The 141,278-nt window shown below is 46.2% G+C and overlaps 9 protein-coding genes, 1 long non-coding RNA gene and 1 pseudogene across 13 annotated transcripts in view; 3 read left to right on the forward strand and 8 right to left on the reverse strand.

Annotated features, from left to right (window-relative positions):
• Positions 1-25,582: 25,582 nt before the first annotated feature.
• LOC111256942 lies at positions 25,583-26,321 on the reverse strand. Its single transcript, XR_002677206.1, has 3 exons — positions 25,989-26,321; positions 25,754-25,893; positions 25,583-25,648 (listed from the first exon to the last, which is right to left on the reverse strand). It is a non-coding gene; the product is annotated as an uncharacterized LOC111256942 (long non-coding RNA).
• An 819-nt stretch (positions 26,322-27,140) lies between these two features.
• On the reverse strand, positions 27,141-29,667 carry LOC105914277 (zinc finger BED domain-containing protein RICESLEEPER 2-like). Its single transcript, XM_012845401.3, has 3 exons — positions 29,347-29,667; positions 27,422-29,217; positions 27,141-27,313 (listed from the first exon to the last, which is right to left on the reverse strand). Exons 2-3 carry the CDS (start codon positions 28,708-28,710, stop codon positions 27,286-27,288), a joined length of 1,317 nt encoding a protein of 438 aa, XP_012700855.1. The 5' UTR covers positions 28,711-29,217; positions 29,347-29,667; the 3' UTR covers positions 27,141-27,285.
• Positions 29,668-38,221: 8,554 nt separating this feature from the next.
• Positions 38,222-43,430, reverse strand: LOC101774317 (probable peroxygenase 4). Its single transcript, XM_004965097.3, has 7 exons — positions 43,194-43,430; positions 42,839-42,982; positions 42,671-42,756; positions 41,564-41,664; positions 39,881-39,885; positions 38,716-38,836; positions 38,222-38,622 (listed from the first exon to the last, which is right to left on the reverse strand). The coding sequence occupies exons 1-7, from the start codon at positions 43,216-43,218 to the stop codon at positions 38,463-38,465; spliced, it is 642 nt and encodes a 213-aa protein (XP_004965154.1). The 5' UTR covers positions 43,219-43,430; the 3' UTR covers positions 38,222-38,462.
• A 5,861-nt stretch (positions 43,431-49,291) lies between these two features.
• LOC101773919 (probable peroxygenase 4) lies at positions 49,292-52,782 on the reverse strand. Its single transcript, XM_004965096.2, has 5 exons — positions 52,248-52,782; positions 51,960-52,045; positions 50,913-51,013; positions 49,836-49,961; positions 49,292-49,749 (listed from the first exon to the last, which is right to left on the reverse strand). The coding sequence occupies exons 1-5, from the start codon at positions 52,594-52,596 to the stop codon at positions 49,593-49,595; spliced, it is 819 nt and encodes a 272-aa protein (XP_004965153.1). The 5' UTR covers positions 52,597-52,782; the 3' UTR covers positions 49,292-49,592.
• Positions 52,783-54,570: 1,788 nt separating this feature from the next.
• On the reverse strand, positions 54,571-58,231 carry LOC101773504 (probable peroxygenase 5). The gene is made up of 7 exons (XM_012845598.2): positions 58,011-58,231; positions 57,664-57,937; positions 57,376-57,498; positions 57,177-57,262; positions 56,108-56,208; positions 55,040-55,165; positions 54,571-54,948 (listed from the first exon to the last, which is right to left on the reverse strand). The coding sequence occupies exons 2-7, from the start codon at positions 57,686-57,688 to the stop codon at positions 54,792-54,794; spliced, it is 618 nt and encodes a 205-aa protein (XP_012701052.1). The 5' UTR covers positions 57,689-57,937; positions 58,011-58,231; the 3' UTR covers positions 54,571-54,791.
• A 7,961-nt stretch (positions 58,232-66,192) lies between these two features.
• On the reverse strand, positions 66,193-68,762 carry LOC101774722 (1-aminocyclopropane-1-carboxylate oxidase homolog 4). Of its 2 annotated transcripts, none has more exons than XM_022825844.1 (2): positions 67,646-68,762; positions 66,193-66,520 (listed from the first exon to the last, which is right to left on the reverse strand). In XM_022825844.1, the coding sequence occupies exons 1-2, from the start codon at positions 68,492-68,494 to the stop codon at positions 66,512-66,514; spliced, it is 858 nt and encodes a 285-aa protein (XP_022681579.1). In that variant the 5' UTR covers positions 68,495-68,762; the 3' UTR covers positions 66,193-66,511. The 2 variants fall into 2 exon arrangements, with proteins under 2 accessions (XP_022681579.1, XP_004965155.1); XM_004965098.4 differs by lacking the exon at positions 66,193-66,520 and adding an exon at positions 66,593-66,981 and having other exon boundaries at positions 67,646-68,699.
• Positions 68,763-73,259: 4,497 nt separating this feature from the next.
• Positions 73,260-95,417, forward strand: LOC101775124 (chromatin structure-remodeling complex protein SYD). Of its 2 annotated transcripts, none has more exons than XM_004965099.4 (41): positions 73,260-73,487; positions 74,268-74,384; positions 74,473-74,534; positions 75,580-75,785; positions 75,866-76,591; positions 76,677-76,879; positions 77,232-77,431; positions 77,539-77,603; positions 77,694-78,493; positions 78,621-78,718; positions 78,826-79,011; positions 79,088-79,268; positions 79,370-79,537; positions 79,616-79,659; positions 79,776-79,832; positions 79,979-80,075; positions 80,173-80,345; positions 80,423-80,636; positions 80,817-80,942; positions 81,025-81,114; positions 82,052-82,168; positions 82,278-82,358; positions 82,450-82,557; positions 82,724-82,893; positions 83,049-83,127; positions 83,211-83,285; positions 85,480-85,577; positions 85,674-85,781; positions 85,854-85,911; positions 85,987-86,208; positions 86,296-88,336; positions 88,463-88,546; positions 88,672-88,752; positions 88,878-91,004; positions 91,147-91,215; positions 91,365-91,535; positions 91,638-91,685; positions 91,774-91,959; positions 92,109-92,363; positions 92,446-93,858; positions 93,957-95,417. In XM_004965099.4, the coding sequence occupies exons 2-41, from the start codon at positions 74,280-74,282 to the stop codon at positions 95,186-95,188; spliced, it is 12,624 nt and encodes a 4,207-aa protein (XP_004965156.1). In that variant the 5' UTR covers positions 73,260-73,487; positions 74,268-74,279; the 3' UTR covers positions 95,189-95,417. The 2 variants fall into 2 exon arrangements, with proteins under 2 accessions (XP_004965156.1, XP_012700818.1); XM_012845364.2 differs by having other exon boundaries at positions 77,706-78,493.
• A 5,832-nt stretch (positions 95,418-101,249) lies between these two features.
• On the forward strand, positions 101,250-102,344 carry LOC101776346 (nudix hydrolase 21, chloroplastic). The gene has a single exon (XM_004965103.4). The coding sequence runs from the start codon at positions 101,463-101,465 to the stop codon at positions 101,997-101,999; it is 537 nt and encodes a 178-aa protein (XP_004965160.1). The 5' UTR covers positions 101,250-101,462; the 3' UTR covers positions 102,000-102,344.
• Positions 102,345-122,032: 19,688 nt separating this feature from the next.
• Positions 122,033-125,189, reverse strand: LOC101776746 (autophagy-related protein 101). 2 transcript variants are annotated; one of them, XM_004965105.2, is made up of 7 exons: positions 124,881-125,189; positions 124,731-124,767; positions 123,999-124,084; positions 122,996-123,091; positions 122,725-122,884; positions 122,480-122,633; positions 122,033-122,376 (listed from the first exon to the last, which is right to left on the reverse strand). In XM_004965105.2, exons 1-7 carry the CDS (start codon positions 124,911-124,913, stop codon positions 122,373-122,375), a joined length of 570 nt encoding a protein of 189 aa, XP_004965162.1. In that variant the 5' UTR covers positions 124,914-125,189; the 3' UTR covers positions 122,033-122,372. The 2 variants fall into 2 exon arrangements, with proteins under 2 accessions (XP_004965162.1, XP_004965161.1); XM_004965104.2 differs by having other exon boundaries at positions 122,033-122,347; positions 124,881-125,188.
• Positions 125,190-132,619: 7,430 nt separating this feature from the next.
• On the reverse strand, positions 132,620-133,319 carry LOC101755011 (annotated as a pseudogene).
• A 6,391-nt stretch (positions 133,320-139,710) lies between these two features.
• LOC101777435 (exocyst complex component EXO70A1) overlaps positions 139,711-141,278 on the forward strand; it is a 7,535-nt gene continuing 5,967 nt past the window's right edge. Inside the window, exon 1 of the mRNA XM_004965106.2 lies at positions 139,711-140,035. Coding sequence (XP_004965163.1) covers positions 139,793-140,035 — 243 coding nt within the window. The 5' untranslated portion in view covers positions 139,711-139,792. The remainder of the gene's footprint in view (positions 140,036-141,278) is intronic.

Below are 141,278 nucleotides of genomic sequence, written 5' to 3' on the forward strand. Positions count from 1 at the left end.
CGTCTTCCCATTTCCAAGAGGGAATAGGTAGGGGCTGTAAAGTACCTGCTACCTTTAGATGACTGGCCTTGACGCGTTGAAAGGTGTCACACTCTGAAACGTACCGGGCAATTTCCTGTTTCATTCCGCTCCACCAGAAAGTTTGGCGTAGATCATGGTACATCTTATTGCTGCCTGGGTGGATTGAAAACTTGGAGAGGTGAGCTTCATCTAGGATCTGCTTCCTCAAGTTGGGGTCGGCTGGTACAACCAGTCGGTTTCCATAATATACGCTTCCAGTTTCATCCTGTCGAAACTGCTTATATCCTTCATCTTTCAAGGAAATCTTCTTGGTGATCCGCTTTACTTTCTCATCCTCCACTTGTGCTGACCTTATTTGGTCTTCCAAAACAGAGTCAAGGGCGATGTGGCCGAGGGTTCCATGGGAAACAATTTCCAAACTGAGTTTTCCCATCTCATGACACAAAGTCTCAGTGGAGGTTGTTGCCAACAAGCAGTTGCAACAGGGCTTGCGGCTAAGAGCATCGGCCACCACATTGGCCTTGCCGGGGTGATAGTGTACTTCCAAATCATAGTCTTTTATCAACTCTAACCATCTTCTTTGGCGCATGTTTAGGTCGGCTTGGGTGAAGATATACTTGAGGCTCTTGTGGTCGGTGTAGATGTTACAGCAGGTGCCCATCAAATAATGCCTCCATATCTTTAAGGCATGAATCACTGCTGCCAACTCAAGATCATGGGTTGGGTAGTTCAGCTCGTGAGGTCGTAACGCCCGTGAGGCATAGGCAATGACTCGGTTGTCTTGCATAAGAACACACCCAAGTCCAGTGCCAGAGGCGTCACAGTACACGTCAAACAACCTAGAGGGGTTGGGTTGGGCCAAAACTGGGGCTGTGGTCAGCAAGCGCTTTAAGGTTTTGAAGGCTTCTTCACATTTGTCGCTCCACACAAATCTGACCTCTTTCTTCAGCAACTCTGTCATCGGCTTAGCTATCTTGGAGAAGTCCGGTATGAAACGCCGATAGTAGCCTGCCAGTCTAAGGAAACTTCGGATCTGGTGCACTGAGGCAGGAGGCTTCCAGTCCATGACTTCCTGTACCTTGCTGGGGTCGATGGCTACGCCATTCTTAGAGATAGTGTGTCCCAAAAACTTGACAGTATCTAACCAGAATTCATATTTGGAGAACTTGGCATAGAGTTGATGGTCTCTCAGCCGTCGGAGAACTACGCGAAGATGATTGGCATGTTCTTCTTTGCTCTTCGAGTACACCAGGATGTCATCAATGAACACCACTACAAACTTGTCCAACTCGGGCATGAACACCGAGTTCATGAGGTACATGAAGTATGCGGGTGCATTGGTGAGTCCAAAAGACATGACCAGGTACTCGTAGAGTCCATATCTTGTGGAGAAGGCAGTCTTAGGGATGTCACATGGTCGGATCTTGATTTGGTGATAACCGGAACGAAGATCGATTTTGGAGAACACTCTAGCTCCAGCTAACTGATCAAACAAGACATCAATGCGGGGGAGTGGGTACTTATTCTTGATAGTGACCGCATTGAGAGGTCGGTAGTCTACACACATGCGTAGACTACCATCCTTCTTCTTCACAAACAGGGCCGGGCAACCCCAGGGTGATGCACTGGGTCGGATGAAACCTTTTTCCAACAGATCATTCAACTGGGTCTTCAACTCGGCCAGCTCAGCTGGTGGCATCCAATAGGGTCTTTTGGAGATGGGGGTGGTGCCGGGGATCAACTCTATGGCAACCTCCACGTCTCTATCAGGCGGCATGCCGGGCAAGTCCTCTGGGAACACATCAGGGTACTCAGAGACAACAGGGAGGCTTTCTAGCCGGGCTTGCGATAGAGGGTACGCACAGGGAAGTGCAGACTTAGGAGGTTTCAAGGACAGGGTAGAACTACCATGAAAGGGCGAGTTGATGTGGAGGGTTCGGGCGGCTGGGTCTAGAACCGCTTGGTGTCTGGTCATCCAATCCATTCCAAGGATGATATCTATTCCTTCCACTTCAAGGATGATAAGATTTTCCTTAAAAAAGTTTTGGCCTAGCTGAATAGGCACATTGACACTCATCCTATCAGATGTGATTATTCCACCCGGGGTGGATATTCTAAAAGACCCTCTGGTTTGGCATTCTTGTAACCCACACTTGTCACGGGTCTTTCTCCCGATAAAACTATGTGAAGCTCCTGAGTCAAACAAAACTAAAGCTGAAAAACTGTGAATCAGAAAGGTACCCGTCATTATCGGTGCACCTTCAGGAAGCTCTGCTGCGTGGGTGAAGTTCAGTCGACCCTGGCGAACTTGCACCTTGGGCCTCTTCCCCTTGTTGAGCGTTGCACTGCCCTGCCTTGGGCGCGGGCTCTGATTTCTAGGGCAGTCCTTGGCGAAATGACCCACATCGCCGCAGGCAAAACAGCGGTTACCCGTTGCAGGGTGTGGGGGTGGCGGCAGGGTTGGCCGGGGTGCCTGTGGTTGGAAACTAGGAAAACGGGGCGCTACTGCTAGCGGGGGTCGGGCAATCCACCTTCCCGACTGCTGGGGTCGGCTGGGCGCCTGGGGTGGAACCATTCTGAAACGTTGCGCAGGTGGGCTGGGCGTTGGCAGTGGGGCTTTCCTTTTCCTCTCGGCTGCCAGAGCCTTCATGCAGTCCTCTTGTGAGATGGCTAGGTTAACCAACTCATTGTACGTATCCACCCTTATCGGGTTAACCTTTCTCTGAGCTCCAAGCTTAGCCCTCTGCGGAATCTGTCCCGCTTCTTCTCGTCGGTGTCCGCGTGATATCCGGCATAGCGACACAGATCGTTGAAGGCTTGAGCGTAGTGTAACACATCTCGGTTTCCCTGGGTAAGAGCTAGGAATTCATTGAGCTTGCGCTCCAGGAGACCCTCCGGAATGTGGTGCGCTCTGAACGCGGTCTTGAACTCGTTCCAGCTGATGACATGGTCTGCTGGCAACATGGCGTGGTAGTGATCCCACCATAGCCGGGCGGAACCACGTAACTGCTGGGCTGCAAACCGGGCCTTATTGTAGTCGGGGCACTGGGCGGTGAGAAGCTCGAACTTGGATTCGATGGTGCGAACCCAGGCGTCTGCATCGAGCGGGTCTTGGGTCTTCTGGAACAATGGGGGCTGCGTCCCCAAGAAGTCTTCATAACGAGCAACATGAGGTTGCTGCTGAGCCCTTCCACCATGGGGCTGCTGTTGTTGTTGCCCTTGTACCAGATGTCTCAGCAGCTCGGTCTGAGCCGCTAAGATTGCCTCTAGTGGAGACGGGGGTGGGGGTGGGGGAAGATCTTGTCTTTGCTCGCTACTGCCGGGCACGGAGCCAGATCTGGTGCGATGCGCCATCTGCAAGAGTTAACGTTCCATTAGATTCACAATCTTAGAAGTACTCCAACAGATGGGAACGCACAAGTTAAATTCTCCAATGCAACTCTTGCCGATAATGCAACACTCGGCCTCATAAGGAAGATACACTCTTCCCATTGAAATCTTAGTTAGCATTTATCTTAGCCCTGTACACGACTTCGGGCGAACCATACCCAGACTCCAGGAATTCCCTTACATCTGAACTTAAGCCAAGGGGTCGGGCTAGGCGAGCATCCCGAGAAAAGGGTTGGCAAAATGATCCACACAAAAGGGGTCGGGCGAGGCGGAGAACTGCCTCGAGGGGTCGGGCGCATCCGATCTCGCGACCCGAGGTCGGCCAAACTTGAACAGACCCACAGAAAACGGCGTGTGTGGTCACAGCACAAACTCACATGGTTTAGCATTCCAACATTTTGTAAAGAGTCAAAAGTCAGACTCAGGATCTGGTTTCACTAGGATCTTTTTACAAAGGTGTTCTAAAACACAAGGAGTACTCGACTCAAGGCTAACCTATTACAGGACTATCCAAAATTTAAGCTGCCGAGGAGTACAACAAAAGAATGGGTTCCCTGCAACTCTCCATCTACAAGGGAACACTGTGAGTGGGAGAGGGGCGTCGTCCTCTTCAATGTCCATGCTGGACGCTTCCTCAACCTCCTCAGGGTCTTCCTAAGCTTCCAGCTGCATCTGGAGGGCATGCATGTCATCGAGCTCGGCGTGATGCTCGTCCAGATGAGCATTAGCAACTGCCAGCTCCATTTCTACTTCCATCTTTTGCTCTGATAGCTCGATCATGCCATCCACCAAGTCAGCTACTTCTCCCTCAAGCTCAGAGATTCGGTCCTGCATGTCGTGGACTTGAATGCCTCGTTGGATGAGCTGATATGTTCGGCCCACCATGTCTCTTCTAGCGGCCTGGAGGTGTCCTTGGGTATCCGCGGCGATCCGAGCAAGAATAGTCATGGCTCGTCCTTGGAGCTCAACCAGCCGATATAGGGCTAACATGCACCGGATATTGGTGGAGATGGTGACCATTGAGTAGGAGGTGGCCAACACCTCGATATTGCTGACGCGATCGAGCCACGCCGGGTCCAACCGGTTCCTGGCAGGGAACAGGCCGATGGGGTCTAGGGTGACCTCCAGCGGGTGTAGCTGACAGAATTGAGTGAGGAGCTGAAGAGCAGCTGACTCCTAGGTGTCTTCCAGTGTAAGGCCGTATGCTGAGATTCCAGACGGGGGCCAATCGGGCCGCACAGGAGGGGGAGTGTGGCGGATCCACTTCGGATCAACTTGGTTAAACATGATTTAGCCGCCTAATACGCGACGCCCATGCCTAAGCCGAGTAAACACGAAGTGCCGTCGGATTTCCTCCGATTTAACCACTTGAACAGGACCATTTTAGCAGACCCACACGAAGGTGAGCGGTTCCAAAGAATACAACAAGTCCACCGAGTTAACAACTTAACCACTTAGTTTGATTATGAAATAAACATCAGAGTTTTACAAGGTTTTCAAGAAAGACACAGAAGGTAAAACCACTAGCGGAAGCAAAACGTCGGGGTCGGACGTCCCTGGTGAGGCTAGCCAGGACATCACTGATCCCTCTCCTCGCCATCCGAGGAGGGATCCTACTCGACCGTCCAACCCGGAGGGAGCTGGGGCGGCCAAGTGCCAGCGGGAGAAGGGTCGGGAGCAGCAACTTCACCTGAAAAACAGGAGCCACAACAAGGCTGAGCTACTAAGCTCAACAAGACTTAACCGATAGGAGTAAAGCTACTCCACACTTCTAGACATGCAAGGCTTTTTGGCGGAGGGGTTTGTTTGCCAAAGGCACTAAGTAAAACCCTATTTTCAAGTTTTAGCTCCGGTTCTAAGTTCATTATCCGGTCTAAGTTTTTGCAACCTATTCTAGCAGTCATAGAACCAACCAAAAGGTATATAACATCAACAAGACCATGTCATTATCAGATTCCTCATTTACTCAGGGTGACATAGCGATCAAGCAGTCTCAAACTGTGAGAGGCAGACGAATCGATTCGAGTTTCTTAACCATGCATGGCGAACCTAATCTCACGACATCCGCGCACCACAAGGGCCGCTTCCTGTGTCGGCCGTCCCCATCAATTCCCAGGCACGTGTCAGGTCCAAACTTCCCTTGGCATGCAATGCTCCACAGTCCCGGTCTCTACCGTACTGTGACCGCACTTGCACCCACATGATGCACCATGGGAATCTTGTTCCAGGGATAGCAGGGGTATAAGCCACGCCCTAGTTCAATCCGGTACTAGGCTTCCCCATCCCATACTAGGTATAAGATTAGTACCTTCAAACACTTGATCATGAACACCACCACTGTCGGGCCTTAGCAAGTTTCATAGACAAACGGGGCGACCATCCGTCCACCAAAGAGTTACCTCAACCCTGCCCCGTCCATCGTCCTTACAGTTGTAACAGAAGGGTAGACATCCAACTCCTACAACTCGCGAGTGACAGGAAACCACTCGGCTTTTACCGTTTTTCCTATTTAAGCAAGGCATCTACTCGGTCCAACAGCTAGTGTTCAGATCATGGAAGCTAACTCGTGCATCAAGGGGTTCCAACCAACTCCTATACGTAAATGCACAAGCCTGTTTAAGGAAGGCATGCGCAAGTTTGGAGAACACAGGGGTTTCATGCAACCGGGGCTTGCCTTCAAGCAAGGAGGAAGAGAACTGCTCGACTTCTGGGGTGGCTTCGGCTTCAGATGGCAGGAGCTCAGCTACACCGTCGTCTTCTGGCGCCGGGTGCAGCTCGTAGAAGCCGTCGGCGAGGCGCAGCTCTACACGAATGCAATGCATTAGTTAACATAGACAGTTATTTCAACAGCAACACTTGCACGTCTGAGCCTAGAAACTCGCGACAAAAAGCAGGAGGGTGGGAAGGTTCAAGGGAGCTGATGGAGATCAAGATGTAAGGGTTGGAGGGAAAGAACTTATGATCTGACCCTTAAACTAGCGGGTTTGGTGTGCTAGGGATCCTCAGACTCAACGCTGATGGGTCCCCAAGTTTTACACATACACCCTTGGTTTGAAGAAAAAGATTCAGCCGAGCCCTCGGGCGAGGCGGAGAAGGGTCGGCGGAACAGACAGGGTCAGGCGAGACGAAACCGAGGTCGGGCGGATAAGAGGGGTCGGGCGAAGCGGATAGGGGTCGGACGAGGCGGACCAGGGGTCGGCAGCGTACCTTCTTCTTACAAGGAACGCTTGGGGTCTGGAAGAAGCAGACTTGGGCGGAGGTGCTAAGGCTTTGAACAGCGGCTAGGTCCGGCAATGCTCCGGCGGCGGCGGTGCTTCTTATGGATCACAAGTAAGCTCTTACGCAGCACGGAGGAGCAAGCGGCTGGCTGGCTTGGGGAAACGGTGTGGAGCGGAGAGGAGAGTTCCTCAGGAACTTAGTGTGTGGCGCTGGGAGCTCGAGCAGGGAGCAAGAGAAATGGCGGAAAGGCAGCAATGGCGAAGGGAACTCCGGTGGGGCTCGCGCATTCCCTTTTATAGCGGCGGGGAGAGAGAAGGGAAACGACGCTGGAGTGAGAAGGGGAGCGGCGCGAAGGCCGGGGAAGAAGCAATGGAGTGCTTTGCCTGGGCGGCGATTGAGCGACGAGGGCGGTGGAGCAAGACTTCGGGGATGACGCCAGCGGTCATTGGGCTCTGGCGTCAGGGCGGCGCAGGAGTGGTATGCCGGTGGTTGAGATTTGGTGGAGGCGGGCGTCGTCGTGCGGTAGAGTTGATGGAAGTGACCGGGTTAACGGCGCTAGAATCGAGGGTGCACAGGTGAGAAGACAGGCAGCCGCGGGCGCGCGGGCGAGCGTGGAGCAACAGATTGTCGGGCGGCTTCTGACAGGGCGGGGAAAGGAGTTGTCGCTGCTGTGGTCAGGGTTGGCGGAGGAGGAATCGTCGGGTAGCGAAGACCAGGCGGCACGACTGTGTCGACGTGACGGAAAAGACGGGCGACATCGGGCTCTCCGGCCGGGATCTGGCGATGTGATGATGGGGGAGGGGGCGCGAGAATCCATTCGGTCGCGGGCCAGAGATGAGGTGGAGCGGCGGGCGTCGGAGAAGTTGAGCCACGCGGCTGGGAAACTCTGAAGCGGGCATGCAACTCGAGTGCGCCTGTCGCGGAAAAACTGGGGGAAAAAGATCTCGTGGGTCCACCGGTCAGATAGAACGGACGTTTTTGGGAAAGACTTAGAAGGATCCGACGGTAAGATGGGGTTGGCGGGGTCGGAACTGGAGACAAGCGGGGAGGGGTCGGGTCTCAGGGGTCGGGACCGGTCGGGAGGTTGAACACTTAGGCTTGGAAAGCTAAGACAGGTGATCAGGGGCTCGGATTAAGATTAACTTGGAAGATTTGGGCTGGTCGTCACAGCCTACCCCTCTTAAAAAGAATCTCGTCCTGAGATTCAGGTATCAAAGTAGGGTGTGCTGTTCTTACCTCCTTGACGAGACAGAAAACCTGGAAAGTGCTTGTTCAGATACTCGTCTATTTCCCATGTTGCTTCATCCTCCGTGTGGTTTCTCCAGAGGATCTTGTACATTTTGACCATTTGGCGCCGGGTATGCCTCTCTTTCTGGTCAAGAACTCGGTCTGGGTACTCGGCGTAGGTTAGGTCGGGCTCTACCTGAAGCTGCTCTGGCTCTAAGATCTCGGTTGGAACTTGGACACACTTCTTCAGTTGAGACACATGGAAAACATCGTGTATGGCCGATAGCTGTTCTGGGAGTTGGATCTGGTAAGCCACGGGTCCACAGATCTCCACAATCTCATAAGGGCCAATGTAGCGGGGAGCCAACTTTCCTTTCACTCCAAACCGTTGCACTCCTTTGGTCGGGGAGACTCGAAGATACACATGATCACCAATGTCGAACTGTAGGGGCCTTCTTCGCCTGTCAGAGTAACTCTTCTGTCGAGATTGGGAGGCCTTGAGATTTGCTTGAATCACCTTTACTTGTGCTTCGGCTTCTACCACTAAGTCAGGGCCATAGATCTGTCTTTCTCCTGCTTGGGACCAGTTCAAGGGTGTCCGACATCTCCGGCCATACAAGGCTTCAAACGGTGCCATCTTCAAACTGGTCTGGTAGCTGTTGTTGTAGGAGAACTCTGCCAAGGGCAAGCACTTGTCCCAATTCTTGTCATAATGGATGACACAAGCTCTCAACATGTCTTCAAGGATCTGGTTGACTCTTTCGGTTTGACCATCGGTTTGAGGATGATAGGTCGAGCTACGGATGAGCTTGGTGCCCATGGATGCTTGTAGCTGTTCCCAAAAGCGTGCCACAAACTGAACTCCTCGATCAGAGATGATGGTCTTGGGTACACCGTGTAGGGAAACTATGCGGTCGAGGTACAACTCTGCATACTGCTTGACTGTGTGGATGGTGCGGACAGGAAGGAAGTGGGCGGTCTTAGTCAGGCGGTCCACTATAACCCAGATGGAGTCATGCCGCTGCAATGTAAGGGGCAGTCCAACTATGAAGTCCATGCTGATGTCCTCCCATTTCCAAGAGGGAATAGGTAGGGGCTGCAGAGTACCTGCTACCTTTAGATGGCTGGCTTTGACACGTCGACAGGTATCACATTCTGAAACATAACGGGCAATTTCCGACTTCATTCCACTCCACCAAAAGGTTTGGCGGAGATCATGGTACATCTTATTGCTGCCAGGATGGATTGAGAACTTGGAGAGATGAGCTTCATCTAAGATCTGCTTCTTAATGTCGGGGTTGGCTGGTACAACCAATCGGTTTCCATAATACACCTTCCCAACCTTATCCTGTTGAAAATGCTTATACCCTTCATCCTTCAATGAGATCTTCCTGATGATCTGCTTTATTTCCTCATCCTCCACTTGTGCTGACCGTATTTGGTCTTCCAAAACTGAGTCAAGGGTGATGTGACTGAGGGTTCCATGGGGAACAATTTCCAAACTAAGTTTCCCCATCTCATGACATAGAGTCTCGGTGAAAGTTGTTGCCGACAAGCAATTGCAACAGTTCTTGCGACTAAGAGCGTCGGCCACCACATTGGCCTTGCCGGGATGATAGAGAACTTCCAAGTCATAGTCTTTTATCAATTCTAACCATCTTCTCTGGCGCATGTTGAGGTCGGCTTGAGTGAATATGTACTTGAGGCTCTTGTGGTCGGTGTAGATGTTGCAGTGGGTGCCCATCAGATAGTGTCTCCATATCTTTAAGGCGTGAATCACTGCTGCCAACTCAAGATCATGGGTCGGGTAGTTCAGCTCATGAGGTCGTAATGCCCCTGAGGCATAGGCAATGACTCGGTTGTCTTACATAAGAACACACCCAAGTCCAGTGCCAGAGGCATCACAGTACACGTCGAACGGCCTAGAAGGGTCGGGCTGAGCCAAAACTGGGGCGGTGGTCAGCACGTGCTTCAGGGTCTCGAAAGCTTCTTCACACTTGTCGCTCCACGCGAACCTGACCTCTTTCTTCAACAGCTCCATCATCGGCTTAGCTATCTTAGAGAATTCCGGTATGAAGTGCCGATAGTAGCCTGCCAGTCCAAGGAAACTTCTGATCTGGTGCACTGAGGCAGGAGGCTTCCATTCCATAACTTCCTGTAGCTTACCGGGGTCGACGGCTATACCATCCTTGGATATAGTGTGTCCCAAAAACTTGACATTATCTAACCAGAACTCACACTTGGAGAACTTGGCATAGAGTTCGTGATCTCTCAGTCGTTGGAGAACTACATGGAGATGATCAGCATGTTCTTCTTCGCTCTTCGAGTACACGAGGATATCATCAATGAACACCACCACAAACTTGTCCAGTTCGGGCATGAACACCGAGTTCATGAGATACATGAAATAGGCGGGTGCATTGGTGAGTCCAAAGGACATGACCAGATACTCGTATAGTCCATATCTTGTAGAGAAAGCTGTCTTGGGTATGTCGCAGGGTCGGATCTTGATTTGGTGATAACCCGAACGAAGATCGATCTTGGAGAACACCTTTGCTCCAGCTAATTGATCAAACAAGACATCAATGCATGGAAGTGGGTACTTGTTCTTTACGGTCACCGCATTGAGGGGTCGGTAGTCCACACACTTGCGGAGACTCCCATCCTTCTTCTTCACAAACAGGGCGGGGCAACCCCAAGGTGACATGCTGGGTCGGATGAAGCCTTTTTCCAACAGATCATGCAACTGGGTCTTCAACTCGTCCAACTCAGCAGGTGGCATCCGATAGGGTCTCTTGGATATCGGTGCGGTGCCGGGGATCAACTCTATGAAAAACTCCACGTCTTTATCAGGTGGCATGCCAAGTAAGTCTTCTGGGAACACGTCAGGGTACTTACAGATGACAGGGAGGCTTTCTAGCCGGGCTTTCGATAGAGGGTACGCACAAGGGAGCGCGGACATAGGAGACTTCAAGGATAGGATAGAGCTACCATGGAAGGGTGAGTTGATGTGGAGAGTTCGGGCAGCTGCATCTAGGACCACTTGGTGTCTGGTCATCCAATCCATCCCGAGGATGATATCTATTCCTTCCAGGTCAAGGATGATAAGATTCTCCTTAAAAAGGTTTTGACCTAGCTGAATAGGCACATTGACACTTATCCTATTAGAGGTGATCACTCCACCCGGGGTGGATATTCTATAGGACCCTTTGGTTTGGCATTCTTGTAACCCACACTTGTCATGAGTCTTTATCCCGATAAAGCTATGTGAAGCTCCCGAATCAAACAAAACCCAAGCTGAAAAACTGTGAATCAGAAAGGTACCCGTCAATATCGGCGCACCTTCGGGAAGCTCTGCTGCGTGGGTAAAGTTCAGTCACCCTTGGCGAACTTGCACCTTGGGCCTCTTCCCTTGGTGGGGCGCTGCATTGCTCTGCCCTGGGCGCGGGCCCTGATTTCTGGGGCATTCCTTGGCGAAATGTCCTTCATTGCCGCAGGTGAAACAGCGGTTACCAGCTGCAGGACGCGGTGGTGCGGGTGGGGTCGGCCGGGGCGACTGTGGTTGGAAGCCGGGAAAACGGGGCGCTGCTGCTGGTGGGGGTCGGGCAATCCACCTTCCTGACTGCTGGGGTCGGCCGGGAGTGTGGCGGATCCACTTCTGATTAGCTTGATTAAACAGGGTTAAGCCGCCTAACATGCGACACTCCTGCCTAAACCAAGTTAACACGAAGTGCCGTCGGATTTCATCCGATTAACCACTTGAACAGGATCGAGTTAGCAACCTCACACGAAGGTGAGTGGTTCCAGAGAATACAACGAGTCCACTGAGTTAGGCAAATTTACCCATTTAGTTCGGTCATAAAAACCAACATCAGAGTTTTACAGAGTTCAAAAGAAACAACAGAGGTAAACACTAGCGGAAGCAATCGTCGGGGTCGGATGTCCTGGTGAGGCCAGCCGGAACATCACTGATTCCTCTCCTCGCCGTCCGAGGAGGGATCCCACTCGACCGTCCAGCCCGGCGGGAGCTGGGGCGGCCAAGCGCCAGCAAGAGAGGGGTCGGGAGCAGCAACTTCACCTGAAAAACAGGAGCCACAACAAGGCTGAGCTACTAAGCTCAACAAGACTTAACCGATAGGAGTAAACTACTCCTCCTTCTAGACATGCAGGGCTTTTTGGCTGAGGGGTTTGTTTGCCAAAAGCACTAAGTAACACCTTATTTTCAAGTTTTAGCTCCGGTTCTAAGTTCATTAGCCGGTCTAGGTTTTTCAACCTATTCTAAGCAATCATAGAACCAAACAAGATGTGTAGATAAATAAACAAACATGTCATCATCAGATTCCTCATTTACTCAGGGTGACATAGCGATCAAGCAATCTCAAACTGTGAGAGGCAGACGAATCGATTCGAGTTCTTTAACCATGCATGGTGAACCTAGCCTCACGACATCCGCGCACCCGGAGGTCGCTTCGTGTGTCGGCCTTCCCCATCAATCCCCTAACCCGTGTCGGGCCCATTTCCTTTGGTCCAAGGTTCCACAGACCCGGCCTCTGCCGTCCTGTGACCACGCTTGCCACCACGTGTGACAACCAGCAGGGGAAACTCCGTTCCAAGAACAATGGGGCGACCGCTCACGTCTAGGTTCAATCCGGTACTAGGCTTCCTCATCCCATACTAAGTATGAGGCTAGTACTTTCAAACACTTGATCACGAACACCACCACTGTCGGGCCTTAGCAGTTTTCATAGACAGACGGGGCAACCATCCGTCCACCAAAGAGTTACCAAAACCCTGCCCCGTCCATCGTCCTTATAGTTGTAACAGAAAGGGTAGACATCCAACTCCTACAACTCGCGAGTGACAGGGAATCACTCGGCTTTTACCGTCTCCTAGTTAAGCAATGCATCTACTCGATCCAACAGCTAGTGCTCAAATCATGGGGATAACTAAGTCATGCATCTAGGGTTTCAAACAACTCCTATACGTAAATGCACAAGCATGTTACAGAAGGCATGCGCAAGTTTGGTAAAACACGCAGGGTTTTCATGCAACTGGGGCTTGCCTTCGAGCAAAGAGGAAGGAAACTGCTCGACTTCGGGGGCGACTTCGGCTTCAGCGGGCAGGAGCTCAGCTACAGCTTCGTCTTCTGGCGCCGGGTGTAGCTCGTAGAAGCCGTCGGCGAGGTGCAGCTCTACACGAATGCAATGCAAAAGTTAGCATAGACGGTTATTTCAACAGCAACACTGGCTCGCCTGAGCCCAGAAACTCGCGACAAGGAGCAGGAGGGTAGGGAGGTTCAAGAGAGCTGGTGATGATCAAGAGGCAAGGGTCGGAAAGGAACTTATGATCTGATCCTTGAACTAGAGGATATGATATACTAGGAAATTCTCAGACGCAGCGCTGAAAGGTTCCTAAATTTTACACATACACCCTCGAGTTGAAGAAAAAGATCACAGTCTAACCCTCGGGCGGGGCGGATAAGGGTCGGCGAAACAGATAGGGTCGGGCGAGACGGAACCGGGGTCGGGCGGATAGGAGGGGTCGGGTGAAGCGGACTGGGGTCGGCAACTCACCTTCTTCCTGAAAGGAAAGCTTGGGGTCGGGGAGAGGCAGACTTGGGTGGAGGGACTAAAGCTTTGAACAACGGCTAAGACTGGCAGTTCTCCGGCGGCGGCGATGCTTCTTGCAGATCACAAGTAAGCTTTTACGCAGCACGGAGGAGCAAGCGGCTGGGTGACTTGGAGAAAACTGAGGGGGAAGCTGAGAGAAGAGTTCCTCAAGAACTTGGTGTGTGGCGCTAGGAGCTTGAGCAGGGAGCGAGAGAGTGGCTGAAGGCAACAATGGCGGAGGGAACTCCGGCGGCTGGTGCATTCCTTTTATAGCTGCAGGAACGGAGAAAGGAAGCGGCGCGGGAGAGAGAGAAGGGGAGCGGCGCGAAGGCCACGGAGAAACAATAGAGTGCTCTGCCGTGGCGGCGATTGAGCGAAGAGGGCGGTGGTGCAGGACTCCGGGGGTGACGCCAGCGGTCATTGGGTTCTGCCGTCAGGGCGGCGCAGGAGCGGTTATGCCGGTGGTTGAGATTTGGCGGAGGCGGGCGTCGCCGTGCGGAAGATTTGATAGAAGCGACCAGTTTAACGGCGCTAGAATCGAGGGCGCACAGGTGAGAAGACAGGCAGCCGCGGGCGCGCGGGCGTGCGCGGAGCAACAGATTGTCGGGCGGCTTCTGACAGGGCGGGGAAAGGAGCTGTCGCTGCCGTGGTCGGGGTTGGCGATGGAGGAATCGTCGTGTAGCGGAGACCAAGCGGCGCGACTGTGGTCGAAGTGACGGAAAAGATGGGCGACATCGGGCTCAGGGGCCGGGATCTGGCGGCGTGATGATGGGCGCGGGAGGCAAGGCTCTGCAGAAAGGTTGCAGAGGGGCTTCCGCAGCCATTGGGGAAGGGGGCGCGAGAATCCACTCGGTCGCTAGCCAAAGACAAAACTGAGCGGCGGCGTCGGAGAAGATGAGCCACGCGGCAGGGAGACTCTGAAGCGGGCATGCAACTCGAGTGCGCCTGTCGCGGAGGATCTGGGGGAAAAGATCTCGCGGGTCCACCGGGCGGATAGAACGGACGTTTGAGGAAGACTTAGAAGGATCTGACGGTGGACTGAGCTCGCCGGGGTCGGGATCGGAGCGAAGTGGGGAGGGGTCGGGTCTCAGGGGTCGGGATCTAGCTGAAGGCTGAGCACTCAGGCGCGGTAAAACAAGACAGATGACTATGATCCAGGGCTCCGATTAAGATTAACTCGGAAGATTAGGGGTCGGTCGTCACAGCCTACCCCTCTTAAAAAGAATCTCGTCCCGAGAATCAGGAATCAAGGGGGTGTGCTGTTCTTACCTCCTTGATGAGATAGAAAACCTGGGAAGCGCTTGTTCAGATACTCGTCTGTTTCCCATGTTGCTTCATCTTCGGTGTGGTTTCTCCAGAGGATCTTGTACATCTTTATCACTTGGCGTCGGGTGTGCCTTTCCTTCTGGTCTAGAACTCGATCTGGGTACTCGGCGTAGGTCAAGTCGGGCTCTACCTGAAGCTGCTCTTACTCTAATATTTCTGCTGGAACTCGGACACATTTCTTCAATTGAGACACATGGAAGACATCGTGTATGGCCGATAGCTGTTCTGGGAGTTGGATCCGGTAAGCAACGGGTCCACATATCTCCACAATCTCATAAGGGCCAATATAACGGGGAGCTAACTTGCATTTTACTCCAAACCGTTGTACTCCTTTGGTCGGGGAGACTCGAAGGTACACATGATCACCAAGGTCGAACTGCAGGGTCTTCTCCGCCGGTCGGAGTAACTCTTCTGTCGAGATTGGGCAGCCTTGAGATTAGCTTGAATTACCTTTACTTGCTCTTCGGCTTCTGCCACCAAGTCAAGGCCATAGACCTGTCTTTCTCTTGGTTGGGACCAGTTCAGGGGTGTCCGGCATCTCCGGCCATACAGGGCTTCGAACGGTGCCATCTTCAAACTGGCCTGGTGTGGCGGATCCACTTCGGATTAGCTTGATTAAGCAGGGTTAAGCCGCCTAACATGCGACACTCCTGCCTAAACCGAGTTAACACGAAGTGCCGTTGGATTTCATCCGATTTAACCACTTAAACAGGATCGAGTTTAGCAAACCCACACGAAGGTGAGTGATTACAGAGAATACAACAAGTCCACTGAATTAAACAAGTTCACCCATTTAGCTCGGCCATAAAATCCAACATCAGAGTTTTTGTAAGGTTCAAAGAAAACAACAAGGGTAAAATCACTAGCGGAAGACTTCGTCGGGGTCGGACATCCCTGGTGAGGCCAACCGGAACATCACTGGTTCCTCTCCTCGCCGTCCGAGGAAGGATCCCACTCGACCGTCCAGCCGGGCGGAAGCTGGGGCCGCCAAGCACCAACCAGAGAGGGGTCGGGCGCAGCAACCTCACCTGAAAAATAGGAGCCACAACAAGGCTGAGCTACTAAGCTCAACAAGACTTAACCGATAGGAGTAAACTACTCCTCCTTCTAGACTTGCAGGGCTTTTTGGCTGAGGGGTTTGTTTGCCAAAAGCACTAAGTAACCCTATTTTCAAGTTTTAGCTCCGGTTCTAGGTTCATTTACCAGTCTAGGTTGTGCCACTTATTCTAAGCATTCATAGAACCAAACAAGATGTGTAGATATAACAACAAACATTGCCATCATCAGATTCCTCATTTACTCAGGGTGACATAGCGATCAAGCAATCTCAGACTGTGAGAGGCAGACGAATCGATTCGAGTTCTTTAACCATGCATGGTGAACCTAGCCTCACGACATCCGCACACCCGGAGGTCGCTTCCTGTGTCGGCCTTCCCCATCAATCCCCTAACCCGTGTCGGGCCCATTTCCTTTGGTGCAAGGTTCCACAGACCCGGCCTCTGCCGTCCTGTGACCACGCTTGCCACCACGTGCGACAACCAGCAGGGGAAACTCCGTTCCAAGAACAATGGGGCGACCGCTCACGTCTAGGTTCAATCAGGTACTAGGCTTCCTCATCCCATACTAAGTATGAGGCTAGTACTTTCAAACACTTGATCACGAACACCACCACTGTCGGGCCTTAGCAAGATTTCATAGACAGACGGGGCAACCATCCGACCACCAAAGAATTACCAAAACCCTACCCCGTCCATCGTTCTTATAGTTATAACAGGAGAGTAAACATGCAACTCCTACAACTCGCGAGTGACAGGAGATCACTCGACTTTTACCGTCTCCTAGTTAAGCAACGCAACTACTCGGTCCAACAGCTAGTGCTCAGATCATTGGGATGACTAAGTCATGCATCTAGGGTTTCACACAACTCCTATACGTAAATGCACAAGCATATTACAGAAGGCATACGCAAGTCTGGCAAAACACGTAGGATTTTCATGCAACCGGGGCTTGCCTTCAAGCAAGGAGGACGGGAACTGCTCGACTTCGGGGGCGACTTCGGCTTCGGAGGGCAGGAGCTCGGCTACAGCTTCTTCTTCTGGCGCCGGGTGTAGCTCGTAGAAGCCGTCGGCGAGGTGCAGCTCTACACGAATGCAATGCAAGGGTTAGCATAGACGGTTATTTCAACAGCAACACTGGCTCGCCTGAGCCCAGAAACTCACGACAAAGAGCAGGAGGTTATGGTGGTTCAAGACAGCTGATGATGATCAAGAGGTAAGGGTAGGAAAGGAACTCATGATCTGATCCTTGAACCAGAGGATGTGATATACTGGGGGTCCTTAGATGCAAGCGCTGAAGGGTTCCCCAGTTTTACACATACACCCTCGGGTTGAAGAAAAAGACCACAGCCGAACCCTCGGGCGAGGCGGATATAAGGGTCGGTGGAACAAATAGGGTCGGGCGAGACGAAACTGGGGTCGGGCGGATAGGAGGGGTCGGGCGAGGCGGACTGGGGTCGGCAACTCACCTTCTTCCTGAAAGGAAAGCTTGGGGTCGGGAAGAAGCAGACTTGGGCGGAGGGACTAAAGCTTCGAACAAGGGCTAAGACTGGGAAAGCTACGGCGGCGGCGGTGCTTCTTGCAGATCACAAGAGAGTTTTTACGCAGCACGGAGGAGCACGCGGCTGGGTGACTTGGAGAAACTGAGAGAGAACTGAGAGAAGAACTCCTCAAGAACTGGGTGGGTGGCGCTAGGAGCTTGAGCAGAGAGTGAGAGAAGGCTGAAGGCAACAATGGCGGAGGGAACTCCGGCGACGGGGGCATTCCTTTTATAGCTGCTGGAGCAGAGGAAAGGAAGCGGCGCGGGAGAGAGAGAAGGGGAGCGGCGCGAAGGCCGAGGAGAGGCAATGGAGTGCTCTGCCGGGGCGGCGATTGAGCGAAGAGGGCAGTGGTGCAGAACTCCGGGGGTGACGCCAGCGATCATTGCGTTCTGCCGCCAGGGCGGCGTAGGAGCGGGTAGACTGGTGGTTGAGATTTTGCGGAAAGCGGGCATCGCCGTGCGGAAGATTTGATAGAAGCAACCGGTTTAACGGCGCTAGAATCGAGGGCGCACAGGTGAGAAGACAGGCAGACGCGGGCGCGCGTGCGAGCGCGGAACAACAGATTGTCGGGCGGCTTCTGACAGAGCAGGGGAAAGGAGCTGTCGCGGCCGCGGTCGGGGTTGGCGGTGGGGGAATCATCGTGTAGCGGCGACCGGGCGGTGCGACTGTGGCTGAAGGGACGGAAAAGACGGGCGACATCGGGCTCTGGGGCTGGGATCTGGCGGCGTGATGATGGGCGCGGGAGGCGAGGCTCTGCAGAAAGGGGTGCAGAGGGCTTCCGCTGCCATTGGGGAAGGGGGCGCGAGAACCCACTCAGTCGCTTGCTAGAGACAAAACTGAGCGGCGGGCGTCGGAGAAGACGAGCCACGTGGCAGGAAGACTCTGAGGCAGCCATGCAACTCGAGTGCGGCTGTCGCGGGGGATCTGGAAAAAGATCTCGCGGTCCACCGGTGGATAGAACGGATGGTCGAGGAAGATTAGCAGGATCCGACGGTGGGCTGTACTTGCCGGGGTCGGGAGAGGAACGAAGCGGAGAGGGGTCGGATCTCAGGGGTCGGGACCAGGCGGATAGCTGAGCACTCGGCGCGGGAAAAAGCAAGGTAGATGACTAGGATCAAGGGCTCCGATTAAGATTAACTGGGGAGGTTTAGGGGTCGGTCGTTACAACCTACCCCTCTTAAAAAGAATCTCATCCCGAGATTCAGGCATCAAAAGCAGGATGGCGTTTTTACCTCCTTGAGGAGATAGAAAACCTGGAAAACGCTTGTTCAGATACTCGTCCATTTCCCATGTTGCTTCATCTTCGGTGTGGTTTCTCCAGAGGATCTTGTACATCCTTACCACTTGGCGTCGGGTGTGCCTTTCCTTCTGGTCAAGAACTCGATCTGGGTACTCGGCGTAGGTCAGGTCGGACTCTACCTGAAGCTGTCCTTGCTCTAAGATCTCTGCTGGAACTCGGACACATTTCTTCAGTTGAGACACATGGAAAACATCATGTATGGCTGATAGCTGTTCTGGAAGTTGGATCCGGTAAGCAACGGGTCCACATATCTCCACAATCTCATAAGGGCCAACATAGCGGGGAGCTAACTTGCCTTTTATTCCAAACCGTTGCACTCCTTTGGTCGGGGATACTCGAAGGTACACACGATCACCAAGGTCGAACTGCAGGGGTCTTCTCCGCCGGTCGGAGTAACTCTTCTGTCGAGATTGGGCAGCCTTGAGATTAGCTTGAATTACCTTCACTTGCTCTTCGGCTTCTGCCACTAAGTCAGGGCCATAGACCTGTCTTTCTCCTGCTTGGGACCAGTTCAAGGGTGTCCTGCATCTCCGGCCATACAGGGCTTCGAACGGTGCCATCTTCAAACTGGCCTGGTAGCTGTTGTTGTAGGAGAATTCTGCTAAGGGCAGACACTTGTACCAATTCTTGTCATAGCGGATAACACAAGCTCTTAACATGTCTTCAAGAATCTGGTTGACTCTCTCGGTTTGGCCATCGGTTTGAGGATGATAGGTCGAGCTTCGGATGAGCTTGGTGCCCATAGATGCTTGTAGCTGCTCCAAAAAACGTGCCACAAACTGAACTCCTCGATCAGAGACGATAGTCTTGGGTACACCATGTAGGGAAACTATACGGTCGAGGTACAACTCTGCATACTGCTTGACGGTGTAGATGGTACGAACAGGAAGGAAGTGGGCGGTCTTGGTCAAACGGTCCACTATAACCCAGATGAAATCATATCGTTGTGTTGTAAGGGGTAGTCCAACTATGAAAAATCCATACTGATGTCTTCCCATTTCCAAGAGGGAATAGGTAGCGGTTGCAGGGTTCCTGCTACCTTCAAATGACTGGCCTTGACGTGTTGACAGGTGTCACATTCTGAAACATACCGAGCTATCTCTGGTTTCATTCCACTCCACCAAAAGGTTTGACGGAGATCATGGTGCATCTTATTGCTGCCAGGATGGATCGAGAACTTGGAGAGATGGGCTTCATCTAGGATTTGCTTTCTCAGCTCGGGGTCGGCGGGTACTACTAGCCGGTTTCCATAATACACCCCTCCCGTTTTGTCCTGACGGAATTGTTTATATCCCTCATCCTTTACTGAGATCTTACTGATGATCCATTGTACTTCCGTATCTCTTACTTGTGCTGACCGGATTTGGTCTTCCAAAACTGAGTCAAGGATGATGTGACCAAGGGTTTCTTGAGAAACAATCTCCAAACGGAGTCTTCCCATCTCGTGGCACAGAGTCTTGGTGAAGGCTGTTGACAACAAGCAGTTGCAATGGGGTTTGCGACTGAGGGCATCGGCTACCACATTGGCTTTGCCGGGATGATAGTGCACTTCCAATTCATAATCCTTTATCAACTCCAGCCATCTTCTCTGACGCATGTTGAGGTCGGCTTGAGTGAAGATGTACTTGAGGCTCTTGTGGTCGGTGTAGATGTTGCAGTGAGCTCCCATTAGGTAGTGCCTCCATATCTTCAAGGCATGTATTACTGCTGCCAACTCGAGGTCATGGGTCGGGTAGCTTAGCTCATGAGGTCGTAACGCCCGTGAGGCATAGGCAATGACTCGGTTGTCTTGCATAAGAACACACCCAAGTCCAGTGCCAGAGGCGTCACAGTATACGTCATACGGCCTAGAGGGGTCGGCCTGAGCCAAAACTGGGGCTGTGGTCAGCAAGTGTTTCAGGGTTTTAAAGGCTTCTTCACACTTGCTGTCCCACACAAATTTGACCTCTTTCTTCAACAACTTGGTCATTGGCTTAGCTATCTTGGAGAAATCCGGTATGAAACGCCGATAGTAACCTGCCAATCCAAGGAAACTCCTGATCTGGTGTACTAAGGCAGGAGACTTTCATTCCATGACTTCTTGCACCTTACTAGGGTCAACGGCGATACCATCCTTGGAGATAGTGTGTCCCAAAAACTTGACACTATCTAACCAAAACTCACACTTGGAGAACTTGGCATAGAGCTGGTGATCTCTCAGCCGTTGGAGAACTATACGAAGATGGTCGGCATGCTCTTCTTCGTTCTTTGAGTACACTAGGATATCATCAATGAACACCACTACAAACTTGTCCAGCTCGGGCATGAACACCGAGTTCATGAGGTACATGAAATAGGCGGGTGCATTGGTGAGTCCAAAGGACATGACTAGGTACTCGTACAGTCCATATCTGGTAGAGAAAGCTGTCTTGGGTATGTCGCAGGGTCGAATCTTGATTTGGTGATAACCAGAACGAAGATCGATCTTGGAGAACACCTTTGCTCCGGCTAACTGATCGAACAAGACATCAATGCGTGGCAGTGGGTACTTGTTCTTGACTGTCACAGCATTGAGGGGTTGGTAATCCACACACATACGTAGACTGCCATCCTTCTTCTTCACAAACAGGGCAGGGCAACCCCAAGATGATGTACTGGGTCGAATGAAGCCCTTTTCCAACAGATCATGCAACTGGGTCTTCAACACGGCTAACTCAGCGGGTGGTATCCGATAGGGTCTCTTAGATATAGGGGATGTGCCAGGGATCAACTCTATGGAAAACTTAACTTCTCTATCAGGTGGCATACCCGGCAAATCTTCCGGAAACACATCAGGGTACTCACAGATAACAGGGAGGTCTTCTAGACAGACTCCCGATAGAGGGTAGGCACAAGGAAACGCAGACTCAGGATGGGTCAAGGATATGGTAGAACTGCCATGGGAGGGTGAGCTGATACAGAGGGATCGGGCTGATGTATCTAGAACCACTTGATGTCGGGCCATCCAATCCATACCAAGGACAACATCTATGCCTTCTAGGTCGAGGATGATAAGGTTTTCCTTGAAGAGGGTGGGACCTAGCTGGAGAGGTACAAGAATAATGACCTGATCCGACGTTATCCTTCCTCCAGGAGTGGCGATCACATAGGGTTCCTTAGTATGACCGACACTTAGCCCACATCTTTCCCTAGCCTTACTCCCGATAAAGCTATGAGAGGCTCCCGAATCAAACAACACAACAATAGCTTGATTTAAAACAAGGAAAGTACCCGTCATTACTGGCGCACCTTCGGGGAGCTCGGTCAAGCTGGTGTAGTTGAGTCGGCCTTGTCGGACTTGCACCTTGGGCCTTCTTCCTCTGGCTGCCATGGGGTTCTGACCTTACTGTTGATTCTTGTTCCTGGGGCAGTCCTTTGCAAAATGTCCTTCATTGCCGCAGGTAAAACAACGATTACTGGCTGCCGGGCGAGGTGGCGTTGGCAGGGTCGGCCGGGGCACTTGCGGTTGGAAGCCTGGAAAACGAGGCGATCCATTTCCCTAACTGCTGGGGTCGGCCAGGGGCTTGTGGAGGGACCATCCGGAACCTTCGAGTCGGCGGACTCGGAAATGCCACAGAGGCTTTCCTCTTCTGGTCGGCCTTGAGGGCTTGCATGCAATCCTCCTGAGAGATGGCCAGGTTGACCAACTCATTGTAGGTGTCCACCTTGATGGGGTTCAACCTTTCCCTGAGCTCCAAGCTTAGTCCTCGGCAGAATCTGTCCCGCTTCTTCTCGTCTGTGTCCGCATGATAGCCAGCATAACGGCATAGGTCATTGAAGGCTTGGGCGTAATGCAGCACATCCCGAGTTCCTTGGGTGAGGGCCATAAACTCGTTGAGCTTGCGCTCCAGGAGACCTTCTGGAATGTGATGCGCCTTGAACGCCGTCCTAAACTCGTTCCAACTGACCACGTGGCCAGCCGGCAGCATGGCATGGTAGTGATCCCACCAAAGCCGTGCGGAGCCACGCAGCTGCTGAGCTGCAAACCGCGCCTTGTTGTTGTCGGGGCATGGAGCGGTGAGAAGCTCGAACTTGGATTCGATCGTACGAACCCATGCGTCGGCATCGAGCGGTTCTTGTGTCTTTTGGAACAGAGGGGGCTGTGTCCCCAGAAAGTCCTCATACCGTGCGATATGCGGCTGCGGCTGTGCCCTTCCACCATGTGGCTGTTGTTATTGTCCTTGCACCAGATGCCTTAGCAGCTCAGTTTGAGTTGCTAGGATTGCCTCCAATGGCGATGGGGGCAGGGGCGGGGGAAGATCCTGTCGCTGATCGCTACCGCTGGGCACAGAACCAGACCTAGTGCGGTGCGCCATCTGCAAGAGTTAACGCCCCATTAATTTCATAACCTTAGGTGTACTCCAACAAATGGAACGTATAAATTAAATCCCTTAATGCGACTCTTGCCAATGGTGCAACACACGTCCTCATAGAGAAAACACATTCCTCTCATTCTCAGCATAGATAACCTCTACCTTGACCTGGTACTCCACTTCAGGCAACACATGCCACATACAGACTCCTATGATCTGATCCAACTCAAACCAAGGGGTCGGACCACGGTCCAACTTAAAAAGGTCAGACGGGGCGGAAACTGCCTCAAGGGTCGGCGCATTCTGGCTCGCAAACGGGGGTCGGCCAAAGAACAGGCTCCCCGAAAAACAACAGGTGGTCATGGCACAACTTACTTAGCCTAGCATCCACACCATACAAAGATGAAAAGCTATGCACCAGAATCAACCTTATATACAACGGTGTTTCAACACAGGGAGCACTCAACTCGAGGCTAACCTACTACAACTTTTCTAAAATCTAGGCTGCCGAGGAGTACAACAAAAAGATGGTTCCCTGAGAACCCTTAATCTACCAATGGACACTATGAGTCGGAGAAGGGGCGCCATCTTCCTCTATATCCATGCTGGACGCTCCCTCATCTTCCTCAGGGTCCTCCTGAGCTTCGAGCTGCATGTTGAGGGCATGCATATCTTCGAGCTCAGCTTGGTGCTCCTCCAGATGGGCATTGGCAACTGCCAACTTCATTTCCACCTCCATCTTCTCCTCCGAGAGCTCTATCATGCCGTCCACGAGGTCGGCGACTTCTCCTTCAAGCTCGGAGATCCGATCTTGCATATCGTGGATCTGGATACCCCGGTGAATCAGCTGGTAGGTTTGGCCTACCATATCTCTTCTTGCTGCCTGGAGGTACCCGTGAGTATCTGCGGCCGTCCAGGCGAAGAGGGTCATGGCTCTCCCCTGAAGCTCTATCAACCGGTAGAGAGCGGCCATGCACCGGATGTTGGTGGAGATGGTGACCATGGCGCAGGTGGTGGCTAACACCTCGATGTTCCCGACGCGGTCAAGCCATGCCGGGTCCAGCCGGTTCCTGACGGGGAAGAGGCCGATCGGGTCGAGCGTGATCTCCACGGGATGCAGCTGACAGAACTGGGTGAGCAACTGAAGGGTGGCGGACTCCCAGGTATCTTCCGGAGCGAGACCGTAGGCTATTATGCCAAGAGAGGGCCAGTCGGGCCATGCAGGGGGAGGTGGTACCAGCGCCTGTACTTGGCACGTCTGAATACCCTGTTCCAGATATAACCGCCCGGCATACAAGGGCGGGGACTGGTACCCAAACCACTTCAGCGTATCCCACAGAATCGCGGGAAACCCCTCGAAATGCAGGCACGTCGACTGGAAGGTACCGTCCGCTCCAAAAAGGACATGTCCGGGAACAGCCATCTGGAACCAAGAAACCGAAAACCGCGTGAGATAGATTTCAAGGATCAAGGGTCGGATAGAGAAGCATACTGTTTCGATCAAGAGCAACTAAAACAAACTAGAAATCCTTAGATCCAAAATAACTCTTCCGAACAAGGTTGCTGTTGAGAAAGGGAACCGCACAACCTTTTAGATATGACGCATGCACGGCCTACCTTACTCTTAACCAAAAAAAAACAACCGCCCGAACTCGGGTCTTACACGGTCAGTGCCGGTGACAAGGCAACAAATACGTCTCTCCCTATAATAACTAGTCGGTTCTACAACGTCTCCTAAACGAACGCGGTTAGTGTACCTGCAGAAAACACCCACACACGAACCTTTCGTGCCAGCACCCACGAAAGCGTTCCCAAACATTACCGCTCACTATAGGAACGGCACCCATGCGTTCAAGGCTGCATGGACAGCACTCAACCGTGGAAATAGGTTCCCTTTGAATGGAACCATATAACCCTTCGCATACTCGTGATGCGGAATCGGCACACGTATGACAAACGTGGCGAACCAACCGTGCTGATAGGTTCGTTGGAATCGAACCGTACCAACCTTCGTATGGAATACATACGGAACCTGCGCACGTGTGATAGACGTGGGTGAAAACAACCGCGAAGATAGGGTCCTTTGAATGGAACTCCCTATCAACCCTCGCATGCTCGCGATGCGGAACTCGGCACACGTATGATAGACGTGGCGAAGTGCTGGAAGGGTTAGCAAGATAACCAAGTAATTATTAGTCACCTGAAACAACCCCAAAATCCCCTAGGGCCTCTCGTACTAAAGTCATCCTTAACGATCGTACGAGATATTTTTCAAAGAGTTTCTTGCAACTTTTATCTTTTTAAAGAAGTGATGTTAGGGCCTGTTGTGTTCTCTGTCTTGCTAAACCGGCTCTGGTACCAGCTGTGGCGGATCCACTTCCTGTTTACTTAGTTTAGGCATGAGTGTCGCGTATTAGACGGCTTAGTTATGTTTAACCAAGCAAATCCGAAGTGGATCCGCCACAGTGGGGCCAGCGGCAGCACTTGCGCCTGCTCCCGCGACTATGCTTGGAGCCTTTATTTGCTTTAATATTAGTATAGATAAAAGAGCATATACGATATATCACTAACCTTTTTTTCTGCACCATCTTTTCCTGCACCATCTAATCCAAATAAAGGCTCTGGAGACCTGTCAAGAAACGAAAATAAACAATTAGGAAGACAGACAAAATAATGTAATATAACGGAAGGAAAACCAAAATAAACTTGTAGGAAGACAGGCAAAACGACGTACTAGAATCTCAAGAGTGGCGACGGTTGACTGTCCATCCGGAGGCTTCTTCCTCCTGCTCATCGCCGCCTCAGCTGCGTGAGCTCCTTTTCCCTGGCCTCTAGCCTTGATAAATGCAAGAACCCTATGGCCGGTCAACCATGCTGGGAAAAGAAATCAACGACTAAATTAACAGTGGGCAAATCGATCAAGTTTTTTTTTCTAAAGGAGAGCGGGAGGGAAAGGGCCAGAGACGAACCGGCTCGACCACGTCGTCCTCGCTCGACGGCGAACGACGGACGGCGGAATGAGAGGGCAGAAATAATGCAAGCTAACTCCTCTTCCCTGGTGCACGTTTGCTTGGTGAAAGATATGGTGAACGAGAGTGGTGGAAGGTGAAGCGCTGACGATGAATATGAGCTAGCTAATTGCAACGTATATATAAAGAGAGAGACTGAGATATATAGAACGGCGCTGGGACTGGGAGTGGAGGTAGGAAGAGAGGAAAGTAGCCGAGAAGACGCTCAAGCTAGCCTCAATGCCATGCCAGAAGGTTAGGGATGAAAAATAAAGCCAGAGGAGCGAGGCGGAGAAGATGGTGTTGGGTTGGAAGGGTCGATGGACGGGGACGCCCGTATATAACGGCGCCGAGAGTTTTGTTGAAAGGTGAGCTTGCTAGTCAAAGTGAATAGTTAATTATTCGAATGGCGACAGGGCACTCAGGCCTAGGCCATGAACAGGTCTTCTTTCGTGCATGTATCAGTGCTTGGAGATAAGAGAATACGGAATAGCGTGCAAGGCATCAATGCATCAAATGCTGCAGCCGAAGAGCAGGTGACTATAGATGTCCATTCGGGCCGCCCGGCCCGGTCCAGCACGGGCTCGGCATGGCCCGTTCGTTTTCGTGCCGGGCCTAGCCCGTCACGATAACACCCTCGTGCCGGGCCGGGCCAGCCCACGGGCCTTGGGGGCTGCCCATACACGGGCCCGTGAGGTCTTTTTCGTGCCGGGCCGGCCCGAAGGGCCCGTATTTTTTTACGGGTCGGGCCAGCCCGCAGCCCATATTCGGTCCACAACACACAATCACAGAATAACAGACAGACACAATCACAAATTCACAATTCACAATTCACAATTCATTTGAGCTGTTAACATGGAATCACAGAGACACAGACACAACACACAATCACAAAATCACAGACATAAAGACATTCATCACATGGAATTATTAGAGCTGTTTAACACTTGATCTGTGTGATCAAGTGTTGGCTGCCTCATTAAAAACCTTCCTAGGTAAAAACTCACCCTTGTGAGAAAACCCTAGGAAGGGAAAAAGAGTACAGCCAGCTCATGCTCATTGTTTCAATTCAACATTACAAAGAGTTTGAGACACACACAGAGACTGACAGACACAAAACATATTAACATCTAATGAACAACTGGCCAAGCTCCATGCTCCAACAGGCAACAGGCAATCAGGCATTCAAAGTCAAGTCTCCAAGTCTCCAAGTCCAACAGCAACAGGCAACAGCCAACATACAACAGGCTTCAGGACTTCAGGTTGCTCCTGGTCCTGGGGTAGGCCTGGAGGTGCACAAGCACAAGTGCACAACAGGGCAACAGGCAACAGCATTAGCTATTAGTGTTTGCAATTCAAAGAATTTAACAAGATGAGTAATGACAATCACTTACTGACTAGGAGTAGCTTGGCCTTCATCCATGTCTGGGTAGGGGCTTTTGTAAGTTTCCTCCAGTTCATTGACCTCCTTCTCAACATCATGTTGGGCCCTTGCATCTCCCAACTCCCAATCCTTGAGGCAGGTCAGCATCTCCACCATCTCAGGCAGCAACCGTCGGCGCCGCTCCTCAATCACCCTGCCAGTTAGACTAAAACAAGATTCCGAAGAAACAGTGGAAACTGGAACAGACATAACATCTTTAGCAAATATGGACAAAATAGGATAGGATAGCTTGTGCTCATGCCACCAACTAAGTATGTTGAAGTCATCATCATAGCAAGAAATAGTATCACTGTCCAGGTAGGATGACAGCTCTGAAGCAGGAGATATAGGAGGTGTAGATGAAAGAACAGGAGAACCACATGTACCAGGACCACCAAAGATCTTACCCCATGCTGTTCTTTTCTTACCAGTAGCAGCTGAAGGTTGAGCGGGCCTTTGCGATCGAACTGCACCAAACTTGTTTTCATACTTGTTAAACAACTTATGTAATTGAGTTCTTACCTCAGTGAAATAAGAAGAGTAATCAACACCAACTGTCTGAGAAAGAAGTTGGAGAACATTATGAAAACCTCTCACCTTGGCTCTAGGATCCAAAATGAATGCAAAGGAATACAACAGAGGTATGTTCTGCCAATACTTGAGAAACTTAAGCTTCATGGGAACAACAATATTTCTGAGCAATGGATCAGAATCTTGGCCATGCAAATGGCCAGCAATCTCAATAATATGATGCAACATCAAAGGACTTGTAGGATAGTAAACACCAGATAAAGCAACAGTGGAATCATAAAACATTTCAAGGAACAGCAAAATTTTCTCAGCAATTACCCAATGGTTTTCAGTCAGAAGTGGCTGGCCATTGTGCACATAATGAGCAGAAATAAAGACAGAAAAGACATTCTTATATGGTAGTAGATGTTTGAGCATGAGATATGTAGAATTCCATCTCACATCCATATCTAAACCAAACTTACGAGGGCGTACCCCCTTGAGAATGCAGAAGTTATGGAAAGCTGCAATGCGTTGATTAGAAGAGTTCAAAAAAGAGATTGCAGTCCTAAAAGCCTCAAGATAAGCCTTGATCCTCTTCAAACCAGACTTGACTATGAGATTGATAATATGACATGCACAACGTTGATGCAAAAGACCAACAAGTGCTTTATCAGAATCAGAATCAGAATCAAGAGGTTCAGGATCTGGACCTAGATAACCAACAAATTTGGGAATAAGTGTGGACATGGCAGAAGTATTAGCAGAAGCATTGTCAAGTGTGATAGAGAAAATTTTATCCTGTAAACCAAACTCAGAAACAACTTGTTCAATACGCTCAGCAATGTTAACACCAGAATGGGAGCAATCAATCAACCTAAGAGCAATGACTCTCTTCTCTAATTCCCAATCAGCAGAAACAAAATGTGCAACAACACTAAGGTAGTCCTCCTTGGCATTCCCTGACCAAATATCAGAAGTAAGACAAACAGAAGAAACATGAGACTTCAAAGTATCAACAAGAGAAAGACGACGCTCGGCAAAGAACTTGGCAAGATCTCTAGAAGTGGTCTGTCTAGAAACTTTAGCAAAACGAGGGTTATGAGCACGCTGGATGTACTCCACAAATGCCTCTGTCTCACCAAAGCCTAGGGGAAGATCAAGTCTAGCAATCAACCGGCACAATTCTTTGCGAGCAAGATCGGGCTTGTATTCCCAATTAATAATTGAGCCATCAGAATGGAATTGCAGATGAGACTGAACAAGAGAAGAATGGTTTTGTTTAGCCAAGCACATCTTCTGGTGCCGGAGCAAATGGCCAGTACCAGCACAAGACCGGCCAGTAAGAATGTGAGAACAATGACGGCACTTGGCAGCGTACCTTACCTTCTTCCCGTTGGCGCCTTCCTGGAACAACTCCTCAAAGTCATTCCAGGCAGCAGACCGCCGCTTCCCCTTGCGGACACTGGTGCCCGTTGATGTAGTTGGGGTAGAAGATGGGGTAGAAGGTGGAATGGTACCTCCGGCACCGGCAGCATCCACATTGATGGGAGCAGCAGAGCTACCGACGAGTGGCACGGCTCCGGCAGCCACGTCGTCCTCATCGTCGCCTGGTAGAACAGAACAAGAAGAGGAACAGGAAGACAGGAACAAGAAGAGGATCAGGAAGACAGCTACAAGAAGATGAACAACCAAACAAGAACAAGAAGAGGATCAGCAAGATGTTACCTGGCAGGCCACAGGCCCTTAGGTCATCGTTGATGGTGTAGTTCTCGTCCATCACGACGACCTCCTGGGGCAAGCGGCAGCCGGGGGCCGGGGCGTCCCTCAGGTCTCACTGTCTCAGGCCTCAACCGGTCCGTCACTCAACGGCGCGCGGCACCCGACGGGGCGACGGATACCTGCGACGCCGGAGCCCGGAGCAGGAGAAGAATACAGTTACCTGCAAGAAGAGGATCAGGACAACAAGAACACGATCAGGAGGATCTACATCAGGAGAACAAGAAATGGATCAGGGGGAGGGGGATCTACCTGCGACGCCTCAGCGGCTCAGCCCGGGCTAGAGAGGACGACAGGAACAAGATCAGGAGAACAAGAAGAGGATCAGGAGGATCTAGATCTAAGGATCCGGAGGATCTAGATCTAAGGATCCAGATCCAGATCAAGATGTAGATCCAGATCCAGGGAGGCGGGACGGAGGAGTCGAGGCGAGGAGGGCAGGAGGCGGTGCGCCGGTGCCGGTGGCAAGCCGGCAAGGCAGAAGGCACCAGGGAGGCAGCCAGGCACGCAGGCGCCAGGCGGTCAGGAGGTGAGCCGGGAGGCGGGAGCCGGGAGGCGGGAGCGGAGGACGGGAGGAGTCGAGGCGAGGAGGCGGCGCGCCGGTCGCCGTCGGCCGTCGCCAACTCGCCGGGTCAGGTCGTCAGGAGGAGCTGAGGAGGCGAGGTCGCGAGGAGCCTGGAGGCGGGAGCGCGAGCGCAGGCGCGGAGCGGAGGAGACGAGGAGGCGAGGAGGCTGCGGCTGCGGGCGGAGGGGAAATGGGGGTAGGGTTTGCGAAGGGGGGGCGTCGCCGGCCGCGACGGCTTATATACGCCCCCCCTTCCGACCGTTGCTGGGCCGCCGGCCTGCTGGGCCGCTGCGTTTTGACGGGCCGGCTATCTTTTTCGTGCCGGGCCGTGCCGCCCGTTGGGCCGAGAATACGGCCCACGCCCGGCACTATGCTGCGGGTCGGGCCAGCCCGAGTTCGAAAAATTACGGGTCGGGCCGGGTTAGGTACGGGCTAAAAAAACGTGCTCCGTGCCGGGCTCTCGGGCTGCGGGCTGCATGGCCAGATATACAGGTGACCAGCGACCAGCGAGTAGAAGGGTAGGCTTTGATTTCACTTCACGATGAGGCTGGATCACGGGATCTCGCCTCGATCGGATTCCACCGTAGACGACAAGGCCTGTATTACTGCGCGCATCCACTGCTCGGTTAAAATGGTGTTTGAATACGAGGTGCTAACTTTAGTAGGGTCACGTCGAATATTCGGATGCTAATTAGAAGGACTAAACATGAGCTAATTACAAAACTAATTGTACAGATAGAGTCTAATTCGCGAGACGAATCTATTAAGGCTAATTAATCCATCATTAGCAAATGGTTACTGTAGCACCACATTGTCAAATCATGAACTAATTAGGCTTAGTAGATTCGTCTCGCGAATTAGACTCCATCTGTGCAATTAGTTTTGTAATTAGACTATATTTAATACTCCTAATTAGTATCAAACATCCGATGTGACAGGTACTAAAGTTTAGCACGGTGTTAAGGGCTGGGAGAGCATTAGATTAGGGTGTGAGCGAGCTTGCTAGGCCGTGAGGAGAGAGAGGAGGAATTCACATTCATTTGCGAGGAGCGATAGAGCTCGAGAGAACCAATCCAGCCTGTGTCGAGCGCAGGCAAGGCTGGCCTGCAAACATGCACAGAGCTCGTCACGCGTGCTACAGCTCCATCCGGATATGGCAGCCAAACCTCACAACTCACATGTCACATCCCTGTCACAGCTGAACGCCGAGGCGCGGCGACCAGAAGGGCCTCGTGGCGCGTGCCAGCGCTGCGCGGGTAGTTAACTTCGTAACTTGTGCGGGCGGGCGGCCACCGTCAGCAGGGCCATATGCATGTGCATGCCCCCCGCCCGAGTACGAGTGTGCTGCATTTTTTTTCCCCGTGCAATGCAAAGAGCCAAAGACGGCGTGAGGTCGCGTCGGCCATACAGGAACACCATTAGGCCAACTGCAATTGCGCCGTTTGGGAAGTTTGAATTCTAAGGGGGTGTTTGGGAGCACTCCACTCCACGAAAAATTGCTTTACACCATCAACTTCAAAAATTTCGCAGCCAAACACGTCTAGCTCTAGCAACTCCGGCTCCAAGAAAAAGGTGGAGCAGGGGGTAGATCCACATTTTTTGTGGAGTACCTCAAGAGGTGCTCCAAAAATCCACTTTACAGACCTCCTCATGGAGTTGGTGGGTATTTACCCACCATTGCCACTCGTTACACAAGTTACCGGTTCGTGAAATAAAAGACTCCTCCTGTCGCGTCGGCCGGCCGTGCCTGCCGCCGCCGCCCGCGCTCGCCGCACCGCCGCGCCCGCCCGCCGCCCGCCGCGCCGCCCCTGCTCGCCGAGCCACCCGCCGCGCCCGCCCGCGCTCGCCGCGCCGCCCGCCGTGCTGCCCGCCCCTGCCGCACGTCCGCCGTGGTGGTTGAAGCGTTGGAATCAGTCGTCGTGGTGGCTGTGCTGTTCCCGGCGCAGGGCCACCAGAACCAGCTGCTCCACCTATCGCTGCTGCTCGCGTCGCGGGGGCTCCTCGTGCACTACGCTGCGTCCCCGTCGCACGTCCGCCAGGCGCACGAGCGCGTTCACGGCTGGGACCCCGGCGCCCTCGGCTCCATCGAGTTCCATCGGCGTGGATGGCTGTTTTTGTCAAATGATTGGTGTTGAAGCAAACAGAGCAATGTATAGATGAAAGATATGGTCACTGAACACTGAATTTTCATGGAATTTCAAGAATCTTGAACTGTAGAAGTTATTTTTCTTTTGCACGCGGAGACAGAGAAGGGGAGGAAAGAGAAGAGACATACATGTGGACCTGTTTACAAAGGGTAAAATAGACTATTCATAACAAGTGCTTATGTTTTTGAAGTTGGAGCACTGCCATCAGCCAAACACGTGCAGCAGCTCCATGTTTTTCTAGAGTTGGTGGAGTGGAGCTGGGAAAGTGTGGAGCTGGTGGAGTGGAGTTGGTTTTCCTGGAGTGGAGTGCTCCCAAACAGGCCCTAAAGTTTAGCACATGTCACATCGAATCTTCGGATGCTAATTAAAAAGGCTAAATATGAATTAATTATAAAATTAATTACACAGATGGAGATTTATTCGCGAGACGAATTAATTAGGCTTAATAAATTCGTCTCACGAATTAGCCTCCATCTGTACAATTAGTTTCATAATTAGTCAACATTTAATACTGCTAATTAGTATCTAAACATTCTATGTGACAAGGACTACACTTTAGTCCGGAACCAAATGGGACTAAACTCTCTAAAGGAGCCATGTAGGAGAAAGAACTGAGGAAAGAGAAGGTGCTGCTGTTAGAGCTAACGAGGCCGCTAGCCCGCGTCCCCATGCTAAGCAGGCCCCACTAGAAGCTTAGTAATCAATTCCACCTTCTCTCTCCTTCAGTCATCTCCTCACCATGATCTTGCGTTCCGGCAGTTTCTCGGCTCCTCCCCTGGGCACGACCAGCGCCGCAAGACGAGACGAGGTGTTGGCGGCAGCGCAAGACGAGACAACGAGCACACCTGCCACCCCGCGAGGAGGAGTGGAGGACGGACTGCACCTTGTCGCCGTGGACGCGACGAGGATAGGGGCGTCGTGGCATCCTGCGTTGGCTGCGACTCGCGGGAGGAGGTGCGGCCAATGGCGTGAGCAGGCACGGCAACGGCCTATGCCCGGCGCGGGGATGGAGTGGGGATGAGGAGGTAGAGGCCAGCCAGGCACGGGGTCGCTGGTCCGCCGTCGTGCAACAGTGCAGGGCATAGCGGAGCATAGCCAGGCCACCACGGAGGAGGGAGGGACGATGAGAGGAGCAGCGCGAGCTTGGGCACGGCCTCGATGGAGCCGCTATGGGCCTGAGGGATGAAGCTTGTTTGTCAACGCGTAACAGTCGGTAAGGATGAGCAGTGCCGGAGGAGGAGATGGCAACGGCGACGGTGGGTGGGGGCGAGGCGGAGTGAGCGGGCTCGATCATGGCGCCATGGGAGAAGAGTAGAGACTGCCGCTGCAGGCACCGCCGAGCGCGAGGTGGCTTGGGCGGAGCTCGAACTTGACGCCATGGGGAGGAGCAGGGTGGTGGCCGGTGGGTGTGGAGGCAGAGGAAGGTCGGGGCGTGGCCCGCATGCGCAAATAGCAGAAGAGGATGGGTGGCCATCGGTCGAGAGGAGGGGGGTGGCGACGCTAGCAGAGGTGTGGGTGGCGGTCGGCGCGGGGGAGGACGAGTGGGCTCCGTGGGGAGAGTCGGAGAGAGAAGAGGCGTGAGCAGAGGATAAGGCTTGGAGCATAGGACCCACACGAAATTAATATTGCAGTAACACTGTTGGGTGGATGATCTATACAACTTAGTACATCCTACGTGGACATCACTATAGAGAGCATCTTACTATAACCATTGCAGGTGCCCTTACACCATCCACCATATATACATAATACATATACGGAGACATTTTTTATATTTAGCCTAATGTTACAAGGTGAATTGAAGCACGTAGGCTTTATGTCCGTCTCTTCTGGTCGACCATAACATCAAAGCTTACAAGGAATAACCGATCTTTCTGCTCGGCCACAATGAATCGGCGCACGTTTCATAGAGTAGAGAAGATTTTAAATCTTTACAAAGTGGAAAAGGCAAAATAAATATTTATTACAGACTCAAAACAAACTAGACCTAATAAATATTTATTACGGACTCAAAACAAACTAGACCTAGACGACGTGGGACGGACGTGGGCAGCCATTTTCGGCCAAAAAATGAACCAGATTTTTTTCCTCAACCCGGCCCGAGAAGAAATGGTACCTCCCAGCAAACCATTCGTCGTTGGGACGTCTTGTCCAACTTTAGTGTGTCAAAATTATTGTAGCAATATTGTAGCGTTTCGTTTGTATTTGTGAATTATTGTCCAAATATTGACTAATTAGGCTCAAAAGATTCGTCTCGCAAAGTACAACAAAACTGTGCAATTAGTTTTTGATTTCGTCTACATTCAGTACTCCATGCATGTACCGCAAGTTTGATGTGATGGGGAATCTTCTTTTTGCATAGTGCCAAAGTTGGGATTTGGGGGTGAACTAAACAAGGCTTAAGCATACTTCACTCTTGAGGAGCCGGCTGCAGAGGTAAAGTGGGGAGGAGGGAGGCGGCGGCAGAGGAGAGCGAAGAGGGAACCGAGGCAGTCAAACAAGGAAGAGAGAGCTGTCTGGATCATGTCCCTCCGGGCCCTCTGTTCCCTCCTCATCCGGAGGTTATCTCCACGTTGGATTCTACCTGGTCAGCAGCGGGTCGGCCAGCAAGCTCTCTCTGCACTCTAGTCACTTTCCGGCTCTCCGTATCTGTATCTCCCTGATCTCAGAACAGAATTTACTTCTTCACTCGCAGCTATCAGCTCATGTCTCTCCTCCTGATACAGAGGGATCTCGTTGTTGGTGACAATGGCGCTCGGGATGCTTTAGCCGTGGGTGGATTGGATGCATTGGCCGGAATTCTAGCCTTCTAGTTAAAAAAGAAACAGATGTCACAGAATGGATCTCGATTTGCTAGAATCATCTCCTTAACCTTCGTGGATGTTAATGCATCTGGTCTGACCTTTGCACTTCATTGCTTCGTGAGAGTTTATTCAATTTTTTTTGGAACAAACCTACAAACGTTTCGTATGTTTAGCGTTCAGGTAGATTTCAACAATTGAAGAAAACATAAAATTTAACAAATATACGTATAGGTGCATTTACAGGTATATCTGAGTTACCTTCCTTTATTAGCATCATATGCTTCTGTATCACTTCCATGCATTGCTCTATGGATCTACTCTATGTATATTGATAAGTGAGGCAGTGGTGCTTCAACCTGCATTGAATTGAAAATGTCAAAGGAAAAAAGTCAGTTTTCTTATGTGTGAATCAACATATCAAACTCATTCACGCTTTACAGTGCTTGCAGTAGGACCAACACTAAATAGAGAACTGACCTCTCATCCAGGAACTTTTGTTCCAGTTGACTTTGGACTCGAGACTAAAGTGCCTTTAGTCCTGGGTCAAAAATGAGCCACTGAAGGCTACCGACGGGGGAGCTTTAGTCCTAGTTGTAAAGACCAACTGGGACTAAAACCCCCCTCCTCCCCCCACCAGTCCCGGTTGTAACAGCTAGTGGGAAGAGGGAGCGTTTTGTCCCGGTTGGAAACACTAACCGGGACTAAAAGCCCCTCTTTAGTCCTAGTTGGCCACAAATCGGGACAAAATACCTGTTTCCACGCTCGCGCCCCTCTCTCCCGGCCTCCACCTTATATTCCTCCTCTCTCTTATCTCTTTTCTCTCCCGGCCTCCACCGTACCTTATCTTCATCCTCTCCCTCCTGGCTCTCACATTACTGCCCGTCGCCCCCTCCCCCTCCCTCCCGCCGTCGCCACCCCCTCCCCTCCCTCTCCCGTGGGGCCAGCGCGGGCGTGGTGCGGGTGAGCGGCGGGCGGGCAGTGGGCGAGCGGCAACGTGCTAGAGCGGGTGAGTTGTGGGCTAGCGTGGGTGAGCGGTGGCAGGCAGTGGGCGGTGGCCGGCACAGGCGGTGCGCGGCCTTTTTTTATGTTTTTTTGAACTGTTTTAAGACCAACCGGGACTAAAGGAGGTCTTAGTCCCAGGTGGATGACCCGATAGTAAAGGACCCCCCTTTATCTTGAAAATTTAGTTCCAGTTGGATTTTCGGGATCTATAGTCCTATCCAACCGGGACTAAAAAAGCGTTTTCCACCAGTGCAACACCGGCACTAATGGATGCAGCTGAAGATCTGGCAAATAAATGCAGCATCACATTCAATTGCAACATATCCTACAACTAATGGTGGTAATGGATCATGGCTCTCATACTTCCTTCACATTCCAATTCAGCCCTATGTATTTTAGTTCAAAATCATATAATATTATGTCCTGGCCCTCATTGAGTACGATGCTTAAATTTGCTAGGCTAAATTAGAGGGTCCTTTGCCACCCCTACCTACGACCCAAGTTGTTAGTTCTCAAAGTATGACAAAAAAATTTACACAGTAATTACACTATTAACGATATGTTCCCTCATGTCTTAGAACATGGCTAATTTTACGTTTGTATTAAATAATTTTATCTTGACCAACAATATCTCTAAAAATAATTTATTTCAAATAGAAAAAGTTATTCATTATGTTTCAAGATGAACATGCTAACATCATTTTTATGTTATTAATCTTTACAATTTTTTTGCTATTTATAGTCAAAGATAAAAAATATTTGACTTGCAATAGACCTAGAAGTAGCTACATATGGCCTGAAGAGAGTATGCTTTATCTGATTTTCTGTTTGTTTGGAACATATGTGTCAATAAAATACACTTTCTCAACAATAATTTTGAAAGAAAAATTTCCATAACAAGGACCTAACGTAGATAAGAAGAATGGCATAGGAATGTATGTGAAAAACGAATGAGGGAGGAGGGGGGATAGTGGAAAATATAGTTAGTTAATTTATGCTAATTTTGTGCCAAGTGATAATGCAAAATATCTTGTCATTTTTAACTACGACAAGAAAAATCTAACAGAAAAAACAAATCAACACAGAATCTGTAGGAAACTAGAAGCTGCTAGAAAAATATATGATCAAAAACATGAAGGTCATAATCGATATCATGTGCTTATGATTTAAGCACTAAATTGAGCCCTCTTCATCTTTCAAATTTAGCTAGCACAAGCTTTTTAAAATTTGTTGTATAATCGTAAAAATCTAGTACTTTAACCAATCACCTTCAAAGATCTCTGAATCTGTAATAATGCCATCCTTATCTTCGTCAAAAACTTCAACATGCCTTTCCAGTGCAGTCATGTTAGCAAATGTTAGCAAAATCAATGCTTGCCTCCACATGATCACCTTACATAACACAATAAAAATTGAAACTGAGAAAACACTGAAAACCATTATGCAGTACTTTCCCCCTTAATTCTTCTAGAACATACAAACAAGGAAATATATAGAATCACATAGTTATTGTAAACTTGCAGCTGAATATCCATAGAAGCAGGAGAGCTGCTGCTGCCGGCAATTCGTTGCCGACCCACCATCACCAGTTCACCACCACTTATTCCTTCTTCTGCAGATGTGTGACTGTGGGAGTGCACCTCACTGAAGGGAGCTGCTTAAGTAGCTCCCAGAAGAACTAGCAATGGAGCAGAAGACGGGAGTAGAATGTATCTGCATCTTATTTTCCTTTCAGTCGACGTGTAATTCTACTAGCCGGTTAACAACCTTGGAGCAGGAAAACTGGTGAACTGGATAAGTAAAACACAAAGAAGGGAGTGAAAATGATATTGCACCGTCATGTCTGCTTATTGACTTACAACATATATTAAGTAACGTAAGTATTAGTGTAAGATGAGAGGTAATAGAAGTTAATATAATGATTTGTAACGAGCAATGACTTCCTTGTACCTCTCTAATGACTGTAAAACATCAAAACAAAACAAACATGAATTGAAAAATATGAGAGGCTACAACTATGGATTATCTCACTGAACATAACCCACAATTACTTGCAGTTTCTTTACATGAAAGGCTCTTCTTACAGAAAAGATGAATTCACAAATAAACATACAGAACCAATGAAACTATGGTTATTATAACTCACCGATCCACACGCACACCATAATTTACAAATTCGTCACAAGAGTGTTTGTGATGTTATTATCATTTCTTTTTCGTAAATTCCTTCTTAGCCTTCCTCTCTTGCTCCAACCTTTCAAACAAGCTGCCATCATAGACCGCCCTGACAGTATCCTTGTGGAGAAACCCATCTTTATCTTTGCACAGGGAATACAGCACCTTCCACTCCGTCAAGCCACCCAGCCTGCGATAATTTTGCCGAAAAAAAAGCTGGGCTCAAATGGGCATCACCTAATTCATGCACGCAATATTTTACTTACTCTTGAAGAGAACTTACCATCCTTTGAAGTCTTTGGGTTCCCTGTTTGCTTGGAGCATCTCCTGCAGCTCTTTGCCCGTGAGGGCATCAGGCTTGGTGTGGGCATGCTTCTTGAATATCTCCTCAAACTTTTCAGGAACTGCAAGTTTCATAGATGATGTCATTAGATATTAAAGTTCATGCTATTGAGTTAGTTTTTGTAAATGTTAATGATAGATTTATTTTTTTGCAGGATATGTCATGGCATGGTTTTTTTACCATGACTTGTCTTAGCATTTTTTAGGCAAGACTTATCTTATCAAATTAATAATCTTATGGTAAATTACAGTGAAAACGAAGGCATCCAATTCAATAGTATCTGCACTATGTCCTGGTATCCTTTTCTTTATATTTCCTACATCATGATCATTCTCAGGTACTGATATAGACTGATTCTATTTATAATATTCAAACATATTTTGATGAACTATAGTCGTTTTTAAGTGTAGCTTTAAACAGTGGAAAAGGCAAAGCCAACTCTTCATTCTCAACCGTTTCCTCTAAGCTTCATCCCATCTCACATAAGGGAGAAAAGGAACACTAGCTAGTGTGTCTGGCAATTCTCATGTGTCTCGTCACATTTTTTTTATAGGAAGCTGAGTGATCAGTGTTACCTGGTCATGAGTAAAGTACAATGACAAGTGATTAATTATACTAACCCAAACTGGATTTTTCTGCAGCTGGCACATGGCCTATCCGAGAGGGATCATAAGGATGGTGACAGATTGTATATGGAATTGGAAAGGCCTTCCTTTGTATAAAGTTTTTTTTGACTGTGCAGATAATTCTATCGGTTAGATAGGCTGTTGTACAAGTTTTTCTGTGGCTGCAGATAACTATGAGAGATCTTTGTTCTATTCCAGAGAGGATAGTAAGGCAGGCCATGCATGTTCTATTTGCATCAAGATTCGTCTTGACAGAAACATGGGTATGGAATATGATAAAATTACAGTGAAAACAAAGGCATCCGACTTCTCATTCAATATTTGCATTAGCGTTTTCCTACACTTTAATTTCTTTAATAAAAGTTGGACACTTTGTCATTCCAACGTCAAGATCATATCACAGGTGGTTCAGATATGCTGGGAGAAGCTGATCAACTAGTTCTGGGACCCTAGTTCCTGCGATTATTCAGTAGGGCAACCCCATCTGATAGATAGAACACCCTCACTTTTTCTAGACTTAGGTGTTGCTGCAACCCATAGTTGTAATGTTTCTTTTGCCAGTACGTATTTGGCTCTCAGCCTCTCACTACTTCATCTTGCACACTTATTAAAATTGACTAATCCATATGCTAATTGTTAGCTAACCTGTCATCATGGGAATAATCTTTTCAACTCGTTTGGCTCCTGATTCAGTTAACTAATGCAGCATCCACCTCTTGCCATTGTTATCTTTCATTTTCTGCCATGCATTCTATTTCGATATTCATACTGAACTGTTGCAGTAGTTGATGAGTGTTGCTTTAGAGTGTAGACAGCGGAAACGACACATATAACCCTTCATCCCCAGCTATACGTTCCTTTTAGACTTTTGTTGCTTCTAATGTGAAGTGATAATGCATCCATCCATCTCACATCAGAAAAGTTGCACTATTATTATTGCTTACTCTTCTTTGCCGATTTGCATGTCGCTTAGCTACTACTTTATTGTTAGTGAGATAAATGATCAGTGTTACCTTGTCTTTACTGACCAGTAAAGTAACAGAAAATTCCTTTGACACCGGTAAAATGAGAGTTCCTTTCTTGGTCCTATAAATTTTGAACTTCTCTATTTGACACTAGATTTAACTTTTATTCCCTATTCGACACTATCGTCTGTTTTTAGCAGTGAAGAGTGAAAATACTATTTTGCCCCTTAGCATGACAAAGCTATCTGCAAGGAGATGATGCGAGGCTTGGGTCTGATTTTGGGGATCAGCTCAGGAATCATAGGGGGATTGGGAAGAGATTAGCAATGTGGTGATGCAACGGCGGACTTGAATCTTCGATCTAGCCATGTGTGGTCTTGGTTTCTGGTGTTTCTAACTCAATTTGGGCGATGGCATGCTTGATTTGGTGTTGCGTTCGTTCAATTCTGCCACCAAGGTGCTAGCCGAGATGGAACCCAGCAGTCTGCGTCATGTAGCACCAGCGCCATTTTCATCTTCTCATTTTCATCTTCTCGCAAGTCATCGGCTCATCGCAGCCTGCTGGCTGACCGAGGTTGCCTGCGCCATCGCCGTCCGCGGTCACGACCCATCCCTATCCGGCCATCCCCTGCGCAGTGCCCAGCCTCCCCAGCCCTTGATCCACGCACTCCGCACCTGGAGAAGCATACGTCGCCGCACCTGGAGCCGTGACTGCCTCCGCGCCGGGAGGCACGGCTGTCTCTGCGCCACCCTCACCGAGTCAACGTCCATTGAGCCGCGAGCATAGGCTGCCGCTGTCTCCTTTTCTTTAAAGCCGTCGTTTCGATATGGTGGGGAGAACAAGCGATTGATTTAAAAAAATAAATAAATCGGTGCCTGTTGGATGTAGCTTCCATTGAGGGTATTTTGGTCCATTTAACCAGGTTCATATATGAACTTAACAGAAGTAGGTAACGGATTGGATGGAGGTGTCAAATAAGAAACTAAAATTGAAGGTAGTGTCTAATAGGGAATTTCAAAATTTCTAGGGTCAGAAAAAGGAAGCTCTCACTTTACCGGTGTCAAATACGGAATTTTCTCAAAGTACAATGGAAACTCAACTGACCAGAGCTGGACATTAGGCTGCGGGCGCATGAACTATCTGAAGGTTTCACACGGATGGTAACAGATGGAAGTTTTTTTAAAGAAAAAAAGTACCTTCCATTGGCATCGTACACGCCTGAATCGCTTCCGTGCTTGCCCTTGTGGATGTTCTTCACATAAATGGGAAACTTAAAAGGTGGAGTCTTCTGGTTCTCCTGCAGCAGCAACATGAGAAAAAACGCGGGAATGAGTCGGCATCACAAGTCTTTAACACCTGGATCGAATCGCACTTATGCATGAATGACACGTCTTTAGAGCCATATACATGTCGAAAAGATAACCAAATTAAAAGGTGGAAGCTTTACTTGGTTGAGTGTTCGCAATGGAATGCGGTAGGGGATCGACTAGTGGTATGTCTATATGTATTCCTTAACATATGGACCGTAGCTTTATGCCTGCCTTTTCTTTTGCTTTTTCAAGAGAATAGTATCTAGTTGTAATGCGTGCTGGAGCATGTGTGTATCTATCTTCATGTGTTAGTGATTTTTTTTCTTGTACAGTACTTATCCGATCATATGCTTTCACTGTTTACAGCTCTTACTGAAGCTATATTCCGCTATTGTTTCGAAGAGTATATTAGGCATCTGCAGATATAGTTAGCTTATAATTAATTATAATTCCGTGATGAACTTCTTTGTCGCTAGAAGAGCCTCCTTAACCTCCAAAGTCATGTAGTCCATGGGGCTCACAAGCAATACACTGAACATTAAACCATTACGTATTTCACATGCTATGCTGAAACTGTCTATGGAGGCCAGCTAGAAACACGAAGCAGCATCACTCCGTTCTCACGCTTTCTGTCAAAAACAGTTGAGCTGTTTCATCGAGACTATTACTAACCGAATCGCAAATTGCTATAAAGCCAAGGACGGAGTCTAATCGCTATAATCATTCCGCTGGAGCGAAATCATTGAATCCTAACGCGCATAGTGCTGAATTTGTGCTCTGTTCATCTTAGTGATAAAATGTCAGGCGGACTGACCGACTGAGTGAAGTTCATAGGCGGAACTGGAGACGCAGAATTCAGAAAATCAACTACACAAAATCACTACAAGCTTTGGCCTTTAGCACACAGAGACACAGGCAGACACCAGACAGACGACAGAGAGTAGCAAATAACACACAGAGAGAAACACACGAGCAGTGTGTTGAAATGATTACCGGTTTGGTGCTGGGCCCAAGTCCGGCGTTGATGAAGACGGCGCTGGCGGCAGACAACGCCACCCCGCAGCCGATCGCGCGGAACCCTGCAACAGCAGCACGATCATCAGTCCCATTTCCTCACTTTCGATTCCAGAAAATATCAGAGCTGCTACCAGATTCACGCACCTTGGTATGTCTCGGATGGGTAGATGACGCCGTCCTTGTCGCGGTCGAAGAAGGCGACGTGCCGCTGCAGCGGCGTGAGCTCGCCGCTGTACACGTCCGCCGTGGACGAGGAGGACTGGCCCTTGGTGGCGTCGTCGTGGCTCCCTGGTGCATACACAAAGAGGAGCGCGCGCGGTGGTTACAAGGCCGAAACTCGCGCCGCGAATGAAGAGCATGCCGAGCCATTGATCTTTGAATTTAATTTGCATGGTGTGTGCGAGGAAGAGGAACAGGTCTTTCTACTCCACCTCTCTCTCTACATGTATATATGTATCTGATAATAATGCTTCTTGGGGGCTGGGAGACTGCTACTTACCGGTGTCTGCAGCTTTGCCTGCCATGGAGATTGTTGCAGAGGAGATCGAGGTCGACGACGCCGAGCAGGACAGAGATAGGGAGTTGCAGAGGGACAGAGAGAGCAGGGGAAGTTGGAGCCTTCGCGAGGGAGGAAGGAAAATACGGCAGGGATGCGCTGGTTCGAAGGTGGTGGCAGAAGGGAAAAGAATCGAACAGTTTCGATGGAAACGGACCCCTTGTGGGCGTGCTTTTCGGGTGCGGCCACAGCTGTGTTGTCTCTTGTGTGTATGCTAAGCAACCAACCTGACCCAAGAAAGATTCGTGGCTGGATTTGCGCCTCTCCCTCGGCGTACGTGCCGCGTCCCACTTGCCGCGCGTGTGGTGTGGTCGATCCGCCGTGTCACAATCGGGCACGCGCGCATGCACCGGCTCCGTTCGGGATGGATAAGCTACGCATAAAATCGAATTCGAATAGTACTATTTACTATAATTTAATTTGAATTCTAATACGAATACAAATACAAAATAAATAATTCGTATCCGGATATTTACTCGATATAATATAGTGTCATAATGAGTACCACTTTTACTTTATCGATAGTTTTATAATTGATAAAAAAATCATGGGAGTAAGTTATGAGCATAGATATCTTATTAAAAATAATATATTTATTAATAAATAATTAAATATATCGAAATAATTATAAAATAAGTATTTACGTAAATATATATCATTTAATAATAAAAATAAGTTAAATATAATTTATTCATTTAATAAATAATACACTGTATTTAAAATTAATATGGTTAGTCGTATTAAAATTAATTAAACTTTAAACTTTATCATTATATATCACTTGTAATATTAGGTTAACATAATTAGTCACTTGTCATATAGATATGACAATTTTTTAATAGTTTGAATGGTGTAAATATTTTTTATTAGCAATATTAAAATTAACATCATTTGTAATTAGTATTTAGTAATATAAATAAATTTTAGATGGTTTCATTGGGTACTTTATTCTTTGCGGATACCGATAATGTCAGATATTTTAATTTTTGTCGAATACGAATCTGGAATCGGAGAAAAATATTATAAATTGAATTCAGATATATCCATTTAACATCCATATTAAAAACTAATATGAATACGGATACTCATATTAACTTTTTAGTGAATACGAATTCAGATAATTCGAATTTCTAGACATCCATATCCATCCTAATTCGATGGGTGCGTGTGATTGTTACGAGCAGGGACAAGGGATGATCTCGGCTGGCGGCAGGCGGTTTCGTCTCGTCTCGTCCGAGGGGAGGACGAGAAGGCGGCGGCCGGGGGCGTGTCAGCTAGCAAACGACGACGCGTACGCCGTCTGCCGAGCTGCTATATATCGTCGCAGCCACGTACGTACATGAACGTGGACCGCATCCCTCATCCAATGACTGACGTGTGCAAAGAAAAAAAAAGTCAATCAATATCTTTGGTCTGAATATGGCACGAGGCAAGATCAATTTTCCCATGAACACATTCGGTCCGTGGACGCGGCTGTCCCAGGGTATTAGAGCCAGTACAATTAGTATCCGTCAATAGGCGAGCTCATGTATTGATACTGATATACAATAAGTTGTATTCTAAATTATCTTGTAGTAACTCTACAATTTGTGCATAGAAAAATAAATATTATGAAATACATAGCAATAGCAACTCGTATACTTTTTTCGGAAGGGGGGATAACTCTTGTAGTGGTGTTATCTCGTAGTCCTAAAATCTCTGCTAATATCAAAGGCAGGAGTGTTTCTTTCATGTGTGACGGGTACCTGTACCAGAAGTACCCTCAGGAAAGGGGATAAGGCAACCAGGCGCCAAAAAGCTAAAGGTTCAACAGTTAGAAGCATCCTGGAAGAATCTTAGACGATATTGCGGCCCACCACCCGACCTCCCATGGTTGGAAGACAAGAGTTACGACTCGCCGACTCAGCTAGCTCGGGGGCGGAGCCTACAATGGGCCCGCAACGCCTCACCTCACTCCTTGACTCAGGAAGACCTATGTTGTACGAGAGGCATTAAATGCACGGCATGGCCCCCCTGACCGCCTCACGTCGGAGACATGACTGGGCGAGGGGAGCCGACCTTTAACCGGGGGTCCGAGGGTGAGGCTACACCCTTCGGACCGCCCAGGACGGCATGCAGGATGAGGCCACGAGCGGCCGTACGCGCCCACGTGCCCCGGCATCATCATCACCTTTGCCGTCAAGGAGACTCGTCAAGATCAAGGCCATGCCACCGCGCTAGGCCCGGTATGGTCCCGCAGACGAGGTGGGACCTAGCGATAGACGTTACGGCGAGGAGCGGCCGTGAGCACACTAATGAGGTCGGGGAAAGTCGGGACGAGCAGCGCGCCCGTCCAGGCCACTAATCACGGCCTGCCCATTCGTCACCAGTACGGACGATGGCAACACCACCCGTCCCATTCACTGCCACAAAGTTGGCGAACGGGATGGGAGCATGCCACGAAGCAGGCTGAGCCGTGCGTAAGCAACCCACACCGCATAGGAACCATCGTACAAGGCGTGCAAAGTCCACGACCAGCCAAGGAAACAGGACAAGGAGGCCTCTTGGTGCAAGAAAGACCTGACCACGCCACAACCCCCAACCTCTGAGGTCGGGGACCCCCTCCATTTCTCAACATTATTGCCGGTCCCTGGCTTATATAAGGGGAATCGGACCTTCTTTCTCCCTCTCTCGCATTCAACACATACACCCACACATCACACGAATGCTTGCTTGCAAGCACCCCGTTGTAAGCCTAGTGCACTTGATCCAAGGAGCACAACTCCTGCCAAAACTAGACGTAAGAATTTTACCGAACTAGTATAACTCCTTATCTCCTGTGTGCTAGACATCGAAAGTGAGGAGAGCGCGGCGTACAATCACTAGTCGGCGGTCCGAAACACCGACAGTTGGTGCACCAGTTAGGGGTAGTCACGCATTCCTTGCTAGCTTTTGATGGCCTCCTTCGGTCTTAGCGCCGGCGGCGGTGCTGCCCCGGGCGACACCATTTGCTTTGAGAGCCTCGAGTTCGCTGTCAACGCTGGGGGCGAGTTGCAGCTTGTCCCTAGCTTTCTTCCAGCCCAAGCATTCCATTTTGGAAGTCTGGACTTCATCGCTGACCAGCTAGGTCACCTACACCTCCTCGAAGAGGGGCTCCCCATCCAGCCTGAGCTGGAGGGGGTGCCACTAAGTGGCAACCCCGCCGCATTGCCCATCGATGGTGATACCCTAGCACGTCAGATTGATGTACACCTCGGGGTGGACCCCAAGCCCGAGGCCTGCCAGCGCACCTTCTATGCACTAGCCAATGTCTTCACCCAGCTCTTCGGGAAGGCCCCACTCCCCCCGAAGAGTGAGTTCTGGGACCCTACGGTTTAGTTGTCGTGTGATCTCCGGGACGCAGCCCAGCTCTTTTAGATGGACCTCAAGCGCTGGCTCCGCCCCGACCCGCTGTGGCATCCCTAGTGTTAAAAGGATAAAAAAAGAGAATTTAAGAAGGAAATTAGAAATACATCAAAATGGACAAGTGTCAAGTTTCAAATACCTTTCAAATCCTCCTAAGTGTGAAAAACACCCCAAAAAGGTACTTATTTGGGTAGGATTTAAAAATAAAATTTTATATAAGAACTCAACGTTTTGCCAATATAAAGTTGTAGAACTTTTCAAACTAAACAACTTTCATAATTTGCACTTCCTCTGATTTTGAGCAGAAGGCACCCAAAAATTGGATCAAAGTTCAGCCAAATTTGGGGCCAATTCGAATTTCAGCCTAGCCGGCATTCTACCAAACTTGGCACAAGTTTATCTCCAAATCTGCTGAGATTTTCACATGATAGCTTTTGTAGAACTTGTAGCCCATAGTTCCAACTCCAACTTCTAGATTTGTAGATTTCAAAGTCTAGTTTGAAAATTTGGAGAAATTTTGCCCGAAAGGCCTTGCCCTCGTGTGCCACACGTAACACCCATGTGCACGAATCCGTGGTGATCGCGGATGGCGCGTTACGCCGCACCACGTCGCGCCGCGCAGCTGGCCATCGCCGCCCAGCCAACCCTCTCCGGCGATGTGACCCGACGAAGCCCAGCCTCGCCCAGTCGTCGCGCGCGCCATCTCTGCTCCTCCACGCCAAATCCCTACGTCCTGTGTGTTGGTTGGATTGAATTGCTTTGGAGGAGGTCTCTGCCTCACCTTATATTGCTGGAGGCAGGGTTACAGGTCGGTTGTTTATAAGAATACTAGTCGGATTCAATTAGACGAGTTCTACTCTTATTGCCACGAGTACTTTTCCTAATCCTCGATTAGTTCCTTTCTTGCCACGTAGACCACACCGTCCCACGCCATAGTCTTCATGTCAAATATGTCTCGGTGTCCAGCCTTCTATTTAAGACTGTCCAAACCTTCTGGTGGGCTCATAGATATCTGTACAACAAACAGGTCAAAACATTCCAACAAAGGTATCTTGGTTATATTTATAGGATACTCTGGTATCCTATTGGAACACTTCAAGGGGTCAGTGGCCAAATTTATCAAAAGATCTTATACCTTTGTTAGACACAATAGTGGCCAAATTTATCAAAAGATCTTATACCTTTGTTCTAGCTAGACACAATGGAGCAGTTAGGGTTCGAATAGTGCGACAAAGTATGGGAACATTCAAACCCTAAAAATTGATCAAACGACCACCAAATCTTACAAAATTTTAACCAAAGCTTTGCATAAACATGGTGGATTTTCCTAGAGCACAAAAAGGAGAGGTTTTATAGGAAAACTCTAAACTGACAAGCTTATGCATGGATTTGCTACAGGATCACCCTTGATGGTCTTGAACATGTCCCAACTTTGATTTGCTCTAAGAAAACACTCCAAAATACATTCAATCATTTGATCAGAAAGAGGCTAAAATGGCCCCAAAAATCCCAAAAAAAAAAGATAAATAGCAAGAGACTAGAAGGTGGTGAATTCGGAGCAGGAATTTAGGAAAACAATCTTCGATTAATAATGAGGAATTCATCTATAGAACACTTGCCACCACCCATCATCCTCCCTCTAAATTGAAGAAAAGAAGAGCTAGAGAAGTGCTTATTCTCTCAATTCTCTCTCCATGAGCACTTGGCTAGCCTATCTCCGAATAAACAAGGGTCTTTTGACCCCCTCCAGACAAAGCACATCCAATATATATATAGGTTCATGGCCTATTTCAGTTCTAAAGATAACTACCCACGGAAAGGCAGAATGGTCCAACTTTTTGAATATGTGTGTCGAATGGGCCTAGAACCTTCATGACTTTGCTTGATTTGTTGCAATATTTGCTATGGTGCCACGCGTTCTCAAACCTATCATCCCTGGTTTGAAGGAGAAATGGAAACTATCTTGCATGCTTCTCAAAACACCACTACATAATTGCTATGCAAGCTCCTCAATGTCGACGAGTGTCTTGCCTAGTCCTCAATCCAATAAGCCTTCGAGTCCTCACACTCATGCCTCTGGGAAGCCTTTGCATTGAATTCGATGTTTACCTTGACTTGGTCAACAATGTCTCCACCATCTCGTCATCATGTACTCTTGCTCTTCATAGTCTGCTATTATATATAACATGGCCTCTCATAAATATAGTACGGATCAGAAGACTAGCAATGTGATACATGCACAAGGATGGCTGAGACCCAGGTGGCCGGTGTTAAATGGTGAGAACCATCCATAGTTATGCTTTAAGATTCAACTCAATCTTGTCAAGTAATAACATCATGTCTCATAAGTCATTGATCTTATGTGGTTTGATCATTTTGGTAGATCAAATTGCTGCGCAGGCTAACTTTCGAACAGATACAACAATTTGGAGTTAGCCCACAAGGCCAAAAGGCATTTTTTTTCAGATGTAGAGTAATCATATGAGAGGTTCAATCATACATCTTGACAAAGATCTAATAACAGCCTTAAATTCGATCAAAGCATCAGAAGTCTCAAGTGGCTGAAAAGTATAATGGCTTTGTGTGTGAATATATAGTAGCCCCTCAATGAGCATGGAGGAAAAGACCTAGCAGAAAACTGGATAATAAATACACAGTGGAAGGAATATATTGCATTGCACAGCTACGTCAATTGTCTATTAAGTACAAACAATTTGAAAATAAAAGGCACTGAAACGTGAATTAAGAATATGGGAGAATTACACAATTCGCAACTAATGCATGCCTTAATTCATAAAATACATTCAATATACTTAGAATCTCTAGGATAGCTATAAAAAACAATGGACAAGCATACAGAATCAATAAAAACTAGGATATTGATTTACTGATCCACACACACTGCAACACCCCATAATTTACAAACTCTTGCACTGTATGCTCTCTATGATCTTCTTATCATTTCTTCTTAGTAGACTCCTTAGACTTCCCCTCCTTCTCCAACCTTTCGAACAGACTACCATCGTAGACTGCCCTTACAGTGTCCTTGTGGAGAAACCCCTCCTTGTCTTTGCACAGGTAGTACAGCACCTTCCACTCCGTGAAGCCACCCAACCTGTAGAAGTTTTGCCGAAAAATACTGAGCTCAAAGGACCATCACTTAGATGCCATTTATCCTAATAACTTATGCGGAGAACTTACCATCCTTTGAAGTCTTTAGGTTCCCTGTTTGCTTGGAGCAACTCCTGGAGCTCCATGCCTGTCAGGGCATCAGGCCTGGTATGGGCATGCTTCTTGAAGACCGCCTCAAACTTTTCAGGAACGAACCTGGAGATTTATAGATTGTATGGTTAGAAAATCTACATTGGGCGAATAACTATTAGAGATCCTCGCATTCTTGCAAAAGAGCATAAAGGTAAGACATGTTATTCATTTTGTAATAAGACCTGTCTTGACAGAAACACCTATGGTAAGTTAAAGTGAAAAAATAGAGCATCATATCAGATTCTTCACTCGGTAGTATTTGTACTAGTGTCTTTCTGTGCTTTTCAATAAGACGATAATCAGACATGTGTAGACCCACTTGTCAATAGTTGAACACCTGGTATTCAGCATCAGTATACATGGTTAATTCTCTAATAGATCGATCCTATAAAACTTAGACAGGTGCAGATGCAACTCAGAGTTGTAACAATGTTTCTGTTTTCGGTATCTGACTTGACTCAATACTTCATCCCCCACACACTTACAATTGACTGATCCGTATGCTGGTCCAAAGAAATGCATTGGCATATGTGAACACCACCCATCCCCATGGATCTAAGTTTTATTTTCACCTCGTTTGGCTCCTGATTCAGTTAACTAATGCAATAACCACCCTTCCCAATATTCTTTGTGCCATGCTTTCCATTTCCCATTCGAATATCGAGCTGTAGTGGTTGATGATGCTGTTCCTTTTGACAGCAGAAACGACACGCACAACCCTACGTCCCCAGCTGTACGTTTCCTTTAATCTTTTTCACTAATGTGCAGTGACACTGCATCCATCAGTCTCACTTCTCAGACCTACTTGCATTCAAATGTCTCCTTGTGTTACTTTAAATTATTTGGACTACGGAATTATTAGTGTTACCTTGTCTTGATTGACCAGTAAAGTACAATGAGAAGTGATTATTGATTAACTCTACTCACCAGAACTGGACTCTTGTCCTGCTGGCATATCAACTATATGAAGGAACAACTATGGATGGTGACAGATGAAAAATTGAAGAAAATTACCTTCCGTTGGCATCATACACGCCTGAATCACTTCCGTGCTTGCCCTTGTGGATGTTCTTCACGTAAATGGGGAGCTTGAGACGTGGGGTCTTCCCGTTCTCCTTCAGTGACACGAGGAACATGGAAATGAGTTAGCATCAGAAAAGAAAAACAGATATGGGGATCCTAACTTACACCTGAATTGATCCGCACTTACGTATGCCACGATTTCAGAGTTCTATGCTGAAAACATAACCTAAAGGTGTTAGCTTTGCTTTTGTAGGTCTTGAGTGTTCACATTCACGGTGGAAATAATGCAGTGCTAGGTATATGTGCCATAAGACATATGCAGCGCAGCTTTATACCTGCCTTTTTGTTTTCCTTTTTCTGATGAAAAAGGTTGCATCGTTCTAGGTGTAATGTGTGCTGGCATGTGTGTATCTTCACGTTAAGGATTTTTTTCCCATTCAGCACATCTTTAATTATATGGCATTGTTTGGGACTCTTGATTAAAAGATTACTCCCTTGTTTCGAGATTCGAGAGTTATGTTCAGGATCTGCGCAGTCAAACTCTTGAAAGTCTGACCACTGGGTAAAAGTAGATAAAATGTGTTTGAATATGTTTTCATGCATTTTAATATCGTCGAGATGATGAACATCTAGTGGTCCCATATTTATATCAGAGGACACATCGATACTCTAAATGCCATCGTTTGAATTTGAACGTAGGAGGAGCAAACGCCACCATCACTGTACTAGGCCACAAGCTGGGGTTGTGCCGGAGAGAAACAGGAAGCAACGTTAAGATTTCATACGCCACCTTACCCAAAACAGTTGATCGTAGCTCTAAACGTCTAAACCATCACTAATCACTAAAGGCTGTTCTTCCTGCCATGCAGAAGAACTGAATCGCTTTGCCGGAGAGTGGGGCAGACAGAGCTAACTGATATCAACATATTTCTAGTTTTCTGCCAGGTTCACGTACAGAAATTTTGGCGATCAAACTAAACACCGAGCCAACTAATAAACTAACCATGATTCTACCAAGATTCAGATTCGAAAACTAACCGGTATGGTCTTGGGTCCCAGGCCTCCGTTGATGAAGACGGCAGCGACGGCGGACAGCGCAACGCCGGCTCCGATGGCGCGGAACCCTGCAGCGGGGCACAAGAAGCACAGCTACACATGGTTAGCACTGTCATCGGCACAGAAAGCTCGCGCGGCAAAGAAAAGAGATTCAGAGAAGGCTTCATGAACCATGATAAGTCCAAAGAAATCATCTGCTATATCTATGTTCGTTGCGAGATTCATGTGTTCACGACGGGCCAGAACCAGAAGAGGCGACCGCGCGCGCACCTTGGTATGTCTCGGCGGGGTAGATGACGCCGTCCTTGTCGCGGTCGAAGAAGGCGACGTGCCCCTGCAGCGGCGTGAGCTCGCCGCCGTACACGCCCGCCACGGACGAGGAGCCCTGCTCCTTGACGGCGTCGTCGTTGATCCCTGGTCGTCCCAGCACGAAGAGCAGCGCGGTGGTTACGAGGGCGAAACTCGCGCCGCGAAGGACGTGCCGACGAGCCAGGGATCTTTCCGGCCGCGGCTTTCGGAGCAGCGGAACGGCCGCCGCTCCACTCTCATTCCCCATTGCCTCCCTCGCTGACTCTTTGTGGGGAGACTTGCCGGGGTCTGCGGCTGGTTTGGCGGCCATGGGGACGACGAGGTTGGATTGGAGGAGATCGACGACGGTTTTGAGGAAGGGCGAGGGGGAGTTGTAGAGAGACACAGGACGGGAGTGTGGAGGTAGCCTTGGAGGGAGAGGAAGGAATGTGGCAGATCGAGATGCCAACGGGGTGTGTGTGGCGGGTGACTGAAGGAATCGATGTCGCGGTCGCGATGGAGGCTACTTTTGCGGAGTGCCATGGCGCGATGAGGGGCTATTTGTATCCGGGGCACCAGCCAGCAGCCGCGCAACCACTTGCCATGTTTTTTTTTTAGAAAACATTGGCAGGAGCGCTGCCTATTCATTTAAGAGGGGAAGAAGTTTGAACATAATTTGACAAAGAAATTACATGAAAGTAAATGACCTCAAGCACAGGAAGTAACATTAAGAAACTGAAAAAACACCACTTGCCATGTAAGCCAACGTGACCCAAGAGGCCAAGATTACTGGTCGGGTTTGGATATCCCCTGCTACCGAGGTTATCCACCATGAGTATTAATTTGTTTCGGATTAATTAAGCGAAGAATTTGCACTCGTTTTTGGGCGGTCTTGGATTCCGCGCGAGGTTGTTGGGATTGATCGGTGCAAACGAGCACTTGTGCCATTCTTTTGTCGAAGAATGACATGACTAACACGCTGCTGTAGTACCTGCTCTAGCTTATTATCACGAACTTTTGATGCTACTTTTGCAGTAATTACTTTATTCGTTAACCAAATGCTGGTGTCAGAGACTAGTGTATAAGCAGTTTTTGATCAATCATCACTTGATCATATATACCAATCGGGGTTGCAGAAAAGAATGATGCACACATGGTGACCACTGACCAGATTTGTTCAATATGCAATCGTAGCTGGGGCAGCATACGGTCTGAATCAATCCGTTCCTTTGTTTCAACGGATTAAGAATCACATAATCATGCAGGCCTTTATGACTTGATTTCTTGGATTGGATTACGTGTCTAGTATGCAAAAGCACATGACAACTTTGTCCTTGAATCCTTGTAATTACCTACCTCATTTTATTCCTAGCATTTAAAACTTGATAATTCAAAATTTTCAAACCACGTGCAACCAATAAATGTTGAGAGAATAGCATCTTCTCTTTTTTTAAAAAAATAGTGAGAGATAGCCTGACCAATTTGGGCAAGCATTTTGCTTGCCCGCATGAGGGGCGCACCCTGCAGCAGGCGCCTGTCAAATCTTTTTGGGCCAGCCAAACTTTGGCTTAGAACCAAATAGCGGACAAAGTTTTACGACATGCCAAAATTTAGCTTGGCTAACCTTGGCATGGAACCAAACATACCTACATATATACTTGAACTTTTGTGAAGAGTGAGTCGCACTTGGCCAGGTTCACGTCCTCCATGCACGTTCTTACAAGTTACAACCCTCCAATCTGTGGACATACTCATCAAGCTATTGCAATGGCTGTCTTCAAGGATTTTGGTCCCGTCTCAATATCCGTACCACTGGGATATTGCATCAGGTTGTCAGAATCACAAAATCAAGAAGGCCTAGTCAGATATGGAATAGGAGGGGAGCAACATGTTTCTATTAAATTGCGCCAAGTATCTTCGATTTTGCATTTGAGGCATTTGTCCTAATAACATAATGAGTTGTATGCAATAATTCATCGTATCATGCCCAAAAGTCGAAACTAATCGAGCATATGGTAAATTCGTTTATACTTTGACCCTAACGGCTAAAATTCTTTGATGGACGCGTGGAAATTTTTCAAGCATTTGGACGACATGGAACAGAATCAGTGATCAACTGTTTATTGAAGTAAAAAAAACAGTTTTAAAATAACAAATACTTCCTCTATTTCAAATTGCAGGTCATTTTAGCTTTTTTAGTTTCATATATATTATTATACATCTAGATATAGTGTATGTCTATGTGCATAACAATATCTATGAACATAGAAAAGTCAAAACGACCTACAATTTGGAACGAGGGGAGTAGAACGTAAACTGAAAATCTATGAAGGGCAATTCACAGCTTACCTACCATGATTTACAAAATACTTTCAATAAATTTAGATGAGAGGACAGGCCCTTGTTACATATATAAAAGATGAATTGACGGACATAGGAATCCATCAAACTAACTAGGATATAAATTTACTGATCCAACACGCCATAGTTTACAAATTCTTCCACAGCTTCTTTCTGATGTTCTTATCATTTCTTCTTAGTAGACTCCTTGGACTTCCTCTCCTTCTCCAACCTTTCAAATAGGCTGCCATCATAGACTGCCCTGACAGTGTCCTTGTGAAGAAACCCCTTTTCGTCTTTGCAGAGAGAGTAGAGCACCTTCCACTCCGTGAAACCACCCAGCCTGTGGTAATTTTGCACAAAAATACTGAGCTCAAAGAGGCAACATTTAACATCTGATGCCATGTTATTCTCAACTCCTGAAGAGAACTTACCATCCTTTGAAGTCCTTAGGCTCCCTGTTTGCTTTTAGCAGCTCCTGCAGCTCTTTGCCTGTCAGGGCATCAGGCCTAGTGTGGGCATGCTTCTTGAAGATCTCCTCAAACTTTTCAGGAACGAACCTGGAGGTTGATAGATACCATGATGAGTAGCGATTCTATTAGCTGAAGAGGCTGAACTTTTTTTGTAACTGCATAGATAATTGTGATAGATCCTTGTTCTTTTACAAACAGGATAAGTCAAGACTTATTATTTTTGTGATAAATTACAGTAAAGTCAAAGGCATCGAACTCTTCACAATATCTATATTAGTGTCTTCCTTTGTTTTTCTTTAGTCAGAGTTGGGTAGTGCCACTTGTCACAAGTTAACACTTGGTCTTTCAACCTCATGATCATTCAATGATAGATTGAGCTGATAAAATTCAGACACGTCATGTTGCAACCTACTCCTATAGCATTCTTTTGGTCAGTATTTGAGTCAGTACCTGAATCTGCCCACGCTAACAAAATTAAGTGATCCTAGTGTTTGATCTAATTAAAAGACTGGTACATGTGAACGCCTTCCCATCCTCATGTCAATAGTTTTCCTTTCGTTTACCTTTGGAACTATGCTTCGTTAACCTATATGCAACAACCTCATCTTGTCAATATTTTTTTCTCATGCTTTGCATCTCACGTTGAAATATTTGAACTGAGAGCCGTTGAGTGTTGCTTTAGACAAAGGGCAAAATACAGGACATAGGCAACCCTTCGTTCGTCCCAACAGCTGTTTCCTTGAACCTTATGTTCATCATCGACTATGGGCTAATTCATCTCACATAACAGAAGTGGCACTACCGATTGTTTAGTCCTGTTTAGCTACTCATCCACATGTCTCTTATTAATACTCTATGGGTGGCTACTTGTTCATTAGTGTAAACTTGTCCTGATTCAGTAAAGTACAATGGCAAGTGGTTAACTCTGACTAAAAAACTGGATATTGTACTGTGTTGCTGACATGTGACCTGTCTGAACCCTGAATTTTTACATGTTGATGTTGACAGATGGAAGTTTGGATTAGGTACCTTCCATTGGCATCGTACACGCCCGAATCGCTTCCGTGCTTGCCCTTTTGGATGTTCTTCACGTAAATGGGGAGCTTGAAGGCTGGAGCCTTGTCGTTCTCCTGAAATTATAACATGGAACCAATCATCAGCAACAGAAAAGAAGTTGATCTCTGCACCGGAATCGATTCGCAGACACGACTTCAGAGTTATATGCTTGGAAAGACAGCCGAAAATAAGGTGTATGGTTCATAATGGAATGCGGTGGTTCATAATGGAAGGTTCATATGTATGTATGTTAGTACATAGCTTTGTGTATGCAATTATGCTAGCGGGTAGCCTATACTTTCCCTTTCTTTCTGAAAAGAAATGTCCATTGATTGCAACTTTTCATGTTGTAATGTTTGCTGGCAACTAGCATGTATGTAAACTTTAGGGGGACATAAGGTTAGGACTATTGCTCCCACTGAATGATTATCTGACAATATCACATTGTTAAGGACACCTGACTAATCAATGTTGTCGCTTTTGGGGGAATGGTAGATGGTGGCATGCATAGAACTTTGAAACCTTCCGCAACTAGATATACGTGTTTTTTATTATGTTTTTTTCATACTCTTTAATGTTGTAAATCATAAAATGCACTAGTCCACAACGTGTACTGCAGGACATGTGTTAACAATGTCCTAAACGGCATCTTGAGTTATGATTTATGAGCACGGAAGGACAGCAGGCGTATCATCTTTTGCCACAAGCTGACGCTGTGCAAGATCGAAACCTGAAGCAACCTCAAGACATCCTATCCTCGCTTCATGCAAGAACTGGTCTAGGCGTTTCTCCACATTTCGTAACTTCTAAAGGATCACTAAACGCCATATGGTTTTAATTTCTTCTTGACATGTAGAAAATCCCACTATGCTAATTTAGAACATTTAGCGGCTGCCAAAGGCCAAACCGGAGGGAGATTCAGAGCTCAGCCAGGAGCCCTGCAGGACAATGAAAACCTACGGCAAACTGAAAGCATTTCAAGATCTGGCCAAGAGAGAGGGACACTGGACTGGAGCCTGGGGAGAGGAGAGACATCACATACCGGTATCGTCTTTGGTCCAAGGAGGCCGTTGATGAAGAGGGCGCTGAAGGCGGAGAGCGGCACGCCGGCCCCGATCGCGCGGAACCCTGCAGCAGGCCAGAAAAAAAAAAAGGCCAGATCGATCAGAAGAGGCGTCAGGCGACGTTACGAAGATTCTTATACAAATGGAGCAAATAAAAAATACGCAGTATGTACGCACCTTGGTATGTCTCGGATGGGTAGATGACGCCGTCCTTGTCCCGGTCGAAGAAGGCGACGTGCCGCTGCAGCGGCGTGAGCTCGCCGCTGTACACGTCCGCCATGGAGGAACCCTTGCTGCTCCCTGGAGGTCCACCACACGTACGGTTATCACAGGAGGAAACTAAACTTGCGCCACGAATTAAAGGACATTCTCGCCAATTAAGCAGCGGTTACTTTTTTTCCATACTTGTAACTCCCTCACTCTACTTGCTAACGCTTCTTCCTGGGAGGTGGGAGCTAGACTTACCGGTGTCTGCAGGTTCAGCGGCCATGGAGAGGCTGTGATCTCTCTTCGTCGACGAGGACGAGCTGAGCGAGGAGATTGCGGAGGGAGGGGGGAGATTGGATCACGAAGGAGTGTCGTGGTCGCACTGTCGCAGCAGAGGTGTGGCGACGCCAATAAGCTGGTGGGGGTGGTGGGCAGTAAGCAGCAGGGAGGTTAGCTTGTGGAGCTGTGGATGCGCATTGCGTCGTGGGAGGGGTGCTATTTGTACGCGGCTCCGGCCGCGTTGCGCGCCTCGCTAAGTAACCAACCTAACGATTAGCAAAAACGAAAGATTTGTATAATATCGTCTTCAGGGTTGCGGTACGTACGTGCAGAGCAGTTGGCGGCCGTCGCGCGTGCTCTGTTTCCGGCCGAAGCTTCGTGGCGCGCAGCCGCGAGCGCGCACGAGGATATACATCGTCGCCGGTCGCCGCCGCGCACGAGCTGACGGCGAGCACGTGCGCTGTAGCTCCGACGACTCCGATCCCCCTCTCCGCGCACAGAGGATGAGGATGGACGGATGAAGAGAGACGACCGCGCGCGGAACGGCTGCCGTGAGCAAGAGAGCAGGGCCGCCAGTGAGACCACGCCACGGCTGCACGGCACGCCACGCCCGTGCCCCCGCGCTAGCTACTGGGGTCTGGGGATTACGGCCGGAAAAGGCGACGGCACGGGCGCGTCGGCGACGCGTGCAATCCACCACCAGCCTGGAGCAAGAGCGCGGCCGTGGCCGTGTGGCCGTGGCGTGGTGCCGTCCGTCCGTGTGCGCGTGTGCGTGCGCGTTAATCATCAGTCTCTCCCTGCCGCCGAAAGGCAACGCACGAACTCGAAGATAACAAGACCCTGACCAGCAACATGTGAATGTCGTCGTCGCTCGTCGCCGTCATGGGTCGTCTTGTGCGATGCCTGCCACGGAGTACGGACCAGTGCCGGCCGGAAACGAGTTTACAGTTGAAAACGACGACAAGCACCAGCAACGACTGCAACCGCACCGGCCCGAGTGACTCGCATGAACGACGGCTCAACACGTATAGAGTAAGCTTTAAACGCCGGCGACCCGTGAAGTGGTGTCATTTTCATCTCCTTCAGTTAGCTTGGCCGATTGGAAAGCAAGCAGTTAGGCTGAACAAACATGCATGTGGCCGTCTTACCTTTTTCACATCTTTGATTATCAGATTAGGCTGGCCGTTCGGAAAGGAAGCAGTTAGCCTCCCTGATTTACCCCTACCATGTGGCCGTGTGTCAGCGTCATCTTTCCGGGTAATCACTACTCATTAGGCTGATACAGCGCAGTGCCACCATGTTCGTTAAAGGAGAGCTCCTGGTCCTGACAAGACAGGACGACGCTTTTCCCTTCACGCCAAACCATGCCTTCAGTCTCGAGTATCAGGATTCAGAGGTGTGCAAAGCCAGTCTTCCGGTGTCCAACCTTTTTTTAAAAAAATAAATGTCGAACCATTCAGAGCGTGCTAGTTTCGCAGATTACACTGCACTCTAAAGTCGCCCATTTCTTCATAGGTTGCGTAGCATCTTGCTTTAAGATCAAGAAGAACAAAGGCGCGGCCACTTCAACTGATTTTTAGAAGAAAAACAGGACATATCCTAGTTGGAGCAATGAATGGCGTAGGCATTCCTACTCATAGAGTCGGTCGCATATGGGTTTTCTTGGAAGTGTTATTGTATTAATCATATGAAGTATTAACAATAGGACTGACTTTTCTGATTTTCATTAGAAAAAAGAACAACGTTGTCATTCTTTTTACTCGAGAATAACATGAGTGCATGAGTAACACGTTCCTGATACCTGCCCTTCATTTGTTTGGAACTTTGATACTAGTACTTTTTTAAGTGGTTGCGTAATGCTGGCTGTGTTGGAACAGGTATAACCGTATAAATGCAGCTAATGATCAATCATTGCCTAATCATGTATGCCAATCCAGTTTGCAGAAACAAATGATGCATGCACTTGGTGACCAGATCTATTCAATACATTGTCATGGTCACAAAAGTTGTTAATGACGAACCTGGATTGAGGCCACATACCTGTTAGCAGCCATTCTGCAAAGAGAAGATGATCAACATCAGTACTTCGACAGCAGCCGATCAGAATCAATCTGTTCAAATAAAGGGTTCATCCATAAAATGAAGAAATATTATAACAAAAATTAAGACATATGTTCAGCTCAAAATAAATATAACTTTCATGTTTGTTCAGAGTTCAGACTTAGTTCCATTATTGATGGCTTTTAAGTATCAAATCTAGACCGTCAACTCCTGCATAAACACTTAAACTATGAGCATCAAGAGTAATGGTAGAAGTTATTACTAATGAATTTCACAAGTGTTGGTGAATATTTATATGTGAAGGAAGGAGGAGCGAGAGTGACGAGAGAGATCTGAGCCAACTTGATAAGGATTGTATTGACTTGTGTGTGTATAAGTACACATACAAAACACCAATGTGCCGCAACTGTTGCCCTATCTAGTTGCCCTGGTCAACAGGATCTAGCCTAAACAATAGCAGCACGCAGGCCGTTACAAACATGCAGGAAGGATCGTTAATTCTGTTAACACCCTGCCGCAGTCGTGTCATCGCCCTCAGTGATGCACAGACTGGAATGAAACTCCCTGAACACCGAGCTTGGAAGGCCCTTTGTCATCACGTTGGCAAACTGTTGTTCCGTAGGCACATGCACAACCCGTACTTGGCCAAGAGCAACGCATTCCCGAACGAAATGGATATCCAGCTCAACATGCTTTGTGCGTCGATGATGTACTAGATTTTCCACCATGTAAACCGCCGAAATGTTGTCACATAACACAACTGTGGCAGTCTTGAATCCACAAACAAGTTCATCAAGAAGCTGCTGCAACCAAATGTTCTCAGCAACTGCATTCGCCACCGCCTGATACTCGCCCTCGACGATGGAACGAGACACGGTAGGTTGTCGTTTAGAATACCACGACATGAGTGTTCGCCCAAGAAAAACACAGTAGCCTGAAGTCGAACGTCTTGTGTCCGGGCAACCAGCCCAGTGCGCGCCGAAGTACGCCATGATGTCGGTGAGCGCCGTAGGAGAGATGGTGATGCCGAAGCCGGTAGTTCCTCAAACATGATGGAGAATTCGCTTGACGAAGGCTAGGTGGGAGTCACAGGGGTCGTGCATATGCAAGCAAGCTTGTTGCACGGCATAAGTGATGTCAAACCTAGTGATCATCAGGTACTGTAAGCCGCCGGCCAAGCTGCGGTAGTGCGACAGATCAGCAAGCTTGGCACCATTGGAACCCGAGAGCTTGGCCTTTGTGTCTACAGGTGTTTACACATGCTTGCACATGACCATGCCTGCGCGTGGAAGGAGCTCCTCAACGTACTGAGACTGCGACAGGAAGAAGCTGACGTTGGTGCGCTTGACGTTGACACCGAGAAAGAACTGAAGCAGTCCAAGGTCTTTCACGGTGAACTCGTTGCGTAAGCATTCGATCACTTGATGAAGGAGCGATGTTGTTGAAGCCATGAGCGCCGTTGCTGGCATAGAGCGCTTGGGCAACCTGGAGGCGCTCATCCTGCTGAGCGCGCAGTTCTTCCAGGAGCAAAAATGACCGCACCTCCAGGAACATGGGTGGAACTCTGGTGAGAGATAGGATGACATGGCGGAACCGTGGGCTAAGACCACGGATCATATTGATCACCTGGTTGTCATCGCGGACGAGCTGGCCGAGATCGTGAAGTTGATCGGCAAGGGTCTTGAGCCGGCCACAGTATTGTGAGATGGTCATCTCGCCTTGCTACAGGTTGTGGAATTCAAACTCGATGTAGATGGCGTGAGTGAGGACGTTGTCACGGTAGATGCCCTCGATGGCACGCAAGACGCTCACCGTCGTGTCATCTGGCTGCATGACGAATGCCCGTAGGTCGAGGGGTCACTATGGTGTAGAACCAGTTGACAATGCTGGCGTCGTTCATGACCCACCTGGCGTCGGGATTCCTAGGAGGAGGAGCGACCTTGATGTGGCAGTGGAGACCGAACTTGGTAAAGACAGTCTCGAAGAAACGCTGCCACTGGGAGTAGTTGGAGTCCACCATGTCGAGGACAATGGGAACATGGGTGCAGATGTTCACTATCTGGATCGTCGCCGCAGGGATGGTGGAAGGTGTCGACTCGCCACTGGAGAGCCGTGAGAGGTGTGGCGGCTGGGAAGGGGTGCCGGATTCAGAGGCGTTGGGGTCACCCTGGCGCATGCGGCATAGGATGTCGCAAAGTTGGTCGGGGGAGCTGGCTGGGGAGTCATCAGAGGAAGAATCAAGCACTCTATCCATTTGAGAGGAAGCAGGAGAGGAGGATCGAGAGGCGAAGGGATTGACGAAGCCTTCGAGCCCGTCTGATACCATGAAGGAAGGAGGAGCGAGAGTGACAAGAGAGGGATTGTATTGACTTGTGTGTGTGTATAAGTACACGTACAAAGCACGAACGTGCTGCAACTGTCACCCTATCTAGTTTGCCTGGTCAACAGGATCTAGCCAAAACAATAGCAGCACGCAGGCCGTTAAAACATGCAGGCAGGCCGTTACAAACATGCAGGAAGGACCGCTAATTCTATTAATAGTATGCAGGTCCATTATTAAAGGAGAAAACACTCTAAAAGCAAGGAAACACACTCTCAACCAATCAAGAGCAAGCACACGGATTGAAGAGCCCACAAACAGGAGTAAACCGACAAGATTCACCGCAAAACATCACGTACCCACATGGGAACCAACCTGGGAGCCACCCAACCAAAGGCGGTGGCCTAAGACGGTTCCCCAGGGTTTGGCCGAACCCCTGGTGGCCCCGTTCATCTCCAGCCGCCACGTGTCGCCAGATACCAACCTTGCAATGGCGGTTAAGGAAGATTCCCTGAATATTCCCCTCGGGAACTAACCCCAAGTGCCTATAAATAGAACGGGAGAGGCTCACTTTCAAAACGCACCACTCAAGAAGAGTTTAGAGCCACATTGCAAAGGCAAGGTGCTGCTCAGCTAGTGCTTAGAGTAGGGGGAGAGTAAGGGGTAGTTCGGGGAAGCGTCGGGTCTGTCGGCGCTCTTCTCCAATCTTGTACTTCTACGGATGTTGGCTTCCTTTGGTAATAAGTAAGTTCGTATTCGTGATTCCTTTCTTCAGGTAGTACTTATATCCAAGTGAGATCAGTTCTCTTTACTTGCAGGTTCGTCACTCTATATTTATACAGAGTGCTGTAGTTTGCTATGGGACGTCAGATGTAGTTAGAATACACTAGTAATCAATAGCATAGACGTGGTCTCTAGGCTAGGGGTTATCCTTCGTGTGCCTTATATCCCACGGATTGCTAGAGGTAGGCCGTAGGTGGTGACAGTCCTGTTGGTCCTTTGTAATCCTCCACATTCGGATATAGCGTAGAGCCGTTAGCTGGAGTCACCTGGCAGACCAGGAGTAAGCTAGTGCCCGAAGCGAATATCGTTAATCAAGAGATCGATCTTTAACTTGCCTCAAGTGCTACCTATAGGAATCCTCTCTACCCTCACCACCTATCTGTGTATGTCCTTGGATCGACTAGACTAGAAGTTAGAGCACACACGTTTCCTTGAATTCGATACCATTGGAATACTCTGAAGTGAAAGATACAACGGTATCCGTACGCTTACGAATTTATTCGCATTCGTTAAATATACCAACATCCATTCAACCAGATTGACTGTACAATAATAAATAGATCACGCCATGGAACCTGATGCAGGGTGGGAGGCCTGGAGTAAAGCCATGTGTGGCAAACCCAATCGTCTTTTACACCGACGAATTATATTGGGCAGCAAAAGGCACAAGTAACAAAAGAAATGATCTGTCACCCGACCGGGGTCCTATAGTCTGTAGATAGAGGCAATAATGTGATCCCTGCATCGGTCGACAAAATTAGATGTTTCTGCACTGGAGCCAGATGAGCTGCAGCCTCTAGCCCTCTACACCATCCCCTCAGTTGACAGATCCAGTAAGAATGCCATAGTGATAATATACGAATTTAGAGGAGATATCATTCAATGGGACGGAACTATGCTGTGGAACTCACAAGCTGTTGTTTCAGAGAACAGCACAAGCAAATCATGGTTACTGTGCTCATATTTCTGATGGCAAAGTCCAAGCATTGGGAATGTAATAGAGGACGGGAGAAATTCAGGTGCTACCGTGCTACCACATATAAAATGCACCTAAGTGCTTCAAAAATTCCACTAAAGTCATGGAAGAATGGAACATGCAATCTTCTATGTTCATGCAAAGTTTGAGATTAAATAAAAATTTATGTAAGAAGAATAAAAAAGGAGACATCAGCTAATGAACACCCTGGATGTGCTAACTCTGTTGCTGCAGCAGCTGCTCAAATACCAAAACATCGCCAATCCGCAACATGCTTGCTTATCGCAAAGAAAAAAGAATCATGTGAAGTTAGTTCCAAGAAAGTTTAATTAGTAGCTACCAAAATTACATGTGAACTTAGTTCCAAGTTGAGAAACAAGTGTAATGAATAGGAATAATTGGTGAACCGCCGGAAACAACAAATCTGTGTCAAGTAAGTTCAGATAAGAAGGTCAATCAGTCTTGAGTGCTTGATGAAATCCATGCATACATAATGTGTTTGGGATCCTGAAACAGGTGAACTTTACAGCAAGATGCAACAAGCCAGAGAACATGGTAAGCTCTGGCTGATTAGTGAAAGAGCATTGCAGGTGGACCATCTAGCTTGGGATATCAAATTACACAGGAATAAAGAAGCATAACTTCTATGAGGTAAACTAATGGCCTTGCAATACAATACAGCATTGACATTCTCATGATTACTGCACACAAGTTCCAATTTGGTGGCTAGTTTTTTTTTAAAAAAAACTTATAATTTGATTACTCGAAATGCTCAATTACAGTGTGCTAGTAAGTTCTCGGCCAAACAAGGTCTGCAAAAACTTGTAGTAAAATTTCTGTGCTTTGCGGACACAGAGCATGTGAAATGTGAGCTATGCTATAGCCATTTTCTAGCTCCCTTGGTGAGTTAATTAATATTTCGATGCAAGCAGATCAAAGCTCTTCACTACACCAAGATCCTGGATCCTGAGCAGGTAAAGCCTAATGTTAACAATCAAAAATTAAACCATATTGTCACCACCCGTGGAGCCGGGGAGATCAACCTAGAACGTGAGCAAGATCACAGGGAATTCACAGGGTAGATCTCAGTAGTGGAGGAGGAGGAAGACCCTTCCTCTGTTCCTCTTTCAGTTTATAGTTGTTCTCCGTGACGATGTGCATTAATTAGCTTCCGTCTTGTAGCCTTGACCTTTGGGATTTTCTTGGGCTATGACTTGTTAACCCATGACTAATGTTCTTCAATCCTATTTGTATCAAATGGCATGAGGTCAGTCTCACTGGAAATTTCATGAAGAGTTCAAATTACATGTCACATCAGCAATTTTGCTGACTTGGTAAGATCTTTATGAGGAGAGAGAAGAGGATTTTCATCATATGTGAGAGGAGTTTCATCCCCATGACATTCAACTGACAGAGCTACCTAGTTCCCAATCTTGGTAACAGTGCAATGAAGATGCACACTGAGGCCATTCTCAATGCAAGGTTTCATATTTATATTTTCAAGAGTGCCACTTAAGCAAGAAGACATTTAGTTCATACATGAAATAGCTCACACAATGCAAAGTTTCATCTTGTGTTGTTTCCAAGACTACATGCAAGACACAAAGATCTTGGAAACAGTGTAGACATGGTTTCATCCCCATGAAACTAATTTCTTATCTCACTTCATAAATAGTGTGTCATGTCATCAAAATTGTCTACATGACAGCTCATTTATTGTCCATGAAACTGCTATTGAGAATACCCCGAGATTGGCCTGATAAAAAAGTACAAACTCAAGCCCGAGAAAACCAAGATTAATTAGTGTGCAGGAAATCCCCATTGTATATTGCGTGGGAAGACAATATCCACACAAGATCAAATGGTTATTCCTCTACAAATGTAAAAAGGATTACTGGAAGAATTCATGGCAATTTCTTTTTGGAGAAGTTGAGAAATACTGCAAATGTATGTACAGCTGTAGATATAGGTGTGCATCACCCTTTACTTTCATGGGATTTAGGCCCCTAAGTTTCATTTTAACTGATGACGCCTAAAGTTGTCGACGCTATTTGCATAGCTTATACGCTGCAGAGGAATATCAACTTTTCCTCCGCAGTTGACATGATATGGTATTCCTATTTCAAAAATATTAATGCCCAGATCATCTGCATTTTAAGTGATTAACATAGGGAAAACTTATTCTTTCAGCATTTTCACGAAATACCCAAAATATTCAAGATGTGGGAACTCTGTTGCTGCGGCTTGAAGACCGAAGCTTGGCAATTCATCTTCCATAGACACACATACGAATCAGTTTGGGAAAGAATAACTTGTGAAACTAAGTTAGTTGAAATCAAAGCAAACAACGAACGTAGTACTCCGTGGATGGGCAACCGTAATGTACATTCTGGATACTCTTGAGAATTGCATAACTAAAACCATGTCAGAGTTTGAAGTAAGCAGCAATAAATCACTGATTATTTTACAAATAAGCTATGCAACTTAATAATTCATAGGCAAAATTGCAAGCCTTGAGAAGGTTCGTGTCAAATAAGTCAACACATCTGATGCTCCAGAAACAGAAAGCATGTGACACCATCGGGCTCACATATCAGTGAGAGTCATTGGGGCTCCGACTGCGCAGAGGATCCCAGCCCGATGAGTTTGTGCAGATGATGCTCCAGAAACAGAAAGTTGTTTTATTCCTATACGGCCTGTCCAGCATAGTAATATGATGATCTCACCATGGAAACAATCTAGTAGCTATTTGACACATCAACCATAAATTAAACAGAAGACAGCAAAAGTAACTGTAGTGAGGTAGAAAAAGTTCCTTACATTATAATTTGTAGACATCACACGTGTTTACGCAAGTTTGAATGTTTAAATACTACAATTTGAAGTAACTGTGGTTGAGTATTTACAATTTGAAGTAATCAACTAGAGCTTTGCTCGCAAGGTCTCGTCTAAAGAAGGCCCCCAGAAACTCAGGCATGGTAAAATTCCTGTATTTTGAGGGGTTATCTGAAGAAACCAACTCTGGTAATGGTCCATAAAAATCTGAGTCCCCTCTCTTCCCAGGATTGAAAAATATTCCAATTGAAACTCTTGCTTCTTCACGTGTATTCATAATCACCCGATGGTCGACACTCTTGTACTTATCATTAGACATGATCTGATGAAAGAATAGGATACAAAAAGAAGTTTGATAAGATGATGGCATCATAGAACTGAACCACGCTTACGGTGGGTGTGCAATGTGCGAGCAGGTGTATTTTGTATAGTGCATGCCAGCATGACACATTTTGATTTACCTATGGATACTTGTGGTCATATCAAAGACTAATGCCTAAAGCTATACACTCCCTTCTTGAAGCCAAACATGTTCTGAGTTTTTGCTTGGAAGCTAATAGGCATTTCTATACATGGTTTCTGTCAGAAATTGTAAGATATCAAAGTCTTCAAACAGGACAAGTAATACTGGAGTTGCATACTGTGGAGCAGTCTGTTCCAATAATCCAATCTTTAAGGCCGTAACAACTACTTTACTTCCACGATTTGGTCAGGACATATGTGTAACCAGATATTGTTTTATAGTGCTCAAAGGTTTAAAGCAGCACAAGAACTGAAGTATTTAGATCACTGGAGTTTCTAAGTAATGTGAAGTAAACTTAATTTGAAGTACTTAGAGTGCAAAATGAGTTACTCGATGGTGCAGATTGAACTGAAATGGAAGAAATCTGAATTCAGATAGTACTTCAGATATAGCTTGATTCTGATCATACGGGTTGTAGTTGCATTAATTGGCTACTGTCAAAGTAAAAACAATCTGATTGTACCTGCAAAAGGTCCCCGACGTTGATTACAAGCGCACCGGGCACAGGCTTCACATCCACCCAGTAGCTCGCCCCATCATCATCCGTTTGCTTCACCTGCAGACCACCCACACAATCCTGCGCGAGGACGGTGAGCCCGCCGGGGTCTGTGTGCGGGACGATGCCCATGGTGCGCTCGGGCTCGGGGCACACCGGGTAGTAGTGGCAGACCATGACCCTGCCCTCGAGGCAGGAAGCCTCCTCCAGCCTCGTCGACCCGAGCCCAAGCCCCTCGGAGAGGAGCCCCAGCAGGGCGCGCCCCACGGCGGTGGCGTGCGCGTCCCACTCGAGCAGCTCTTCGCGGCAGACGGCCGGGATGCGCGCCGGGTCAGCCCGCTGGGGCCCGAACGCGATCTGGACGGTGTCGCGCCAGCTCGCGGCGGAGGTCCGGAACAGATCGACGTTGGAGAAGTACGAGACCCCGCCGACCATGGAGCGGCCGTAGTGCGCGGAGCGCTCGGCGGCCGGGAGCTCGTTGAAGGCGCGCACGGCGGCGAGCGCCCGCGCGGGGTAGTCCTCTGGGACGCCGAGGGCCTGGTAGTGGTTGATGAGGTGGAAGAAGCCCCAGCTGCGGGCGGCTTCGGCGGCGGCGGCGGCGGCGGCGGGCGCGGGGAGTGAGAGGTCGACGACGGGGATGGAGACGCCCGGGGGCGCGAGCGGCGCGGAGGCGTAGGGGTCCGGGTGCACGAAGAGCGCGGGGACGGAGGAGACGCCGGACTCGACGAGGCCGCGGACGCCCGTGCAGGCCTCGTCGAAGGCTTTGAGGAGCGCGGCGCGGTCAGACTGGGCTGCCGGAGCGGAGGGGGACGCCATAGCCGAGGCCCTTGGGATTGCGTGGAGGGGCAGACGCTCACTTGACCGAGAGGGATGGATGGTGCTTGGGAGGTGGGCCGCGCGGCGAGTCCTATCCTGTCGTCATCGTCCGTTTCGTCCTCCCCAAACAACCGGCCAACCGAGCACGCAAGACGCAACCGACGCCCTCCCGATGGCGATGGGCGGCGGTGTTCGGGCGTTCGACGACCGTGAAGCGAGCACACGTTCTGGGCGAAGAAGGCCAGAGGCGCGACATCGTGCTCACTGCGGAGGCGACGAGCCGCGGCACGGCGGAGACGACGTTGCACGGCTGTGAATTGTAATGGCCTGACGGGAAAATATGCGTTTTTCATCGCTTATTAAATATTACGAAATTACGATTATTCATCTCTTATATTTATCCCTTAACTAATTAAATCGGTATACAAGTTAACCATGGTTTGGTTTTGACTTTTGTGTCATCTATAATCATTTTTTAGTGCCGCGTTGTTAAAAAATTTCAGTGAATTCTCTAAATTGGCTACTCATAATTTTTTAAGAGAAAATTAATGATACTGGTTCGCGTTGAATTGTTACACCGATCAACTCAACATAAGACATGGCTTAGTAGTGATTAGCTAGAACCTACTAAACTATTGTTAAGCTGACGTGAGGATGGTAAGTGTACTTGTTTAGTTAGTTAAGGGATTGATTTGCACCAAATAAAATATAAGGAATGAATGTTACACTTTTGCAATATTTGAGGAAAGAAAATACAATTTTTCCAGATGGTATACGTGGAACGACTGAACAAGTCGATCCGGACGAAGTGATAGTGACCGTGTGGTTTCCGACCGATCACGTGTTTTGCAAAAACATTTCTCTACTCAGTTTCAACTCAACTAAAACCTCAAATCTTTTTTACATAGTTCAAATAACTCACATTCAACCAATACTCATGAGTACATGTATACCGATGATGAATCGGCATGTTTGCTGGCTAATGGTTGTGTTTGGGTTTTCCGGTTAATCCTATAGTAGCCAACCATAATTTCTAGGTACACACCATGCCCGTTGTGGCCCAAAACATATAATCAAAGCATTTACATCTCTCAGCCTCAATTTGTAATAATTCCTATATTATCTAATTACTGAGACGACTTCTTTATTCACAACACTAGCTTTCACCTTTGTATCAAATGAGAATTCGGAGCTTAAAGAAAAGTGGTCTTCACTCTAACCTACGTTTTTCATCACTACGATATATATATAAGCAACCTTTATGTTGCAAACTAAATACTTTAAATTTTGGTCAGGATTGCCTTCATGGTTTTAGCTCTCAAACACTAAAAAAATATGATGTTTGGGGAAAACACCAATGAAGCGTCTAATTTGTTGATGGGGATCAGTCGCGTTAACATGATATTTTGCTAAAGAAGAAAGAGCAATTTATCAAAACGTACCCATATTGACATGGGACAGGCAGGCATCTCTCCTCTCACTGTGTGCCTTTATTTCCTCGTGTTACTCCACCTCTCTTCTCAAAGCATAGCCCAGCATGGCACTGATAGTCTAATACATCTGGCAATGATACGTAATCACGTAATCCTCCAAAATGAAACTCCTAGAGAAACCTTCGTTCGTATCGGCTCATTTGGCCGGCATGAATTCATTCATGCCAGCTCTAAATAAAGCCAGCACGAATAGTCCATTATTCGCGTCGGCTCCATCACAAATACAATAGCCGACAAGAATAATGGTTATTCGTGTCAGTTCTATTTGCGATATGAATGTAATAGTCGGTAAGAATAATCCTTATTCGTACCGGTTGATAGTCCTCAGCATTATTCGCACTGGTTCACGAATGGACTCGAAAATTCAAAAATTCGTAACTTCCGCATATGAACTCGGATGGAGATAAACTTTATTTGAAAATTGTATATTTCCATGAGATCTAAAATTTTGTGGTTGAAATGTTTTTAATTCGAAGTCCTTTAGATGCCCAAAATTGTAACTTTAGCTTGCCTTTTACGTCCCTTATAATTTGAATTTCATATTTTATTTGGAAATTCATAGCTTTGTGATATGGACTCGCATGAAGACAAACTTTATATGAAAGCTCTAGGTTTCGACCTGATCTACAACTTTGTAATTGAAATTTTTCAATTTAAATTCGTTCATGAATAACCAGCCACATTCGTATCGGCTTCATGGTGCCGGTCCCGTCCACGGTGCGAATGAGATTTTCACGCTAGCACGGATGAGGTGCTCTGCAGTAGTGCCTCATGGCATCTAGCTGTATATATCATTCTCATAAAAAGAAGTTCACCCATGTTTGGGGTGTCATATTGATTAGGAACATTCACCATGATCTATCTGTTGAAAACTATATGATAGTCACTTGACTAATTCCCCCATAATAGTGACTTTCAAATCACGATTGGTCATCATGTGAAAAAGCGACACTTATTCAACCAAAATTTTTGACCATATCAAATAAGCGCTATTGACTGAACCATGGAAATTACACGTCCCTTTACAAAAAATATAAAGTGTCTTTTATTTTTAGCCGGTCTTCAAAATTAAAATTCGACCTTCCTCCTATTATATACTCCTTTTAACCCATATTGCACTAACCCACATCAAATAAAACGATATGGAGGTATTATCGCTTATTCACGCTGTAAAAATTAATATGTTGCAAAAGCTTTTAAACTATGAATTTAGTATATTTTCTACATACATATATGGGGGACTAAATGTTAGTTATTTGTTAATAAAATATGTAAAGTTTGACCTTTTGGGGTTGTCTGAAGTCAACCAATTCAAATTGAAAACTAACTTTTTAGTGTGATGAATTTGGAAAATATTTGAAAGTAATATGGTGGGTTCGTATCAAAATTCAACTTTTAACACTCCTTCCATAAAAAAGGGAGTGCAATTTAAAATTTTCCCACGGAATACTATTCTAGCGTTCATAAAATTCTAGCCTAACAAGCTTGCTTCGCAATCTTTTGCATGCGATGATCTAACTGGTTTGCTTTTCTTAATCTTTCATGCTCGGAATTACATGGAGTTAGGGACCAAAATGACAGCTCGTATGGAAATGGCAACACTCACTGACGCATTTAATATTTAATATGAGGATAGGTAAGTCCTTTTTTCTTCAACACTAATTTGCCTGAAATATTTAAGAATTGTATCTTTTTGGGACGGAAAGAGCGAATTACCTTATATTACACAAATAATAAGAAAAGGCAGTGCTATACAACCTTCGTACAGAAATTTTAGGCATATTTGAAATGGGAAAAAATCTCTTAAGTAGATTTTGATTCACAATTTCTTTTAAAATATAATGTCAATCGAATATCATTTCAACATGACTCTAGGTATAAATATATTGATGCAATTTTATACACTAGATGTGCTTATATTTAACTAATTATTGGTCAAACTTTATAAAGTTTAATTTTTCTCCGATTAAAATACACATCATTTCTGAACTGAATAGAGGGAGTATATTCTTGGAGTTTTCTTTTGAAGATTATAGAAGGGACTGAACAAATGGCTTAACACGGATCAAGATCCGCTCAGACAGCTGATTCGAAAACCTCCAGAAGCTCGGGTACCTTTAGTTGAACTTGCTAACCTGCTTTTGCATCTCAAAAAGACAAAAACCAACCAAAGGGGTGGCAAACTCATTGTTGCTTTGGGCCAAAGTTACTTTTACTCTTCCTCAGTACAAACTCACAGCAGCTTCCCCCTTACTTTCTCTGGCGGTGGAGGTGGGCAACTTCGAAAAAACTACTCACCTGCCACTGGTTATGAGATACCGATTCATTTTTTTCCTTCTATTCCCGTCAACGGGTGACCTTCGCCGCCGTCGCCCCTCCCACCCGCCGGCGCCGCTCCATCTCCACCCCCTGCTCCCCTCCCGGCAGCGCCCCTCTCCGGTCCCCTCCTCTTCTCCCGGACGACAGAGAGCATGGGGTGGCGGTGAAGTGCCTAGCGCGGCGGGCGGCCAAGGGCCCGCTGGAGAAGGCCAGCCTGGCGGGGCTAGCCGCAGTGGCGGTGGCGGGCGCAGTGCTGCTCTGCGCCGCCTCGCTCCGCTGCTCGGTGACAGCGTTGGCGGCGGCGCCCCGGAGGTCTCCTGCTCTCGGCCCCCTGCTCTCCTTTCGGTGGGGTCTCCATCGCGGGTGAGGCTGAGGCAGCGGGCCCCTACTCTCCTCCCGACGGCGCCCTACTCCAATCCCTTCCTCTCTCGGTAGCGGCACAACTCGGGGCCGGCGACGCCACACACCGCATCGCCCGCCGCTTCGGCTGCTGTGTCGCGGCCCCTCCACACGGGCTGGCTTGCTGCGCTGCTGCCCACCACACTGTTGTGAGAGGGAAGAGAGCGGAAGAAGAAGATGCTGACGAGTGGGGTCCGCTCATCAGTGAGAGAGGGAGAGAATTGAATGGGGTGGACTGTGAATAACATGTGGGGTCTACTCATAAGTGTTTCAACACAGCCATAGCTGTTTCACCGAATAACTTTCAATTTTCTCACAGCTCACAACCTCCAACATCTTTCCAGATCACGCAGCTCACAACTAGTCTTTCGAAAGCAACCAAACACACCCTCAGTTTCTCTCTCAAACACGAACCGACGGCGACCCGCGCGAGAAAGAGCAAGCCCAACTCTTTCCTAAAGCCCGGCCCAAGAGATGCCGTCAGCCCGCAGGTGAGCCCATACACAAGACTTTACTATAAGCCGAATACCACACGGAAGGAGAGAGAGAGCATCACTGCAGGGGTCTACTGGGAAACTGGAAATGGCGGAGGCGACGAGCTCGAGCTCGGGCACCTAGCTCACGCGTTTCCGCTGCCACCGGCGCCGCGCTCGCCGGCGAATATCCCGCCGCCGCCGCCGCCGCCGCCGCCGCTTCCGGAGACCACCAGCTCCCCCGCGCGGCGGCTCCGGCTTTTCTCCCTTCCTCCTTTCCGCTAGGGTTTTCCCCGATCCCCAATCACTGTAAGTCGCCGCCGCTTGCTTGGGTGTCTCCCCTCTAGCTTGAACTCACCTGAGGTGTAGGTTTGGTCTCCCTGTACGCGGATTTGGGAATCGTGGTCGCGATCAGTGTAGCTCTGTTTCCCAGCTAGGGTTACTGCCTCCGAGTCTAATTTTGGGTGAGAAATATGCAAGGAGGTTTTTGGGTCGATCTAGTTGGTTTGTCCAGCTGCTCAGTAGCTTTGAGCGAACATGTGGCGTCTTGGTCTGGTACATCAATGCTGGGTTGTTTGGATCTTGAATTGAAGCAAACCATGATTTAGTTAAAGTGGTTTTAAAGACTAACTATGTTTTCTTGGGTTAGTATAAAGCTTGGATACCAAAAACCTGCTCTGAAAACTCAGGAAATAGGTTTATGTAAATACTATCTACTTATACCTGTTTTGCATACAGCCAGTTTTATCCAAACAACATTTCAGCTAAATGCTAGCCTAACGCAAGCTGATTTCGTTTAATCCAAACTCTAGATAAAGTGGAACATACAAAATAGGTCAATATTTTCTAAGTTATAGTGTTGATTGCCATGAGACTGCGAAGCTATGTTTGTTTTCGCTTGCTAAATCTGCTATTGGTGCATTGATATATATGAAATACTGAAAATAGTCATGAAACATCATGCCTCTGTATCTGTACCTCTGAATGTGATGCTTGAAGGCTGCCACATTTGATAGTTTAACATGAAGTATAGGCTGCCCTGAGTATTTCTTTTTCTTACATTTTTTAATGACCTCAATGTGACTACAGGTTAATTCAGAAATGGCTTCATCACAGCATGTTGAGATGGAGGCTGCGAAACTTCTTCATAAACTTATTCAGGAGTCCAAGGATGAGCCTTCTAAACTAGCAACAAAACTTTATGTGGTATGCAGCTCAACCAATAATGCATAAGGGCGTGGAAAGTCTAAAAAACTCTGCCACCTTGCTTCTTACTTTTTGTTTGGTGTTCCAGATATGTCAACATATGAAACTAAGTGGAAAGGAGCAGTCACTGCCATATCAAGTCATATCGAGGTGAATATTTACTTTGGTTCTTCAATATCTTTAGAAATGAGAAAACAACTTAAATATGGGCTAGAAATCTTTAGTTTATCTTTGTGGGACTGAGTTCTCTAAATTGTCTGGAACAGAATATTTTTTGCATGGTCTTTTTGAACTTAATATCTGTAGCCATATTGTTATTATATCGGAGTTGCAAAAACGAAGAATGGGGTGGTATATGCGCCCTTAAAAAAAGAGAACAAAAATAAAATAAAAAGACAGAATGGTACAGAACTTAATGGAGGGAACCTTTGATTGTATTTTTTACTGAATCAAGTTTCTTTCAGTGCTATAGGACCAATTTCCCTAGTAGTTACTAGGACTTAGGAGAGGAAAGGTGGAACACACAGAAGGGACATAGGTCCTGAGGGGCCTTATAGGGTCCAAATGTCCAATAACGCAAAAAATCCGTGTGTGTTTTTAAATACATTAGCTGCCCTAATCTGCAGGCTGCTGGGAAAGGGGAAAGAAGAAAGGGGGTACATTTCATCCTTGTGCAGATCCTGGGTTGAGATGGTGAAGGAATTTGGATGTTGGGGAGCTTTCTGCGTAGTCAGCACTCAGTCGTCCATATTGATTCATGGAACTATTGTGTTTTGCTTCTTTTGGGGTTAGAAAATTTGATGTCTGGCAGAGTCCTCCCAACCCACCCTAACACGCACACACAATGAATATTGACTTCTGTACATGCAACAGCCAGGGGAAAAATTGGTGTGCATGTACTAGTACCAAATGTTGTGACCTGTATAGGGAGACGCTTCATACTTAGTAACACTATGGAATTGGGTGCTATAACCACATGGTATGACTCATTTGGTGTCAGATGATTTGTGTCGCAGTCCACACCTATGGTTCATCAATCTGTAATAACAAATAATCCAATTGGCTGTACTTTTTACATGAATGCTTTAAATGACATTGGCAGATAGGTAATTCAGCAGGTAGAATTTTAACAATGTAGACTGGAGCTTTCGCTTCTTCCTAATTCAAAATACTTCCATACTGTGTGAATCGGCAGGGCTATGGAGACAGTTGTAAACCAACATGGAATTGATATGGAAGCACTGCGATCATCGCGAATTCCATTTGCCGGTGGCCCTCACGCAGGTGATTCTAGTGGTGCCATGTCAAAAGACAAGGAGGTCATTGGTAACCAGTCTCCCATGGTTGGAAGTGACGCATCCCAGAATAGTGGGCAAGCTGGATTATGGCAGTTTCCATCAGGCAAGCAGCTTCAGAAGAAAAAATTCTGATAGTTATGGAGATACGAATTTCACTTCCTGATGCATCTTTTATGTTGTCAGGTTCAACAGATATGACAAGGCATGTGGCATCTGTTTCGGGCAGGGTACCAACAGGGCCAAACTGGGGTGACTTCCCAGCAGCTGATATTCATCAAGGCTCCATGTCACAAAAGAGCGGTAGGTCCTCTGGCATTGAAAGCCCTGCAAGTCTGCAGATGGAGGACACCAGATCTATGAATTCACATGATTCTTTGAAATCTGATGAGAAAACAAGTAAGAAAACCTCTTCTAAGAGAAAAAGGATGGATTCAAAAGGAGCTGGAGATTTGCATTCTGAAGACAACTCAAAGTCAGATGCTATCTCCACTGGACACAATACCAGAAAGGGGAAACAAGTTGGCAAAGCTGGTAGACAAGGTCAGCCTTCCATGGGAATGGAGCATGAGCAACCACATTCACTGCAAGTACAAGGTGGTACTGCTCAGGTGCCACCGTCACATGGTGGTGCACCTTTTCTCAGGGCTCACCCGGAAGGTCCATTGATTTCTTCTGGGAGGACTATTGACAAGACTAAACCATCAAATCCATTCACAATGGCTCAAATTCCAAATTTTCCTGAGGGACTGGCTTCTAGTGGTGTCCCTATTGAGTTGCAGAAAAGTATACAGGGTGGAGCAAATTTATTTAATGCTGGTTTTGGCTGGAACCAAAACTCACAAGTTCCAATTATGAAGAATTCTCAAGGGCCTAATCACAATTTAGTGAGTTCTGGAGTTAATGTTGAAGGTACTTACACTTAACCAAGATATAATGGTCTAACGAGAAACTGGAGTTCATACACTTGTTGATGATGAACTTGCTTATATTGCAGGGAAAGTGAATGTAGGGGCACAAGGAGCTTTTAACTCTACTTCTGCACCACAGATGGGATTTCCCCCGATTCCTCCTTACAACTCCTCTTCCTTTGGAGGTAGCTCACAGTTTCTGGACAAAGGCAAGGAATTGGCTTCCAGCAGTACTGGCACTGAACTTCATTCGACACCGAAAGTTGCATCTCAGCCTGGGATGCCTCATGTAAGGCTGTTGTTTTAATATGTGCATAGACTTGGAGTATTATTTTGGATACCATGTATGGTACCTTTTAGACAATATGTTGTCCGCTGGAAGTAAGGAGGGTTGGAGATTCATTCTCGTAAGCTTGCACGAAAATGTATTTGATGCATGTTCCGATGAATCTCTATGAGGATGCCTCAACTGGTTTTCTACCAGGTTGATCATTTGGCTGGTGGCTGGTGCAACCTGCTTCAACCAGAGCCATCTTGAAGAGCTTTTTGTTTGCTCATCTGTTCATTTATATTTGTACCTGAAATAGTTAATGCAATCTTCAAGAGTTCTTATTTGAGACAAATGTAATTCAACTTTACAGGGAAATCCCATCCAAGAAAGGCAAGGTATTATCAGAGCACCACAAAGAGCTGAGGCATCTTTCCAAGAAGGCAGACCATCTGCACTTCCGAATAGAAATACTGGGCCAAGTCCAATGTCTCACCCCTCTTCCAACATACCATTCAAAGAACAGCAGCTGAAGCAGCTCAGGGCACAGTGCTTAGTATTTCTTGCATTTAGGTCTGCATTTCTTTTCGTATACCGGTTTCCCTGAGTATATCCTGGTTTCAGAGCATGACATCCAAACTTCATTTTGTGGCACTCATATTGGCTATTTTTTCTTGTAGAAATAATTTGCAGCCCAGGAAGGTGCATCTTGAAATTGCCTTGGGTAGAGTACCTCCTGCAGAAAGTAAGAACTTTTAAGAAAAGAACACATTGTTCAATCCATTTGATATTTGTGTTTGGTCATATCAATTATGAATCTATACTTCAAAATCAGGTGATACTGCAGGTCAGAGGGGCAGTGAGAGCAGAGCGCCTGATGGTTTGGGAAAGGAAACTGGAAGCAGTCGGGAGAACTCTGGTGTTTTTGGTAGGCAAGGTGATGTCTCTAGACTTCCATCCACATCTGCAGGAAGTATTGCAGAAGTTGATTCCTTTCCGAAAGACCCAGAAAATGCTACAAAGAAGATCAAGGTAGCTGAACAGGAGAAGTCTTTGATGGAAGTAGAAAACATCCAAAAAGCTTCTGTTATGCAGGGAGCTAGTTCTGAAATGCGTTCCCAGGAAACTGCATCTCCCATTCCATCTGGACCACAGCAGTCATACTTTCAGGGAGATACGAGAAGAATTGCTCCTGATATTCATAGAAATGATGCTGAAAATTTGAATCGTAATTTGAGTTGGGGAGGCCTGGGACCTACTGCTTTGGGTGGTAATAGACAACATCTGAATCAGGAAACTAAAGAATTACCTGCACCTTCAAAGCCACAACATATGCCTGTTGATGGTTACAACTCCAATATGCCTGGAATAGATCAGACTACAGAGACAGTTGGAGCTGGTAATGATGTTGAAAATTGTAGCCACGCAGCAGACATTGTGCCCGAGCAGGCTGCTGATGAAGGAGATGAGGATCTTTCGGAGCATGATGATCTACCGTCATCTCCTCCAAAGCACACTATGACAGAAAAATGGATCTTGGAATACCAGAAGAGAATGTACAATGAGAAACAAAAAAGGACATTGGAGCAGCATAAATTACACGGCAGAATGTCAGCATCCTATGAGAAGCTAAAGGTTTACCTTCTTCCTTTGAGAGTCTGAAATGAGAAAGGCACCATTTATAAATGTTTGTATGTGATTAAGAATTTCTGTTCCATAACCTTTGTTAATCGTTATTTTATCAAAATTTCTACATCTTCAGGAAAGCGTTAATTCATCTGAAGATCTTTCCGCAAAGACAAAGAGTGTCATTGAATTGAAAAAGCTTCAACTTCTGCCACTTCAACGTCGTGTACGCAGGTTTGTTGTCATTGGAGACCCCAATCAATTTTATTCTTTTCTTAATCTGACAATCTGTTTGTTTAACTATGTGATTCCTGTTTCCTTTTCTTGATTCTATCACGCAGTGAGTTTTTGATGGACTTTTTCAAGCCCAATACAGCTGACTTGGAGCGCATCAAAGCAGTGAAGAAACATAGGCATGGACGGCGCGTGAAACAGCTTGAAAAAATTGAACAGAAAATGAAGGAAGAAAGGCAAAAGAGAATTCGTGAGAGGCAGAAGGAGTTCTTTGCTGATATAGAGGCTCACAGGTTGGATACCAATCTCTACTGTATTCATCACTCTCGTGTACCATCTGTAATCATCTCTGCCTGATGTCTTTTGCAGAGAGAAACTTGAGGACAGCTTCAAGGTTAAGAGAGAACGCTTGAAGGGTTTCAATAGGTACATAAAAGAATTTCACAAGAGGAAAGAGCGAATTCATCGGGAGAAATTGGATAGGATCCAACGAGAGAAAATCAATCTGCTTAAGAACAACGATGTTGAGGGATATCTTAGGATGGTCAAGGTGAGTCTTGCTTGCCATGTTTTGATTTATCTGCCCCTTCATTTTTAGTCTTTCTATTTGTTTGGTTTGAATCGCTTCTGATTAATGTTTCCACATTGTAGGATGCAAAATCTGACCGAGTTAAGCAACTATTGCGTGAAACTGAGAAATATCTACAGAAACTTGGGAACAAATTGCAGAATGCGAAGTCCACAGATGGACGTGCATCTTATGTTTCTGATAAGAGTGACCCTGCAAACGACATCGAAGATGAGAGCTACCAGCCACAGGTTATTTACTTTTCCGTTATTCATATTTCAGTCCGGTTCGTGTTTGAGATATACTTAACTGGGGTGTCCTCTTTGCAGCATTATCTGGAAAGTAATGAAAAGTACTATCAACTGGCCCACAGGTACTTTTAAATTGGATAAATTACATCTTCTTTTTTCAGTGGGAAATATAAGCATGTATTGATTTTAGATCCTCAATCCTTTTTTAATTCTTACATGGTTGCTTACATTTTTCTAGTGTTAAGGAGACCGTGAATGATCAGCCATCTTATCTTCAGGGTGGCAAATTGCGAGAGTAAGCTGCTATTCATTCTTCTATTTGTGACCCTTTAAACTTTTGCATGCGATAAGATATTCTTATCATTATTTTTTTATTTCTTTTTCCTTTTTTTGTTCATTTATTCATTTCTGTTGGTTTGCTACTTGCTTGTTACTCTACAGGTACCAGATGAACGGTTTGCGTTGGCTGGTTTCATTGTACAATAATAATTTGAATGGAATTTTAGCAGATGAGATGGGTCTTGGTAAAACAGTACAAGTAAGACCTAGTGCAGTGTGTTTAGCACTTGCTTTCATCTGTTATGTAGTTGTCTAAACAATTACCTAAATCCTTATTTGTGTTACTGCTTTTGCAGGTAATCTCTCTGTTATGCTACCTTATGGAAACAAAAAATGACCGGGGACCTTTTCTCGTGGTTGTACCATCATCCGTTCTTCCTGGATGGGAATCTGAGCTCAACTTCTGGGCACCTAGTATAAACAAAATTGCTTATGCTGGTCCTCCAGAAGAAAGGCGCAGAATGTTCAAGTAAATGCTAAAATTTTTCAATTCATCGTGCACTAGTCCATGCGGAGATTTTATTCACTTTAGTTATTTTCTTTCAGAGAGATGATTGTTCATCAGAAGTTTAATGTTCTTTTGACAACATATGAGTACTTGATGAACAAGCATGATAGGCCAAAACTAAGCAAAATACAATGGCACTATATAATAATTGATGAAGGGCATCGCATAAAGAACGCGTCTTGTAAGCTCAATGCTGATTTGAAGCTTTATCGGAGCTCCCATCGGCTGTTATTGACAGGAACTCCTCTGCAGGTTCTGAAGTTTGCATTTCTACTGTTATACATTAGTTCTGTCTTTTGCTTTTCAAGTAATGTCTGCGCCAACTGTTGGCTGTCTAAAATGGCTCTACCCTCTATATTAGTTATATATTACTGAACTGCCATATATGGCCTCTCTGTGTGTGTGCTAATTTGATGTGCTTTTTATGTGAAGAACAATCTTGAGGAGCTGTGGGCACTTTTGAATTTCCTTTTGCCCAATATATTTAATTCATCAGAGGACTTTTCTCAGTGGTTTAACAAACCATTTGAAAGCAATGGTGATAATTCACCTGATGAGGTATCATTCGGTTTTATTTGATTTCCTAAATAGTGGGCTACTCTGGAATGGCGTTTGACTACATTATCTTTTCTGCTTAAAGGCCTTGCTTTCGGAGGAAGAAAACTTGCTGATCATAAACCGTCTTCACCAGGTTCTTCGGCCCTTTGTACTCCGAAGACTTAAGCATAAGGTCTTTGATTTCACAATCTTAATGCCTGTTTTGGTGAATAGTTCAATAACTACATATTTGCATTCCAGCAATCCACTGCATTCTCCATTAGCTTGGCCGCTCTATGTTCTCTATGATTGGTAGTTCAAAGCTCTCTATTTTTAGCTTTCCTCCATGTGCCTTTTATGAATCCATCTAGTCTCATCTAAGCTAAACAACAGAACTTCAGATTTGAAATATGTTCCATTTTGGCATATGGTATTTGACTACTAATATATGAGAAGTCACATGGGTTATGCTTTCATTCACTATTTTTGCTCTCTCTTACGGACCTTCCTTCGGAATTGTGTTTTTCAACAATATTGGCATTGGTTGGGTTGCATCATGAACATTAGGAAAGAGCTTACATTTGTAAACAGAGGGAGTGTGTGATGTGTTGTCTCAAGCACATTCCTTGTCTTACAGTTTAATCAAGCCAACCAAAATGTCTTCTATTCCGTTTCAGTTGTTTTTGAAATTTGAAGTTGGTACTGAACCATCGATAATTAAAAAATGAAAAGTACTCCCTCTGTTTCATTTGTTAGGATGTAGTCGACTTTGACAAGGTTAAACTTTATAACGTTGGCCAGCAATTAATCAAATTATATGCATACTTAGTCTATGAAAGTTATATCAATAGATTTATCTTTCACAAATTGTTTAATGTGACATTGATTTTGTGGCAACTGATGGTATACTGCGAAATAAATTGATGGTCAAAGTACACTTCTAAAGTCATCTATAAATCCTAATATGCCGCATAAAAAGATCTGAGGGAGCAATGTATCATCGCAGATCTCCTAGTTAGCACCTAGCAATTTGCTCATTAGCTTGTGATTCTTATCATCTTCCTTCCTTTCTCATCTGTCTATATCCAGAAGATTTGTGCAATATTTTAGTTGTGTTTTACTACCTTCAGGTTGAAAATGAGCTGCCAGAGAAGATTGAAAGACTTGTAAGATGTGAAGCATCTGCTTATCAGAAGCTTCTCATGACAAGGGTGGAAGATAATCTTGGTGCAATTGGAGCGGTTAAGGTGTGCAGCAGCTGACTGTTCTGAGTTGATTTCTTATTCTAAGTTTTATTTTTCATTTCCCAAGTATTTCCAGGATTTGGCATTTAAGATGCTACTTTATTATCTTTAGGTTCGCTCTGTGCACAATTCTGTCATGGAATTGAGGAACATATGCAACCATCCGTACCTGAGCCAGCTTCATGTTGAAGAGGTAGAATGCAAATCTTCCATTTTGCCTCACTGTTATTATTTTTGAATCCTTATTGTATGCATCCCATCAACTGTTTGGCTTGTCTTTGTAGATTGAAGGCTATCTACCTAAACATTATCTGCCAAATATTGTAAGGCTCTGTGGAAAACTTGAGATGTTGGACAGACTGCTACCCAAACTCAAAGCTACTGGCCATAGGGTGAGTGAATAGTCATTGGATTTAGTTTGACTTCTACACATTAGAATTTGATTGTTCCTTTTTTTCTCTAGTTATAAGTTGAGCTCGAATGTTCTTTATTCTTGGTATCTTTGTCCTTTGCTGGTGATTAGTTCTGGTTCAGTGACAGCAACTACAATCCCTGCAGGTTCTACTTTTTTCTACAATGACAAGATTGCTTGATGTAATGGAGGATTACCTGGTTTGGAAAAAATATAAGTACCTTCGGTTGGATGGGCACACTTCTGGACATGAAAGAGGAGCTCTTATCGATAAATTTAATGATCCTAATTCTCAAGCATTCATTTTTCTTCTGAGGTATGTTACAATTGTATCACAAATTCTTATAAAAAAGTAGGATTAACGAACTCACGAAGCATGCTTTGGGCTACTGAATTGATTAATTTTAAACTTATTTACCTATTTGACCAACAAATACTTAGCGCTATGTTTCACTACCCCTTTTTTTATAGTATTCGAGCTGGAGGTGTTGGTGTCAATCTCCAAGCAGCTGATACTGTTATCATATTTGATACCGATTGGAATCCTCAGGTAGCTAAATATCTAGTCATAATGTTTTCTTGGAATATTATAAAACACTACATACTACCCATTCCTAATTGATTATTATCCAGGTTGACCTGCAAGCACAGGCTAGGGCACACAGGATTGGTCAAAAGAAGGAGGTTCTTGTTTTACGTTTAGAAACGGTAATGATTCTTTTGGTGTTATGTTGAAAGTTCATGTATCTAGTTAATAAATTGAATGGATATACTATACCCAGTGCTGAAAGCTCGCATACAATGTGAGGGTCCGTGGAAGGGATTTTTTAGGCAGCCTCAAGGATGCTGATTTGAACTCAGGACCTCCAGGACACAAGTAGAGAGAGATAGCACTGTGCCAGGCCCACCCTTCTCAATAAATCAATATCGAAGAGGGCAAATAATATCTATTGGTGAAAAAAGGGGAAAATATAGCTTAGGAAGAAAACAAATGATGTCACAACTTGAGGGAACTACATTGACACTTTAGGGAACTAATAATAACTTTTTCGGTTGTACCCAGCACTCCTTTCTTGAACTGGTGTAGAGCCCATTATGTGCTATCCCAACTGCATACTATTTTGGCTTACATTTCATCTGAGAGAACCTTGTCATTATCTAATAAATAAATTAACAAAAAAGTTTGAAGGCATCTACAATTCAAGATGCTTAGGCACATGTGTTTAAAGAAAGAATGTTGCCTCTTCATTAAGCACCTGATTAAAAGTTAATCTCTCCGATGCAAGTGGGTGCTTAAATATGCTCTTGCAAACTTAAGCATCTTATCCACCTTGTGGGCACCTGGTGCATATAGCGGCAAACAATTTTTCTTACCTAAACACCAAGGAATGTTACCTCATCATTAAGCACCTGCATAAAAGTTAATCTCTCCAATGCAAGTGGGTGCTTAAATATGCTCAACCACCATGTTAGCACACCTTAAGCACCTATTTCAAACTTAAGCATCTTATCCACCTTATGGGCACCTGGTGTGTATAGCGGCAAACAACAATTTTCCTTACCTAAACACCATGTTAAGCATCTCCATTGTACATCCCTGAGAACATCTACTGCACAGCTACTTGTTGCGTAACTTCCTTGTGGGTAGATACATGCATGAAACAACCTTGTCATTATCTAATAAATGTAATGCCAAAAAAAGTTTATGAGAGCATTTACTGCACAAATACTTGTTATATCACTTTCCAGCGGGTAGATACATGCATGCTGCTTTTGGGGGAACTGGTGTTTCTTTTTCCCTTTTCTCAATCTCGTTTCTTGCGCATACAATATCCCTGTGTTTCCCTTGTGCCAACTCACCTTAGGGTTGATAAAATTAATGGGGTTGTATCGAGGTTTCAAATTAAGTTAAGAAAATTGACATTGTTTTTGAAACCTTTTATTTGAGAATGTTCAACTGAAACTCAAATTTTAATTGTCTATCTTATAACAACGAATTCTTATTTAAAAACATAAAATATAACGTTTAATTAAGATGAAAAAACATTTGATCTTTTCCAAAACTAATATGATTATGTTGAATTACTAAATTTCACTTTTGATTATAAGATTTCCAACATGGAAATCTGGATCAGATTTAGTGACATATTTGAACTTTGAAATGAGTGCCTATAACTTTTTAAGGGAAATTGGTTCGTTTATGGGATTCAGCGGTCCCTTTAGTGAACTCAAATGATGTTGCAACGTTTCAAAAATTCCATAAGAAACATATATGCAGTACTCAAGTAAGCCTGCAATATTGCAACTTCACGCTTGTTCAATCAAAATTCTTGTAATGGGTCTTTCAAGGCTTGGCTAGCGAAGCAAAGTAGCCATGGGTGAAAAATAAGGAAATATCCATCTTTGATATCTACAATAAAAAAACATTATGACATGCTCAAGTCACTAGTGAGGGCGTGGGAGCCCTTTGATGTGAAATCCACACTCATCTAAGAAAGCACAGAAAACAAAAACAAATGCATTTAAGTTATGAAAGTGCTGAAAACCATGGTATATTAATGAGTCTCTTGGTAAAACTGATTGTTTCTGCTGTTGCTTAGAAGGCACAACACAGTTCGATGTTTTTCAATCGTAATGAATAGAGCTTTTTTACTTTTTTATGTGTTCCAAATAGAGCTGGGCCTTTGATACTTACTATATGCATAACTTCTTGATGATATTTTTCTTCATTATGTATTTATTTGTGCCTTAGCAGATCATCTATGTGATTTTGTAATGACCTAAATACCTCACTAAGTACTGCTTGGTTTATAACCAAAATAAATACCTTCTTCTAATTGAGCTGAAAAATCTCAAAAATGCAATTTGTTTTTGACTTTAAATCTATTTTGCTGAATATAAGGTCCGGACTGTTGAAGAGCAAGTCAGGGCTTCAGCAGAACACAAATTAGGTGTTGCTAATCAGAGTATAACTGCTGGTTTTTTTGACAATAACACAAGGTAAATTCTTCTGTTGGCCCAAATAATTTAGTGCCCCACATCGCTGACAGACCCCTTCCCCTCCCTCTCTAATTCATATGTGGGGTGCTATTGCAGTGCTGAAGATCGAAGGGAGTATCTTGAATCACTCCTACGTGAGTGTAAGAAGGAAGAAGCAGCTCCAGTGTTAGACGATGACGCTCTGAATGATATTCTTGCACGGAGGTAAGATCTGATTTGATGTGAGACTGAATGTTTGTATTTACATAACATCACACTTCACTTTTCTTACTGCAGCGAAGCTGAGATTGACGTATTTGAATCTATTGACAAGCAAAGGAGAGAAGAAGAAACAGTATGTTGAATTTGTACAGGTTTCTTTCAGCTAAAGCTTTTACATATCTGCCTTGTAATTTTTGTTATGTTGCAGGAGGCTTGGCAAAAGGTGGTTCAGGATGGTTCAACTAGTGGGCTAGACCCTGCAGTATTGCCTTCTCGTCTTGTAACTGACGATGATCTCAAGCCCTTCTGCCATGCTATGAAGCTTTATGAGCCATCAAATGTAAAAAGTGTAAAGGTGAATGTGAGGAAGAAGGGTGAACTTGGGGGCCTTGATACACAACATTATGGAAGGGGCAAACGAGCTCGTGAGGTCAGTTGCACATTGTCTCTTAACATATCTCTCAATCATAGTCTGATAAATCTATTTACTAATTCATGGATACACATATGCTTGTAGGTTCGCTCTTATGAGGACCAATGGACCGAAGAAGAATTTGAAAAACTTTGTCAAGTTGATTCTCCTGATTCACCACAACCTGGTGGTATGCCGAAAGATTCAGATATTCCTAAAGCCCTGAAGCCTGAAATTCTCGCAGAGAGTTCAAAAGAACCAGAACAAATGAGGAAAGAGGCATCCCCAACTGTTGACGACTCCCCACCAGCAAAACGGCGGAGAGGTAGACCTAAAAGGTCAGATGTTTTCTTATCTCCTACTACAGCTCCAACTGATGCTGTCAAACAAGAGACAGGAACCACACATGATGGTAGTTCTGCCACACCAGCAACTATCATCAATTCTGATGCACCAGCTACTCCGATCCATTCAGCTGCTTCAGATGTTAATGTACATTCTATTTCACCGGCTGATAATATCAACAATCAAGACTTTGGTACTGAAACCAAGACTTCCAGTTCTGTCATTGTTCCAGAAGGACCTATAGCAAAAGACACTGGCTCGTCGTTGCAGAGTGTTCATAATGTTGCAGCTCCTGCAGTACCTCATCAACCAGCTAGAGGCAGGAGAGCCCAAGCAGGAGAAACACCTCGCAGACGAGGACGAAAACCAAAATCTCTAACGTCTTCTGGTGTAGATGATGTTGGTCTTAACCCACCTGTTTCAGCTGGTAGCGGAGTAGCAGACACTAGTTGTGTTTCTTCATATACTCAAGTGAATACTCCCCCATCACAAGGAAGTGCTGTGGCAGTGGCAGGAATCCAGAAGGATTTGGTCACAGTTAAACTGGATACATTATTGCCAGATAGCGGTAAGCGTATTTCTCCTGTTCATGAAGGAGATAAAGGTGCAACCATTACAACACCTGTGGCAAAAGATATATGTGCTGAAACTGTGATGTCAGACAATGCTACCACACTGGCACCAAATACTCTTAATGAAAATGTTAGATTGCTTCAAGTGGAATCTGCACCTACCATGCCTGTGGTTTCAGGAGGTTTGGTGGAAACATCACATGTGGTGGCAGATAAGCCTGTTGAGAAGCAACCTGCTTCACGTCGCCGCAGAAAGAAAACATCTGGTAGTGAGGATACTGGAGTCAGCACTAGACAAAGATCGGCTATGAAAAAATCTTGTTACAGCACATCCGTTACTATTGATGATGTTGGTTCTGGCATGGTCCCAAGTGAAAAATCAGGAATAATGAAGGAAAGAGATGATGGTTCACTTCAGAATACTTCTAATGAATTACCAAATATTAAGTTACCATCGCATGAGAAGTCTGGATATGATTCTCAACCAAGCACACCTATAGCTGTCCCCATCAATGAAGCTACACTTCCTAGTGGTTTTAAAGATAACCGTGCTACTCATTCTGAAATAACTCTTGCCACATCAGCCAATCCTCATGTCGATGGTAAACCGGTTGATTCGCACCTTGATGCACCTGTTTCTGTTGCTTCCCAAAATCAAGAACATGTTAAGACTGGGAAGGACCATTTGGCAGTGTGTTCTGAAGTCCCTGCTAGTCATTTAGCAATGGCTAGTGCAAATCCTGCTAGTGATCATAAATCTGAAAGTGCTCAATTTGACCGATCTGCTTCATTGCTTCAGAATTCAGGTAAGGAACCCACTGTAGTACCTTCTGAGGTTGATATAGCTGCTCCAAATAAGGCACCAGGCAGCAGGAGGAAAGGGTCGGCTCGGGAATCACGCAGCAGAAGTAATTCTACAACAGCTGCAAGTGAACGCCGAGCCCGACTTACTGGATCAAAGCAGGTGGAGGACATATCAGCAAAGCCAACCACAACAGTGTGTGTTTCATCAGTCGAGCAACAGAGAGCTGACTCTTTAAGAGCTGAGGTTACCGCTGCTTCTGTTTGTGAAGCACAGAAGAATCCTGGGAGTCATGTGTCTTCTGACATTTCAATTCCGGTGGGGAGTCATGCGTCTGGCGCAGCAGTTACTGAAGAAACAACGATGATGACACAAACTCCTGTGATGGCTAAATCAGAAGAAACAAAACTTCCAGGTGATCTACAAGGTATTATTTATTACACCCAGACTGCAGTTCTGGTTCCATATGAGAAGAGTAGCACATTCTTTGCTATTATTTTCCATTCCAATAGTAACAGTGTCTGACAGCATCTTCATGTTACCTTTTTCCTAGGTATTGAGCTTAAAAGTTCAGTACCACAAACAAACATGGTTTCAGCTGCGGAATCAGCACCTGCAAATGATGAACACTTGCAAGGTACTCTTTCTCACACGCAGTTCCTGGTCCGAACAAGGAGAGTAGTGCACTATTTGATGTTATTTTTACTGGTAAAATAGAATAATGGCAGATGTTTCTTATGCATTGTGCCCTTTTGTTTTCAGGTGCTGAAGTTAATAGTTCAGAACAGACAAAAGTGGTTTCAGCTGCTGAACCAGCACCTTCAAATGATGAACATGTGCATGGTACTTGTTACACACATTCACCCACTTGTGTGCCACAGTTCTTTGCCCAGATGAGAAAAATAGAACACTATTTGCTGCTATTTTTCAACGGTCATTATGCATAAGTTTACTCTTCCTCTTTTCAGGTGTAGAGGTTGATAGCTCAGAACAACCGACAAAGACAGTCTCAGCTGCAGAATCAGCACCTTCAAATGATGAAGAACACACAACGCACGAAGTGCGTCTTAAGACTTCTGATGTTAATATACTTACCTCTAGTGCAGCAACAGACATATTGCAGGACAAAATTGATACCAGTGTTGCTTGCCAGTCAGATGCACCGTGTACGGATGAAATTGCAAGGCAGTCTGATGCATCGCTACTAGATAGCAAAGCCCCTCATGATGGTTCAGCTAAATACTCTCGTGGCTCCACCAAAGAAGATGATTATGTCTTGCGCAGTGAAGCCACTGGTGTTGATGTCACTGGTTCTAAGCAAGATGATGTGAAAGTTGATGACACGCAAGTTGATGATACTTCTAGGGCTTCTTCCAGTCATTTGGCTGCTACTTCACAATCCACTCAGTCAGATCAGCCTCCAGATCAAGTGGAGATTGTGGAGAATAGGAATGAACAAGTGAAAATGGAAGAAACATTGGATAAGAGTTCTGGAGACAATCAAACTCATAGTCAGAACCATGAAACTTCTCATGATACAGCATTATTAAGAAATTCTCCTTCAGAGTACTTGAATGAGCATTGTTCTGCTCAAGTAGATGGTGATACATTTAAAAGTAAAGAAAATATTGTTGAAATCCATGCTGCCATGAATATTGATGGTCCTGAGGAAGCTCTGGATGCTTCGTCCATGCAATCTCAGAAAGAGGGCAGCACAACAGACGTTGGTTTATCCACCGATGGTGATACATCTGAAACTAAAGAAACTACTGTTGAAACCCATGCTGCCATGAATGCTGATGGCCCTGAGGAAGCTCAGGATGCTTTGTCCACCCAATCTGATAAAGAGGCCAGCATGGCAGAAGTTGATGTGCCTACCGATAGCAGTCCCACAGTTTGCAAAGCACATAATGATCTTGAAGGCCAGGTATCTTGTGAAGAAACCTTGGTTAGGGCTGATGCTGACAATCGAACCCATAGCAATACAAATGATGATTCTAATAATAAAGATGAAGACACCATGGTTAATCCTGTTGACAGCACACGAGAACCGATGGAAGAAAGCACCATTATTGCTTCAGAAATTTCTGATTTGAATAAGCAAAGCTGCACCTTGCATTTTGGAAATGATCCCCCTTCAAGTATGCAGGCGACAGTTGAGTCTAATAAAGTTACTAGTGATGCTGAAATGGTTTGTCCTGGCAGGTTAGAATCTTCTGTTATTGAGACTGGAACAGTGGGTATCCAAGAGACTGTCATTGGTGATCTTGAGAGATCAGAAAAAACAGGGGATTTGGATGAAAAAACTGGCAGTCCGCAGCGTGATGTTCTTGGTACATCATGTTCCATGATGGGTCTTGTGTGTGAAAAAACACCTATTGAAGATCTTACTGCAGGTAGCCATTTGGAAGCACCAGTAGAACCAACTCAAGAAACTACTGTTGCAAACGCAGTGGTGTTCATGGATGCCTGCAACACAGAACCTGATGGTGATTCTACTGTTGCTGAAGGGCAAAAACAGACTGTAGAAATGGTTCATTCTCCAGAAAATCAATCTGCTGCATCCGAACATGTCGAGACACAGGCAAAGCCAACTGTGATTTGTGGTCCTATGCTAAATGAATCTCAGACTGCAGGGCTGGAAGATGACTTCTCAATACTGAAGCATGGTGGTCCTACTGCCTCATCCGAGCTTGTTGTAGAATCCAATCCAACCAGTGAAATTTCTGCTATTCAAGTGGAAACAGAGGCAACAAAGTCAGATGGGTACTGCACAGTGGAGGATGGCAATGCTTCATCTGAAACTGTCATGGAATTGGAGCCAAATAAAGAAACTACTATTCCTATGCAAGAGGATACTACAGAAACTAATGATACTATTGCTACTTACAAAGCATGCAATGATTCTGAGAGTCATTCATTTGGTGAAGCGGTGATGGAAATGCAGTCATCAGAGATCAAGGCAGCATCTTCTATTCAGTCTGGTGCAGGAAACATAAGCACACAGGCTCCTGCAATGCCTGATGGAACTGAACAAACCAATATGGCTTCAACTTCAGAAGTAGCACCTGAAAATGATAAAGAACATATGCCAGGTACTTCTATCACGTGCACGTGACCCATACATGCACACACCGTTGTTTTTTGTTGGAAGAGTAATATGCCCTGTGCTGTTGTTTTTAGCGGTCATAGTAACAACAATTGCTGATATTTCTGTTTTTACTCCTTTTATTTCAGGCACTGAAGTTCATAGTTCAGACCAACAAACAAAGACGATTTCACCTGCTAATGATGAACATGTGCAAGGTACTCATTCTGTTCCCCTTGTGCCCATACACATGCATGCCATAATTCTTGGATCAGATGAGAATAGTACATCCTTTGCTGTTATTTTTCAAAGGTCACTAGTAACAGTGGCTTGCATTTCTTATCACTCTTTGCTCTTCTTTTTTCAGATATTATGGTTCATAGTTCAGAACAACAAACAGAGACGGTTTCAGATGCACAGATTGACACATTGTGCGTCCAGGAGACTGCAATTGTTGATCATGGTGAAACAAGAGGAACAGTTGATCTGAATGACATAAGTACACAGACTCCTGCATTACCTGGAAGCGGCTTGTTTGGTAACCCTCACCGCCTTGCTCTCCTCAGCACAATGCATGTATGTTTCATCGTTTAATGCATGTATGGGCCTAGGCACTCATGCGCATCTGCCTTTTTTTCAGGTGTGGAGGCACATAGTTCAGAACAACAAAAAACAGCATCTTCACCAGGTGTGCACACTGCTTAAAACTCTGAATAAAAAACAGCATATTCACATAAAATATTTACGCGTGCCTTTGCTGTTTCGTTTTTTCCCAGGTGATGGGGTTAATAGTTCAGAAAAACAAATAAAACTTGATTCGGTTGCAGAGATTGAAACAGCGGACGTCAAGGAGACTGCCATTGCTGATCATGAGGAAACAGGTGATGAGAGTGGCGTAAGTACACATGCTCCTCTATTAACTGAATCTGGAGAAAAAGGATCACCTGGAACTGACTTGCATGGTAAGCACTATATATCTAGCTCCGCATTTTTATGCTGATACTTGTGCAATATTTGAATTTCTGAAGAAGCTACTAGTTAATTATAACTTTTATCTCTACTGACATCGGTAGTGGTGGTTGTGTGGATCTACCAACTTGTCAAAAAACAGATTTTGAGGGTGAGAAGGATCATTCTACTGGGATTAACATAGAGGGCATCCAAGGCCCTTATGATGCCTCAGACAAGGATCATTCTACTGATCCTCCTGCAACTACCCTGGTGATGGTTGAATCTGATAAAGATACCTGTGATGCAGAAATTGTTTCTGCTGGCAAATTAGAATCTTCTGGTGGTGGTGATATTGGAACAGTTAGTGTCCAGGAAGCTGCAGATGATGCTGATCACGAGGGAACACAAGGAAAAGGTGAGAATGACATTCTTTTTGCATTGTTTAATGTTGATATTGCATATCTTGGTGCGGTACTCACTTGCATATGGCTTTTCAGGTATTGAGGCTCATGGTTCAGAACAAATGGAGATGGTTTCAGTTGCACAAGCGGCATCTAATCTGGCTTTAGTAGGATATTCTTCTTCAGAAGACTCAATGTTGGATGATTCTGCCCGAGCAGCTGATGGTGGTGATTTTGTGGATAGTAAAGGAGCTGGTGTTGATAGCCAAGAAACTACATCAACTCAAACCACCTCTACTCTTCCAGAGAATACTGACATGGATTGGCAAAGCTGCCCCTTGCAATCTGGGAATGATTCTCCTGCAACTACTGCAGTGACAGTTGAATCCGATAAAGATATTGGTGATGCTGGAACTGCTTGTGTTGGCAAGACAGAATCTTCTAGTGGTGTTGGGATTGAGATGATGGTTGTCCAGGAAACTTCCATTGCTGATCAGCAAGGAGCAATTGGAACAGGTGATCTGAATGAGGAAAATGACAGTTTGCGACGTGGTGATGACTGTGGTACATCATGTTCCACATTAGTTACTGCGTGTGAAAAAGCACCTAGTGTTGAAGGGGTTATTGTGGCTGACCATTCAGAAGTGCCCACTTCAGTTGAACTTATCGCTGCACAATCAACTCAAGAAGCTACCATTTCAAACCAAGAGGAAATTGTTGCCCATGAAAAAGCAACTAGTGTAGAAGGGCTTACTGTAGATAGCCGTTCAGATGCGCCTGCATCAATGGTATTAGTTGGTGTGGAATCAACTCAAGAAGCTATGTCAAACCAAGAACAAATTATAGATGCTGTTGGCTCTATGCATGAAAGCAACAGTACAGCCAGTGGTGCTGCTGCTACTGCTAGCGGAGCAGACCTGACTGAAGAAGTGGTTAAAGCTCCTGAAGAGCAACCAATCCTGTTTCAACTTGTTGATTCACAAGCAAAGGCAGCTGAGATCTCTGGCCCTATGCAGGAGGAATCCATAGCAAACTTGGAAAATGATGTCTCAGAACCTAAAGATGGTAGCCCTACTGCCTCGTCTGAGCGTGTTGCAGAACCCAAGCCAGTTGATGAAACTTCTGTTATGCAAGTGGCACTGACAACGAGTACAGGGGATGAATGTGCAGCAGAGGATCATAATGTTGTTCCATCTGAAACTGTTATGGAATCGGAGCCCATTCAAGAAATTGCTGTTCCTATGCAAGAGGACGGTAAAGAAGCTAATGATGCTCATACTGCTCGCGAAGTATGCAGAGATCTTGAGGGCCATGCATCAGGTGCTGTGTCGATGCCAGTAGAATCAGAAATTGTTGCTAGGCAAGGGGATGACGCAGAAGCTAATGATACTACTATCATCAGCGAAGTATGCAAAGGTACTGAGTCCCATGTATCTGGTGAAGTACCAATTCCAGTAGAGTCATCACCACTCAAGGTGGAACTGGCGAATGAGACAGATGACTCTCAAGGTAGGCTCCCCCCTCCCTTTCTGTTTCTCTCCACAGATTCGCTTGGATTGTATATTTTATCTTTGACCCACCTAAATTGAGTAAATATATTTTTCTAGGTTTGAATCGAGGGACGGGATTCGATGAGCGTGAGATGCAATGTACGACTCAGCCTGTTGCTGTAGCTGATGTTCCCATTATAGTGGGAGACGAGGTATTAAACACGGAGTCTACACCTGGTGGTGCAAATGCAAAATCTGATGGAGCTGACACTGAACAGAAATTGCTACCTTCCTCTGTTGAGCCCATGGTAGACGTATCTAGTGAGCTGCCCAGCCAAGAGGTAAAGGAGGCTCCAAGCACTGACCTTTCAGGAAATGATGAAGATGTGAAGATGGAAGAGGCCCCTGCTGCTCAGGGACAGCTAAACACTGATGCAGCTTATGGTGGTGAAAATGCAAAACTTGGTGAAGCTGCCTTGGAGCTGCAGTTGCCACCTTCATCTGGTGAGGCAATAGTAGAGATATCTAGTGAGCCACTCAGCCAAGAGGCAAAGGAAGCTGCAAGCACTAACCCTCCAGGAAATGATGAAAATGAGCTGCAATTGCCACCTTCATCTGGTGAGGCAATGGTAGAGATATCTAGTGAGCCACTCAGCCAAGAGGCGAAGGAAGCTGCAAGCACTAACCCTCCAGGAAATGATGAAAATGAGCTGCAATTGCCACCTTCATCTGGTGAGGCAATGGTAGAGATATCTAGTGAGCCACTCAGCCAAGAGGCGAAGGAAGCTGCAAGCACTGGCCCTCCAGGAAATAATGAAAATGCAAAGGTGCAAGAGGCTACTGTTGCTGCTCAGGTACTTCTGAGCACCGAACATGCTCCTGATGGTGAAACTTCAAGACTTGCTGGAGGTGATACAGAACTGCAATTGACACCAGCTGGTCAGGCTATGGTAGACATATCTAGTGAGCCACCCAGCAGCCAAGAGGTAAATGAGGCTCCAATCAGTGACGCTTTGGGAAATGATGAAAATATAAAGACAGAAAATACTGCTGATGCTGAACCTGCCCCTGGTAGTGAAAATACAGAACTCGGCGAAGCCAACACTGAAAGGCAAGCGAAACCAGTGTCTGCTGTGGTTATGGTAGAATCATCTAGTGAGCTTCCCAGCCAAGAGGGAAAGGAAGCTGCAACCACTGACCTGTCAGGGGATGATGAAAAAGCAAAGTCAGCGAGGGCTGCTGTTGTTGCGGAACTTTTTGGAGATGCAACAGAAGGCGGTTCAGATCAACCATTACCCTCGCCTAGAGGTGAAGGTGAGGATGCAGATGGTGATGGAGGTGTAGAGTAAATTATGCAAATATTGTACTAAGAACTACTAGAATCTGTGTAAGTAAGAACTGCTATTAGTGCTTTAGCTGTAACCCATGGAAGCTTTCACTGAAATTAATGTTAGTTTACGTGGTGCTGAGATTACAGCAGTTGTGGCGCACGGCAGTTAATTCTTTTCTAACGTGTGAATGTTTGCTGTACTGATATGTGTTGCTTGATCCGCATCACATCGTATCATGTTGTTAGTATGGTGCTTCGGTGGTCCTGTTGAGTTGATAACTGTTTTGTTCCAGACTCGAATCTGCATTGCAGAACCCTACAGTTTGACGGATAAGGCAACAGATCATGCACGTAGATCTATTTTTAACCTGAAAAGGTAGGTTTTAGACTGGACTGATCTATAAAGTTTATTTACTTAAGAGGTGGACGGCAGCAATTAAACAGGTCAACTACTAAGTTTGGCAGTCCAATACTATGTTGAATTAATTCAGTCTAGCTTGTTTCTTCGTTTGAATTGTCTATGTCGGCGTGCCTACTTGTCTCGCCTAGAATCTTGAAATAGGTGCGTCACGGGACGCTCCACTATCTGTATGATAGTATGCGGTTGTGTTTTCATTTTGGAAAAGGTACGACTCATGCTGAACTAAACGTGTATTTGAATCGTCTTTGTTGGCGTGCCTACTCCTGGAACTTGACTTGTAGTCCCAACGAATACATCATTCACATGTGATGTACTCCATCCTAAATTACTGTTCCTTTTGACTTTTCTAGATATGTCCATAGCAAATATTAATTTTAATAATGAGTATCCATCGTAGACACCGAAAGGGTCGGTAAGGTAGGTGAAAGAACGAAGGGATGCACGATGTCATGCTCGCAACTGCAACAGCGACTGGTCTGGTAGATCTTGCTTCTGGTACGTGGCGGAAGACGAGCACCAATTAGTAGCTGGTCTAGAGAATAGACTCGTGCGTGCCGGTGCTTATCAGTGTTCGACTAGCCCAAAGATAGAAGCCTCGGGTCCAGCACATAGTCTAGCCCCAGCACCAGCAGCAAACCGGCGGAGACGCTGACCGCGAGACGTTGAGCCTCTTCGGCCGTAGGCCACGCAAATAATGTGGCGAACTGGCGATCCAACCAGAGTCAGCGCCCCGCTGCGGCGCGAGGCGCCAACGCGAACCCAAAAGTCCAGGTAAACATGCTGGTAGCTGGTAGGCTCGGAAAATGGCCCATAAAAACCACCGTCTTGCCACAGTTCGTGGTGACCCCAATACTGCAGCTCCGTTCAGCTGGTTAACCAATCCATGAATGATGCAACATGGCGCCATGAATTCCGAACTGGAAGAAAAAAGATGACAGGCCCTGCCACACACACCACACTAACAGAGGACCGATCCGTGGTCGGCGCCTCCGCGATCCAGTCCAACACATCTGTTGTCCTTGTCCGGCCCTTGCCGCCGCCGCCGCCGCACGGCCGGGGTCAGGCCAAGACTATTTTTCACAATTTCACCTAGCCGTGGGGTGCTTGCAGAGTTGCAGGAGCATCTCCCGATCAGAGGATTTCGCGCGTGCAAGCGACGGCACGGCGTGACGGCGGCGTCGGTGGTGAAAGTCAGCGACGGCCAATCAGTCACGACGTAGCTAGAGTGATTTTTGTCAAGCATCAGGGAGATTATTAGAGGGTCTAGAGGAAGGGTCTAGATTGTTCTTCTGACCAGCGAATACTTGGTGGTATCAAGACGTGGAACTCTGATCTTCACATGGCATCAGCCGACATATATTTTCACTTCTCTAGGTTCTAGAACTTCACACTAACATACTGTATAATTTCTAAATAAAGAAACAGACAGCTCATTAACTCTGTGCCATGTTTTGTCACCTAAAAATCCCTATGCACTTTGAAAATCTGAATAGACTTATAGTTCCTCTCACCATAAATATATGTCCATTTAGATTTGTTCCAAGCCCAAAAAAGAGGAGCTTTTGCCATTTTTATCTAAAATTCACATTGATTGGCGACACAGTATCAATTCCACTCAATCCATCATGGAAAATACTTTAATAAAGTATAACTCTTCCTATTTAAGATAATATATCTTTCATATATATTTTTAGTCGAAGTGTCACATACTAGATATGTTTGTTATAAGCGTAAGTATTTTTTTTTGGGTTGAGGAATTATGTGCTAGGCTACATTCTCGGGGGGAAAAAATAGTACATCAATCAACAATCATTGACATTTTCATAAGGCAACCACCATTGCGCACCAAACTTTCCGGTGCTCTTCCCCCAATTCAATGGACAGCAAGCTAAGTAATGCACACAATCTAATCAAGAACGTCCATGAGACAAATCATAGAGTGGTGGGGGGTCCTCCTGTGATCTATATAGCATATCTATCGCACCGAATGGTAGGTGAGGGCACCAAGAAACAGTGACAAGATATATGTGCAATCATGCTTGCAACGGCAATAACTGCTCGACCTCGCAGTACGTGGAGGGAGGGAGACAAGCACAGCAGCTGGATGCTTTGTCCGGCTAGCAACTTGCTTGTAGCTAGGACTCGGTTCATGTGCCGTTGCTATGCATAGTTCGGTTGGTGAGGAGGCAGCTAATCGACGGCCATCACCATCTGTAGTGACAGTGTGGCTGGATCTATGTAAGATAGATAGATAGCGCTAAAATCAGTATGAAAAGTGATTTGGTAAAACTTTCATAGATTTATCTCAAGTTTTCGTCGATTTTTGCTAAGTCAAAATGCCACCTCTGAAATTAAACTGGTGTTTTGAATGAATGTGGAAGCATCTGTTTCATTCTTATTCGCTTTCAGTTGCGTCCTTTTTAATTTGTGCTCCATGCATCTTTCAAAAAAAAAAAATTGTGCTTGGCTTTGCAGCTTTCTATTTGCACTTGCATTCCCTGCATACTCCTACTTCCCAACAAAGTGGTTGTGTGTTTTTGCAGATTCAAAACGTATTCGGAGATATCTGCAGGGATTCCGCCGTGCGCGCACTACACATGTACACATAGCAGCCTTCGTTTCTCTAAACCTAAATTCTCAAACTAATCTCCACTGATGAATCTCCAAATAAAACGATGGTTTTTCTCCTCGACTTTGGCCCAAGGTTTTGCTCCTTCCGAATGTTTGCAATAGGTGAAACTTTGCACTGCTTCGCTACGTGAAAAAGTTTCACCTACTGCTACGTGCACGGCACTACTTCTCTGTTTTTCTTCTACTACACGTACGTGCCACCCATCACGTCTATAGCCTAGACCAAGTCAATAGTCCCAGCACAGTGGCTGTAGTTGGTACAGGCTGCAAGGTAGCACTTGCCGTTTTCTCCATCTAGATCGCCTTCGTTTGTCAAACCTATACTACCCTCCTCCGTTGCACGGTTGGTGACACAGCCAGCCCCTGGCACGAACAGAGAGAGCATAACCAAAATCCGTGGTCGGCGCCGCTGGGTTAGACAATCGGCGACCCTCGTGCCATGCCATCCGTGATCCAACCATCCCATGCTGGCTGCTGCCATGCACTGCACCACGTCAGGCGACGACTTCATAGTTTTTTAGTCTTCTCTTTTTTATTTACCCTCCCGTGCAGTGCATGCACGTTCAGGTGTGCAGCCCCCGGCCGGCACGGGCACGGCACGGCGGGTCGGTGGCGGGGGTCAGCGCCGGCCGCGGCGCCGCCCCGGCCGTGCGCGCGCGCGGCGCGGGTTCCAATCCAATCCCCAAGCATCCGATCCAAAGGTCCCCGCCGACATGGAGAAAACTGCGGCGCCGGCCGGCGCGGGGATCGGCGATCATCTTGCCGGCACGTCGAGCTAAATAACACACGTCATGTGCTCTCCCATGTAAGTAACCGAATGAAATGAATAAAAAAAACTAGTGCCTGGAGCTAGTAGACGGCGTGCAATTTCAATTGTTCCTCTACTCTTTTTGTCGCGAAAAGCTCTGGGGAAAATGAGTGGTGTAGTTGGTGCACGAGCACGATGATGACGAGGCAGATTATTCCTGTGATTAAACTAGGACGCTGGCCGGTGGCAGCCAGGAAGAAATGCTGACGAACACGAACAAGTGCCGATCCACATGGAACACAAGAACGCAGATAAAAGGAGGACTTTGCCATGGAATAAGCTAGGGCGTGTCATAAACTAGAGTATTTGGGCACGTCATTTAGTACGTGCAAGAAGCCATGGGGGAGACGAGGGGTGGGAGAAAAACTGAAAAAGGAGTGCGCAGCGCGTAGGAGGAGCGGCGCGTGAGGAGCGGCAGCAGAAGCCGACGCGAGCGCCGTCCCGGCGACTGGAAAAGGGGCGGACAGGAGAAGCAGAAGCAGCTGCGAAGGCCCAGATGCTCTCGCCTACGCGCTTTACCCACGCTTGTCCTGTCCACCCGTCGCTCGCGTGGACGCGGTCCACTGGACCCCAAGTGGGCAAAAGGCACAGCTGATTCAGTTTGGGAACCAAATATAACCAATCACGTGGGTTGCTTCTGGTTCATCCGTCTATAGATTATGAGACTCTGCCAGTGTAGTCGTTGCTCTTAGAAAAATTTGAATTTTGATAAGATTCTCCAGCCAAACACTTTTACCACATTTGAAAATTGAACAAAAGACTGATGGTAGAACATGAAAAACTTGAGAATTTTTCTCTCGTCTACATCAAATATTGAATCGCATATACATATTACTTTCTGATCCGGTCCAAAACAGTTATGTCATGTGTGTGAAAGAAGGGGTATGAACATAGTGAATTTTAGACATAAAGAGTGGTAATGAAAGTCTTATGGACATTAATTTCTACATCGGAAAAATCATGAATTTTAGACATGGAGAGTGGCAACCAAAGTCTTATGGTTAGTAGTTTCTACATCACAAATCATATATAGTATTACTTTTTTTAAGTGGGGACTTATACGGTACCGTCATAAATGAGAAAGGCAAGACTTTGTGCAACACGAATGGAACATGTGATTCACGTAACAAAACCATACGCCCACATGGATCATCCTAGATATCTAAAAGAATGCAATCATTTTCCATATAATTGTCCAAACCTTCCTTGCATCTAGAAAGAAGACTATAAAAGCCCCCACGAAGATTATGAAAACAACAGAATGTGTATGTCAACTGTTCTCATTTTAGGTACTCCAGTCTCGTGTCTTGGTCTATACTTTGTTTTATTAAGGAAAGAAGGTCTCATGAATCTAAATTAGTTTCATACGATTCGTACTAGCTCTCTAAGCTAGTTCTAAACAACTATTAAAATTACTTGTTGATTAATTTTCTCCTTTTTTAAAAGCAGCATGGGAAATTTCGAAGTCCTCTAAAGTTTGTGAGTGAGAATAAAAAAAATCAATAAGGCCACATCTTTTGGTATCAATGGTTTATACATCATAATTATGTGTAGTAGTAGTATTACCACTAAAATAGTCATTCCTCAAAGGGTGAAGAAAAAGGAAAATCTTTGTCTTAAAGAAATAGAATAAAATGAACAAAACAATAAATTGCGCCCACAATCAACACAAACCTGAATGGCTGAATAGAACGTGCGAATACCATTGATCCAATTTTAGGAATCTGTGTAAATATCTGAATGTTGCATCATCATTTTCAATGAATTGTCTAAACCTTCCATCCACCTCAAATAAAAGACCATCAAACCACGTGAAGGATTTGAAGAAATTTAAGGGAACACTCAGAAAGTCAAGTGTTCTAGTCCCAGTCTCCGTTCTTCAAACCGAACACGAAACGCTAGAAGCATTCATGATTCAAAAACCCAACGAGGAACTAGAAAACCTCTCTGGCTCAACGTTCAACAAACTTCAACCCCGCGCCTGCCCAAGCCATCATCACCACCGGACAGGAACCAGGCTACCAGAGATACCGATATTCGAAGCCAAAGCCACAGAGACCCCCCGTGCACCCTGTCCACACGCCGGGGCGGGGCGCTCGTGCCGCGTGCCCACCTTTGGCGTGGCTCGTCGCGTGGTGCCCCTGCGGCCCTGCCCACTCGGCAACGACACTGACGGCAACGACAGCAACCTCTGCAACCGCGGCTCCTATTAATAGGCAAGAACGCCTCCCCATCCGCTCCAAATCCAGCTGCTCCTCTCTCCTCTCTCCTCTCAACCTCTCCTGGCAGGCAGGCCGCGAAGATCCAATCCAAAGATAGCGCAACCGCATCCCACTCCTCCCCTTATTTGAGGTGCCAAGAATCCAATCCATCCGCGAAAGCGAGCAATTTGATTTCTGAGACAGGCAGACAGAGAAGAGAAGCATCGTATCCATGGCGGCGGTGATGGTTGCGAGGCAGGGCCGTGAGCTGCAGCGCTACAGCGACAGCACGGGCGGTCGCATCGTGGTGGGGTGCGTCCCCTACCGAGCCAGCGGCGGCGCCGGCGGCGAGGTGGAGGTGCTGGTGATCAGCTCGCAGAAGAAGGGCCCCGCGGGGGGCGTGCTGATCCCCAAGGGCGGGTGGGAGCTGGACGAATCCATGGACGAGGCGGCCCGGCGGGAGGCCGCGGAGGAGGCCGGCGTGGTCGGGGAGACGGGCCCGGCCCTGGGCCGGTGGTGCTACCGCAGCCGCAGCTACGACGCGACGTACGAGGGGTTCGTACTCCCGCTCCGCGTCACGGCGGAGCTCGACCGGTGGCCCGAGATGGGCGCCCGCCGCAGGGAGTGGGTCTCCCCCGCCGAGGCCATCGCGCGGTGCCACCACGCCTGGATGCGCGAGGCGCTCCAGCGGTTCGCCGATACCGTCAAGGCCTCGTCGGCGGCGGCGGCCACGGTGAAGGCCGCGGCGATCCTCGGCTCCGCCCTGTAGGCAGGCGCGCGCGGGCTCGCTCTGGCGTCGCTCGCTCCGAGTCGTGCCGGCTCCTGGCCTCGCGCGTTTTTCGGCCGTTTCCCGCGCGCGCGCGGCGGGAGGCTCTGGGCTGCTCCGCCGTCGCCGGCGCCGGCCAGCGGAACGGGGATGGGTAGAGATGGGTGGAATGCAAACATTGTACTGTGACCAAATCGATGTCACAAGGACACGGGCTTGTACATTCTTGGCTGGTTGGGGAATTCAGAAACATGTAGATCTGACGTAGTTTACCAAACTCATTGTGACACGGAGAATGAAGAAACGGCAGCAAAGATTTTCACCAATCTGACTCGCTCGATTACCGAATTGGAGCCTCTCCTTTAATTTTACATCAAACAACACAGAATTACTACGACATGTTGCGGATGCTGCATCCAGTTAAGCCGATTTTGGTCGGAGCTTGTGAAGCTGACAATGCAGCAACGTGCTTGAAGGAGGCACACACACGCGCGCGCGCGCGCGCCAAGATATCTCCAGAGATTCATCATATCTGTGTGAACGAAGAACGATCGAGACGTTCGTGTACCTTCGCTGGACGTGTTCATTGACAGCTCGAACTATATCTCGTGTACTCGACATTGATACCGGTATGCATCGAGCTGCAGGAGCGCCGACCATGCACTGCTACTTTCTAGTTCTGTGCACGCACGGCTCAGGCGGCAAAGTGGAGGAGCCGGATGACTGGATGAGGATCCGCCATGGAACTGAAGCTTTAAAAGGGCAAGCAGGGTTTTGCACTACTTTTGCCTGATCCGGCGAACAGCCGAACACCCCGGTGAGAGACGGCATCCTTTTTTCGCGAAATGCGGCTGCGGCGCGGGCCCCACCACCACTACTGTCCTGTGGGCGCGGGAGCTTTGGACTCTTTGTCCGAGTAGCAGCGGGGACCACACGCCCAGTGGGGAGGGAGATCACGACGGCCCGTCCTTTCCCCCACGGAGACGGCGACGGCGACAGGTGAGGCCGACCCGCCGTGCCGTGCCATGGCCGAGCGCCGTCGATGAGCGGGCTCCCCTCCCTCCGGTGGCCAAGCGCCGTCGACGAGACGTTACGCATCCGGGACCCGGATGGCGAAATCATTGGACGATACCCCTGAAACACCAGAGGAGACATCGTACTGTGGCAGACTGGCCGGAGGGGACAGATTGCACATTCTTGGCTGGTACCAGCTGGGAATCTCCCAGCATGAAGTAGATCTCACCCCACGCAGTATAGGACTCATGGCGACACGAAGATGGAACGAAGGCCGGTAAAAAAAAAGAAGGAATATATCCAACAAAGCTGGCACTCTTGTTGCAACAAATGCAAGGGCACCTTTTGACCACTTACTGAATCCGGTCACTCGGTACATACAGATCGTGAAGCTACGGACGTATCGACGTGTTCGCGCACATACCTTTTGTTGTTGTTGTGGAGATGCTCGCAAGAAATTTCGGCGCGTTCGTATCTCCGGTGAAAGCGTGAAGGGGGACGGTCCGGTCACTCGGTAGGAGAATCTTGAGGCTACACTCCAATTACGTGCTTGATGAAGCATCGGATACCGCCATACCAGTACACTGTACGTTGCTTGTTGCTGGCGCACGTCTCGGCTGGGGAGCAAAGCAAAGGGCGGCGGATGAGGATCGTCGCCACGGAGGCTGGGAAAAGGGCAAGCGAAAGATGCATTTGCTTCGGCATCACCATTCACCAGACCTCATCCTCCACGATGCGGCATCTTTTTTCGCGAAATGCGGCCGCGGCGCGGGCCCCCTATCGGCCGAGCGCACCCTTAAACAGCGGACGCGCTCCCGCCCTGTGGCTGTGGGCGCGGCGGCCTTGGACTCTTCCTTCCTTTCGGCCGGGGCCACACGCCCCCCTTGGCTTGGAGGATGGAGATGAGTACTTGAGTAGATCACTGATCATGGCGCCCCGTCGTGACGCAGGGCCCTCCTGCCCCGAGCTGAGTCACTCCACTCGCTTGCCCCCCCGCGGACGGCGACGGCGACGCGCCGTGTCGTCATCTACCTGCGGATGCGGATCCAAAGCGCGGTGTGCTACTACTAGTCCGAGCGCGCGCAAGTTGCAGGCTGACGCTGACCTTTCGGCAGCAGCTGGGGGCGGCGCCTCCCTCCGTAAGAAAACAAAGAAATCACTGGAGTGGAGGCCCTGGTCGGCCGGCAAGTTTGGTGCTATGCTACTCGATCCGCTTGCTTCCCCGGGTCGGAGCGCCGTGTGACCCGCGTGTGGGTGACGTGCCGTTCCTTCTAATTTTATCACGTCCGACGGGTGGGGGCGTGCTTGTCTCGCTGCTCGTCCTATGGTCTGTCTCGCCTGCGTGGTTATCGGGTGGCCGGCAAGTTCTGTTTAGTATTTTCTCTCCTTCATAGTGTTTTCAGCTTTTCATTTTCGCTAGGGATTCTTGGTGATTTATATGTGCAATTGTTACTTTCATGTTGGAGCAGGTTTTGCCTCTGATAGCTTGTATTACTGCATAAAGAGATCCAGTTTCTTGTTTAGGTGGCAGTCTAGGTGGTATTCAATTACTAGTCTATTATGTAAAAAAGGTGGCATACTTTCTAAAACAAGAAAAATACACAATATCGCTATGACGGAAAGAGTTTAAGTGAAGTACTTAGCACAATCGTTAGCAATGTAAGAGTAATTTATTGTGCCTTGTAAGATTCACTATTCCCATGTCATGTATACTTGACAACTAGTAGTCAGAATGGTGTACGAGCTTGATTGTATGCACACTGTATGATGCCCAAATGTGTTATCGCCGTGTGTAATATTAATTTTCTAGTCTCTTGTGAACAATATTGCCCATATATATGATTTACAAGAGAGTTGACTTGATATGACAAATGCCATGCATCATGAGTGATAATACAGGAATAAAACTATACATATAACTTTGCTATTTCATTGATGTGGGATACAATCCATCAACAGAATTGTGTCCACTTTGCTAGCAACCACCATGACCGGACATTGTTCTCACCTGAATGTGGGGGTCAATTTGAATGGGGATGGCGGCACATTTGGAAGTGGGCACCTACAGTACAGTGACACCCCTACATCCAGACCCAATAAAAAAAGAACAAGAGGAGAGAGGAAACACCATGGCCAGTTCCTCCGCCATGGAGCTTGCCGGCGGATGAGGAACCAGTTGCAGGAGAAAGATGTGCCCTGCTGTAGGACCTTCATATGTAATTGAGGGAAACCTAAAATCATTAGGAGCAAACACCTTCAAACCAAATCGAGAAGACGAGGAGGTTCAGTACTAGCGGAGGCAATCCTGAGCGGAGGAGCAGCTAACCGGAGCTGGCACTAGCTTAGGTGAGAAATTGGGGGTGACTTGAATGGGCTGGCAGAACATTTAGAACTGGCTAGAGGGATTTAACAGCAAAAGGTCCTAAGTTAGTGCGGGCGTTAGAATGAAAAAGTACCATGGGACATGTTGGTTCATCCTAGCCACACGGTTTTGATCCGATGGTCCACAGCGCTAGTTTCCAGGTTTCCATCTACCATCTCCTGGTTATCGAGTATTTGCCCTCCACCCCATGATCACCTCCGGGTTTTTGGCAGTCGTCGTCCGTTCTCGCGCCACCGATGGCTTGGCTACGTCTCATCTCGGCCATGGGCAACCAGACAAGGGACGCCACACCTTCTTATCCTAACGACAGCTTTGTCACCATATCGTATCACTTGTTCTGTCTGTTGTAAAGCCTGGTGACTCCGTACTGCCTCGGGCCTCTTCTACGAATGAAACCCCAGGCCCGAAGATGTAGGTACTGTTAATTTCGAATCGAACACAGCTGGTTCAAGAGCATGAACATCGATCTATTAGGCGGTGCCACATATACATCGCTTCTTCGGATTCTTTTGAGCAGGTTGATATATTTAATGAATGCGAATAAATCTGCAAGCACACGGATATCGTTATAGCTTTCACCTCAAAGTATTCCAAGGGTATCGAATCTAAGGGAACATGCGTGTAATAACTCCTAGTTTAGTCGGTGCAAGGACACACCAATATATGTGGCATGGGTAGAGAGAATTTCTAAAGGTAGCTCTATAGGTGAGTTAAAGGTCGATCTCTTGGGTCAAATTCTCACTTTGGGCACCGGCTTACCCTGAATGAGTCAGGCGTCTCCGGTCAACGGCTCAAAGTTATATCCGAACGTGGAGGATTACAAAGGACCAATAGGGCTGTCACCACCTACGGCCTACCTCTAGCAGCCCGTGGGATATAAAGCAAACGAAGGATAACTCTTAGCCTAGACACCACGTCTACGCTACTTATTACTATTGCAGTCTAACTACGTCTGACGACCCGTAGCAAACTACACCACTCTGTATAAATACAGAGCGACAAACCCGCGAGTAAGAGAACTGATCTCACTCAAATATAAGAACTACTATAAGAAAGAATCACGAATACGGACTTACTTTATACCGAAGGAAGCCAACATCCGTAGAGGTACAAGCTTGGAGAAGAGGGCCAACAGGCCCGGCGCTTCCCCGAATTACCCCTCACTCTCCCCCTACTCTAAGCACTAGCTAGGCAAACGCTTCACCTTTGCAATGGAGCACTAATTCTACTCTTGAGTGGCGTGTTGAGAAGTGAGCCCCTCCTCTTCTATTTACAGTGTGGAGGTGCCTTGGGAGAGTGGAGATTCTCCTAGCATCCCAAGGGAATATTCTCCTCCAACTCCTCTCCTTGTGCCACCTAGCGCTGTCTGAGGTGGTAACTTCACGGCGAAGCGGTCATAACTGCCTTTGGGATGCCACGAGGAGTGGAAGATGGCCTCGAGGGGCCACTAGAGTGGGTCGGCCGAAACGACCCCTTGTTGGCTCCCCTCGTGCCGCCTTTCGTCCAAGACACTGCCAGGTAGGTCCCCAAGTGGGTACATGGTGATTGGCGTTAAGTTTAGGCGGTTTAACCCCTGATGTGTGCCCTTCAATATGTGTGCTTGCTCTTGATTGGTTGAGAGAGTGTTTCCTTGCTCTTTGAGGTGTGTTTTCTCCCTTAACGGACCTGCATACAAATATTCACCAACACTTGTGGAATTCGTTAGTAATAACTCCTACCACTACTGTTGATGCTCGTCTTTTATGTGTTTATGCAGAAGTTGACGATTTAGATTTGGTACTTAAGAGCCGTCAACACCAGGCAGGGGTGCTGCTTGCTAGGTTACAGAGATTACAACTCACACACAGATGCGTGCCTATACATACTTGTACAATAGTGTACTAGCACTTTTAGCGTTCCTCATCTTTCCATCTTGCAATGCAAGCCATCTATCGGCTGGTATCCGACGCTTTTTCTTCCTCACCTCAACAATCGTACCTCGCTGCCTCCTCATCATTGCCACTGGCCATCTCCATTGTCGTCCTTAGCTCCGTCTCATCCATATCAGCCACTCTCCACTGACATCGCTGTCGTGCTCCTAAAAATAACACTATTTTTCGACCTTTGACCATCCTACTGTCGGTGATCTTTGTGTGTAAATCCGTTGTTTGTCCGTGGCACAAACACTTCTCCGACCCACCCGAACCCAAGGCAGACCCAAGAGTGGATATAGGATCACACAATAGGGAGGGTGCTCAATTTCCTCTTCTTCTTCCTCCCTCCTCTCTTTCCCTTCTTCTTCCTCCTCCTTTTCATCTTCCTCCTCTTCATCTATGGCTAAAATTTGTAGGGGGCTCCATGAGATCTATGGGAGTAGGGGGCTCCAGCACCCCCAGCCCCCATGTTGGATCCGCCCTTGGGCGGACCATATTTAGGAAAGGTGGGGTGGGGTAGGGTTAGGGGGGAAATAAGCATACTAGGTTTGACGAAAGTTATGTCGCCGCTGCTCAGCCTACCCCCTTCCCGATGGCTCCACCCTCGAGTACTTGCGCTTCGCTGTGAATTGGCCGAGCGACTAAGTGTGCCCAATGAACGCTAGACGATCATTCATCGACTCGACCACACGCCAATGTTGGTTGTTGAAGCCGACGTGCCATCCTATCATCCTTGCATCATGCATAGCCCACCCCCCTCCATGATCTTGTAAGTTGTAGCAGACTTGAGTCCCCCTACACTCTCTAAATCCGCTAGTGCCAACCTTCATATCCTCCTAAATCCTATGCTATTCAGAGACTCATCGTAATAGTAGATGAAATACCTTAAAATCATAGTCTTGATGCGTGTCCAGAAAAATCAAGTGCCTAGACTGTTTTTCTTTTAAAAAAAAGGCATCCTAGCCTATCGAGGGGCACTTTTTATTTGATTTATACTCCGCATGGTCACATAAACACGGTTTTTAGAAACACAATTTTAATTATTATTTTTTATTACAAAATGTTTATAATATATAGCAAAAATATATACTTTTATACAGCTAATTTTGAGACAAATCTACTGGTATCATTATGACTTCAAAACTTCACTATGACTAGAGGTTAGGATGTCGCTAGCTAGTTACTGTAAAGTGCTACTACACGTAGTAAAAATCAAGAGCATCGTACGCATACAATGATTCTTTTTATAGATAATGATGAATTAATGTTTCGGTTTAGATGATAATGAAAGCAACGCCTCCATAGTTCAAATGGATTTCTTATAAAAAAAACATATAAATGAGATGACACCGACATCCATTAGAAAACTCCTGTGAAGGCGAATTAACGCTACTGCATTTATTCCACCAAATTATCGTCCAACTTCTTAGCCGAAGAATATCAACACGGTGGTAATGGACCCGTCGACAGTGACGACAGATCGCGATCCGCCGTCCTTTGCCGTGCTGGCACATGCTCGTGGACAGCGCCGATGACCGGGTCAGCGCTCGCCAAATTGACCAGTCGTCTAATACGAGCTTCTGATCATTGCAAGCTACAGCTCGACTGGCATTTTCAGGTGGACTCGAACTGTAACCACCCGTCCGTTCGGTATTCGGTTCTCCTGCACGGTCAGAGCGTCAGACACTCGGGGCACTGACCGGACGACGTGTGCCCGGACAAGTCAGCATCGGACCAGATGGCGATCACCTGGCCGTGCGAGCTCCGAGCAGAAGCGTCGTCGTCCGCTCCTGGTGACCTGGTCTACGCTACGCGGATCGGATTACCAGGATGAAGAGTTCCAGACTCGTGTGAGTTGTGCTCAGTTGTGCGTAACTGTGATCCATGCATGTGATGCCGACAGCAGTTACGGGACAGATTTGAGTAAAGATAAGAGAGCTGTGACAACGTCGCCATGTCGGCAAGTCGTCCCTGCCTTTCGGACAAGCATGGATGACACGCGTGTTCGATCGTCAGTAAACGTAGTATGAGATTGGAAGTGGGAACAAAAACTGTGCCGACATGTCCTTTTTGTCTTTATTTCGAGTGGAATGCCAGAAAAACGAAGAACCATTCTACCTTTGGAAACTGTGAGCAGAGTTCATTCCTTTGGTCTCAAAGGCAGACGGTTCTGGTTTGGCAGTATGGCAACTGAACTAGGTCTCCGACCCGTCTACGCTCCTGCTGTGCGTCCTCGCGTGTTTTCTGTCATGGTTTTATCTGACTGCTTAGTCATATGACTCATGATAATCTCACGGTACATGGCCAAAGACAACACACTACTTTGGAGACGCACAACCTGCTCAGCGTGCTTTCTATAAGTGGAAGGAAGGCGATACGTGCGCCTGCTTTTCTGACAAAATCCCAACACCTCTTATGAGTTGTGCGCGTTGAGAACCCTGGAGGACTCTTTCGAAAAAGAAATTAAAGGACCCTGGAGGGCAATTATATTATACAATACTGCAACTAACACAAAAATAAATACCTGCAAGATTCTTGATTTCCCTTTCTCTTACGATGATCTGATTTCCAACAAAGCTGCATCAATCCTGCATTGATATATGCAACGTGTTCATGTATATATTCAGGACGAGGGCTCTCGCGTCATGGAGTGGAGCGCATTTGCGGATGTTGCTGGTTTGAATGGGAGCTCATAAAATTTTCTAGCTTAGGGTACCGAAGAAACTCGACTTATACTCCGATTATAATCCAACACCTCTCCCTTACTTTTTTTTTAGACCTCGTTCGGTTCTCTCGGAACCGTTCAGAACGAGATCTATTCCGCACGAATTGATTTGACCTGGTTTAAAATGTGGCCTAACACAAAATACCGTTCGGTTTGGACTGCAATAGAACCATCTTTGATTCTATTCCAGCTCGCTTTGATTATTTCGACCTCTTAGTACCTAGAATCAATCCCCATGTTTTGACCTCCGGAACGAAACGCTCCAGAATCGAGTGACACAACCGATGCTAATAGACGTAGGAACTCGGCCGCCTGCCAAAGCCAAGGAGCTAGTAGTGCCCGGACGTGTGGATGTGCTAGGCAATGCAGCTGTTCACTAGCGCCGACGAGCTCGAGGCCTCCCCAGCGGAAGGGGCTCCTCCTCGGCTCACTTGCCTCAGTTGGTTCTAGCTTTGAAGCCCTTTTTTAACCAAGCACACCACACTCACACCATACGCACACACCCGCGTGTGCGTACACACGCATATTGGAGAGCCTACTTCCCTCATTATGCTATCACTGAACGCGCACACGTATGTTCCTATAGCAATTGAGGAATAAATCCTGAAAAATCCACGAGAATTCATCCTTACCGGGTCGAACCTGCAACCTGTTGCGCTAGGTGCTACTGAGATCCTGCTCACCAATCGGTCACGAGCCTGTTCACGTTCTGACTTTGAAGCTTGTGAAGGTACGAGCGCACCGACGTGTCCGAGATGGAAGCGCACATACTATGGTTCGGTTCTAGCAATATATTTCGCTACGTTTCTATCTCCGTTGAACGCGTTCAACAGACAGTTCGGAAAGGGAACAATCACTTTACGTGCTTCAAGCATCGATGCCGTGTTAGGGTCGAGCACTTGCAACGGCGCCAACCATGCATTGCTTATATTATTAGTTGCTGCCTTGCTGGTACTTGGGCAAGGCAAGGTGGCGAATGAGGGTCACCATGGAAGCTGGTAAAGCGGATGTGGACTTATCTTCCTTCTTCCAGCAGGGCCCACACGCGGCAAGGGAGATGATGAATTGACGGCCAATGGTATTTTTTTTAAAAAAATAAGAAATAGAAAAAGAAGGAACACGGGTGCCGTGTGGTCCACGTGTGCGTGACGTGCACGCGTCGTTCGTTGGAGCTCTCGCCTGCTGGTTTCAGCCTCGATGGTTATCTTGATCCTAGTATATGTGTATGTTATGACTTACGACGCTGATGGCCTAGCTACATTTTTTGTTTTTTTTTCCCGTTGCTATCCATTCTTGCGTCGCAAGAATTATCGATTTATCGGATGGCTACGTCTCAGCCTCACCTTGACAGGGCGGGCGGGACTCAAGCCTCCCCTACTACCGCTCGGACAATGAAGATCCTCTTAGCTTCCTATGTTTTTTTAAGGAAGAAAAAAATAGAAAAAGGGAGGGAAGGAAAAGGAGGAAGAGAGCTCCTCCTAAACTCATGGTTAGGTCATCACTATTGTAATCACTGCTCGCCATAGCTACTGGCTTTTCAGGTGGACTCGAACTGTAACCATCCGTACTCCGTTCCGTTTCCCTACGCGGTCAGAGCGTCGGACCCGTACCAGAAGTGTGCCGGTGTTCAACTACTCCACCAGCTCGACTGATCGGCAAGCGAGCGAGCAAGACCGCTGTGCTGGAATTCCGTAACGTTTAGCGGTGCCAGTCAGCATCAAACCATGCAGGTGATCGACCACCTGGCCGTGCGAGTTATCAGGATAAGCTAGTACCGAGAGACGAGCGGAGCGAGCTATAATTGATCATAGGGTGGCTACGGCTACGGCAACAGACCTGTTAATCTATGATGGACAAATTTCATCACGGAGCATCAAAAAACTATCACAAAATAGCATCTATGGTAATTTTTATAACGTCATGTATTGAGTGTTACAGATTAATTTACGTGACGGTTTTACAAAATCATTACATATTGACGCAATCTATGACGTTTCTTAACCGTCATATATCAGCTTTGAGCCAGCAGCCCAAACCAAGTTCAGTGACGAAAATAAACGTCACAAGCTGCTGCCATGTGGGATGTAATTCGTCATGGATTGAACAGCTCATGCGAACGTATCTGCCTACTTGTCCGCCCAGCGAATGCGGACGTGGCTGCCCAGTTGCTGGCCCATCACGTTTTTTTCATCCGGCCCACTTTAAGAACACCCATTACGTTGTTTTTCCATGGGCCCATTTTAAGCACATTGCATTTGATATTTTAGGCCCAAACCGTGCGATCAGGCGTGCAAGTGCATAACTGTGATCCGTAGACATGATGCCGACGCCCGACAGCCACGCCACGTTCGTCGATCTCTTAGGTTAATCAGAAAAAAAATAAAAGAACATAGACGGATCATGTCTACGGATCGACGAACTAGAGTAGACTAAACTGATGAGTCTATATCGAATACAACTATTAAATGTATATGAATTTGAAATACTAAAAAGCAAGAAAACTAGAAGCTGAATTCTATACGGACTAGGAAATAAAATAGCTAAACAAAAAAATTCATTCCAAATACAACTAATTAATAACTAATAGATTTGTAATAAAAGTAATGAAGAATGCTTTTTTGATTTCCCTTGATATTGTGAATCAAATTCCTTAAATAAGCAACCCATTTATATATCATATGTAAATCAAAATTTTAAATAATCAAACCATTTATAATATAATTAGTTAACATCTAAATTTTTAAAAATATTAAATATTTTGATACAATCAAATCTATTTAAACTCATCCGTACAAATAATGTAATAATAAATATATCATCATGGATGTAATTTAACTAAATAAAAATATGACATTCTTTGTCTATTTGGAATTATAATAGGAGAAAATAAAAATAAGTGATCCACCAAAGACAAAATGAGTGTGGCATATCCTTTCTCTACCAAGCATCCTCTCACCTTATATGTTCCTTTCCGTGCCATCTCTCACCTCTTCTGCACCGTCTTGGTGAGTACCAAGGTCAGCCACCGATAAGTATCGATGCTATAAAATCTAAGCAACACTATTGTTGATGATAACATAGAAATGACATGTTAAATCAGGAAAAAATAAATACATACAACTAGATTTTATGATGGTCGTCTAGACTAACCTAAAACTACGCTTAAAAAATCAGTACAAATAATTAAAAAATAAGATAGCGGACATTTTCTATGGAGGCTGTACAAAAGGGTCGGAAATGTCTCATCTCGACGCAAACGGTGAGACCAACATCTATGGTGAGTCAATCGGAGATGATTTTGGTGCCTCAAAACACCGTTTGTAGATGATGCATATACCCCTCCGTAGGACGTGCATAAACATATTTCTTTTTATAGAAACTATCTTAATATCTACAAGAATGCAGACATGTGTATGTGATGACCGACGACTGATTGGATTTTGTCATCAAAAAATGGATGATTGAATCAAGTAGGGTACGTACGAAAGTGAATACAAACCAAGGTAGTCCAAAGCCTAAGCACTATACTTACACTAGTCGACTACTACTTCATTGTGATCAACAATAAAAGTAAGGACTATTTCTAGCTAGAACAAGCTAACTACTACAACAGGGAATCCATAGCTAATTAAGGATAGATATGACTCAAGTGCAAGTAAAGTAGAGAATGCAAAGTTACCGACGGAAGAGGAGGAGACCAAAGATGATGATCAAAAGTCAAGCTTCATTTTTCTAAGGGATAAAGTTGAAGAGGGACCAACACCACCGGCTCCTCTCCAGAACTCTCACCTTGCCTATATCCCTATTTTCTAAAACTAAGTGGCCCATGGTTCACTGGATCGCTTCTTCTCCATTTCTTGGAGTATGACACCAGGGTGGTATTTATAGCTTGCTAAGTCTAGTTCAAAGCATGGAGTATAAAGATGAGAGAACTTGGTGTGGTGGCCTCTGTAGGCCGGCTGGTCGGCCCTATATGCCATCCATTTGCATCGTCTTGTCTTCCAACGTGTAGGATTGCTTCTGGATGGAGGTTGAAAGCTAGGCGCACATGTTATGGTCGAAAGGGAAGGCCGGCGGGCATAAGCATCCTCTTCCCAGCCATCCATTCCACCGTCTCTAGTCTTGCACGGCTTGGGTAAAAGGTTGTGTCGCTTTTGATTAATTTCTCCTGCATGTGGTTGTCGGTGTTTTAGACCGGCAACAAGCCTAGGGGGTACCCTAGGTGGTCTTTTGTGCGGTAAGGATCATCGAGAATCAAGGAATCAATGGTGACGCAAGGAACACGATTTAGACAAGTTCAGGCCGCTAGATCGCGTAATACCCTACATCCTGTGTGTTGGTTTGTATTGATCTTGGATGAACCAGAGTTGTTCTATTTTAGGGGGGGTCCCTGCCCACCCTTATATGCACGGGAGGGCAGGGTTACAAGTCTGAGTCCTAGTCGAGTACTACTACAGAGTTCTACTCGGTATGGCCCGAGTAGTTTTCCATATACATACTTGACTAGTCCGAGTGGGATACGCCTATTCCGTCCTAATCATATCCGAGTACGTCCCTTAGTGGGCCGTCCAGGATCTACTCGTGGGCCTGGGATGCATGCTCGACAGTGGCCCCTTTGATCCAAGCACAAATCCTTTGGATCCTCCAATGCACCAACGTTTTGAATAACTATTGAGATGACATCTGAGTGTGCTTTTCTACATGTGTGTGTGCCTGAAGAACATGAAAGGGTACATGGGTTAGGCTGGCCAGCCCTGGAATTACCCTCCAAAACAGCTCATTTTCGAAAAGTGGGCTCCTGTAAATAAATACTCACCAAAACTTGTGGAATTGGTTAGAATAAATAGATTTTTCTTTCGAAGGATTTGTTTGGATATGAAATTTATGGAATATTCATGGTTGAAATTGTGAAATAATGGCCATCAACAATTAACTGCTAAAAAAACCATCCTAGAAGGGTATCTTAGAGAGTTTGAGGAGCATGGTTTCTTTGGGCCTGACTACCCAGTCCCTAATAAAAGCACTTGAGGAGGGCAACCGCGATTAATGATAGGCTTGCACGGTTGAACAAAAGCGAAATGGTATAGTATGCAATATGTAATAACCTGGTTGTTTTGATATGGTATAGTGTTTTTGTTTTATAATATCTGCCTTTCCTTTTTGATATTTTTTATAATACTCTCACCGCAATTGTATTTTAGTAATGTTACATAAGGCCATGGCCCATGGACCAAGTCAAGTACTACCATTATGATGGTACTAGAAAACACTATAAAAGGCAAAGTGGCATTGTCATTTCCATTTTCACTCGACCATGGATTCATCACCTACCACATTGTTTATCATCTGCAGCAAAATAATTGATCTTCCATGTGAAGTGAAGGAGAGTGCACTAATTCATGTACTTATTTATATAGATGAAGAGTCATGTACGATATCTTGTGTTACATTATTGTTGGCAGTTGTTAACTCATAATTTTCTTATCATTTTCGACCACCAACAGAGTACAAGATGAGCCATTAAAGAAGGCACCATAGTTATTGGGCTTAAATTAGTGCATTCTACAAAGTTTTTGTGTCCATTCGTATGCAGGATCTCACCAGGCAAAATTGGGCCAAAACAGCCTTGGTGCTGGTTTGGCCGAACCAATGTTTCCACCAAATTGGCCTAAATTTGCACACATGCAAGGAAACACACTCAGATCTGTTGTGGCACATTGGATGCAAGGTGGTTCAATCCTAGAAGCACGCTGAATCCAAGTGGATACCCCATGGATCAATCGGTCCACCAAAGAATTACAACTGACTAAACTCATCCGTGCACATACCCAAGAGGCAATCCAGAGCGTCCACGAAGCATGGCGGTGGATTGGGAGGCTAAAGGGGGCTGGGTAAGTTCGGCCAAACCAACCTTGGCTCCCACGGACCTCCTCCTGCTAGGCAAGCCAGTGACCAACCTTAGGAGGTAATCTCGAGCGTCAACGCACGAAGTCAGTCGATCGGATGGCTTCGGCCGTACCCTCCAGTTCGATCGAACTGGGCCCACCATCAAACCGCCTCTCCTTCGCCTACAAGTACCCCCTTTCCTAACCGACCCTTTCAAGCTGTAAATAGTGGAGTTGAATATCGTGTACAAACACACAAGAGAAGAAGATCCAAGAAGTGAAGCACGACCTGTGCAATACTAAGCAAAATAGGGAGATAGGCAAGGTGAGAGTGCTGGGGAGGAGCCAGAGCTGACGACCCCTCTTTCACTTTGTACCTCGATGGATCCAGTACACCTTCAAGTGACTTCATCCAGATCTTGTTTGGTAAATCCAGTTCCCCTTAATTAATTGAGCATTAGTTCTTACTTACTTCTATTTATTGGTTCCTCATTCATTACTTCAATAGTGGAGTGAGGTAGTAGTTGATATTGTAGGCGTGGTGTCTAGACTAGATTTTACCTTGGATTACACCCAGCTCCATGGACTGCTTGTGGTAGCCAGCGGGTGGTGATAGCCTTTTCTAGCCTTTGGAATCTACCACGTGTTAGCAGCTAGATGTGTAAGCAAAAATATAACGTTAGGTAGGAGTCATCCCCCTTCTCATCCCTTTTCTGTGGTCGATGCATCTATTCCCCCCGACGTAAGTAGAGTTAGTAAGATTCTGATCGCTAGATTAATCAAAAGAATCTAGTTACCCGATCAAGTACCCTCTCCACCCTCAGACCACTTATCTCTTCTCTTCATCGTCAGTCATAACCATACATGCTCCCACACGAATTAGTTTAGAATTAGTGCACTTCTCATTTCTCGTGGAAATCGAAACTCTAGAATACTCCTAGGGGAAAGCTACATCCGTATCTATACGCTTGCGGATTTATCTGTTAAGCTATAAGAAATACCAACAATCATGAAATGTAATGTATGTAATTGAATATTAGAATAAGTAATGTTAAAATGAAAACTACTATTACATATTTGATTTGTGTGTTTGTTGATGAGGATGTAACTATGTTTATGGGTGCTCATCTGCTATAACTATTTATAGCTATTTATAGGGGTGCAGTAAGGGTCTCCACGGCCTCTCTCTAGCTCAACTAACCACATGTATAGTTTTGCGATATTTTGCAGAACTATACATGTCGTTTGTTGAGCTAGCTAGATAGGGGGACATGGATATCCTTTGGGTCGATGCGGCTTACTCCCCCATTGAAAGAAACTGATAATGAAATAATGAAGCTCATAGTTTCACTAAGAAAACTAAAGAGTGAAGACTACTTTCACACACCTAGTTTTAGAACCCCTTGGTATCACTCCCGCTTGCATAGTCTTGGTTGATTATGGCTGTGAAGGGAGTTTTGAATCTAGGATTGAAGCCGTGGTCTATAGAACTAACACTTTATTTGGAATGCACTCTATTTGAGAAACACATTTTACTTTGATAATAAGATTTAACCATCCCAATTTTCTTCCACTTGTGTGAGGGATATATTGCGTACATATTTTCTTTGTAAGTAGCGATAGACAAACCCTCCTCCTCACTTACCAATTTCAAGAGCTAATTGATAATGAGGCATTTATTTTTTATCATGATGTTATCATATTCCAATCCTACTTTAATATTTTTTAGCATATAATAGTTCTTTTTCAAGACTATATTTATTTTATGGCCTAATGCTTTTAAGGCTAGATATAACAAGGTATCATGTATTTTCCCACCGACTTGTCTTCTTCCTCTACCTACCCCAAAATACACCCCCTTCCCCCTCCTCCTCTTCTTCTTCCGCAGCCACATCCCAACTATTCCCTATCTCCTATATGCGCAACTTCCACTCCATCTAATCGCAACAAAGCCACCACTAATGGAAACAATGGTTACGACTCCATATGCCAAGAAAAAGAGATTAGAAGAACATGAAAGTCGAGATCCAGATGAATACATAGTCCTATCAAAAGATGAGATCCAGCATCTGATGGTGGCCTCGGCCTCTACAAGTGAGTCAAAAAGAGTCGCATGGTGAAGAATTGCAACCGCCTACAAGAGAGTGGGAAGGAGAGGAAGGCATTGACCGCATCAGTGGCCTACTAGATGGTGTCCTTGGTGACATCATCTCACTCCTCCCTACCAAGAATGGAGCACGCACCCAAATTCTTGCCTCGCGGTGGCGCGATCTATGGCCATATGCCCCACTCAACCTCAACCACAACAGCCTCCCTGTCAACGAGGAGGTACAAGCTGGACTCATATCTCATATCATTGCTAACCATAATGGCCCTGCTCGCCGCATCTCTTTGCCGGTGCTCCACCTACACCATCGTCGTGCAACCCTCAATACCTGGCTCCAATCACCTACTCTCAAGAACCTCCAGGACCTGGAGTTTGAAGCTACAGGATTGGTCCACATACCGAGGCTGCGGCCATTGCTTTCGGAATATGTTTTCAAGTTCTCCCACACCCTTCGCTCAGCCACCATCAGTGAATGCCAGGTGCGAGATATGATTGAAGTGCGTCACTTTCCCAATCTCAAACAACTCGGACTTGAAAGTGTCATGATCTCCGATTATGCATTCCACAACTTGATGGTTGGCTGCCCTATCTTAGAGTCCTTGCTACTTAAACGATGTTATGGTTTTTATTCCATTCGGATTAACTCCACAAGTCTTAAAAGCATTGGCTTGAGTACAAACACAACGAAAGTCACCATCGTTATTGAGGATGCCCCTTTGCTTGAAAGATTTCTCAAACTTGAGCTTTTTATTGGTAAATGCATTCATGTGACAGTAATTTCAGCACCCAAAGTTGAAACCTTAGGCAGCATTTCTGACTGTGATTCTGACGATCAATTGGTATTTGACACCACAGTGATTCAGGTAACTATAACCTTACACTTTCTTTAAATGCATTTCTCTTGATTAAACAAATGGCATAGTATCTATGTTTATAGACATGGAGTTATGGACTAATGTTGTGTTGTGTTTGCTAAAGAAATTGGATGTTGTTAGCTTCACAAGGGTGGTGTGCAGTGTCAAGGTTCTAGCTATCAGTATTCATAATCTTGGCCCTGGCATAGTTATCAATTTGATGAGATGCTTTCCTTGCATGGAGAAACTATACATCCAGGTGAGGATACTCAATAGTTGGTTCATGTACTGTTTAGCTTCTTTTTCTTACCAATTTGCCACTGTTTGAATTTCCTAGTCTTAAAATTTGTTTCTTCTTGCCTCTTTTCAATTTTCAGATATCAAACGTCCAAAGGAGCAACAATATATGCCCTCACATGCACCGTGACCTCATCAGATGTCTGGACACCAGTCTTACGACAGTCGTGTTGAAAAATTATAGAGGTACAAAGTCACAAGCTAACTTTGCATCATTCTTATACTGAATGCGAAAATTCTGGAGTTAATGAGATTTGAAGGCTTAGCCTGCAAAGGAAACAAGAAGCTTATTGCAAAGCAGCGACGATTGCTTCATATAAAAGAAAGGGCCTCGAGAGGTGCATTGTTTTGTTTTACATCTTGTAGATGCCACAGCTACCCTCCACATATCAAGCATGTTGATGATTTGTCTAAAGGCGACCCCTTTAAATGTACATGTTGAAAGGAGACTCGATATCGATGTGTGTCCTCTACTCCTCTGGGTAGTGACTCATTTTCTGTTTTGTTCAAACTTTCTTATTTCTCTCGTTCTGTACTTGAGTGGGATTGTGCTATGCCCTGAAACTAGTGAAAAAAGCTTTCATTATTGCAGAATAATTTACAAACATGATGCGAATATCCAGTGATACTCTATGGATTGCAAAGTTTTTAAGATTATCTGGCAAAGGCAATTGCTATATAAATTGCACGTGTCTTCCTTTTCATGATTGGTCGCTTATGTAATATAGGAGAACGGAAAACTTGTTTAACCTATACTTTTTAGCTGTGCATGTGTTGCATATTTGTTAATCCTACCATGCGTACACAACCAACGTTTTTACTTTTTGTGTGGATATAGGTAGTGTAATCATTCTTTGCGCCAAGGTTGTCATCTTTTTAGTTCTGCTATACTTCCTCCGTCCTAAATTACTATTCGTTTTAGTTTTTCTAGATTCATAGCTTTTGCTATGCACCTAGATACATGTTATGTCTAGATACGTAGCAAAAACTATGTACAATGAATAGTAATTTAGGACGAAGGGAGTACCTAAGATTGGTTTGGACAACCACATCTTACAACCTCATCCAGTGGACATGGGAGCAGCAAAATTTTGTCGATTCTAGGAGCTACGAAATTCCATACCTATAGTCATGGTAAACAAACTCAGGAGACATGACTAAAGGAAATAATTTTGAAGATCCACGTTCACAAACCTCTTTTAAATTGTGGAAATTATTTTTTAAAGAGTCAACGGGGCTAGAAAGCCCACCTGAACATTGTTTCTTCAAAGAGATATTACAAGATCAAGAACTCAACCATCACTGTGTGTTGTCAATCAGGATATAATTTAGGTAGGAGGAGAAAGGGAAATACAAAGGATTACAATCTCAGCGCACACGCACTCGACACATGAGAAGCTAAAACTAAAAACAAGAACAAAGAAAATGGCCGAGCTCCACCAAGCATATGGAAATGACAAACAAATAAGTTGCAAAGCAACCCAGCCCACCTCCAAGGGCATCCAGATCGCGAAAGGGAGTCAAGCGCCACGACGAACCAATTTGAGACCAATGAATGTTGGCAACGGGGAGGACTAAGCCCCGCCTGAATCAAGTCATCGCCATCCAATCGGTTCGCAAAGTGAACTTGACATTCAAGGTTGGCCACAGATACCTCAGCAATTCTCAAGTTGCCACCAAGAGCAGTGCCCCATGTCAAGCTGTGCAGAGGTAGAACACCTCCCCGCACACCACGCATACTTTCGTTGCATGGCCTCTGGCAAGAAATAAAGGTAAAGGAGGTTGCTGGAGTGGGAAGAAACTTGTCGAGGCAGTGCAGAGCTGCATGTCACCTCCCATGCACCGAGCACTGCACTTTCATTGCACAACACTTGAACCCAGAGCTGCTTCACAACGCCACCACATCCGCCACGTCGGACCCCAGACCGCAGACGGTCGCATTGAGGCTTGAGAGGGGACTGCCCGGGGGCACAAGAGCAACTAGCTAGGGGTAGTGGGGCCGCGGCAGGAGGACAACCGCAGGCAGAACGGAGATGAGCACCGGCCAGCAGCACCGGTCGCCGACGACGGGATAAGCGCAGAGAAGGGGCGGTGCTGCTGGCGACACGGGGAGGGGGAGGAACGATGAGTGCAAGGCCCCTCCCAGCAACGAGCCACTCCCACCACCACCGCCACCCTGCACCCACCCCCCATCAAAAAACCACATCGCCGGCGATAGGCCCCCGATCAGGAGGTCAGTGCAGGGGGGGCGAGAGCTGACGACGACTGGGAGGAGAGGTGTGTCATCGAGAGCTGACGAGTGACGACTGGTGTTACTTATCCAACCAAAAAATTGGACCAATCCAAGTGCTGCGCCTGCGTCATTCTTGCTAGATGTAGTTTATTATTAAGTAAATATACAGGGTATGAAGTACTAACCAAAACGAAGCTGATACATGAACTTCCAATCCTTTCTCAATTCTCGGGACATTTCTTAAGAGAGCACTATACAAGTGGAACTAACGGAACGTTCTGAGCAAGCTACGGGATGCTGCTGAACTGGAGACGGTTAAGTGCACGCGAAGCTCTGATGCGAGCGTCATTTCTCACATGCTAGCAGCTACCAGTGACCCAGTGAGCAGCAGTAGAATATTGCTCCTTTGCTAAAGAAAGCTAAGGCATATTCCTCTGTGTTGGTTGAAGTCTAAGGATAGTAGGATACAGATATAAAATGTTGGTCCGGGCTTATTGCTAGTATTTTCTTCGCAAAAATTTGGCATACCAAACTGAACCCAAACCCGACCTACTCCATCAGCATCAGTATATATGTACCATTCACATTTCGGAGTGACTATGAAAACAATAGATCTGGCCAGAACTTTAGTTAGAACAATTCAGACCATAGTGAACTTGATACTCAGTAGATTAAGCATCTGGCTGTGGAACAGGCAACATTGTACGGAATGAAAACATTCATTCACAAATATTTACAAGGAACATACTCTGGCAACACACAGGGATCATGTACACTAGTTCTTTCTAAGCATATTACACAGTGACCATGATGGTTAGAAATGCACCTTCACACAGGACGGTTGGCACCAGCCATCTTCAGCTAAAGTGAGCACGGGTGTCCACTATTCAGCACTCTGCGAATGACGTCGGTGTTCCATCCAAATACAGAATCCGAGGAGCTGTCAACACGTCCAAGGAAAAGGGTCACCTGGAGATCCAGATATATGTAGAGAATCTCAACGAAAACTTGTTTGGGCCAACTAAAGGATAGGCCTTGTCACAGGCCGATCAATATCAAATATAGCACTCACCTTGGGATCATGATCTCGTGATTGAAAATTCTGTCAGGGATGGCAGGAATGTGGTCCTTTTTCTCGTTGGCGAAGTTTATGATCTGGAATAGCACTTCGTTAAGCGACGACTCCAATGCAGCACGCCTTGAGCTGGTCTCTTCCAAGTCATTCCCTAGGAGCATATTGCAGAAAATATTAGTATTACATTCCATATGACTAGGATAGCTTCATGAACGGCGTGAAAGTTTAGTTAACCAAATTACCTCCAATGTTTGTAAGCCGTTTGGAGCTGTTTGATTTGCTGTATCTTTTTGAGCTCATGACATGCAAATTGATGAACCATTGTTCCCAATAAATGCGCTCTGTTTTGTTGACAAACCAACCTGGGTTTTTGCTCTTCTCGTCAAAAAAGGACAGGCAAACCTGATGTTCAGTTCAAACACAAATTTTAATCAGAACAAAGGAAATATAGTTCAGAAGCAACGAAATTAAAGTGCATAACAATATCAAAATGACTAGTGGAGTCTTTCAGACCTGGCTTCTGCGATTTGGGTGCTTCTCCACCCAAGTAATAAACTGGTCTATCTTTTCATCTACTTCCTTTTCTAGCTCTGGTAGACCACATTGTACCTAAAGACCGAAACATGAAAGTAAGCAGCAGCAAAGAAAAATGCAAACAAATTTGCAATCATAATTTAAAAAGTTACTAGACTACAAGCAGAAAATATGCAAAGTGATCATATTTGGATGAAACATCTAGAATCTGGCAACATGATTAAGTTGGAAATTGATACAGAAAAAGGACACTTACTCAAACACTTGTTAAAATGTTATACAGTGAAACCTAAATTTAAAAGTTCTAGATCTCTAACGTGCAGAACATCTACTTTCTGTCTGCAGTACCTATGAAGCAGTTGATAACTTGTCTCTGTTGATTCCGAGTATGGTATCATACCTAAACTTAATTTCACATAGTTAGCTCCTATTTTGATTCAGTGATTCCATCTTACCAAAATGTAGATCTCAGCGTTACTAGCACTCTAGCAGTAATACTGAACCATGGTTCAGGGTCTACAGCTAACTGAAGCATAATGATAACACGACCGATTAAATTGGCCATAAGAATACTAGGAAACAGGAGAAGGTATGCATTCTTTGTACTTTGCTTCCCAATCATAGAATATGTGAAATGCCAGTAAACACTCTAGTTACAGATTTAGGTTCCATACATGTTCTGAAATAATTCCATGTCACATAATCCTGTAACTTATTGAATGCTCAAGGCTTAACTATTAAATCTTCAGAAAATTTATGTCTTTGAAGAATATAGATACCATTGTCCCCAGGAAAAAAAATCTGGCTTACACTCATATATTGTGAAATAAGTAGTAGTGAAAGTGCATCTCAGAGACTTTGTGAAGCAAAAGCATTTATAATTTCGAATGGAAGTAGTAACATATGAATATAACTTGCAGACATCATCACATGCCTTCAGCAAATGAAATAAACCCAGATTTTAATGGAGGGAAATACTCACATAAGTAATCTCAAGGAAATCACAGTCAACATCTTTGGGGCGAACGAGGCTGAGAGTTCTATGGAAGAATATGGTATGCAAAATGCCTGCAGCATATTCATATTCAGCATATCCATTAGCAGGTGCTATGTAGTATATAGGACACAGAAATACTCCAATTTCTTATTACTAACAGCAGGACCTGAAGAAAAAGAGAGGCATCTCCTGAGAAATGTCAAGAACTAGTCCAAGTGATGATGCATTGCAGAACTCTACAGACCTCATAACGAGGCCCAAATATGAAAACTTAGTCCGTAGAGCAGGAGCCCAAACACATAGAAAAGGTGAAGAACTCAGGAGTCAGGACACCTAGGACTCTCGAACCTATATAAGCACAACAAACTTTTGAATAATATACAACAATACTGTCAGAATATGATCTAAAGAAAAAGTAAAAATCCTTACTGCATTTATTTTTTAAGTGTCATAATATACAACCACAGAATTTTTGTTCAGTTTCACTGGCTATATGTCCATACAGCATTTATTTTTCCCCAGGGGAGCAACCTAGGTGATCGCAGCCTAGTACTCCCACTAGTTTTCATCATGATTCCCTAACTTTGAAATTAGTGAACATGTGAATGAATCCAGTACATTAGGGCTCGGTGTCATGTTACTAGAATGTCATCTGTTCTGTTGAAACAAATAAAGGAACCCTTAGTAACGAAGAAGCAGAGATGGGAAGGGACTCACATCGCAACACATCCCTGATCTCCGTTGGCTCCAGCTCCTGCGGCCCAATAACCAGTAAAGAAGAAAAAGAAAATCGTCAAAATCAGCGACGACAAAGGAATCGAAACAACCGGAGCGAAACTGAGGGAGGGGATGGGATCGAAATCGGACCAGCTCCTTCAGCTGACAGGTTTCGCAGTTCATCTCCGCTCACGGCTGCTGATCGGGGCGGAAGAAGTCGATCCAAGCAAGCTAGGTCTCCCGCACCAACAGGAGGGACAGTCGATCCGAGGCCGGATAAATCCGCGCTTCCAGCAGTCGAAGAGGGGGGTTGGGACTTGGGAGAGGTCGACGCTGCGACCGAGAGGAAGTTGAGGTGGCGTGCTTCAGCAGGGAAGAAGGATTCAGTCCAGAGTTTCAGATGTGTTCATCGGAGGTGTTTTTTTTTCCCCCTCTCTTCTCATTATTTCCCCAGGAAGTTGAGATAAGGGGCCTAGGGCGCATAGGACCTGTGGTGAAAACTCAAAACTGCCCCAAACGCGAATCGAATCCGACCGTATATCCGTTTAGTACTATCCAGTCAAATTTTGAATATTTGATGCATTTGAAACTTTTATGTGCGATGGAGCAAACTAGCTTGCACTTGAAAGGACTAGTGAGGAGGTGTACACGAAAAAATGAGTCCCTTGTCTGTCTTTAGAAGTAGATAATTTATATACTCTTTAATTATTTATATACGGTTATGATGCAATTTGTTGTTTGATGTAACAGGTTTGGTGTATTTACATAGACTAGAGTCCGCGTAAGGGTAGTAGTGTAAACACTATATGTGGCATAGATCCTAGTTGATCTATCCCACACTTCTCGGTAGCCGTGCTCATTCTTCCAAAATTGTGCTTAGCTCTTGGTCCTTCCCAATGGAAGCAATTGCACAAACATACATTTGCTACCTACTGGCTTGTTGTATTTAACATAATCTGCCACCCATGTCAACTACTAGGCCTCATTTGGAAAGGTTTATTTCAACTTTGGCTTCACCTATTTTGCATAAAACAAGGCAAAACTATCTTGTAAGCAAGTGAAACTTTTATCGTTAGCTTCACCGGGTTTAAATCGTTTTAAAAGAAGCCCTCCCAAACGACCCCTTAATCGCACATACGAAGCTAAACTTTTTTGATAAGCTAGTTTTATTAATCAAAGTTACATTGAATCATACTAATACTTCTTAGCTCTGTTAAGACATACTTTCTATGTTTATATCTATAAGGCGTGGTATGACTTGGCACAGTTTTTCAAATTATACTTTACCCATTCATTTATCTTATATTATATTGTTTATGGTTATAAATTAATGATCATTGTAGAGTATATTTAATTACGAATCCGACAAGTTTACATTATAAAAATAAAAAAATAATTAATCAAAGATTGTAAAATTTAAATCTTGATATGTGTGTGCGCCTTAAAAAAAATGGTAGGAGTATATTGTATAGCGTGTAATTATTTCAAAATCTAGAAAAAAGAAAGACGGGTGCGGTGAGCAAAACCACACAACACACAACAGAGTCTTCAGCATCATCCACCACCGATGACAAGCACTTGGATTGCAAAAAGTGCCATTCAAAAGGCAAAACCTAACAAAGAAAGCAACAGATGCTGCCATTGTTAGAAAAAAAAAACGGACATTGCCATGATCCAACCGGTGAAGGTCAGAACATGATTTTTCATCCTGGGGTGAAAGTTCTTGGAACTCCAGACAAATTAAAAGCTTATGCTGAGGATGGGACACATCAGGATGATCCGCGGTAGCTCCATGCAGCATCAACTCTCGCTTGCCCACAGCAAATATTTCATCAGACTTAGAAGGCTCATGGGATTCTATGCGCTCTTGTTCACACTCCAGTCTATGGCTTGTGAGAGTGCACAAGTGTATCCAATTGAACAGGAGCCCACAATGTGTTTCCTTGGCAGGTTTGCTCCTGAAACATGGCTGAGTTAAGCTTGTTTTGCATCGTTTTGAAAGCTTAAGATTTTCTACATGTACAATTTAAATGCTACTAGAATAATCCTTATACTCCTGCACAACCTACAATTATATTCCCTCCGTCCCATGAATAGAGCAATCCTAATTTTTTTACATATTAGTGATAGCATGAAAAAACTCACATACCCTCATTTATTGACCACATGTAGTTAGTTTTGGCATACAGATCAAATCAATCACTTAAGGTTCCTACTATTACGGCTTTTTTGTTGAATTTTTTTCAAACATCAGAATTGCATTTTGCATGGAACAGATGGTCACGGGACTCGATAATGATGGGATGTGTTTTGCACTGCCCTTTTGCAAAAACAAAGAAAGAAAAAGGTTGGCAAGTCCCCTGGGTTGCCAAAAGATTTAGTACCCGGGCCTCCTTTCTTTCTGGGGTTCCGTCCTCAGCATAAGCTTTTTTCTGGAGCATGTTGATTACATTCTAGGAAACATTCATTCTGTTCCTATAGAAGCATGTTGGAACTGAACATGGCTGTGGCTGTGGCGACATCCATTATTCTGTTTCTATAGGAAACATTCTGCATGACGATGGCAATCCTTCTAGGATTTTGTAGTAAAAGAAAAACTCAATGGCCAACGAACACCTTTTGTAAGTGGCACGTTCAGAAATCTGATTTAACATGCTTTCTGGAGTGGGAGTAACACAATGCGTATCTGCTTTCCGAGTGTCATGGCCTTCTGATTTAGGGAACGAAAATGTCACTTACCATATCACATCAAACATGTGACAATATGGCAATGATGTTTAGCATCGTTTTATCGTTTTACTGAAAGATAATCAACCAGTAAGGAGATGCCAAATGCTACCAATTTGGCTAGTTTCACATCTCATTCAGATTCCAGAACAGCAATGGTCCTCGCAAGGTCATTGCAAATTTTTTGAACTTCGTGCGTCAAGGCTATAACTATATACTGAAAAGGAGATTCAGGGCATAGCCCAGCTCATTTCATGATAGAAGAAGGTAACAAATCAAGTTTGGACAGAATAAAAAATGAAATAGGCAAGAAACACCAAACCCTGTTTCAGCATCTACATTCAAAGGGATCCGTTATAGACAGGTCAGTAACAGGCTTGACATGAGAAAGTCCAAGACCATGACACCCCCCACTGTTTGTAAAATAAAACTGAGCATATCTAGATGCCTTTTTCTCTAGCTGAAGCTTTCTATGCTGCTCTGCAATAAACACTTCGTTGTCGTTGTCGGCTCCAACCTCAAATCTCATGAACTCCAGCATTTTGGCATTCAATACAAAGAACGTCGCAAAGTTAACTTGTGACATCATGCCTTGGTAATTTTTTAGCACAATTGTCTTCAGGCGGATGTCAAGGCATCTTCTAAGATTGCGATGCTTACCACGCCACAAGTTTTTGTCCTTTGCCAAACATGACTGTAAGAAGACAAAAAAAAACTTCCAGATCATTTTCTGATGAAACAAGTGCAAAACAGAGCAGCTGAACAGAATGAACTAACAATTAAGCGCTATTACCTGTATGTACAACTTCTCTAAGCAGGGAAAGCATCTCATTAAGTCGATTACCATATCCAAGCTAAGATTAAATATACAGATCGCTAAAATCTTGACACTTGACGCCACTGTCGTAAAGCAATCTGAATGCAAATTCTTTAGCAAACAGAACACAAAATTAGGGTTGTCTCTATAAATTCAGGTAGTGCCAAACTTCCAGAAATGCAGTAAGATGCCTCTTGAAGACAAGGAGCTACCTGAATTACCGTGGTGCCGAATAACAGATTAGACTCGAAACCATGATCGCACAGGCAGCCCAAAGTCTCCAGTTTGGGTGCTGAAATTACTGATACACGCAGGGCACTACATGGTTTTAGATGGACTAACCTTTGAAGCGAAGGTGCATCCTCAATGATTAGTTCCATACAACTCATGGCAATGCTTCTAGGGCTTGGGGAGTTGATCCTAATGGGACTGAAGCCAGTGCATGCGTTGATCAGCAAGCACTCAAGGACAGGGCAGCCGGCAATGATACTGTTCATTGTACAGTCCGAGATTTTGAGAAATTCAAAGTCCAAGCTGCCTGAGCTGGGGAAAGTGAAGCGTTTCGGCCATGTCCACCAGATCGAATCTGCAGAAGGTGGCCACACGTAGGGTGGCCGAGAATCGGAAGATGGAGGCCGGCAACTGTCGATAGTAACAAGGTATTGCTCCATGAACGAACTCGAGCTCGCGGAGTTTGTCGAGAGTCGAGGATTGGAGCCAAGCTTCGACCGTTGCTGCGAGGTCGTGGAGGTGGGACGGAGGCACGGAGAAGCGGCGGGCGGGGCCGGGGTGAGCAGCGAGGATCGACTTGGACTTGCTCATCGGCGGGAAGGCTGGTGTGGTCGAGGTTGAGCGGGGCGGAGAGCCAGAGGTGGCGCCATCGGGAGGCGAGGGATTGGGTGCGGGCGGCGTCCCTGGTGGGTAGGAGGGAGATGATCTCACCGAGGACGGCGTCGGGGACGCTGCTGATGCGGTCGACGTCGTCCCCTTCTTCTCCTGTGGAGACAGGCTGTGGTTCCTGGGCGCGGGGTGTAGGCTCGGAATGGGGCGCATCCGCCGCCGTCGCCGGAGGCGGCTGCAGCTCCCGTGGCGACTGGCTCGACTTTTCCTCCGAGTCTTGCCTCTCAGGTGCCTCCATTCTCCTCATCTAGGATGGGGGAGCCAGCGCCTCCGTCTCCATGACCGGGGCCGCGGGAAAGTGTTAACGCAAAATTTGGAACTAGGGGAAAGTGTTAACGCAAAATCTGGAACTCAAACTCCAGTGCAGATTTGCTTGACTCTACAGCTTCAAATTGACTCGCGAGTGGTGCAACACGTGCCAGTTAATTTGATCTGAAAATTGATAAGGTAAACATTAAATTTTTGATCCGATCGGCGGCGAAGCCTTTTGAACTTATGGGTAGGCGTTTTTGAATAAACACCACAACAGATAGATATTCAATGTAATTATGCAGTGTAAATAAATAAAGTATTAATGGCATGTAGCATCGGCTATATGAGCCGACGGGCTAAAATAAAGTATTGTAAAACAACAGCCATAAAAGGAGCCCTTGCTAACCATGCACACACCAAATAGACTAACAGATCTAGTCAATGTCTTGATAAGTGTAACTGAACTTAGGCAAGGTAACATGAATGAGAGGTCATTGACATCAATCTATTAACCTAAGAGATTAGAACATAGCAAACAAGGACCTCTTGCCTACCGCTTATGAGCTAATTAAGCTAATGGAATCCTAATTAATGTCATGACCATGTAATTGAAATTAGACAAGGTAACATGGTGAGAGGACATTAACTTAACTAGACAAGCTTGCCGCAGCAAGACCTCGTATGCGTCCTTATTGGCTCAATGACTTCACCATGCTTCTGAGAGAAATTGATAAGACCTGACCGAAGCATCAGCTCTTTACACTAACATGCTGACGTCAAAGGTCCAACGGTTAGCAATACGATGGGTAGGGGTAAAGATCTATCGGACCTAGCATATATAAACTAGTAAAAGCATGCAAGATCTACCAGCCAATATGATCTGATAACTGTGAACGTTTAAACAGGGCAAGGGAGCCAATGAAGACAACCTAACTAGATCTAAGCCGTTCGATAACTGCGAGCGCTTGCTAGAACTAAGAGATCAATACGATACAACTTAATAAAACTAAACAACTCGATAACTGTGAGAAACCGTTGAAGATAAGCAGAATATTGGATAAAACCTAGAAAGTTCTACTTGCAATCTAAGATAACTCGATAACTAGCCACACAACCGAATATCAGAATATAAGACTTAACTTAGAAAGTTCTGATAGAGGTCGTAATGATCGGGTGACGGTACTTACAAGCTCGCCTGAGATCGAAACCGATGCAGTCGTGCACGCCGGAAGGAACTCATCAAATCTACTCTACTCCTGCTCTTAGGGTTTTGGCGGCGTGGCGTCAAAAGTTTGTATTATTTGATTGATGATTATTGATTACAAGGCTCATGAGTTTATATTTATACCCTAGAGCAAGCTAAAATCTTAGTCGAATATGACGTGAACTATTACAGCTATTTCTAAAAATTACTAAAGATAAATCTCTATGCTTTCCCTTATTTGGTGGAGTCGATTTTGCTTTGGAATGGGCCCGCTTGATCTTCCACCGGCTTCTGAAATCGTGGTTAACAATGGCCAGCCTTGGTCAACGCGGCGTTAACTTCGGGCTCTTACTTTCTCCTCTATGGGCTGTCAGAACCTTATCCACAATCGGTTGACTCTGGTTAACTACTAGTGTCAACAGGAAGATGAATTGCGGATGTAGGCGTGAGAGCTGGGTTGGGGCAGCGGCAGCTTTACGACATTTTCTCGTCAAGCCATATCCTCCCTCCTCGGGTCCTATGCACGAACAAGATCCTATTGGGCTGGGCCAGCTTGTTGCTAGCATACATGTTGCTCTAGGGCTTCGGCTAGGCCATCCGCGTGAGAGACTACCTAACAAAACATGTTAGGCCAGTGTTAGTTGACAGTTTCATTGCATAATTACCAAGACTGAGAACTTGGTTATTGTGCCAGTTGAGTGTTATGGGGATGAAACTCCTCTCTTTTCTGATGAAACTCCCCCTCATAAGTACAACAATTTTGCTGATGTGGTAATAAATTTAGTCCCTATTTATTTGAGCTTCTGGGCAGCTTCTCAGCATGAAAAGTCAGAAGCTCAAACAAACAGCAATCTTCTCGTGTAGCTTTCTAAAAGTTGGAAGCTCAGAAAAGTTGAGTATATATGGAAAGCTGGAAAGCTCAGTTTTATGAGCTTTTCGTAACTTTTTGTGATCAGAAAGCTAAACACATCTTCTAAAAGATAGTATTGGATTTTTGAGAAGCAAAAAGCTAGCAGCAGCTCTTTTGAAAGCTCAAAAGCTGCACTCAAACAAACAGACCCGTAATGCTCATAAAACTCCTATGAAACTCCCATTAAGACTGGTCTTAGTGTGACTCTTCTCGAACTCGTCTTTTCCCATGTTAAATTTGCCGAGAGTGAACCGAGGGCAATTCCCTTCCCGGCGTTGATCTCGTCGGATTCCCCTCTCCTCCGGCGGCTTCGCTTCTCTAGCGCTGGAGGATGGGAGGAGCCGCGATTTCGACGGCCTATGTACATGTGCTCTACTATTGTCTTAGTATCTTGTGTGTTAGGGTTTCAGTTACCCAAGGCAGAGCTTTGATTCTTTTGCTTTCTCTGTCTTGTTTCCAATGATGGAGATGAGGCAGGGGGTTTGGCTTCATCCGATGGCTACGATGTCCATCGCGTTATCTTCCCTCCAGGCGATCTCCGGCGGCGGTGGTTCTTCCTCTACTTCGGATGCATTTCCTATCGTTGAGAAATCGGGTTTGGTTTCTTTGTCATCCATAGAATTAGGGTCGCCGGCGATGCTACCCATGTGCCTCGATGATGATACGGCGTGTAGCGGTTCACGTGTATGTCGATGATTTTGATGTACCAACTTTGATGTGAAATCATACAAAGGTTCTTTGTCGAGAATGGTATCGGCTTCAAGATCATGCTCCCCTATCAGTGGTGGTGCTATGCTGGGTGGCTGCTCCTACCACCAGCACTGTATACTTCGGATGCATTTCCTATCATGCGACTAGGAGTTCCTTTGCATGGACTTCGATGTATTTTTTGTTTCTTTCAAGGATGTCATTGTAAGGAATGTGTTGTAACCTTACATCTATACCTAATATTAAAGTGAGGTTGTTTCTTCCCACCGTCGTGGTTGTTTTGTAAAAAAGTCCCTCAACTTTTTCGTAATCAACCCGCAGTCCTAGGAGTTAAGCTGCCGTAGTTTGTTGATGATTTGCAAAAAAGTCCCTCAGCTTTTTCGTAATGAGGTACCCATGATGAGGTCCCTGCTCTTGCGCATGGCGGCGAGACCCTTGTAGTCCTCGAGCACGGAGATGACGCTGGTGAGGTGCCAACGACACTGATGTAGACAAGTTTCACGAGGTAGGCGACGATGAGGAGGAACGCGAGCAGCCCCACGAGCCCCGACCCATTATTCGCGATGACGAGGAGCCCAAGGAAGACGACAATGAACACCGCGTGGTACGCGAAGAGGAGTGCGAAGGTCGCGAGGAACGTCGCCGTGAGCCTCCTCCATACCCGAGGCACGACGGAGAGCACCCGCTGGAAGGTGAGCGTGTTGTGCTTGGCGGAGTAGACGGAGGTGATGGAGAAGACGGCAGCGGCGGTGGCAAGGAGGGAGAGGAGGAGGAGGGCGAGGAGGTAGGCGGCCTTGAAGTAGAGGAGGGCGAGCCAGTCGGATGCGAGGTGGGAGAGGAGGCAGCGCTAGGCGTCGGTGACCAGGGTGGAGGAGTCGCGGTGTCGTTGGTGTTGATGTGGGTGAAGAGGGTGTGGGAGATGGCGATGTGGAGGAGGAAGAGGGCGGAGAGCGGAAGGGTGAAGGCGGCGGCGACACAGGCGAAGAGGGGCTAGTGCGGGCCGCGGAGGATCGATGCGGAGGTGGCGTAGATGCTCACCGCCCCAGGAACTGTAGCTCCTCCGCACTCCATGGTCTTGATCTAGGGGTATTGGTTTAGTTGCTTGGGGTGGGTGGGGAAGGGAGGTAGGGATTGGGGAATTTCCTTCAGGCCAGGGGGAGGAAGGAAGAGGAATGTGGATGGAAGGCTCTGGAGGATGGAAGCAAGGTGGAGAGAAAAAGAGAAAAAAGCCACTTCAACTTGAAAAAAGTCCCTCAACTTGTTTGTAATCAACATGCAGTCCTTGGAGTTAAACGGATGTAGTTCTAGACGATTTGCAAAAAGGTCCCTTTGGTTCTCGCTTGCGTGTTTCTGCGGCCGCGATGCGTCCACCCCCTCCCTGATTCCCACGAATCAATCCATTGTCACGCACCGTCCGCCATTCGCCCGTGCCTCGCTGGCCTCGCCGTCCGCCGCCGCCGACCCCCTCACCATCCACTGGCCGCCCGCGCCACCGCCTGACGGCATCCATGCCCGGCACCGGCTGCCGACCAAGCAATACACCCAAGAACAAAATAGAGGACAAAGGAATACCACTAACCAGCAACAACGAAATTTGACATCAGTATCTAGACGTCAATCGTTCATAGCTACAGCACCACCACACAACTCCTACTGGCCAGGTGGCGAAGGCCGGATGTAGCAGATGACCGCAAATCTATCCAGTGATAGGGAATCGCGCGGCAAACAATCGACAACACAGTAGCGGGAGAGCAAGTTAGCGGTGGTGGGGATGCAATGCAGGAGGCCAATGAGGAAGCAGCGACAAAGCGGGGAGACAATGGGGGTGCAGTGCAGGGGCTCGACGAGGAAGCGTGTGACAACATAAAAAACTCAACGTTATAAAACAAAACACGAGGGAACTGTGATTAGTTCTTGATCTCGCCTGATTAGCACAAGGGAACTACGCGGTGGTTTCCAGACCGGCGAGATCAAGAAAACAGGCACAATGCTTGGGCTTTGGGATAAGAATGGCATGCTAATCAATTTTTTAAGCCTGTGGGACCTACATCAAATAAAAACCAACGTTATAAAAGAAACAAACTTGGATCCTGTCAACGCAAAATCACGCAGGGAGGTCTTGGCGACTATAGGAGAGTGGGTTTGTTGGTGGGCGCTGCGATAAGGCTTTCAGTACGGCTGTTGTTGTTGAGTGGAGTTGTGTGGCCGCGTTGAGGTCTCAATCCAACCGGTTGGCTTTGGCGGTTGAGTTGTGTGTTACCCGCGTTGATGTCCCAATCCAACCGGACGAGTGTAGGTTGTTTCTTTCTTTTCTTTTTCATTTTCCTGCCTATGGCCTCTCAGTGCCGTAGTCTTGTATTTTTCTACTATGTCAATAGAAACTCGCACTGTCTCATGCGGTTCGTTAAAAAAAAGAAGCACTATCTCGTGTGGTTTGTTAAAAAAAAGAAACAAACGACAAAGATAAAAAATGAAGGAAGAAAAAAGTTATATTCAATAATTCAGGAAGAAAAACCAATAATTCAGAAAGAAAAAATATCAAATTATCACCCAAGCTTTGCTTCATGTGGATTGGGGCTTCCTCCCGTGCAATGCACGGACATATTTACTAGTAAGTAATTACCTGGTTTTCTAAAAAACCAAAGCATGTTAATGAAAAAACCCATACACCATGTTGCTAGCATTAAAAATAGAGCACATAATTCAGAGAGTAAAAGGATCACCTACGTACGGACCTACCAAATCATTGGTGCATCAACTCACAACCAAGAAATATAGTTGCAGAACTGTACTGCCATGAATCACAGCCCTTGAGCAAACAGAAAAAGTGTATTTTTCATCCCTCAAGTATTGCAAAAGTGTGATATTCATTCTTCATGTTTCATTTGGTGCAAGTTAACCCCTTAACTAATTATCGGTGCACTTATCATCCTCATCTTAGTTTAATGATAGTTTAGTGTCATATAACATCGATTTAAGCTATGTAATAATCTTACTAATCATCATTTAACCACATTTAATGTTGAGTCAATCGCTATAATACTTCGGTATGAATCGATTTCGTTATTTTTTTCGAAAATTTTTATGGGGTAGTCAATTGAGAGGATTTACTGAAGTTTTTTTTGGACTTTATATCTTGGTCTCAACATATTACATCACTAAATAGTGATTAGTCTGATGATTATGTGGCCTAAACCACCATTAGATGGCACTAATCCATTATTAAACTAGGTGGGATGACAAATGCACCGGTTTAGTTAGTTAAGGGGATGATTTGCACCAAATTAAACATAAGGGATGAATGTCACACTTTTGTAATATTTGAGAGATGAAAAATACACTTTTTCCGAGCAAATATGTGTGAGCTTTTTTAATGAAATGTGTGGGCCTATTCAAACGCATGAATCCCACAAAATTTTACAGGAGCTTTCAAGTAAATAAATTCGAACCTTACATAATTTTGATGATCAGCATAAAACTCAGTCAGGAGCTTTTACTGTCAGATATCGTACAAACAACTACAATCAGGCACGAAATTGAGATTGTACATGTTTGCACGGAGTGAAACTGAAAATTCTTCTGAAGAACAAATTGAAATGCAATTCTAACAATGCATAACCTTCTCAGGAGAGGTATAGACAGGCATAAAAAGCCATATATGTGTTACTTTTGTGATCTCTTCTTTTTCCCTTTAGTTAGCTGGATAGCTGAAAACTTTGTAATAAGAGAACGACTCTGTGCATTTTTGCAGAGGCTGGAGATGCCTCCATTTTCTAAAAAAAATCTCTTCTTTTCAGTGACCCATAGCTTGCAGAACATTATGTGGAGCTATTGGAGTTCAATATATACGAAGATGCTAAGGAATTAACACTAAACGAAGATCATCTAGAGAATTCATTAATAAGTGGGGGTCAGAAGCTGCTTTCAGGATTGTTCTGATGTCGCTGCACTGGTCTCACAGCACTACAGCAGTAAGCTGGGCCTTGTAGACAATCCTCAATGACATCCGCTTCAATCGTAGTCGAATGTACTTTCTAATATTCAGAATCTTTAACCTTCCTTCAGTCCTGGTCTTCTGGGCATGTTTACAGGGAAATTCATCTCAAGAACAGCTTTGGAGGGCCGCTTGACTCGTCGAAGTACACCTGGCGATGCCTTGACACAAGTCAGCAGCTACGGTTCCTGTCTGATGGATGTCGCTACAAGAAACAAAGCTTCTTTTGCACGATACTCGTCAGTTTTCTATCCCTAACTCTGTACGTTTGGGATGCTTATGTGCCACAACATGTTTAATGCCTGAATAAGTTTCAGGTTCACATGTACACCTTGCATCATTGACGTCCAGAGAGCATGCTGTATGTTTAAGAACAAACCTTGTGAATCCCTTAATAAGAGCTGACACATGAGACTTTCCATTGGTTAAAACTGCGTGGAAAGAAAATGCATGATAATCACATCACCTTTGAACAAATTATACAACACTGCTGAAACAGTTTCAAGGGATTGCATCAAGCAGGAAATTGAAATAAAAAGTATGAGATGCCAGATACCAAGTACGCAAGTTTCACTTGTATTTCAGATTTGGAATTGCCTTTGCAAGACCATCACCATTGAGTCAAGGAAATTCTTTCCTATGCAGTTTTTGGGTACATCAGGGTCTCATTCCATAATGAATCAAGTTCGGGCAGAAGAAAAAACACAATGACACATATCAAGCCTTGCTTAACATGTACATTCAAAGGGATCGGATATACACAAATCACGGACATGCTTGATATGAGTATGATTGTCGAAGTGACATCTACGAGCAGTTGTAAATCAAAACCGAGCACGACTTGAAGCCCTTTTCCCCACCTCAAGCAACCTGTGCTGCTTTGCAATAAACATCGGATCATCACTGTCTTCTTCACTCTCAAATCTCATCAACTCCAGCATTTTTGCATTCAATATAAAGAACGACGCAAAGTTAACTTGTGATTTTATTCCACGATAGCTTTTCAGCACAACAGTCTTGAGACGGTGTTAACAGCAGGGTAGTGGAGAAGGGAATTGGAGAATAGAATTTGGGGAAACAGAGAAGCAAAGAACAAGGACAGGAAGAACAGATTCTCAGGGACGAGGAAGGCTTGCTTCCAGCAAGTCAATTATTTCGTTGTTACATGATATCCCTCCCCCTCAGCTCTCACTGGTATATATATGTAGATTACATGGGCAGCCCATCGGTGTGCCTGCAAGCACTAGTTCAACCAATCATCTTCACTCTGGTTGCTCACATTAATGGCCTCTAGTGTGACACAACTGCCCCACAAATCTACCCAATAATTTTCACCGGCGCACAAATCATTCCAGCTGTCTGGGGTCAATGGTCATTGCGACAAGTCCACGCGTTGACCGGTGCACTACGGGAGACAGGGGCACTCGGCAAAGCTCAAAAACACTCGGCGAAGTCTTTACCGAGTGTAACACGCAATTGCCGAGTGCTAAACCAACACGCAGCGAAGCATTTTCGAAAAAAAAAGCAGGCACCGCTGCCTGCCGTCATGGCCGCCACCACGCCGCCGCATTGGCTGCCGCCACCATGCCCGCCGCCACCACACCGGCCCCCGACCACCTGCCGTCGACGCTGCTGCCGTGCCTTGCCTCCTGCCGTCGATGCTGCCGCCGTGCCTTGCACCCGTGCCTCCTACCGGCCGCCGTGCCTTGCCTCCCACCGGCCGTCGTGCCTTGCCTCCCCACCGCCATGCCCGCCACCGCCACCATCACCCGCCGGCCACCACCACCACAACCGCCGGCCACCACCTCCACCACCTCCACCACACCCTGGCCTCGACATCGACCGCCGCACAAGCAAGCTCGTCTCACTCCTTGCTTCGTCGCGGGCCGCAGCAGCACAGCTCGCCACCGCATGGCTGCTTGAAGGCCGTCGGCGGTCGGGGAGCTGGATCCGGGGCGGAGGGGCGGAGTCCCCCCCCGAATTTGGGGAGGAGGGGCGGACGGCGGGCGGATCCGGCTGGATCCGGGGAGAGGGGCGAGGCGGCGGCCGGATCCGACCGGATCCGGGGAGAGGGGCGAGGCGGCGGCCGGATCCGACCGGATCCGGGGAGAGGGGCGAGGCGGCTGCCGGAGACGCCGTCGGAGAGGGGCCGCCGCGCGAGAGAGGGGCGGGGCAGAGAGAGGGAAGAGGGGAGAGGAGGGGGAGGGTCGCCGGTAAGGGAGGAGGGAGGGAGGGGCTGACGGGGGCTTGGGGAGGGGGGCGTCGGCGGGCGGGTGTGGGAGAGGAGGGGTGCGGGAGGAGAGGGGTGCGGGCCGGGCGCTCGGGAGAAGGGGAAGAGTGGAGGAGTGGAGGGGCGGTCGGTCGCGGGATTTTAGGGGCGGGGTGCGGGATTTTTTTTTCTTTGCCGAGTGTCGGCACTAGGCAAAAAAAAATTCATTTCTTTTCATTTTTCCTTCTTTTTCATAACAGTTTCTACTCATATTATTTGATTATATTATGCGGTTTTAGGTCAAATTCACTCAACAATATATATTTGATTTTTCTACTCATATTATTTCATTATTTTATGCGGTTATAGTTCATCTTCAATTTATATCAATTAAAATTCTATAATTACACTTAATACATTAAAATTATCTAATGGTTCCAAAAAATTACAAAAATTTCACATGAAACAATATATGTTCTCTATTGCCTATACAAAAAGTTTTGTAGTTAAAATAAAACTCGACCGTCACTCTAACTTCAATTCTTATCGAATTCTTCTCAATGCTATTATTTTTCTTCTGAGATGCTTCGGTTTGTAAACATCGTACGTGACGAAATGTGCAAAACCTTCTCAATTTTTTTTCACAGCCTCCAGGTATGATATCATCACATCATGACAAATCTCATGATTTTCAGACTTCGCTTGCTTTTTTTACAATTCAAAAATCATTCGGCCACACGTTCGTAGTCGTGTTTCCTGAACAAAATGTTCAAAATTTCTTTTCATTTCATGGGTCATGTCTCAAATTTGGTTAAATAACATGAATATCATTTTTCTACTCATTTTATTCTATAATTTGAATCACTTGCAGTTCAAATTTGACTTATACCAAAAATTTCCTTGAAATGCAATTAATTAAATAAATATAGCAAATAAACCCAAAAATATACTAAATTTTAACATGGAGTACCACATGTTGTATGTGGGGAGTAGAAAAAATTTGAAGGTCAAAAGAGAAAAAAATTTATTTTTTTGCCAAGTGTCAAAAAAAACACTCGGCAACCCCCTTGCCGAGTGTCTTTTTTGACACTCGGCAAAATCCCGATTTACCTTGTGTTTTTTTTTTGCCGTGTGTTTTTAGCTTGGCACTCGGCAAAGAGCTTGTTTGCCGAGTGGTAAAAAAAACACTCGACAAAGAAAAAACACTCGGCAATTTTTATCTTTCCCCTAGTGGTGGTAGTAGGTGTAGCACCAAGCCACCAAACGACGCGTACAAAGAACCGCACCCACACCACGTCGGAGCTGCGCGTTGAGAGCGAGAGCCTGCGGTGATTGGATTGGATGGCGGTGCGCTCGCCAGGAACCGGTGACCTCGAAGGCCCGGTCGCTGAGCAGGAGGAGCTCGTCCGCCGGAGGTTGGAAACTGCCGAGGAAGCCGTCGGAAAATGGGGATCACGGGGCGGGTCCGACGCCGGGGGCGGCGGCGTCTCCGATTCCCCTGAGCTCGCAGCGGCGGTCAGGGAGCTCATCAGCCTAAGTTCAGGCGGCGGTTCCAGCGGCCAGCGCGCCAAGATGGCCTTACAGGTAATTAACCCCTGTAGGCTCTGTATGTTGTGCATACCTTCCTTTTTCCTTGCTTGTCGTCGATCCTACAGCCGGCAATAATAAGCACGGTAATTTTATTTCACAAAAAATTAGTGGTATGATATACAGAGAGCAAAATAATGATCGTAACTGGGGATCTAACATGTTGCATCCACCCACTGAGATATGCATGAATGAAAATTTATTCTGTCACAAAAACATTAAAAGAAAGTTTGGATGTTGCTATTTTCCCCCTCGAATAGGTAGGAGAACTACTTATCGTTATATTAAAAAGATGGTTGATTACACGGCACGCAAGCTTGCGGTGCAGTATAGGATTACCCACAAAATAGACTACCGAGATTACTCGCAAAAAGTTTGGGTGTCACTGTCAACTCCGGGAAAGCCTTATCATGATTGACTCACAATTATTTGAGTTTCATTGTCAACTCCGGAAGAAACTGATCATAACTGACTCACAATTCTTTGTTCCATTGAATCTAGTACCGACTGAGAAAATTCAATAGGAAAAAAACTAAAAAACAGAGGATGAAACGCGTGGTGTATGCTTTACTGTAAGCACGTCAGATTAGGCCATAGATTATGGCAACGAGCTGTTGAAGGAAAATATACTACTCCCTCCGTCCTAAATTATAGGTCGTTTTGATTTTTCTAGGTTCATAGGTAGGCATTTGTATGCATCTAAATATAGTGTGTGTCTAGATGTATACAGACATCTATGAACATGGAAAAAGTAAAACGACATATAATTTGAAACGGAGGGAGATTAACATCAAGCTCCATTTAAGTTTCTATTTCCACGTTTCTACAGAGCATAATCTTTTATGTCCTAGTTTGCACTTCTGGTTAAATCTGCATTTAAATTGATACCTCAAAGGAGAAAATTGGTGAAATATGATATAATTGATTTTCCTAATTGGCGTTTATTTTGCCAAAACAGTCTGAATGCCTTTGACTAATTTTGCAAATTACTTATATTTATGAAAGCACATGCTACTGTCATTTTTATTAGTCAGTTTATGGTATGAGGTATACAGTACTAGAGCCAAAGTAAGGCAAGCTGTCGGTGATTTGACTTTTTGCCAGACAGAAGAAAATAAAGCTACTAGAGGAGAAATCATAACTTAGGAAGAAGTGTGGGAGTACTCCAGGTCCCCTCGTGATCCTATAGGCATAAGAGGAAGGGGTGGCAATTAGCCCCAAGCCCCTAGTCGTTCCGTCC

The sequence above is a fragment of the Setaria italica genome, chromosome IV, assembly GCF_000263155.2.
Source record: "Setaria italica strain Yugu1 chromosome IV, Setaria_italica_v2.0, whole genome shotgun sequence".
NCBI lineage: Eukaryota > Viridiplantae > Streptophyta > Magnoliopsida > Poales > Poaceae > Setaria > Setaria italica.

Bases quoted from the DNA above. Each gene is read 5' to 3' on its own strand.
- LOC101773919 (XM_004965096.2), bottom strand. From the start codon at position 52,596: ATGGCCGCCAAACCAGCCGCAGACCCCGGCAAGTCTCCCCACAAAGAG. The intron at 51,014-51,959 runs GTTAGTTTTCGA...GTGTCACTGAAG, and splicing joins TGGGACCCAAGACCATACCG to GAGAACGGGAAGACCCCACG. The intron at 49,962-50,912 runs GTAATTTTCTTC...ATAAATCTCCAG, and splicing joins GTGTATGATGCCAACGGAAG to GTTCGTTCCTGAAAAGTTTG.
- LOC101773504 (XM_012845598.2), bottom strand. From the start codon at position 57,688: ATGGCCGCTGAACCTGCAGACACCG. The intron at 57,499-57,663 runs GTAAGTCTAGCT...GTGGACCTCCAG, and splicing joins CGCTGAACCTGCAGACACCG to GGAGCAGCAAGGGTTCCTCC. The intron at 57,263-57,375 runs GTGCGTACATAC...GGCCTGCTGCAG, and splicing joins CCCATCCGAGACATACCAAG to GGTTCCGCGCGATCGGGGCC.
- LOC101774722 (XM_004965098.4), bottom strand. From the start codon at position 68,494: ATGGCGTCCCCCTCCGCTCCGGCAGCCCAGTCTGACCGCGCCGCGCTC. The intron at 66,982-67,645 runs GTACAATCAGAT...TTCTTTCATCAG, and splicing joins ACGTCGGGGACCTTTTGCAG to ATCATGTCTAATGATAAGTA.
- LOC101774317 (XM_004965097.3), bottom strand. From the start codon at position 43,218: ATGGCAGGCAAAGCTGCAGACACCG. The intron at 42,757-42,838 runs GTGCGTGAATCT...CTGCTGTTGCAG, and splicing joins CCCATCCGAGACATACCAAG to GGTTCCGCGCGATCGGCTGC. The intron at 41,665-42,670 runs GTAATCATTTCA...TTGCTGCTGCAG, and splicing joins TTGGGCCCAGCACCAAACCG to GAGAACCAGAAGACTCCACC.
- LOC101776346 (XM_004965103.4), top strand. From the start codon at position 101,463: ATGGCGGCGGTGATGGTTGCGAGGCAGGGCCGTGAGCTGCAGCGCTAC.
- LOC101775124 (XM_004965099.4), top strand. From the start codon at position 74,280: ATGGCTTCATCACAGCATGTTGAGATGGAGGCTGCGAAACTTCTTCAT. The intron at 79,833-79,978 runs GTAAGCTGCTAT...GTTACTCTACAG, and splicing joins CAGGGTGGCAAATTGCGAGA to GTACCAGATGAACGGTTTGC. The intron at 82,169-82,277 runs GTGTGCAGCAGC...TATTATCTTTAG, and splicing joins GTGCAATTGGAGCGGTTAAG to GTTCGCTCTGTGCACAATTC.
- LOC101776746 (XM_004965104.2), bottom strand. From the start codon at position 124,913: ATGAACTGCGAAACCTGTCAGCTGAAGGAGCTG. The intron at 123,092-123,998 runs GTGAGTATTTCC...TTCGGTCTTTAG, and splicing joins ATTTCCTTGAGATTACTTAT to GTACAATGTGGTCTACCAGA. The intron at 122,348-122,479 runs GTGAGTGCTATA...ACGTGTTGACAG, and splicing joins CACGAGATCATGATCCCAAG to CTCCTCGGATTCTGTATTTG.
- LOC105914277 (XM_012845401.3), bottom strand. From the start codon at position 28,710: ATGTCCACACTTATTCCCAAATTTGTTGGTTATCTAGGTCCAGATCCT. The intron at 27,314-27,421 runs GTAAGTGATTGT...GTGCACCTCCAG, and splicing joins GGCCAAGCTACTCCTAGTCA to GCCTACCCCAGGACCAGGAG.